At 42.8% G+C, this 144179-nt stretch overlaps 3 protein-coding genes across 3 annotated transcripts; 1 reads left to right on the top strand and 2 right to left on the bottom strand.

Moving 5' to 3' along the window:
• The first annotated feature begins 19256 nt into the window (after positions 1 to 19256).
• CPLX3 (complexin 3) lies at positions 19257 to 38581 on the top strand. Its single transcript, XM_060755535.2, has 3 exons — positions 19257 to 19865; positions 32684 to 32771; positions 37057 to 38581. Exons 1-3 carry the CDS (start codon positions 19702 to 19704, stop codon positions 37279 to 37281), a joined length of 477 nt encoding a protein of 158 aa, XP_060611518.1. The 5' UTR covers positions 19257 to 19701; the 3' UTR covers positions 37282 to 38581.
• Positions 38582 to 64175: 25594 nt separating this feature from the next.
• On the bottom strand, positions 64176 to 101017 carry ULK3 (unc-51 like kinase 3). The gene is made up of 16 exons (XM_060755536.2): positions 100782 to 101017; positions 97930 to 98070; positions 94276 to 94396; positions 89748 to 89852; positions 87842 to 87985; positions 85587 to 85669; positions 83289 to 83444; positions 83034 to 83139; positions 81657 to 81697; positions 78666 to 78768; positions 75828 to 75892; positions 75062 to 75140; positions 72377 to 72417; positions 72129 to 72176; positions 70547 to 70613; positions 64176 to 64424 (listed from the first exon to the last, which is right to left on the bottom strand). The coding sequence occupies exons 1-16, from the start codon at positions 100890 to 100892 to the stop codon at positions 64408 to 64410; spliced, it is 1428 nt and encodes a 475-aa protein (XP_060611519.2). The 5' UTR covers positions 100893 to 101017; the 3' UTR covers positions 64176 to 64407.
• A 7609-nt stretch (positions 101018 to 108626) lies between these two features.
• On the bottom strand, positions 108627 to 142912 carry SCAMP2 (secretory carrier membrane protein 2). Its single transcript, XM_060755541.2, has 9 exons — positions 142736 to 142912; positions 132225 to 132305; positions 128002 to 128091; positions 124804 to 124921; positions 121151 to 121279; positions 118552 to 118711; positions 115988 to 116089; positions 112284 to 112401; positions 108627 to 108991 (listed from the first exon to the last, which is right to left on the bottom strand). The coding sequence occupies exons 1-9, from the start codon at positions 142790 to 142792 to the stop codon at positions 108857 to 108859; spliced, it is 990 nt and encodes a 329-aa protein (XP_060611524.1). The 5' UTR covers positions 142793 to 142912; the 3' UTR covers positions 108627 to 108856.
• Between the last annotated feature and the right edge of the window lie 1267 nt (positions 142913 to 144179).

The following is a 144179-nucleotide window of genomic DNA, read 5'->3' as shown; positions in this document are numbered from 1 at the left end:
GCCATGACCCCTTAATACAGTTCCTCCTGTTGTGGTGACCCCCAGCCATTAAATTATTTTACTTGCTACTTCATCACTGTAATTTTGCTCCTGTTATGAATCGTTATGTCAATATCTGATATGCAGGATGTATTCTCACTCACTGAACCCAGTTTGGCACAAATACCCAATATGCCCAAATTTGAATACTGGTGGGGTTGGGATGGGAGGACTGATTTTGTCATTTGGGAGTTGTAGTTGGTGGGATTTATAGTTCATCTACATTCAAAGAGCATTCTGAATTCTACCAACGATGGAATTGGACCAAACTTGGCATGCAGACCTCCCATGACCAACAGAAAATACTGGAAGGGTTTGGTGGGCGTTGACCTTGAGTTTTGGAGTTGTAGTTCGCCTGCATACAGAGAGCACTGTGGACTCAAACAATGATGGATCTGGATCAAATTTGGCACAAATATTCAATATGCCAAGAAGAGAAAAGTAGGTATATAGTATATGTAATGGACTATCCACTTCTGTAGAACGTCTCTTAAAGATATTGAATTTGGTAACACTTCACTCAAGTATTACCATACCATTAATTCTCTATTCATTTTAAATAACAATATTGACAGAAAAGGAATTTGAAACACCAAAACACAGTTTTACTACACACTTGATTATTATAGACATCTGTGTATTCAGTTACAAATATTCAATATGCCCAAATGTGAACACTGGTGAAGTTCGGGGAAAATAGACCTTGACATGTGGGAAGTTGCTGGGATTTATAGTTCGCCTACAACCAAAGAGCATTCTGAAGCCCACCAACGACAGAATTAGGCCAAACGTCCCACACAGAACTCCCATGACCAACAAAAAAATACTGTCTTTGATGGTCTTTGGCAACCCCTCCGATACCCCCTCGCGACCCCTCCAGAGGTCCCGACCCCCAGGTTGAGAACCACTGTGCTATGGGATCTTGAGAGTTGTAGTTTGCACCTTTTGGCAGAGAAGGCTAAAGACCTTGAGAAACTACAACTCCCAGGACTCCAGGTGGTGTCAAACTGCAGTAATTCTGCAATGTAGAGGCACCCAAAGTCGTCCTGAGTCATTCACAAAACAATGTCTGCACTACTTTTCAGACCTTGACAGTCAGTGAGCATTCTTAAGCGTGTAATAAAAGGTTGTCCCCTGACATTAAGTCCAGTCATGTCTGACTCTAGGGTGTGGTGCTCATCTCCATTTCTAAGCCGAAGAGCCGGCGTTGTCCATAGACACCTCCAAGGTCATGTGGCCAGCATGACTGCACGGAGCGCCGTTACCTTCCCACCGGAGTGGTACCTATTGATCTACTCACATTTGCATGTTTTCGAACTGCTAATGTGGCAGAAGCTAGGGCTGACAGTGGAAGCTCACACCACTCCCCGGAATCGAACCTGCGACCTTTCGGTCAATAAGCTCAGCAGCTCAGCGCTTTAATCCACTGCACCACCGGGGGCTCCTTAAGCGTGTAATATGACCCTCATATCTGCAGGGGACACTTTGCTGAACATACAGCCATTGGATAATAGCAAATCCTTTTTGCCTTTTTGTATCAGAATGTATTTGGTTTGTGGTTCTCGCTAGTTCTTGGATGAAGGTTCACTCCAAATGCTTTGTTCATCTCGAGCTTTTCTGGGATTTTTGCTCAGATGCCTTAAATATCTATCTGCGGTGGGGAAGTAGAGTAGAAATGTCAGCGGTAAAAATAAACAAGGCATCAGATTGGCACAGGTGGCCGGGGCCAGGGAGAACGAAACTGAAAAAGACATGTTCGTAGCCATGAAAAGATTCCCCTCAATCTGGGTTAGATTTGGAAGAAACCAAAAGTTAAGACACCTTTGAGGTCATCCAAACCGACCCTTACTTAGGATGCATCTGCATTGTAGAAGTGTCAGGAAAGTGCATTTACACTGCAGAACGAATGCAGTTCAGTGCTACTGGAACAGCCAAGACTCTATGCTATAGTATCATAGGAGTTGTAGTCAGAGGCGGCCCTAGGTAATTTTCAACGGTAAGCAAACAGTATTTTGGCACCCACCCTTCCCCCCCCCCCCAAAAAAACCAATCATTGATATATATTTTCTGTTCGTCGTGGGAGTTTTGTGTGCCATATTTGGTTCAATTCCATCATTGGTGGAGTTCAGAATGCTCTTTGATTGTAGGTGAACTATACATCCCAGTAACTACAACTCACATATGTCAAGGTCTATTTTCCCCCAAGAGTGCCTCAAGAGTGCCCCTGGGCAAAATCAACTATACTGCAAATGCTTACTTTGCGTAATGGGTTGCCAAGGCTTCCCCCGGACTGCTAGGGCTGTTGTGAACCGAGGGGGCGCTCCTCAAGTGGCAGTCGAGGGGCATTTACAGAGGTGCCTCTGCGCCCCTGGCAAAAAAAGTGTACTGTGACCGCTTACTTTGCGTAATGGATGAGCCGCCCCTGGTTGTAGTTATAAAATTTGACAAGCTTTATGCAGTTTCAGGGGGTTGACCTGGCATGAGGTGAGTATCCAAGCTAGTGTGCTTGTGAAACTCTTATAAAGGATTGGTTTAACCCTTGATTTCCGAGTAAAACTGAGTAATCGTGTGATGAAAGGATGCCAGTCTAAAAAGTGTGTCCCCAACATGAAATGTTTGGAAAGTTCTGCTAGAAGGAGTTTCCTGTGAGTAAGAGAGTGTGGCTTGCCCAAGGTCACCCAATGGGTTTGCATGGCCAAGCGGAGACTCAGACCCAGGTCCCCAGAATCACTGCCCAACGTTCAAACAACGATGCCACCATGGTGGGTCTGTTTGTCTCTCCCTTCGGGAATTTAATGTGGATCCAAAATCGTCTTTGCTGCGTTTCCCACCCACTGGTTCTAGCCTGCCTTCTGGAGCAGCAAGGAACACATCTGTTGCCTCTCCTGTGTGACAGCCCTTCGGAGATTTAAAAACAGCTACCTTTTCTCCCCTTGGTTTTCTCTTGTCGCTACTTCAGGAAAAGGAACTGGCCAAGCCGCCTCGGAGCATTCCTCAACTAAGGAAACCCCACGAAACATATAAGGTTAAAGGCTAAAGGCATAAGGTTAAACTCAAACACATTGAGGGATGGAAAGGACGTTTGGAAATATTTGGGAAATGGGCCAAACCCCTGATGGACAAAGAAAAAGATCTGGATGCAGAAGGGAAACTATGTGTGCGCGAAATGCAGAAAACCAACAGTGATCTCATATATGTTTATGGAGAGCCTTTGTCAAATTGGAAGGGAGGGAGGGGGGGGAGGGAGGGAGGGAGAGAGAGAAGGAGAAGGTGATGGAGATGGAAAAAAAGAAGGAGGAAAAAGAAGGAGGAGGAGGAGGAGGAGGAGGAAGAGGAGGAAGAGGAGGAGACGGAGAAGGAGAAAGCGAAAGAGATGGAGAAGAGGAAGAAGGAGATAGAGAAAGAAAGAAAGAAAGAAAGAGGAGGAGAAGGAGAAGAAGATGGAGAAGGAGAAAGAGAAAGAGAAGGAAAAGGAGATGGAGGAGATGGAGAAAGAGGAGGAGGAGGAGGTGGGGGAGTAAGTGGAGGAGGTAGAGGAGGAGATGGAGAGAAGGTGGAGGAGGAAGTGGAGGTGGAGGTGGAGAAGGTGAAGGCGAAGAGGAAGGTGCAAGAGAAGGAGATGGGGAAGGAGATGGAGATGGAGAAAAAGGAGAAGTAGAAGGAGGAGAAGATGGAGCAGGAGAAGGAGAAAGAGGTGGAAAAGGAGATGAAGAAGGAGAAAGAGAAGGAAAAGGAGATGGAGATGGAGGAGAAGGAGATGGAGAAAGAGAAGGAGGAGGAGATGGAACAGAAGAAAGAGAAAGAGGTGGAGAAGAAGATGAAGAAGGAGAAAGAGAAGGAAAAGGAGATGGAGATGGAGGAGAAGGAGATGGAGAAAGAGAAGGAGGAGGAGATGGAACAGAAGAAAGAGAAAGAGGTGGAGAAGAAGATGAAGAAGGAGAAAGAGAAGGAAAAGGAGATGGAGATGGAGGAGAAGGAGATGGAGAAAGAGAAGGAGGAGGAGATGGAACAGAAGAAAGAGAAAGAGGTGGAGAAGAAGATGAAGAAGGAGAAAGAGAAGGAAAAGGAGATGGAGATGGAGGAGAAGGAGATGGAGAAAGAGAAGGAGGAGGAGGTGGGGGAGAAAGTGCAGGAGAAGGTAGAGGAGGAGGTGGAGGTGGAGATGAAGATGGAGAAGAAGAAGGAGAAGAGGAAGGTGCAGGAGAAGGAAATGGAGATGGTGATGGAGATGGAGATGAAAAAGAAGGAGGAGGAGGAGGAGGAGGAGGAGGAGGAGATAGAGAAGTAGGAAGAGGAGGAGAAAGAGAAGGAAAAAAGATGAAGAAGATGAAGGAGGAATAGGAGGAGAAGATGAAGAAGAGGGAAGAGGAAGGAAGAGAAGGAGAAGAAGGAGACAGATGTTGATTATGAAGTCAGAGGAGCTAGAGATTCCTAAAGAGAACATATTTCTCAAATCTAATCAAATCTGCAGAAAGTTAACTTGGAAATGTGGAGGAACCACTATAACTGGGTTTGGAACCTTTTTGCCATGCTTCTCCTCACTCTATCAGTGAGTTTCTTCCACACTACTGTGTGCACCTATGTTAGTTTGCCAAGTGTGCTTTACAACCACCATTACCTTCAAGGGGGAGAAAATATAAAGAATTAAAAATCCTTATCTGTTGTTTTTTCTTGCAAGGTTGCATCTGCAACAGATGCCTAGCAACCTTCATTTGTTCTAGTCTTCTTTTAATTGTCCCTCCTTTATCCTTCAGATGAAATTCTTTGTTTGTCTTTGGCATACCCTTCCCAGGACTGTAAAATGCCCAGTGACACACCTGAACTGGGTATTATATGTTGCCATTGATGGAGCACCCTTGCTATTTTAGGACGCTGTTTGCCACCTGATCCCATGGCTGGAATTCCACGTGTCCTTGTCTTATTTTGGATCGATCCTATGAAGAGCGGCTTCCCGAAGGATAGCTCTTGATTGCAGTTTGATTTCATCCTGACCTCACCTTGATCAAGGTGAGGCACGGTGCCCTCCTCCTCTTCCTGCCATCCTCCCTTTGCCCTGACAACAACCCTGAGAGATTTAAGGTGACGATGGGTGCCTCTACACTGAAGAATTAATGCAGTTTAGCATCACTTTAACTGCCGTGGCTCAATACTACGGAATGCTCCATGGCTCCCTGACCCCCTCAATATAGGGACTCATGTGTTCCCCCCCTTGAGATGGCCTCCTTTGCCCCACAGGGAAGGCTTGCCCTACTTTAAGGTGAAGGAAACGATAGTTTGTTGCTTTCGCTCGGCTTCCTTTCCGCAATCTGGCTCCCTAATTAATCGCGGCTGTTAATTAGGGCCAGTTAGGCTGAGATTGAGTCGGGAACCTTCTGTCACATCCCCGACGGCCGTGCTCTGGAGGGCCGACCCATGCTGCAACTCCCTCCGGGTTTGGGTGGTCCAATGGGTCCTCTCGGCTTCTTTGTAGGACGGTGAGGTTGAGCGAGAAGCCTATCTGGACGACCTCCTGTCAGTGGAAAAATCAGCAAATGCACTGGGGGGAATGCGGGAGTTTATGCATCTCCATGTTCATGCGCATGTGACTCCGCTGAGGGGTCGCTCCCAGCCAGAGGGTATGGCAGGAGCACATGTCTGCCCCATGTGCTTGTTTACATGCCTCCTCGATCCGCTTCGTATATGTGTCTGTCCATGCATGTTTGTGTCACTTTGGGTGCATGCTCTTCCCTCGCCTCCGCCTCCTCCTGGGCAAGGCTTGTGCATTATTCCCAAAACCGATGGCGCTGGATGTGTGTGGTTCGGCCGTGACTTCATTACTTGCCCGCTCCGAGGGTTGTATGTGCTTCCCTTTGACAGTCTGCCCAATGCACACCAACAGAGCCCTGGGGGCCTCATGCTCGGCGCATGGCAAGGCGGCAAAGGGAAATCAGTGTGCGGAGACCGCTGCTCTGTTTTGAACAGACCCATTTCTCCAGCAAAGACGGGTCGGAACATGGGGCACATCTACACTGACCATTTAATGCAGCTTCAAACCAGGATTGAAGAAAGGCATTTCACTATATAGATTGGAAATCCTGGAGCCAGTTAGAGGCCTGGATGGTGATGACACAAACTAGATAGCATTGATGCACATTAAGGACATTCTTTTGCACATTTCCCTGTTTTTGTTGTCCAGTCATCACAGTTTGAAATTAGCTCTGAACTGCATTACATGAGCAGTGTAGATAGGACCATGTTGAAGATCCAGATCTGCATGGATGAATTCAGTCCTCCACATTTGCTGGCATTTTAGCCAGAAGACTCCATCAAAACAAATAATGGAAAATAAAAATATTGTATTGTCGAAGGCTTTCATGGCCAGAATCGCTGGGTTGTTGTAGGTTTTTTTGGGCTATATGGCCATGTTCTAGAGGCATTCTCTCCTGACGTTTCGCCTGCATGTATGGCAAGCATCCTCAGGTTTTAAAATTTTAAAACATTGGGAGATTGGGCAATGAAAATTATTGGGGAGGGAGAGGAATTAATTGCACGAACCCTAAAATAAAGTGCTTCTGAGGTCATTTGTGAAAAGTTTGGTCAGGGAGTGTTTTACATTCAATCATTGAAGGCACATTGGAATAACCAGGTTTTCAGATTCCTCCTGAAGATTGCCAGTGTGGGGGCTTGCCTAATATCTCTGGGGAGTGAATTCCAGAGTCAGGGGGCCACTACAGAGAAGGCCCTCTCTTTCTCATCCCCACAAGTTGCACTTGCGATGTAGGTGGGAGCGAGAGAAGAGCCTCTCCAGAAGATCGAAGGGATTGTGTGGGTTCGTAGACGGAAATGCGGTTGCACAGGGAGGTGGGTCCCAAACAGTTCAGGGCTTTGTGGCACAAGTTCCAATGAATCCTCTGAGCAACGGTGTTGTGCCTCTGCTTGTAGTCTGCCTGCGTGATCTTCTTGCAGCAGCTGAGGATGTCATCTATTGTCTCATCTGCTTCCTTGCAGAGTCAACACTTGGGATCTGTTGTTGACTTTTCAATTCTGGATTGGATGGCCTTGGTTCGAATGGCTTGTTCTTGGGCTGCCAGAATCAGGCCCTCCTTTGTCTCCTTTTTCAGAGTTCCATTTGTGAGCCACAGCCATGTTTCTTCTGCTCTTGCGAAGAAAACAGATTGAATGTGTGGAACTCAGGAAAAGGAAGTCTTCCGGCTTTGTGTAATTGTGCGAGAAAGCAAAGTTTGCCGTGCAAAGTCCCACTTTGGGGGGCAAATCTTCCCTTTTGCAGCATTCACATGTTTCTGAAATCTCTCTGCTCCAAGGAGGCCTGTTTAAGGTGGGAAAAGAGGGCACGTCTCTCTCGGTTGCCCCATCCGTGGGGGGAGTTAAGCTCCTCTCCATCCCTGACATATTCTTCTGGAAGGATGACTCATCCTTAAGCTCCGGGCTTTAACCTGTAAGGGAAGAAATGGAAATTATGCTAATAGGTGGCCTGCCGACAGAAGCTCACTCCGAGCGTTCGTCTCATGGTTTTTGGACCATGTTAAGAGACAGGAAGGTGGCAAGGTGGGGGGTCCGAATGGAGAGTTCTTCCCACCGCAAAGTTCTCCTTCTGATCCTATCTCTTTCCTGGTTTTACAAGGTATTTCGCCTACTTTGCCCAAGAGAGCTGGGGCCTCGTCAAACTGCAACTCCCAGGATTCCAGAGGCGGTTAAAGTGGGGCCAAACGGCATTATTTCTATAGTGTAGATGAACCTTGTTTGGTTACTTTTCTCTGACAGCCCTCTCCAAATTGGTTTGTGTTGCTGAAAGAACCCCTAATTATAATTAACATGTTCTCTAACCACACACATGTCGAGATCAAAACAAAGAGGTTTCAAAGATACAGCCATTGGGTTGCTGTTTTTTGGACTGTATAGCCATGTTCCAGAAGCATTCTCTCCTGACATTTCACCCACATCTGCGGCAGGCATCCTCAGAGGTTGTGAGGTGTGTTGGAAACCAGGCAAGTGGGGTTTATATCTCTGTGGAATGATGTCTAGGGTGGGAGAAAGAACTCTTGTCTGTTGGAGGCAGGTGTGAATGTTACAGTTGGCCACCTTGATTAGCATTGAATGGCCTTGCAGCTTCAAAGCCTAGCTGGTTGCTGCATAGGGGAAATCCTTTCTTGGGAAGTGATTGCAGCAATCAGCCAGGCTTTGAAGCTGCAACCCAATAGCAATAGTTGATTATCATTGAATGGCCTTGCAGCTTCAAAGTCATTATCTGCATAGAGGTCTGTGGGAAATGAGGCAAGTGGACTGTATATATCCATGTGTGGAATGATGTCCAGGGTGGGAGAAAGAACTCTTGTATGCTGGAGGCAGGTGTTGCAATTAACCATCTTGATCATCACTGAATTGCCTTGCAGCTTCAAAGCCTGGCTGCTTCCTGCCCAGGGGAATCTTTTGTTGGGAGATGTTAGCTGGCTTTGACAACACATTGATACAGCCATTGTTTCAGTTGCGTTGGTCCCAGGCTTGATCTGGCTTCCAAATAGAGAGCGTTCAGAGGCAGGTGTGAATGTTGCAATTGGCCACCTTGATTAGCATTGAATGGCCTTTCAGCTTCAAAGCCTGGCTGCTTCCTGCCCAGGGGAATTCTTTGATGGGAGGTGTTAACTGGCCTTGACAAGACATTGATACAGCAATGGCTTCAGTTATATTGGTCCCAAGCTTAATGTCAGTCTGATTTCCAAAAGGAGGACATTTGTAATGAATCCCTTACCTTAGCTGAAGCCTAAGGAAGTGAGCCTGGCAAAGCCACAGCATCCATTTTAGAAAAGGGAGCCGGGTGGAAGCCATTTTAGTTAGGTTTTCCTATGAGGTGGTGTGTTCAAGTCTTAGAGGGAAAATAAGGAGGCTAGGATTGGCTAGAAAGATGGGAGCGGAGCCTAAGTGGTCTAGAGGGGGGAAAGTGTCCTCTTAAAACAAAGGCTTGAAGTCCCAGTTAGTCAATTGAGTTTGGAGTTGGAGTGGTTAGAGAGCAGTTGGAGAGTTGGTGTTAGTTCAGAGCAAGTTTGGGTTTAGAGAAGAAGATTGGGTTAGTCTTTTGTGAGGTATTCAGAGTAGCTATTAGGAGATAGCTAGAATACGGTCGTGGAGCAGGGCACAGTTAGTGGACTGTTCAATCCCTAGGGAAGTCTAGTTCAGGGTATTTTTGGCTAGATTCCTAAGAGGCAGTTTTGGGAGTTACTTTCAGAGATTAATTTCCTGAAGTAATTTTTCTGTGGTGGAACTTTGATGACTTTACCCTAACGCAACCACAAGCTTTTCATGCCAATATTTTCTGAAACCATTAAGCATTTGTACCTGAATTATTTCAAACTTGTTCAATAAACATGCTTGTTCTTTTATTAACTTATACCAGCCTCAGTGTGTGTACCTTTGTGGTCAAAGTATTTTCTGAAGTCAGCTTCACAGCAGCCACTAAGAGACTATAGTGACAGTGTGTGTTATAGAACAAACTCACAATATTACCTCAGCCTGACTAATACTGGAATGGTGGCAGCAGAATTCATTTGAAGAGGCATTTTAAGTCTCTCAGTTCTAATGTTTCCCAGTTCCTATCTTTTAAAATACTAAGTGTCTCTCCCTTTCTCTGCTCTAATCTTCCCTGATATTGGTATAATCAGTGGGATATATTTCATCAATTAAAATAAATATATAGCTGTTTCAACAGCCATACTCCCTCTTTCCTTTTGACGGCTTGATATTTTGGGTGAACACGCGTTCATACTTTAGGTGGTGCCTGTGCGTTACAGCATTCAACAATTGGAACAAGGTTCACCCCACACACACAGACACAAACCCCCATCTCTCAAAAGAGCCCCTGTTCCTGAAAGACAACATTCCTGGTGAAAAAGAACATGGTTTGCCTTCAAACCTTTCTCTCCGACGTTGGAGCCGTTTCCTGCAAAAATAGGTCAGTTTTCATTAATGACATGCAAATGGCACCTTTGGGAATACAGCCCTATTGTCTTGGCAGATGCCATTTTCAAGCAGAAATTCAATCTGATAGAATCGTAGCTCAAGGAAGAGGAATGGGAAGCCTGAGCAAAGTGGGGGACAGTGTGCTCCTCAGGCCCCACATGGCCCTATATAGTTCTCTGTGGCCCTCAATCCTCTAGATGTCTCTGACCAGTCTTTCTGCAGCTGAAAAGGGAGGAAAGAAGGGAAGGGAAGAAGAGAGGCTAGAGAGAGGAGAGTTGTATGTGCCACATGGGCATGCATTTCACGTTGAATTGTGCCTGGATGTCCCAACACACATTGTGCATGGAGAGCCTTTGAACAACTCAAACTTGTGCGCAAGCTACGACCATACCTCGTGAAGTCTGACTTGGCCAGGGTGGTCCACGCCTTGGTTACATCCAAACTGGACTATTGCAATGCTCTCTACATGGGGCTGCCCTTGAAGATGGCCCGGAAGTTTGAACTGGTACAGCGGGCGGCAGCCAGGCTCCTTACTGGAGCAAACTATAGGGAGCATGCAACACCCCTATTAAAACAGCTTCATTGACTGCCGATAAGTTGCTGAGCCAAATTCAAGGTGCAGGTCATGACCTATAAAGCCCTAAACGGTTCGGACCCCGTGAATCTCAGCGATCGCATCTTCTTCTATGGATCGGCACAAACTCTAAGACCTTCCGGGGAGGCCCTCCTCTCGGTCCCACCTCCGTCTCAAGCGCGGTTGGTGGGTACAAGAGAGAGGACCTTCTCGGTGGTGGCCCCCCACCTCTGGAACGTCCTTCCAAGGGAAATAAGACAGGCCCCATCCCTCACCCCCTTTTGTAAGAGCTTGAAGACCTGGTGGTTTCAACAAGCCTTTGAAAATGACCAGTTCTATCTCAGCCCCACACATTGTCGAATACGGCCTTATTCTTCCTACCAATTACCCAGATCATTTCCTCTAATCGGCCCCGGAATGAACAGCCACAGACCCGTTCCTCATATTATTGTTGCCTGCCATAGCATTGCATTTCATTCCTGGGCCACCTTGAATTTTTGGGCTTGTACAAATCTTGGCCTGGCCTTTTAAATGTTAAATTTGCCTTGAACAGGCAGGATTGCTTTTAGTATATGTATGTTATGGCGGCAATTTTTATGCATATTTTATTTTGTAAATCTTATGGTTATTTTGTTTTTACTTTGTATGTTCTGTGATTTTTACCTGGGAACCACTCTGCATCCCCTCGGGGAGATGGAGCGGTATATAAATAAAGTTTTAAAATTATTATTATTACATTTGAGAGTTCATTCTACGGCACATTTGGCCTTTTGGTTCAATTACCCAAAGGTAATTATGCACGATGGTTGCATAATATAATGGACTTCACTTGCAATCATGCTGCGTCCACTTCTGGACACCACAATTGAAGAAGGATGTGGGCAAAGCCGGAAGGTGTCCAGAGAAGGGCGATCAAAGGGATCAAAGGTCCAAAAGCCATGAATCCCTATGAGGAACAACTTAGGAAGTGGGTATGTTGAAGCTGGAGAAAAGAAGGTTGAAAGGGGTTGTGTGAACCATGTTTGAAGTCTGTGAAAGGGAAGATGGAGCAGAGTTGTTTCCTGCTGCTCCAGAGGTGATGATGATGATGATGATGATGATGATGATAAATAATGATGACGTGGAGCAATGGATTCAAACTGCAGGAAGAGATTCTGCCGAAACATTAGTAAGGAAGTAGAATATGGAGTGAGTTGGATTCCTTCTCTGCAGGTTTCTAAACAGAGGCTGGATGGGCATCTGTCAGGAGTGCTTTGATTGTGTCTTTCTGCCTGGCAGGATAGAGTTGGATTGGATGGCCTTTAGGGCTTCCTCCAACTCAATGATTCTACTACTCTTCTCTGAAGATTTTGAAGCAAAAGCTGAACGGCCATCTTTTGGGAGGATTTTGATGGTGTTCTCCTGCCTGGAAGATTGGGGTTGGATCAGATGGTCTTTTGGGCTTCTCCCGGCTTGATGATTCTACTACTCTTCTCTGAAGATTTTGAAGTAAAGCCTGAATGGCCATCTTTCGGGAGGGTTTTGATGGTGTTCTCCTGCCTGGAAGATTGGGGTTAGATTGGATGGCCTTTGGGGCTTCTCCCAACTCGATGGTTCTACTACTCTTCTCTGAAGATGTTGAAGCAAAGGCTGAATGGTCATCTTTCAAGAGGATTTTGATGGTGTTCTCCTGCCTGGAAGAATGGGTTTGGATTGGATGGCCTTGAGGGCTTCTCCCAATTCAATTATTTTACTACTCTTCTCTGAAGGTTTTGAAGTAAAGGCTGAACGGCCATCTGTCGGGAGGGTTTTGATGGTGTTCTCCTGCCTGGAAGATTGGGGTTGGATTGGATGGCCTTTAGGGCTTCTCCCGACTCAATGATTCTACTACTCTTCTCTGAAGGTTTAGAAGTAATGGCTGAATGGCCATCTGTCAGGGGTTTTTTGATGGTGTTCTCCTGCCTGGAAGATTGGGGTTGGATTGGATGGCCTTTGGGGCTTCTCCCAACTTGATGATTCTACTACTCTTCTCTGAAGATGTTGAAGCAAAGGCTGAATGGCCATCTTTCAAGAGGATTTTGATGTTCTCCTGCCTGGAAGAATGGGTTTGGATTGGATGGCCTTGAGGGCTTCTCTCAATTCAATTATTTTACTACTCTTCTCTGAAGGTTTTGAAGTAAAGGCTGAATGGCCATCTGTCAGGAGGGTTTTGATGGTGTTCTTCTGCCTGGAAGAATGGAGTTGGATTGGATGGCCTTGAGGGCTTCTCCCAACTTGATGATTCTACTACTCTTCTCTGAAGATTTTGAAGTAAAGGCTGAATGGCCATCTCTCGAGAGGGTTTTGATGCTGTTCTCCTGCCTGGCAGAAGGGGTTGGATTGGATATCCCTTGGGGGTTTCTCCCAATTCTGTGATTCTATGGGCGCATGATATCGCAGGGAGAATGTCGGATCTCATGTGTGCGAAAAGATGGAGGCTGATAACACCCACGCGCTGTCTTCTGTGTGATTAAATGCATGACATTGCTGAAGTTTCATCCCAGAGAACACATTCTCTGAGGAGCCCCTGATTCGAGCTGAAGCCTGCCCTGCCTCCGCTGGGGGAAGAAGATCTGCCTGTCTCCTTGAGACCCATCTCATCTTAAAGAGTCGTCTGGACTTTGCTTCATCTCCCCCTCCCCCCCCCCCCGACCTTCCTTGTAGATTTTGCTTCCTCCCAGAGACAAAAATAGCAAAAAGAGACTTGGGAGCCTTAGTTTGCATTGTGCCCATCACTTGCAATTTCCATCTGTGGACGCCTCTCGATGACTTTCCAGCGGAGGATCCAGAAATGAGCCAAAACAGCACCTCACTTGCCCAGGCAGCACTCATCCTTATGATGAAAGAGGGTCGCCTGATTGTTCCTCAAGTATGGGGTTTATAATTAAGCATTTTACAAATAACAACAATAACACTATGTAATAACATTTCGAAAAAATTTTGCTTCTAGATTGAAAGTGTCATTTCCTGTTTAATTGTGTGGCACTTACTTCAAAAGTTGTTGTTCTCTTCCAGAAACTTTGCTTTTGAGTCTGCCACAAACTAGGTTGAATTGGTTGTGACTCAATGAGATAGCCATTGAAAAACTAGAGCAAAATCTGCTGCAGAACGTCCCTTCCACAAAAACAAAGTTTTGGGAGTTTAATGAACTTTTCCATGTTTTTATGATTGAACCAATTAGAAAATAACATCTATAACCCCCCAAAAATTGTGTTGTATAGTGTAGAGTTCCGTGACACCTTTAAGATGGTATTTGTGAGTTATCATGGACTTTCTTAGAAAGCCCATAATTTTTCCTCCACTTCCTCCTCCTCCTCCTCCTCCATCTCCTTCTCCTGCATCTTTCTCTTCTCCTCCTCTTTCTCCACCTCCACCTACACCTCCTCCCCATCTCCTCCTCCTCTTCCTCCTCCTCTTCCTCTTCCTCCTCCTCCTCCACCACCACAACCACCTCCACCACCACTACGCACCTTCACCTCCACGCACCTCCACCTTCTCCATCTCCTTCTCTTGCACTTTTCTTTTCTCCATCTCCCCTCCCCATCTCCTCCTGCTCCTCCTTATCTATCTCCTCCTCCTCCTCCATCTCCACCTCCACCTCCTTCCTAACTCCTCCTGCTCCTCCTTATCTATCTCCATCTCCTCCTCCTCTTCCTCCTCCTCCTTCTCCATCTCCACCTCCACCTCCTCCCCATCTCCTCCTGCTCCTCCTTATCTATCTCCATCTCCTCCTCTTCCTCCTCCTTCTCCATCTCCACCTCCATCTCCTCCCCATCTCCTCCTCATCCTTATCTATCTCCATCTCCTCCTCCTCCTCCTCCTCCTCTTCCTCCTCCTCCTCCTCCTTCTCCATCTCCACCTCCATCTCCTCCCCATCTCCTCCTGCTCCTCCTTATCTATCTCCATCTCCTCCTTCTCCTCCTCCTCCTCCTCCTCCTCCTCCTCCTCCTCCTCCTCCTCCTCCTCCTCCTCCTCCTCCTTCTCCACCTCCACCTCCACCTCGTCCCCATCTCCTCCTGCTCCTCCTTATCTATCTCCATCTCCTCCTCCTCCTCCTCCTCTTCTTCCTCCTCCTCCTCCTCCTCCTCCATCTCCACCTCCACCTCCTCCCCATCTCCTCCTCTTCTTCCTCCTCCTCTTTCTCTTCCTTTATCAACATGGCTTTTCAATCCTTCTGAAACATTATCTCCTGACGGTTCACCCACATCTATGACAGGCATCCTCAGAGATTGTGAAGTTGCCTGCCATAGATGTAGGTGAAACATCAGGAGAGAATGCTTTTGGAACATGGCCATACAGCCCAGAAAACTCACAGCAACCCAATGTAATAATACACAATAACAATCCTAACCAGAGTTACTCCTCCTGTGAGATTTGGGGCACATCTTGAATGTATACAGTTTGATCTCATTTGAATTGGCTTGGCTCAATGCTATGGAACCATGGGAGTTGTAGTAGTTTAACAAGACCTTTAGCCTTCTCTGCCAAAGAATGCTGCCACGTGGATGAAATGCACACAGCAAGCTCACTGCAACACGAGTCACACTCTCTCAACCTCAGAGGAAGGTAATGGCAAAACAAATCTTTATATATATATATATATATATTATTAAGGATTTTTAATACAAAGATAAAATAAAAAGGAAAAGAAAAAGGGTGGAAGGTAAGATCCAGGACCATGGGAAGGGGTTTGGGGTGTAGGGACCAGATGGGTTTGAATAGGGAAAGTGGGCTTAGGCAAAGGGAGTGAGGTTCTGGCTTCCAATCGTCTTCACATCGACATCAAAAGTTTTCTGCGTCTTCTATTCATTGTTGGCTTTCTCTCTTACATTCTTAACCTTAAGAGCTTAAATTGATCATCCATTTCAAATTTTCTTGAGTGAAAAAGTTCTTTATTTATTTGTTTATTTATTTATGATATCTATATCCTGACCTTCTCACCCCGAAGGGGATTCAGAGTGGCTTGCTATATATATATATATATATATATATATATATATACACACACACACACACATACAATATATTTTATTATTAGCATAGTACAATATCAGTACTAAATGTTACTATATTGTAATATTAGTAACTAGCCATCCCCTGCCACTCGTTGCTGTGGTCCAGTCTGTGTGTATGTGTGTATGTGTGTGTATATATTTGTATATATGTGTATATATGTGGTTTTGCACATGCGTTGTAATGTATTTTTTTGGCTTTTTAAGTCTCTTCCACTGTGTTTTTCAGTGTTTTTATGAGTGATGGTCACTTGTTGGCCTGATACATGTATTGTGTCCAAATATGGTGTCAATTTGTCCAGAGGTTTTTGAGTTATGTTAATCCCACAAATGAACATTACATTTTTATTGATATAGATATTACATGTAATATAAATATATAATTATAATATCATATTATTGGTAGTATTATATTGCATTACATTATAATATTATAAATATTATATGTATATACAATATATTACATTACATTATTAGCATAGCACAGGAGACAAGGTGGAACTGTCCCCTGGCCTCCCCTCTCTTCACTCCGGCCCTTTACTAATGTCCAGTCTGTTTTTTGTGTCTTTGGTTTTGGATTCACCTTCATCAATTGTGTTAATCTGTCCATATTCATAATATCTAAAATCGTCATCAACCATTGTTCTTGGGTGGGGATCTCCTGCAATGCACTCTACATGGGGCTGCCTTTGAAGACAGTTCGGAAACTGTAGTTAGTCCAACAGGCGGCAGCTAGATTACTAACAGGAGTGAGATACAGGGAACATACCACCCCCTTGTTGTGTCAGCTCCACTGGCTGCCTGTCCATTTCCGAGCTCAATTCAAAGTGCTGGTTTTTACCTATAAAGCTCTATACAGTTGTGGCCCAGCTTACTTGTCCAAATGCATCTGCCTCTACATCCCACCTAATAACTCAAAATCATCCAGGGAGGCCCTGCTCTCGCTCCCACCAACATTGCAAATGCGGCTGGTGGGGATGAGAGACGGGACCTTCTCTGTGTTGGCCCCCCACCTGTGGAACATGCTTCCAAACGAGATACGATCTACCCCATCCCTCCTGGCTTTCAGGAAGAAAGTAAGATCGTGGCTGTGGGACCAGGCTTTCAGTCAGCAGACATAAATCAGCACTTTAGTGGAAATGGATTGGAAAGGTGAATTACATGAAGATACGATTCTATTTGGTAACAAATGTTTTTATATTGTTTAATTAATGGCTTTTGTATTTATGTATTTTAGTGTTTCCACGAGAAAACGTGGAGGCTGTGACAGACTTTGTATTTCTAGGTGCAAAGATTACGGCAGATGTAGACTGTGGCCAGGAAATCAGAAGACGCTTCCTTCTTGGGAGGAGAGCAATGTCCAGTCTCGATAAAATAGTAAAGAGTGGAGACATCAGACTGGCAACAAAGATCAATTGCCTAGTCAAAGCCATGGTATTCCCTGTAGTCACCTACGGGGACCTTGTGAGAGCTGGACCTTAGGGAAGGCTGAGAGCTGGACCTTAGAGAGCTGGACCTTAGGGAAGAGAGCTGGACCTTAGGGAAGGCTGAGCGAAGGAAGATCGATGCTTTTGAGCTGTGGTGTTGGAGGAAAGTTCTGAGAGTGCCTTGGACTGCGAGAAGATCCAACCAGTCCATCCTCCAGGAAATAAAGCCCGGCTGCTCATTGGAGGGAAAGATACTAGAGACAAAGTTGAAGTACTTTGGCCACATCATGAGGAGACAGCAAAGCCTAGAGAAGACAATGATGCTGGGGAAAGTGGAAGGCAAAAGGAAGAGGGGCCGACCAAGGGCAAGACGGATGGATGGATGGCATCCTTGAAGTGACTGGACTGACCTTGAAGGAGCTGGGGGTGGTGACGGCCGACAGGGAGCTCTGGCGTGGGCTGGTCCATGAGGTCACGAAGAGTCGGAGACGACTGAACGAATGAACAACAACAACATTTTAGTGTTTTAATGGTTTGTTTTAATGGTTATTTGTATGAATCGTAACGGCATCGAATGGCTGCCATTGTAAGCCGTCCAGAGTCCCCCTTCGGGGAGAGAGAAGAGATGGGATATAAATATACCAGAAATAAATAAATTTGCTCTCTGACATCTCGCATAATTTATTCTAGCCGCTGAAATTAAATAATGAAAGTGTTTGCCTTTATTTATTTCTTTTTTTTCTGTGTCTATTATTTCCTAATAGGAAGGATTCTGGTTTTAATTCCATTTTCAGTTCCAATATTTTCCTCTATTTTTTTTCCCCATGTATATATTTTCCAGTATGAATTGGCCACTTCACACCTCCACCACATATATGGCAAAACAAATCTTGCCAAGGAGAAAGTCAGCTTTAGAAGCCTGGAAAGGTTGGAAAGCAGCCGACAACTGTTGAATCATAGAATCATAGAATCAAAGAGTTGGAAGAGACCTCATGGGCCATCCAGTCCAACCCCCTGCCAAGAAGCAGGAATATTGCATTCAAATCACCCCTGACAGATGGCCATCCAGCCTCTGCTTAAAAGCTTCCAAAGAAGGAGCCTCCACCACACTCCGGGGCAGAGAGTTCCACTGCTGAACGGCTCTCACAGTCAGGAAGTTCTTCCTCATGTTCAGATGGAATCCCCTCTCTTGTAGTTTGAAGCCATTGTTCTGCGTCCTAGTCTCCAGGGAAGCAGAAAACAAGCTTGCTCCCTCCTCCCTGTGGCTTCCTCTCATATTTATACATAGCTCTTATCATATCTCCTCTCAGCCTTCTCTTCTTCAGGATAAACATGCCCAGCTCCCCAAGCCGCTCCTCATAGGGCTTGTTCTCCAGACCCGTGATCATTTTAGTCGCCCTCCTTTGGACACATTCCAGCTTGTCAATATCTCTCTTGAATTGTGGTACCCAGAATTGGACACAATATTCCAGGTGTGGTCTAACCAAAGCAGAATAGAGGGGTAGGTAGCATTACTTCCCTAGATCTAGAGACTATGCTCCTATTGATGCAGGCCCAGAAAACCTACAACAAGCCATAAATAAAGTTATTATTATTATTATTATTATTATTATTATTATTATTATTATTATTAAAGGTAAAGGTAGTCCCCTGACATTAAGTCCAGTCATGTCTGACTCTGGGGTGTGGTGCTCATCTCCATTTCTAAGCCGAAGAGCCAGCGTTGTCCATAGACACCTCCAAGGTCATGTGGCCGGCATGACTGCTTGGAGCGCCGTTACCTTCCCACCGGAGCGGTACCTATTGATCTACTCACATTTGCATGTTTTCGAACTGCTAGGTTGGCAGAAGCTAGGGCTGACAGCGGAAGCTCACGCCGCTCCCCGGAATCGAACCTGCGACCTTTCGATCAACAAGCTCAGCAGCTCAGTGCTTTAACCCACTGCGCCACCGGGGGCTCCCATTATTATTATTATTATTATTATTAATATTATTATTATTATTTTTAAGATAATGGCCAAACAAATCTTCCAAAGAGAAGCCAGCTTTAGAAGCCTGGAAAGGTTGGAAAGCAGCCGACAACTGTTGAGGAGGAATGCAAGGCAGCAAAGAGAGAGAGAGAGATGGAGGGAGGAGGCACCCAACAGGCAAAGAGACTGGGAAGGAAGAGAGAGAGATTGGCTTGTTGTCACACCAGTCAAGCCTTTCAAGGCAACGAGGAGGGTGGAGCCAGGGAGGCGGAGAGGTGGGCAGAGTGGCTCTTGTCACGCGTGTGGAGGCGAGGAGGTTGGCCATAGCTGGGCAGGGGGAGAGGGAAGTCTTCCTTTGGGTCGGCTGGCTGGCTGGCTGAGGGGCTCCTCATCCTCATCAGAGGCAGGCAGGCAGGCAGTCGCTCTCCGTGGTGCTGAAAGGAGACTCTCCAGGAGAAGGCGCAGGGAGGGAGCTGTCCAGGGCTCGCTGGTGCTGAAGGCGCGCAGGAGGCTCTCTCCTCCATCCTTCTCTCCATCCTTCTCTCCATCCTTCTCTCCATCCTTCTCCCTCCACAGCGCAACCGATGGGCAGCCAAGAGCCTCTCCAACAGGATGCCCATGGTGTGAACTGAGCTGCCCCCCAAGCCGGGCAAGTTTTGGGTCACCTTTCTCTGGGGACTCCTTCTGCATCTCCCCTTCTTCCCAGAGCCATGGCTTTCATGGTGAAATCGATGGTGGGCGGGCAGCTGAAGAACCTCACCGGAGGATTGGGCGGAGGAGAAGAGAAGGGAGAAGCCGAGAAGTCGCCGGCCGAAGCCCAAGGGATGACCAGGGAAGAGTATGAGGAGTACCAGAAGCAGCTGGTGGAGGAAAAGTAAGTCTCTCTTGAGTAACCTAGAAACAAATACTCTGAAACCTTAAGGGTCGGTGTCGTTTTCGGACACTTCGAGGCACGGACACTTTGTCTCAAAGTTGTGAGAACTATGGTGCCTGGAAATTACCTTTTGGGTTGTCGAAGGCTTTCATGGCTGGAATCACTAGGTTCTTGTAAGTTTTTTCGGGCTATAGGGCCATGTTCTAGAGGCATTTCTCCTGACGTTTCGCCTGCATCTATGGCAAGCATCCTCAGAGGTACCTTTTGGGTGTCGATCATAGAATCATAGAATCAAAGAGTTGGAAGAGACCTCATGGGCCATCCAGTCCAACCCCCTGCCAAGAAGCAGGAATATTGCATTCAAATCACCCCTGACAGATGGCCATCCAGCCTCTGTTTAAAAGCTTCCAAAGAAGGAGCCTCCACCACACTCCGGGGCAGAGAGTTCCACTGCCGAATGGCTCTCACAGTCAGGAAGTTCTTCCTCGTGTTCAGATGGAATCTCCTTTCTTGTAGTTTGAAGCCATTGTTCCGCGTCCTAGTCTCCAGGGAAGCAGAAAACAAGCTTGCTCCCTCCTCCCTGTGGCTTCCTCTCACATATTTATACATGGCTATCATATCCCCTCTCTGCCTTCTCTTCTACAGGCTAAACATGCCCAGCTCCTTAAGCCGCTCCTCATAGGGCTTGTTCTCCAGACCCTTCAATAGTAGACTCTTAGCTAATCAGGACTCTCAATCAATTGGAACAAATTGAAGAAATAATACCAGCTTCACAAAGTTGTTTTTATAATACTGTGTTACATTAAGTCTGATTATACTTAATAATTTTTTTTTTGGTCATGTCAGGAGTGACTGCAAATCGCTCCTGGTGTGAGAGAATTGGCCGTCTGCCCAGGGGACACCTGGATGATTTGATGTTTTTATCATCCTTGTGGGAGGCTTCTCTCATGTCCCCGCATGAGGAGCTGGAGCTGATAGAGGGAGCTCATCTGCCTCTCCACGGATTCGAACCTGCGACCTGTCGGTCTTCAGTCCTGCCGACACAGGGGTTTAACCCACTGCGCCACCGGGGCTCCAATAATAATAATAATAATAATAATAATAATAATATATGATAGGCATGTATAAATATGTGAGAGGAAGTCACAGGGAGGAGGGGGCAAGCTTGTTTTCTGCCGCCCTGGAGACTAGGACACGGAACAATGGATTCAAACTACAAGAAAGGAGATTCCATCTGAACATGAGGAAGAACTTCCTGACTGTGAGATCCGTTCAGCAGTGGAACTCTCTGCCCCGGAATGTGGTGGAGGCTCCTTCTTTGGAAGCTTTTAAGCAGAGGCTGGATGGCCATTTGTCAGGGGTGATTTGAATGCAATATTCCTGCTTCTTGGCAGAATGGGGTTGGACTGGATGGCCCATGAGGTCTTTTCCAACTCTTTGATTCTATGATATATACACACACACACAATAATTTAGTAAAATGGTGTTCCTTATACACAACACCAAATACAATATAATACAATATAATAATAATACAATATTATAATTATATATTTTATATTACATGTAATATTACTAATATAGTAATATATAATACTGATATTGTGCTATGCTAATAATATATTATATTGTATGTATGTGTATATATATGTGTGTGTGTGTGTGTGTGTGTATGTATGTGTGTGTGTGTGTGTGTGTGTGTATATATATATATCTTGTAAGTCACTCTGAGTCCCCTTTGGGGTGAGAAGGGCGGCATATAAATGTTGTAAATAAATTAATTAATAAATAAAACACACACACACACACACATATGTTATAATAATATATAATATATAACATATAATACATAATATTATAATAAATATTTATAATATAATATAATATAATATAATATAATAAATAATATTTATTTATCTTGTTGTGTATTAACAACAACCACAACTTTTTTTGTTACCCACCTTTCATCTTGGCTCATCTTGGCTCCAATATCCCTTATATCTTTAGTACCCTAGAAACAAATACTCTGAAATCCAAAGGGTCGGTGTCGCTTTCGGACATTTCGAGGCACGGTCAGTTTGTCTCAAATGGTGCATGGAAATTACCTTTTGGGTTTTGATCAATAGTAGACTCTTAGCTAATCGGGACTCTCAATCAACTGGCACAAATTGAAGAAATAATACCGGCTTCACAAAGTTGTTTTTATAATACTGTGTTACATTAAGTCATATTTAATTATATTTATATTTAATATATTTATATTTAATTACACACACACACACACACACAATAACTTAGTAAAATTGTGTTTCTTATACACAACACCAAATACAATATAATACAATATAATAATAATAATAATACAATATTATAATTATATATTTTATATTACATGTAATATTACTAATAATATTACAATATATTGGTATAGTACAATATAGTAGTATATAATACTGATATTGTGCTATGCTAATAATATATTATATTGTATGTATATGTAGTAAGCCACTCTGAGTCCCCTTTGGGGTGAGAAGGGCGGCATATAAATGTCGTAAATATATGTGTCTGTGTGTTATAATAATATATAATATATAACATATAATACATAATATTATAATAAATATTTATAGTATAATATAATATTAATATAATATAATATAATATAATAAGAAATAATATGTATTTATCTTGTTGTGTATCAACAACAACAACTTTTTTTGCTACCCACCTTTCATCTTGGCTCAAGGTAGGATCCAACATTCCTTATATCTTGAGTACCCTAGAAACAAATACTCCGAAATCCAAAGGGTCGATGTCGCTTTTGGACACTTCAAGGCACGGATGCTTTGTCTCAAATTTATGAGAATTATAATCCATGGAAATTACCTTTTGGGTATCGAGATACAGTAGACTCTTGGTTAACGAGAACTCTCAATCAACTGGCACAAATTGAAAAAATAATGCTGCCTTCACAAAGCTGTAATAATCATACTCTAACAACATTAACAACTTTATTTGTATTGTCAAAGGCTTACATGGCCGGAATTGCTGGGTTGCTGTGGGTTTTCTAGACAGTCTGGCCATGTTCGAGAAGCATTCTCTCCTGATATTTCGCCTGCATTCCCCCAGGCAGTAAGCAGCCAGACCTTGAAACCACAAGGACATTAAGTGCTAAAAATGCAGAACCATCTCAATTTAGATTTTTTTTCTTTTTGGTGCATGCTTGTGAACTCACTTGGCATGGTCTAATATTTTATGGACAATGTGTTGTCGAAGGCTTTCATAGCCGGAATCACTGGGTTTCTGTGAGTTTTCCAGGCTGTATGGCTATGTTCAAGAAGCATTCTCTCCTGACATTTTGCCCACGTCTATGGCAGGCGTTCTCTCCATAGAGCTTGTGAGGTCTGTTGAAAACTAGGCAAGTGAGGTTTATATATCTGTGGAGTGTCCAGGGTGGGTGGAGGCAGGTGTGACTGTTGTAAAAATAATGATGATGATGATGATGATGGTGATGATGATGATAAGGTAAAGGCTTCCCCTTGACATTAAATCTAGTCATGTCCAATTTTGGGGGTTGGTGCTCATTTCCATTTATAGGCCAAAGAGCTGGCATTATCCGTAGACTCCTCCAAAGTGATGTGTCCAGCATGACTGCCTGGAGTGCCGTTACCTTCCTGCCAGAGCAGTACCTGACAGATGGCAATGTTGTCAGCACCAATTTTTTTTAAGTGCAGGCCAAGGTCTTTAGGCACTGCACCCAGTGTGCTGATCAGCACTGGGACCACCTTAACTGGCTTGTGCCAAAGTCTTTGCAGTTCAATCTTGATCCAATACAACCAGCATAATGATCTTGTTTGCTGTGTATACTCATTTTGTTGTGTTTCAAATAATCATAATTGCCCCCTGTGGCACAATGGGTGCCGGCAGGACTGAAGACCAACAGGTCGGGGGTTTGAATCAAAGGAAAGTGAGGATGAGCTCCCTCAGTCGGCTCCAGCTTCCCATGCAAATGAGGCATGAGAGAAGCTTCCCACAAGCATGGTAAAACATCAAAAACATCTGGGCATCCTCGGGCAACATCCTTGCAGATGGCCAATTCTCTCACACCAGAAGCAACTTGCAGTTTCTCAAGTTGCTCCTAGGCACCCCCAGTGGTGCAATGGGTTGTGCCGGCAGGACTGAAGACCGACAGGTTGGAGGTTCAAATCTGAGGAGAGCGTGGATGAGCTCCCTCTGTCAGCTCCAGCTCCCCATGTGAGGGCATGAGAGAAGCCTCCCACAAAGATGGTAAAATATCAAAACATCTGGGTGTCCCCTGGGCAATGTCTTTGCAGACGGTCAGTTCTCTCACACCAGAAGTGACTTGCAGTTTTTCAAGTAGCTCATGATACAAAAACAAGTTACTCCTGACAGGAAAAAAAATTATTATATGGATCTATCTAGATATGTAGTTAAAGTGTGCCTTCATGTATGCACACAGACATAGGCCCCACGAAAACATCAAAACATCCAGACATCCCCTGAGTAACGTCCTTGCAGACGGCTATTTCCCTCACACCAGAAGTGACTAGCAGTTTTTCAAGTAGCTCGTGATACGAAAACAATAAGTCGCTCCTGATAGATTCATATAATATTTTTCAAAATATTATACAAAATAATATGAAATACGAAAAAAATAATAATATGGATCTATCTAGCTATCTAACTAACGTGTGCCATCATGTATGCACACAAACATAGGCCCCATGAAAACATGAAAACATCCGGTTGTCTCCTGAGTAACGTCCTTGCAGATGGCCAGTTCTCTCACACCAGAAGCGACTTGCAGTTTCTCAAATAGCTCATGATATGAAAACAACAAGTTGTTCCTGACACACATAAAAATATTATTATATGGATCTATCTAGCTATCTAGCTAGTGTGTGCCTTCATGTGTGCACACAGACATAGACCCCACGAAAACATCAAAACATCTGGGTGTCCCCTGGGCAATGACCTTGCAGATGGCCAGTTCTCTCACACCAGAAGTGACTTGGAGTTTTTCAAGTAGTTCGTGATACAAAAACAACGACAAGTCGCTCCTGACACACAAAAATATTATTATTATATGAATCTATCTAGCTATCTAGCTAGTGTGTGCCTTCATGTGTGCACACAGACATAGTCCCCACGAAATGGAAACCAGATCTTTGAGATTCTTTATTTGAAAGCAAGCGACAGGGAGACGCAGATCATCTTCGGGAAGAGAGGGAAAAGGAGGCTTTGCAACCTGCAGCTGGCGGATGGTTGGCAGCACGCTTCCTCACTCCACGCCCGCCATAAATGTAGGGCATTTTTGAAAGATAAATTAAAAATAGCTCTAAGCGGTATCTGTGCACAAATAAATCCCTCGCCCTAAGCAGTTTTTATGCAAAGTTCAGACCCAAATCCGGCCTTTTTAAAGACTGGGACCAGAAAAGAAAGAGAAGTCCAAAGGGAACCTGGGCTGGGGATTGCACCTTTGGCAAGACGATCTCCCCATTTAAAGGCAAGCTGGGCCCAACAGTCCCTGGGCCTTCTGCCTCCGAAGAAGCAGGCAAAGCGGGCCCAGGACTTTGCATGTGTCGCAGAAGGCGGGGAGTGCCCGTAATGCATTTTAATGAACCCCCTAATCTTTTAATCCGCTTTTGCCTTCAAGAGATGGGATTGTTTTCTCAGGAAAGACTTACCTCTCGATATAGATTTTTTTTCCCCCAGGAAATTTGGGGTTGTGTTTTCCATCCTTTCCGATTTTGAAAGCGGAGGCAGATCAGCAAGGGGACTAAAGACGACGTCAACACGATGCTTTCAAATGCAACAGTTCCCCATTGAAACTACTTTGAGTTGCGTCACTTCTGGATGGTTTCCTTCTGAGCTTTGAACTGGCCAAATGCATCTGGACATGTTTTGCAAAGTAATCTGTGTTTGAAAGACAACCAGGATGGAAAAGGTTCTGGTGGGATCTTTGAGTCTGGATGGTCAAAGGGATCTTGTGGCACAGTGGTTCTCAACCTGGGGGTCGCGACCACTGGGGAGGGTCGCGAGGGTGTTCCAGGGGGTCACCAAACGCCACCTGAAAACACATCTCTCTGATGGTCTTAGGAACCCCTTTGGCAGCAACTGCAACTCCCAGATGACAAAATCAGTCCTCCCCCTCAACCCCACCAGTTTTCAAATGTGGGCCTATCAAGTATTTGTGCCAAATTTGGTCCAGATCCATGGTTGTTTGGGCTCACAGTGCTCTCCGGAGGCAGGTGAACTACATCTCCCCTAAATCACAATCAATTCCTCCCAAAACCCTCCAGTATTTTCTGTTGGTTATGGAGGATCTGTGTGGGAGGTTTGGCCCAATTCTATCATTGATAGGGTTCAGAATGCTCTTCTAATTTATTTTATTTATTTATTTACTGTATTCGTATACCGCCTTTCTCAGCCTTTCGGCAACTCGAAGCAGTTTACAAGCAACAAGTAATATACATAATATCAAAATGCACATAAAAACATCTTTGATTGGAGGTGAACTATAAATCCCAGATACTGCAACTCCCAAATGCCAAGGTCTATTTTCCCCAAACTCCACCATTGTTCGCATCTGGACATATTGAGTATTCGTGCCAAGTTTGGTCCAGATCCATCATTGTTTGAATCCACAGTGTTCTCTAGATGTAGGTGAACTACAACTCCAAAACTCAAGGTCAATGCCCTCCAAACCCAGTATTTTCTGTAGGTCATGGGAGTTCTGCCTGCCAAGTTTGGGATGGTCTATTGCCTTCTCTGCCAAACAAACCTGGTTCCTCCACAAACTACACATCCCACGATTCAAGATGACCATGATTCGAGATGACCAAAGACCTTGTAAAACTACAACTCCCATTAGCATAGAGAAGGCATGGGCAAACTTTGGCCCTCTGGGTGTTTTGGACTTCTGCAGGAGTCTACCGTATACCATGCAGTTGTGGACAAGTCTACAGAGGGACCCCCAAACGCAGCCGCAGCGCCCAAACACGAATCAAGGAACATGAAAGGCACTGCAGACTACTTTAACCAGCGAAATCAGCCATAGCAGAGCACCTGATGAACCATCCTGGGCACAACCTATTATTTGAGAACACAGAAATGCTGGGCCGCTCTCACAACCACCGTGTCAGGCTTCACAGAGAAACCATTGAAATCCACAAGAAGCATGTGGACAATTTCAACAGAAAGGAGGAAACAATGAAAATGAACAAAATCTGGCTACCAGTATTAAAAAACTCTAAAATTACAACAGCAAACCAACAGAGAGGAAACGAACAGGGACATCTAATCACCTCTCAACAAAAGATTGCCCCAGGCCCTGCCCGGCCATCAAATGCTAATCAAGGTGGTCAGTTGAAACATTCACACTTAGCTCCAGCCAGGAGCAGCTCAACCCATTACGCAAAGTAAGCATTTGCAGTATAGTCGATTTTGCCCAGGGGCACTCTTGAGGCACTCTTGGGGGACAATAGATCTTGACATATGTGAGACTGGGATGTATAGTTCACCTACAGTCAAAGAGCATTCTGAACTCCACCAATGATGGAATTGAACCAAATATGGCACACAGAACTCCCATGATGAGCAGAAAATATATATCAGTGATTGGTTGGGGGGGGGGGGGCGCCAAAATACTGTTTGCTTAACGTTGAAAATTACCTAGGACCGCCTCTGGCTCCAGCAGACAAGAATTCTTTGTCCCACCCTTGTCATTATTCCACAGATATATAAACCAATTTTCCTAGTTCCAACAGACCTCACAACCTTTGAGGATGCTTGCCATAGATGCAGGCGAAACGTCAGGAGAGAATGCCTCTAGAAAACGGCCATATAGCCCGAAAAAAACCCACAACCCAGTGATTCTGGGCATGAAAGCCTTCGACAATACATTTAGCAAATCCTGATTTTCCTGACAAACCCAGTTATGCCTTTGAACTATGTTTTGAAAAGACGTTGATGCGCAGCTCCCTCTTCTCCTTCGAGGGGCATCCATGCACATCTCCAGCCGAACCACGATCCCATGCCTACGGATTTGTGCGTAAGCCGGGCTCCATTGAGCTGCTCAGCCCAGAGATGCTGGGGGGTTTGGGTCTATTCTTGGCTCGGTTTGAAAAGCCCAAATCGTACCAAAGACAGAATTGTATGTGTAGGAGTGCCAACGCTCCAGCGAAGTGCTAAAACATCTAAATCGGAACCCTCCTTTATTTTTATTTTGAAATACCATCTCAACCAGACCCCGACTAGGCACCATCTGGGCACAAATGAAGTATCGATGGACATCATTTCGGAGAGATTTAGCCATTTCCAAAAAGTGGTGTTTGTGGATTTCAGATCTTAAAGACTAATGTTATTATTACACCACATTGTTGTTGACGGATTGCATTTACAATGGTCAATAATGGCCTCCCTCACCATGAATGGGTTGGTCTCTGAATGCCACAGTCTTCTCCGGTGATTACTACACACCTTCATGTTTTGGAGGGATTTAGGTATATTTTTGCATGACTTCTTAATAAAGGAGATACCATGTGGATTGAGAATTTCCTAGATTTGAGCATAGCCCATTTGGGTGATAACATGTTCTTAAAATGGATTGTTGTGACTTTTCTGGGCTGTCTGGCCCTGTTCCCGAAGCATTCTCTCCTGATGTTTCGCCCACATCTATAGTAGGAATCCACAGAGATTGTGAGGCCTGTTGGAAACTAAGCAAGTGGGGTTTATATATCCATGGAATGGTCATATGACTGATCAAATAAATAAATATTATTATATCCGTGGAATGCCCAGGTTGGGAAAAAAGAATTCTTGTCTGGGTTTCGTGAGTTTTCTGGGCTGTATGGCCCTGTTTGGAGCCCCTGGTGGTGCCGTGGGTTAAAGTGCTGAGATGCTGAGCTTTTTGACTAAAAGGTCACAGGTTCAGATCTGGGAAGCGGCATGAGCTGCCGCTGTCAACCCCAGCTTCTGCCAACCTAGCAGTTCAAAAACATGCAAATGTGAGTAGATCAATAGGTACCACTCCAGCGGGAAAGTAACGGCGCTCTATGCAGTCATGCCGGCCACATGACCTTGGAGGTGTCTATGGACAATGCCGGCTCTTTGGCTTAGAAATGGAGATGAGCACCATACCCCAGAGTCAGGCACAACTGGATTTCATGTCAGGGGAAAACCTTTACCTTTACCTATGGCCTTGTTCCCGAAGCATTCTCTTCTGACATTTCACCCACATCTATGGCAGGCATCCTCAGAGGTTGTGAGGCATATTGGAAACTAAGCAAGGGATGTTTATATACCTGTGGAATAATGTGCAGGGTGGGAGAAAGAACTCTTGTCTGGGTTGCTTTGAGTTTTCCAGGCTATGTGGCCATGTTCCAGAAGCATTCTATCCTGACTTTTCACCCACATCTATGGCAGGCATCCACAGAGGTTGCAAGGTCTGTTGGAAACTAGGCAAGTGGAATGTCTAAGGTGGTGGGAGAAAGAACTCATGTCTGCTGGAGGCAAGTGAGAATGTTGCTATGGGCCACCTTGATTAGCATTAAATGGCCTTGCAGCTTCAAAGCCTGGCTGTGGAAGGTCCAAGGTGGGAGAAAGAACTCTTGCCTGTTGGAGGCAAGTGAGAATGTTCCCATGGGCCACCTTGATTAGCATTGAATGGCCTTGCAGCTTCAAAGGCTGGCTTCTTCCTGCCTGGGGGAATCCTTTATTGGGAGGTGTGACCTGGGCCTGATTATTTCCTGACTGGAATTCACCTGTTTTTTGACAACATTCACACCTGCCTCCAACAGACAAGAGTTCTTTCTCCCACCCTGGACATTATTCCACAGATATATGTATAAACTCCACTTGCCTAGTTTCCAATAAACCTCACAGCCTCTGAAGATGCCGGCCATAGATGTGGGTGAAACTTCAGGAAAGAATGCTTCTGCAACATGGCCTTACAGCCTGGAAAACTCACAGCAACCCAGACAAGAGTTCTTTCTCCCACCCTGGACTTTCCACAGATATATAAACCCAATTTCCTAGTTTCCAACAGACCTCACAACCTCTGAGGATGCTTGCCACAGATGCAGGTGAAATGTCAGGAGAGAATGCTTCTGGAACATGGTCACACAGCTCAGAAAAATCACAGCAACCCAGTGATTCCGGCCATGAAAGCCTTTGACAACTTATTATTATTATTATTATTATTATTATTTACCAAAATATAAAACAGTTATAGTAAGTCCTAGATATCCATAGGTTGCCTGTCCACGGATTCAGCAGTTGATGTGGCCCTCAATGACAATGAGTTTGATGCTCCTAGTCTAGATTATGGCATCATCGAGGGAAATGCAATGTCTGTCTTGGCTGTGGGATTGGAGACGTGAGGTCCATGGTGACGATCTGTGCTCTTCTCTTTTCCCAAGGTCCATTGTCGGTAAAATATCAGACGATGCCAAGTGAGTTCACAAGCATGCACCAAAACAAAAACAAAAACATTCAAAATTGAGATGGTTCTGCATCTTTTTACTATATTTGTATACTGCCCTTCTCGGCCCTTAGGCGAATTGGATTTAGTCCAGAGAATGAAAGATACTATCTTTATTTCCTTTGTCTTGACATATTCCAATCAACCCATCTTGGCTTTTGTTTTATCTGATTCTCCCTTTACCAGTCTGGATGAGAAGAAAGTCTGGGAGTTGTAGTTTTATAAGGATTTGGTGAGTATTTAGCAGAGAAGACTACGGGTGCCGTGACACCACTGCATTGAGGCAAGGCATTTAAAGTGGTTCCATGCTGTATTCATTCTACAGTGTCGATCAGGTGTGGGCAAACATGGGCCCTCTGGGTGTTTTGGACTCCAACTCCCACAAGTCCTAGGAGCCTCAGGCCCTTTTCTACCTCAATCACTTAAGCTTTGATACAATAGGGTGAGCATGCACAAATTTCGGCCTTCCAGGTGTTTTGGACTTTGTGGCTTTATGGTCCTTATTGTTTTCTTAAGAGTCAGATCAGGCAACACTGCATTATCGTGTGGATCTTGAGTCTTGTTCCATGTTCACGTCTATGTCAAAGATCTTTGAGAAAGTCTTGTACTCATGCTGTTTATAACAGGCCTGGGCAAATTTAGGCCCTCCCTCTGGGTGTTTTGGACTTCAACTCCCACCATTCCTAACAGCCTCAAGCCCTTTCCTTTCCCCCCTGTGTGTTTGTTTTGAAGGCGAGGCTAGGTACTTCAGCCAGCAGCAACTGTAATTGCTGAAGCTCATTCACCCTACTGTTGGCACTAGAACAGACTTGAGCAAACTTGGGCCCTCCCTCCAAGTTTTTTGGACTTCAACTCCCACAAGTCCTATGAGCCTCAGGCCCCTTAAGCTTTGATACTATAGGGTGGGCATGTGCAAACTTCGGCCTTTCAGGTGTTTTGAACTTGGTGGCCTTATGGTCATTATTGTTTTCTTAAGAGTCAGATCAGGCAACACTGTGTTATCGTGTGGATCTTGGGCAGGTTACAGTCCCTCAAACTGTTTTTTTTGGGGGGGGGGGGGCAGACTATAATTTGAAAATAACATGAATGAATTCCTATGCATGCTGCACATATCATTTGTAGTGCAAAAAACATTTTAAAACAATACAATAATTAAAATGAAGAACAATATTAACAAATATAAACGTATTAGTATTTCAATGGGAAGTGTGGACCTGCTTTTAGCTGATGAGACAGGATTGTTGTTGTTGTTGTTGTTGTGTGCTTTCAAGTCTTTTCAGACTTAGGTTGACCCTGAGCGAGGGCTGGGTAAATTACCTTGGAGGGCCGTATCTGGTCCCCAGGCCTTAGTTTGAAGACCCCTGATCTTGGGTCTTGTTCCATGTCCACATCTATGTCAAAGATCTTTGGGAAAGTCTTGTACTCATGCTGTTTATAACAAGCCTGACAAATTTGGGCCCTCTGGGTGTTTTGGACTTCAACTCCCACCATTCCTAACAGCCTCAAGCCCTTTCCTTTCCTCCCTGTGTGTTTGTTTTGAAGGTGAGGCTAGGCACTTCAGCCAGCAGCAACTGTTATTGCTGAAGCTCATTCACCCTACTGTTGGCACTAGAACAGACATGAGCAAACTTGGGCCCTCCCTCCAGGTGTTTTGGACTTCAACTCCCACCATTCCTAACAGCCTCAAGCCCTTTCCTTTCCCTCCTATGTGTTTGTTTTGAAGGCCAGGCTAGGTACTTCAGCCAACAGCAACTGTAATTGCTGAAGCTCATTCACCCTACTGTTGGCACCAGAACAGACATGAGCAAACTTGGGCCCTCCCTCCAGGTGTTTTGGACTCCAACTCCCACCATTCCTAACAGCCTCAGGCCCCTTCCTTTTCCCCCTCAGCCACTTAAGTCCAAAACACCCAGAGGGCCCAAGTTTGCCTACGCCTGGTGTAGATGCATACTTCATCCATAGATTTTCTACTGGTGAGTTAGCCTTTGAGGGCATCTACTATAGGATGGATGTTTTGGAGAGGCACTCTTGGGCAGAGAACTTTGCAAAACTACAACTCCTAGGATTCCATAGCATTGAGCCATGGTGGTTCAAACTGATATCAAACTGCATTTGTTCTACAGTGTAGATGCATCCTAAGCAAGGGTTAGTTTGGATGACCTCCAAGACATCCCTTAGTGTAGGTAGGTGCACTCTTGGAGAGGAGATGAATGACCTTTCCTTAGGAAATCTTGCTTTCTCCGACTCTGTTATTGACTCGAACCCTTGCAAAGGCCGCCTACTAAACACCACTTTCTCCTTGTGTCCTCTACAGAATGGAGCGGGACGCCCAGTTTGCCCAACGCAAGGCAGAGCGAGCGACCCTGCGGACCCATTTCCGAGACAAATACCGGTTGCCCAAGGTAGGCCCCATTGCTGCAAACTTGGTCCTAAGATGGCCAGGATCCAGTGGTATTTCCGTACGGATCTCTAGCCGTGAATCAGTACTACAACTGAGTAACAGCTCCCTACCGGTAAAAGATGGAGGAGGCAAGAATGCTGTTGGGTGCAGAGTGTGAGGAATGGCAATCCAGATGGCCACCCTGAGCCTATAAGTAGCCGCACAAAGAGGGAGCGGTGTTGATCAAGCGTCAGCAGCAACCCACGCTCGCAAATGGCTAATGCAAGCAGGCGGGGGCCTCCCCCCCCCCCCCCCCCGTTGCTATCCAAATGGGAATGATATCGCTCAATAAGGTCCAAGGTGGGAGTGGTTCAAGTGGCAGAATATCTGCTTGGCATCCAAAAAGTCACCGGTTTCGTCCTTAGCATTTGTATTTGGGGTGCAAATACATATAATAATAAGTAACACAGGCCAATGCACATTTTGGTGCCACAAACAATAGCCCTGTTGCCGGATATATTTGACCTGCTAATTCCAAAAATGGCAACAGTTTCTCCCCATCTGCTGTAGTTTTCAAAATATGGAACATATTAAACCATATTATACGGAACATATTATTTCCATCTGAACATTAGAAAGAACTTCCTGACTGTGAGAGCCGTTCAGCTGTGGAACTCTCTGCCCCAGAGTGTGGTGGAGGCTCCTTCTTTGGAAGCTTTTAAACAGAGGCTGGATGACCATCTGTTAGGGGTGCTTTGAAGGTGAATTTCCTGCTTCTTGGCAGAATGGGGTTGGATTGGATGGCCCACCAGGTCTCTTCCAACTCTAGGATTCTATATACCTGCTTAGCTTACCCATAGAAAATCAGAACCTTATCTAAGAAACTAGAACTGATGCAGTCTATCCAATGCAATGTTGTGAATCAGCAGCACAAATAATCCCAGGGATAAGATGGAAAACTAAGGCTTCAAGGAAAATGTTGTTTGTAGTTGTTGGAATGTTAACAACAACAACAACAACAACAACAACAAGAGCTGCTGCAGTCTATCCAGTGCAATGTTGTGAATCAGCAGCACAAATAATCCCAGGGACAGGACGAAAAACCAAGGCTTCAAGGAAAATGTTGTTTGTAGTTGTTGGACTGTGTAACAACAACAACAACAAGAAGAGCTGATGCAGACTATCCAATGCAATGTTGTGAATCAGCAGAACAAATAATCCCAGGGACAGGACGGAAAACCAAAGCTTCAAGGGAAATGTTGTTTGTAGTTGCTGAACTGTGTAACAACAACAACAACAAGAGTTGATGCAGTCTATCCAATGCAATGTTGTGAATCAGCAGAACAAATAATCCCAGGGATAAGATGGAAAACCAAGGCTTCAAGGGAAATGTTGTTTGTAGTTGTTGGACTGCGTAACAACAACAACAACAACAACAACAACAACAACAACAACAAGAGCTGATAATGTCTATCCAATGCAATTTTGTTAATCAGCAGCCCAAATAATCCCAGGGACAGGACGAAAAATCAAGGCTTCAAGGAAAATGTTGTTTGTAGTTGTTGAATTGTGTAACAACAACAACAACAACAACAACAAGAGCTGATGCAGACTATCCAATGCAATGTTTGCATGTTTTCGAACTGCTAGGTTGGCAGAAGCTGGGGCTAACAGTTGGGAGCTCACCAACTCTGGGACTGAGCCAAAGAGCCAGCATTGTCCGTAGACATCTCCAAGGTCACGTGGCCATGGGCATGACTGCATGGAGCACCCTTATCTATTAATCTACTCACATTTGCATGTTTTCAAACTGCTAGGTTGGCAGGAGCTGGGGCTAACAGTGGGAAGGTAACAGGCAGTCACACCGGCCCCATGACCTTGGAGGTGTCTATGGACAACGCCGACTCTTTGACTTAGAAATAGGGATGAGCACACACACACACACACCAGCGTCAGACATGACTTGATTGACTCTGAGGGGAAACCTTTACCTCTACCTACAGTGCTTTAAGACTAGTAGTTTAGCAATGTGGGCCAATTCCCTCCTGGATTTGGGGTTTCCAAAGATTTTAAGAACAGCAAGGGCTACAAAACGTCCCACAGGCAAGTCACAAGAAGTCTTATTTTTGTGTTGTCCTTTGAAAACATAACTTGCCCTCGAACTGGGAGGCCTGGGAGAGCACCGGAGGTCTCCATCTGTCAACAAACAGGGAAAGCAAACTCATCCGGCATCCTTGTTTCCCTCTCAAATTCGGTATTTCTCTCCCCATGTCATCATGATTTATTCACTGGAGTGACAAGGCAAGAGGGGCCAAAGTGACATCTTGAACCATTCCAATGAGTTGTAATGGCAAGTCCAAAAAATAAGAAAACTCAGAAAGGAGGAGAAGAAGCCCTCCAAGAAGAAGAAAGATACCAGAAATATTCATCTTCCGACCTGGAGGGTTTGGCCGTGCTGAAAAGCAGCTCAAGGGAAGGGGCAGATCCTTTGCAAAAAAACGACTTCCCAGATGGAGGAAAGGGTTCCTGGACTGATCATAGCAGTTCTTGCTCATTTTTGGGATCTTGCTGTTCTTATAATCTCTGGCAACATGTGAAACCCAACAAAATGCTCCGTTTTATTAGCATTGGGAGGATCAGGCATGAGCAAACTTCGGCCCTCCAGGTTACCTGTATTGGCTCCCAGTATTAAAAAAAAACTCTAGAGGAAACAATCAGGGACATCTAATCACCTCTCAACAAAAGATTGCCCCAGGCACTGCCAGGACATCCAATGCTAATCAAGGTGGTCAGTTGAAACATAAACACCTAGCTCCAGCAGACAAGAGTTCTTTGTCCCACCCTGGACATCATTCCACAGATATATAAACCCATTTTCCTAGTTCCAACAGACCTCACTACCTCTGAGGATGCTTGCCATAAATGCAGGAGAAACGTCAAGAGAAAATGCCTCTAGAACAGTGGTTCTCAACCTGGGGTCCCCAGATATTTTTGGCCTATAACTCCCAGAAATCCTAACAGCTGGTAAACTAGATGGGATTTCTGGGAGTTGTAGGCCAAAAACATCTGGGGACCCCAGGTTGAGAATCACTGCTAGAACATGGCCATACAGCCTGAAAAAACCTACAACAACCCAGTGATTCCGGCCATGAAAGCCTTCGACCATACATTGGCCCTCCAGGTGTTTTGGAGTTCAGCTCCCACAATTCCTAACAGCCTGGTGGTCTTAGGAACCCTTTGGGCAGAGAAGGCTGAAGAGCTCTCCGCCTGTCCTTCTCTTCCTTTTGGTGAACTACAACTCCCAGAATTCAAAAACAGCCCCCCCCAAACCTCCCCCCCCCCCCAAATATTCAATGTAGGCCATGTAGGTCATGTGCCAAATTTGGTGCAGTTTCATTGTGGCCTTGGTTCAGAATACACTTTGATTGTAGGTGAACTATAAATCCCAGCAATCACAACTCCCAAATGTCAAGGTCTATTTTCCCCAAACTCCGCCAGTGTTCACATTTGGGCATACTGAATATTTGTATCATGTCCGGTCCAGATTAATCATTGTTTGAGTCCACAGTACTCCCTGGAGGTAGGTGAACTACAACTCCAAAACTCAAGGTCAATGCCCACCACCCTTCCTCTATTCTCTGTTGATCATGGGAGTTGCCAAGTTTGGTTTAATTCCATTGTTGGTGGAGTTCAGAATGCTCTTTGATTGTTGGTTAATTATAAATGCCAGCAACTACAGTTCCCAAATGACAAAATCATAATTCCCAAATGACAAAATCAGTGTTCACATTTGAACATATTGGCTCTGGGAGTTCAATTCCATTGTTGGCGGAGTTCAGAATGCTCTTTGATTGTAGGTGAACTATAAATCCCAGCAACTGCAACTCCCAAATGACATAATCAACCCCCCCCCCCCCCACACACACACCCACACACACAATCCCACCAGTATTCAAATTTGAGCGTATCGGGGATTTGTGCCCAATTTAGTCCAGTGAATGGAAATACATCCTGCATATTGGATATTTACATTACGATTTATAACAGTAGCAAAATGACAGTTATGAAGTAGCAACAAAAATAATGTTATGGTTGGTTGGGGGTCAACACAACATATGGGGAACTGTATTAAGGGATCGCTGCATTAGGAAGGTGGAGAGACACTGGTTGAGGTGGATGTTGAGCAGCTTTAATATTGGAAACCCAGACTGCGTTCCACCACTTTGGATGTTTCCAGACTCCATTTGAGATTCTAATCCCTTTCTCTCCTTCTCTCCCTCCCCCCCAATTAACGCCGTTCCCTTTAGAACGAGACGGACGACAGCCAGATCCAGGTGGTGGGGGGCGACGTGGAGCTCCCCAAAGAGCTGGCCAAGATGATCGAGCAAGACAACGAGGAGGAGGAAGAAAAGGACTCTGTAATCGGGCAGCTGACCAACATCCAGAACCTGGACATAGATTCCCTGAAGGATAAGGCCCAGGCCACTCTGGATGACCTCAAGCAGTCTGCCGAGAAGTGCGCCGTCATGTGACCCCCTCAAAAGACCCCCCAACATTGTACCAAGTGGGAGTGAAGTAGAAAGATAACGGTCCGTCGGAGAGGAAGAACGGATGATAGGAAAGCGATCCAGCCAACTCCCATTGAGTGTTTTGTCCTTGAATGTCTGTGAGCTGGATATTTCCTTCCCTGTGAGGGTGCATCTGCACTGTAGATTTAATCCAGTTTGATACCACTTGGACTGCCATGGTTCATGAATCACAGCAGTTGTGGTTTGACAATGCCTTTGGACTTGTTAAGAATGCTGGTGCCTCCCCAAACTACAGCTCGCACTATTTCCTAGCGTGGAGCCATGGAAGTTCAAGTGGTATCAAACTGGGTTAAATCTACAGTGTGGACGCACCCAAAGCCACAGTTCTCTCCTTGTGACAGATGTCTTACTTGTCCCACATCCTTGTGTGGTGTGTGTTTCAATGGTCTCAGGTTAGGTCCCAAAGTTTTGTTGTCACATGATGGTGCATTTATGTCCACGTTTGGCCTCTGATGTGGCTGTCCCTTTCCGGGTTCTGTGCGTCCCCCTCTCAGTGGTCAAGGAAGAGAGCCATTCACTATTCCAAAACTATACATTGTATGGGATGTGTAGTTCAAAGAAGGGGGTCTCACTCCCTTTGCTGCCTTCCCCTCCCCATGGAGGTTTTTCTAATGGTTCGTTTTTGCCTTCGTTCCGATCCAAACAAAATTGGTTCTGAGCAAAAAAGTTTGGTCAAAGTTTTTAGTTTTGGTCCTGAAGGACTCAAAGGTCTCCTGATGTCTTCCAGATTCCATATATCAGAGAGGGGACATTTTTCCCTCTTGTAATCTCCCTGAAACTTACACTTAGCAATATGGAGACACCATGGCAATACTTTGCACTTCGAAAAACTAAACTAAAAATGGCACCTTAGAGGTTGACAAAGGAAAGTGTAGGCCCATTTGACCGGTGGGGAAACTGAGGCACAAAGGCAAGCCCAGCTCTTTGCCTCCAGACCAGGCGGCAGGACAGGAACGCAAGCCCAACCGGCCAAAGGCAGCGGATGCCCCGCAGGTAGGGTCCCGTCCCGATTCCAAATGGTGGGAGCTCTTGGAGTGTCCTTGCTTCCAATTATCAGGAGAGGGGAAGCCATGAAAAAGGTACATGGACCTGTGTGTGATGAATGTGGCCGTCAGTCTGTATGTCGTGCCGTGACTATGCAGTGTTCCCGTGCGAACCTCGACCTGCTATGACGACTCCTTCTCCCGTAATTTCCATGGTACTGTTCAAACTGGTGGAATAAAGATCAAGAATTCTCTATGCATTCCTTTGTCCTGGCGTTTTGTGTGGAAACAAGAGGGCAACAGGCTGGGACTCCATAATAGGTCAAGGTCAAGTCTAGTTGTGTCTGGGACTCTGGGGCTCATCTCCATTTCTAAGCCAAAGAGCCGGCGTTGTCTATAGACACCTCCAAAGTCATGCGGCCAGCATGACTGCATGCAGAGGCATTACTTTCCCGCAGAAGCAGTACCTATTGCTCTACTCACATTTGCATGTTTTCAAACTACTAGGTTGGCAGAAGCTGGGGCTAACAGCGGGAGCTCACCCTGCTCCCAAGGCGGTACCTATTGATCTACTCACATTTGCATGTTTTCAAACTGCTAGGTTGGCAGAAGCTGGGGCTAACAGCGGGAGCTCACCCCACTCCCAAGGCAGTACCTATTGATCTACTCACATTTGCATGCTTTCGAACTGCTAGGTTGGTAGAAACTGGGGCTAACAGCGGGAGTTCACCCCACTCCCAAGGCGGTACCTATTGATCTACTCACATTTTCATGTTTTCGAACTGCTAGGTTGGCAGAAGCTGGGCCTAACAGCAGGAGCTCACCCTGCTCCCCAGATTTGAACTGTCAAGCTTTTGGTCAGCAAGTCCAGCAGCTCAGCAGTTTAACTTGCTGTGTCACCAGGGGGGGCAGGACTCAAGCCCCAGCTTCTGCCAACCTAGCAGTTTGAAAACATGCAACACCCAAACCAAAACATTCAGTGACATTTATTTATACCCCGCCACCATCTCCCCAATGTGGACTCGGAGCGGCTTACATGGGGCCAAGGCCAGACAACAATTACATAAAATAAAACCAAAAATGCAAACAACAAACAACAACAACGTAATTACATAAAACATTTTTTTTGTCATATCAGGAGTGACTTGAGAAACTGCAAGTCGCTTCTGGTGTGAGAGAATTGGCTGCCTGCAAGGACGTTGCCCAGGGGACGCCTGGATGATTTTGATGTTTTTATCATCCTTGTGGGAGGCTTCTCTCATGTCCCCGCATGAGGAGCTGGAGCTGATAGAGGGAGCTCATCCGCCTCTCCCCGGATGCGAACCTGCAACCTGTCGGTCTTCCAAAAAAGGCACCCAAACCAAAACATTCAGTGATAATGACATGCATCCCAGTGAGACATGCATTCCAGTGGGAATGGAATGCATGTCATTATCACTGAATGTTTTGGTTTGGGTGCCTTTTTTGGCATATCTATTACGTTGTTTGTTATCACCCATTTACTACCCACTTTTACAAAGAAGACGAAATCCTGAAGAAGGGGAAGTCCCCCGAAACAAGGCAATCTCAACCCGGGGATCCTTGTCGCATTCTAATTTGGCTAATATTTTGAACTGGACAGCAAGCATTATAATTTGGATAATATTTTGAATTGGTTGACCCTGAGCGAGGGCCGGGTAAATGACCTTAGTTTGAGAACCCTTGGTTTCGATCCAGGGAAATCCTGCTCCCCATGCTCTATTCTGCCTTGGTCAGGCCACACCTGGAATCACACTGCGTCCAATTCCGGGCACCACAACTGAAGGGAGATGTTGACTCTAAGCTGGAATGTGTCCAGAGGAAGAGGGCAACTCAAAGGATCAAGGATCTGGAGAACAAGCCCTATGAGGAGTGGCTGAAAGAGCTGGGCATGTTTAGCCTGAAGAAGAGAAGGCTGAGAGGAGGCATGATAGCCATGGATAGCCATGTGAGAGGAAGTCCTTGTCAGGGTGAGACCCCTGGGGTCTTTGCACAGCGGACTTGAGGTTACCAGATCACACAGATGCAAATGATGACAAACTGCATTTTCCAGTTTCAAAATAACAAAGTCTTTACTGAGCACATCTCTATACATCTAAGCAGGCTACATCTTGAAGACAAAACTACAAAGCACAGAACACACAAACAGTTTCAATTTCATCTCCTTATCAGTCTTGGCTGAATCCTCCCTTTTCTTTCCCAAGCAAAGGAAAATGTCTTATCTAACTTTTGCCAAGGTCTTTACTCTCTCTGCCTCTAGTGATTACAATTCTAGCACACAGCTGAACATAACTGAACCCATTTTGAATACATATGAACACATATTGTTATACATATTGAAACACATTGAAAAACAAAACATACATACTTTCCATAATCCTGACAGTCCTAAGGAGAAGGGAGCAAGCTTCCTTTCTGCTTCCCTGGAGACTAGGACGCAGTGGAACAATGGCTTCACTCTGACCAAAAGGCCATGAGTTCGAAGCCAGCCTGGGTTGGAGTGGGTTTCCAACTAATTGTGTGTAGCCTGTTGTCGACCTTTGCAATCCGAAAGACAGTTGCATCTGTCAAGTAGGAAAATAAGGTACCACCTTAAAGTGTGGGGAGGCTAAATTAACTGATTTATGAGGCCATAAAGAAGACTCCAGCAAAGCATTCCAGCGAGGAAGCATGCGGGGAATGCGGAAGTGCTTCATCAGCGTCGCAGATGGATGATGAAAGCGACAGCTCCCCTGGCGGCCAGAAAAAGTTAAATAGCCTCTGTGTATGTCTGTATATGTTTGTATGTCAAAAATTGGCATTGAATGTTTGCCATATATGTGTACACTGTAATCCGCCCTGAGTCCCCTGCGGGGTGAGAAGGGCGGAATATAAAAGCTGTAAATAAATAAATAAATATTTATTTATTTACAATTTATTTACGACGTTTCTACCCCGCTCTTCTCAACCCCCGAGGGGGCACTCAGAGCTGCTAACACTGACAACAATTCGATGCCGCAATATCACAATAACAACAATATAAAATCATAAACAATAACATTAATTGTACAGTCATATATACTTTCATCCAAAGTCCATGGAAGTTTTATGCTTGATTTATTTGCTAAAAATGTAAAGGTAAAGGTAGTCCCCTGACATTAAGTCCAGTCATGTCTGATTCTGGGGTGTGGTGCTCATCTCCATTTCTAAGCCGAAGAGCCAGCGTTGTCCGTAGACACTTCCAAGGTCATGTGGCCGGCATGACTGCATGGAGCGCCGTTACCTTCCCGCTGAAGCAGTACCTATTGATCTACTCACATTTGCATGTTTTCGAACTGCTAGGTTGGCAGAAGCTAGGGCTGGCAGCGGAAGCTCACGCCGCTCCCCGGAATCGAACCTGCAACCTTTCGATCAACAAGCTCAGCAGCGCAGTGCTTTAACCCACTGCGCCACCGGGGGCTCCCCAGCTACTTATAACTATTTACAACTATTTACAATTTATTTGCTACTATAACTATTTACTAACTAGAAGAAAGGAGATTCCACTTGAACATTCGGAAGAACTTCTTGACTCTGAGAGCCGTTCAGCAGTGGAACTCTCTGCCCCTGAGTGTGGTGGAGGCTCCTTCTTTGGAAGCTTTGAAACAGAGGCTGGATGGTCATCTGTCAGGGGTGCTTTGAATGTGATTTTCCTGCTTCTTGGCAGAATGGGGTTGGACTGGATGGCAAACCAGGTCTCTTCCAACTCTAGGATTCTAGGATTGTATGAATTCCCGGAGCTTAGTGACATCTCATTCCTGGTTCAGAAGGTGATGCGCAAAGAGAGCTTTTGCTCGGCAGAGATCCTCTTTTCTGGTTTGGTGCAAACAGCGCAAAGTGGCCTTTGGGTAACTGGAGGATTGTCTGCTCTAAAAATAGCAGTGGCACTGCTTTTTCCAGATGTGAATCATTCCTCAAAACAAGCATCCGAGCAAAATCCATCCTTCTGAAGCCAACTAGAAGATATCCAAACGCGGGGCTTCTCTCAAAATTGTATTTCTAACATGGGAACACTTTTGGATGTCAATCTCATCCTGCCAGACATCCCAAAACACACACATATATAACTACAAAATGACCTGAATGTCACCCCTTTCTCATCGATCCTCGGTTTTACTCTTATTGGTTTGCTAACGACGGTGTTCCCAGGGCTACGGCAACAAAGGACACGACAACTTGGGAACACAATCTCTTTCCTTCTCGAGCAAAGGGGAGCAGACGGTTTCCAAACGAAATCACAGGATGCAAAATGTCTGGCATCCTGTGAGTGACACAAGGCAAGTGCAAACTTTGCTACGCTTCCTGGCTGCAAACCAACATCCGTTCGGCACGGAGTAAATCTCTGCGGCGACACCAGCGCTACACAACTCTATCACAGAATAGCAATGTTGTGTAACATGTCAGGAGTGCTGCTGGACAGCTAACAAAACAGATTTCAGCCAGGAGAAACAGCAGGCACCACAGTGAGTTGCTGAGTTTTCTTCAGATTGTATGGCCATGTTCCAACAGCATTCTCTCCTAACGTTTCGCCTGCATCTGTGGCTATGGGCATCTTCAGAGGTTCTGTTGGCAGTGAAGCAAGTGGAGCATATATAATACCTGTGGGATAATGTCCGGAGTGGGAGAAAGAACCCCTGTATGTTTAAAGCAAGTGTGAATGTTGCAATTAGTAAAGTCAACCAGTGAGGGTATTTGCATAGAGGTAGCCTGGCCTCTGTTGCCTGGAGGCATCCTCTGTTTGGGAGGTGTTAAGTTGATCGCTTGTTGTCTGGAGTTCTCTTGCTTCTGAGTGATGTTTGTTATTTACTGTCTTGATTCTGGTGTTTTGTTTTTAATTCTAGTAACCAGATTTTGTTTATTTTCATGGTTTCCAGTATTAAAAACATCACAACCAAGACAGTAAATAATGCACCATTCACACTTTCTTTAAACAGACAAGGGTTCTTTCTCCCACCCTGGACATTATCCCACAGGTATACATACACTCCACTTGCCTCATTGCCAACAGAACCTCTGAACATGCCAGCCACAGATGCAGGTGAAACATCAGGAGAGAATGCTACTGCAGCATGGCCATACAGCCTGAAAAACTCACAGCAACCCAATGATTCTGGTCACAAAAGCCTTTGACAACACATTAAGGCACTTGGCATTTAAAAAAACGAAATGAGTTTGGGAGTTGTAGTTCATCTACATCCAGGGAGCACTGTAGACTCAAACAATGATAGTTCTGGACCAAACTTGACACGAATACTCTAAATGGGGGGCAAAGCCTGGCTCAACAGCAGTACGTGGGGAAAGGATCTTGGGAGTCCTCATGGACAGCAACTTAAACATGAGCCAACAATGTGATGTGGCAGCAAAAAAGGCCAATGGGATTTTGGTCTGCATCAAGAGGAGCCTAGTGCCTAGATCCAAGGAAGTCCTGCTCCCCATGCTCTACTCTGCCTTGGTTAGACAACACTGGGAATATTGTGATCAATTCTGGGCACTACAATTCAAGAGAAATATTGACAAGCTGGAATGTGTCCAGAGGAGGGCAACTAAAATGATCAAGGGTCTGGAGGACAAGCCCTATAAAGAGAGGCTTAAGGAGCTGGGCATGTTGAGCCTGAAGAAGAGAAGTAGGTGAATGGATACATAAGTAGGTGGATGAATAGATAGATAGATAGATAGATAGATAGATAGATAGATAGATAGATAGATAGATATAATAAGAGGGTGGGTGAATGGATGGGTGGATGTGTAGGTAGGTGGATAAGATGGGAAGGTAGGTAGATCAGTAGATATGTTGAAGGGTAGATAGATAGATAGATAGATAGATAGATAGATAGATAGATAGATAGATAGATAGAGAATAAGTAGGTGGACAAATGGATGCATAGGTTGGTGGATAAGGTAGGTAGGTAGGTAGGTAGGTAGGTAGGTCGGTAGGTAGGTAGGTAGGTAGAAGGGTAGATAGATAGATAGATAGATAGATAGATAGATAGATAGATAGATAGATAGATAGATAGACAGATAGGTACATAAGTAGGTGAATGTATAGATCATTTCCTTTCTGCTACCCTGGAGACTAGGACATGGAACAATGGCTTCAAACTACAGGAAAGAAAGGAGATTCCACCTGAACATTAGGAAGAACTTCCTAACAGTGAGAGCTGTTCAGCAGTGGAACTCTCTGCCCCTTCAAACTGCAGGAATAAAAGGAGATTCCACCTGAACATGAGGAAGAACTTCTCCTAACAGTGAGAGCTGTTCAGCAGTGGAACTCTCTGCCCCTTCAAACTGCAGGAATAAAAGGAGATTCCACCTGAACATGAGGAAGAACTTCCTAACAGTGAAAGCTGTTCAGCAGTGGAACTTTCTGCCCCGGAGACTCCTTCTTTGGAGGCTTTTAAACAGAGACTGAATGGCCATCTGTCGGGTGTACTTTGAATGTGGTTTTCCTGCTTCTTGGCAGAATGGGGTTAGACTGGATGATGGCCCACCAGGTCTTCTCCGACTCTATATGATTCTATGAAGAGGAGTGTGCCTCTCTTCTCCTTTGTGCCCTCTTCTCAGAGCATTGGCGTGCAAGTCGAGAGAGCTGTTTGGACAGAGGAGGCAATGCTTTAACTGCAGCATACATAGGCTTGTAGTGTGAATGGCCATCCATATAGGTAGACCTTGGCCAATTTGCAGGAGGTTAGCAAAGCTGGCTTCCCTAAATAAAGCTCAACTTCATTTAAGATGCATTTACACTGCAGAATTGGTGCAGTTTGACAACAAGGGGAAACCGGTCCAGAGAAAGGGAGGAGAAAGGGTTGCCAGGCATGGCAGTTAGCCCTGGCTGGCACCCCTATGGCTGGCAACCCTTTCTCCTCCCTTGTTTCTCTTCCAGCCGCTCCTCTGGGTGCCAGGTGCCTGATTCACAAGGAAACAGTGGGGCTGATGGCTTGGACAGAGCTGCACCCTGGGCTCATTAGTGGCCATTCTTGGGCCCATAGTGGTGGTGGTGGGAAAGGTCCCATTTTGGCCACGGCAAGCAGGAAGAGCCCTTGACTGGGACTATTCAGGAGGCAGAGAAAGGCATCCTTTAAATAGACTCACAGCTCCCTCATGTCTGTCTGTCTGTCTTCTGTCTTTTGCTTTCCTCTCTCCATCATCAGTCATCTATCAATCATCGCTCTCTCTACTTCTCTCTCACTCTCTATAATTTATCTCCATGTATCTATCATCTCTCTCTCTTATCAATCTAATCTAATCTAATCTAATCTAATCTGTCTGTCTGTCCGTCTGTCTGTCTGTCCGTCCGTCCGTCCGTCCGTCCAGCCAGCCAGCCAGCCAGCCAGCCAGCCATCCATCCATCCATCCATCCATCCCTCTTTCTTTCTTTCTTTCTTTCTTTCTTTCTTTCTTTCTTTTCTCTTCCTCTATCTATCTATCTATCTATCTATCTATCTATCATCTTTCTCCTATCTTCTGTCTTTCACTATCATCGATCTATCATCATCTTCTGTCTTTCTTTATCATCTATCTTTGTTTATGTATCTATGTATCATCTCTCTCTCCGTCCTATCTCCTGGCTTTCACTATCATCTATCTCTGTCTGTGTATCACCTCTCTCTTCTATCTCTTCCTTCCTTCCTTCTCTCTTCCTCTATCTATCAATCATCTCTCTCCTATCTTCTATCTATCAATCATCTATCATCTATCTATCAATCATCTCTCTCCTATCTTCTGTCTTTCAGTGTCATCTATCATCTTTTCTTTCTTTCTATCATCATCCTCTTCTGTCTTTCTTTATCATCTATCTCTATATATCTATGTATCATCTCATCTCTCTCTCCATCCTGTCTTTCACTATCCTATCCTATCCTATCCTATCTATCTATCTATCTATCTATCTATCTATCTATCTATCTATCATCTTTCTCTTATCTTCTATCTTTCACTATCATCGATCTATCATCATCTTCTGTCTTTCTTTATCATCTATCTCTGTTTATGTATCTACATATCATCTCTCTCTCCGTCCTATCTCCTGGCTTTCACTATCATCTATCTCTGTGTATCAACTCTTCTATCTCTTCCTTCCTTCCTTCCTTCCTTCCTTCCTTCCTTCCTTCCTTCCTTCCTTCTCTCTTCCTCTATCTATCTATCTATCTATCTATCTATCTATCTATCTATCTGTCTATCATCTCTCTCCCATCTTCTGTCTTTCAGTGTCATCTATCAGCTCTTCTTTCTTTCTATCATCATCCTCTTCAGTCTTTCTTTATCATCTATCTCTATATATCTATGTATCATCTCATCTCTCTCTCCATCCTGTCTCTCCATCCTGTCTCTCCATCCTGTCTGTCTATCTATCTATCTATCTATCTATCTATCTATCTATCTCTATCTATCCATCCATCCATCCATCCATCCATCCATCCATCCATCCATCATCTCTCTCTTCTATCTATCATGTGCCTTTCTCTATCCTTCCATTCTATCCCATATGTCTTTTCTCTGTGTTGTATCACCTGTATGTCTCCGTCTCTGTGTGTGTGTCAATGCCCCCCCCCCCTCATCATCACTGCCTTATAATGCAGTTTGAAACTGCCCTATGTTTTGAGTGTAGAGACACCTCTCGCGCTGTGTGGAGGCGGCCGATCTGGATGGTGGTGGCCTTCCTGCCGGTCCCTTTTCCAGGTCCCCCATTCCTCTCCTTCTCCCCAGCCTTCCCTTCCATTCCCATGTTTGTCCCCCTTCCTTTTCCTCACCACGAGCTGTAACCTCATCTCTCCCGAGAGCATGTGATGTTCCCCGGGTTTATTTTAGGAGCTGAGATGACCTCCAGTCGTGAGAAAAGAGCGCAGCACATGTTATTCTGTCTGGAACTATAATGTGGCACACGCGGGCATGGAGAGATAATCGGGTATGAACGCTCCTGGACGGAGGGCCAGGGGACGATGCCGCCCGGGGCAGGAATGCCAGGACTCTTCTCGGCCCAGGATTTCGGCCTGTCCTCTGTTCCCCCTTTTCTTGCACATTCTGGATAGTGCTTTTAGTGCCAGGAGCTTTTGGAGGGAATACTTTCCCAATGCTAAGCCAAAGAAGCAACTGTTCTTTCCTTGAGGTGGGTTGGTTGTCCCCGGACAGTAAGTCCAACCGCGTCCGACTCTGGGACTCTGGTGCTTGTCTCCATTTCTAAACCAAAGAGCCAGCATTGTCCGTAGACACCTCCAAGGCCATGTGGCCAGCATGACTGCATGGAGCACCCTTACCTATTGATCTACTCACATTTGCATGTTTTCAAACTGCTAGGTTGGCAGGAGCTGGGGCTAACAGCAGGAGCTCACCAACTCTGGGACTCTGCTGCTCATCTCCATTTCTGAGCCAAAGAGACGGCGTTGTCCGTAGACCTCTCCAAGGTCATGTGGCCATGGGCATGACTGCATGGAGAACCCTTACCTATTGATCTACTCATATTTGCATGTTCTCAATCTGCTAGGTTGACAGGATATGGAGCTAACAGTGGGAGCTCACCAACTCTGGGACTGAGCCAAAGAGCCGGCGTTGTCCATAGACATCTCCAATGTCATGTGGCCATGGGCATGACTGCATGGAGCACCTTTACCTATTGATCTACTCACATTTGCATGTTTTCAAACTGCTAGGTTGGCAGGAGCTGGGGCTAACAGCGGGAGCTCACCGACTCTGGGACTGAGCCAAAGAGCCAGCGTTGTCCATAGACATCTTCAAGGTCACGTGGCCATGGGCATGACTGCATGGAGCACCCTTACCTATTGATCTACTCACATTTGCTTGTTTTCAAACTGCTAGTTTGCCAGGAGCTGGGGCTAACAGCAGGAGCTCACCGACTCTGGGACTCTGCTGCTTATCTGCAATTCTGAGCCAAAGAGCCGGCGTTGTCCGTAGACGTCTCTAAGGTCATGTGGCCATGGGCATGACGGCATGGAGCACCCTTACCTATTGATCTACCCACTTTTGCAGGTTTTCAATCTGCTAGGTTGGCAGGAGCTGGGGCTGACAGCAAAAGCTCACCGCTCTCCCCAGATTTGAATCTGCAGCAGCTCAGCGGTTTAACCCACCGTTCCCCCAAAGCCAACCTATCGATGGGTGTGCAATAATACCTTGCTCCTTTCCCTAAGGCCTTTGGAGTCACTTCATAACAAAGAGATCAGAAGGTGGAAATGTCCAGCTGGCGAAGGCACATTCAGACCGCTTGGGTACAATCCCATATTTCTTATTGTGAAGTAATAAAGGATGGAAAGCGGGGGGGAAACGCACACACACACACACACACACACAACACACACACAATAATGGGATTACGCTCCCAAAGCTGCCGAAGATGCCTCCGTCCTCACAATGCCTAATCCCTTGGGGTTATTTTTTGTTTTTCTTGTTACGTAACTCTTTCATCTAAAGGATAATAATACAGACGATCAGAGATTAAGTCTTTTGCAATTTCTGTTTGCGTTTCCTTTGAGTCGGTGAAGCAGATATTGTAGGGTCACTTCACCCCCGGTCTTGCAATGGGTTAAACCCTTGTTCCAGCAGGACCGAAGATCGATAGGTCGGAGATTCGAATCTGGGGGGAATGCGGATGAGCTCCCTCTGTCAGCTCCAGCTCCCCATGCAAAGGGGACATGAGAGAAGCTTTCTGTTTGTGTTTCCTTTGAGTCGGTGAAGCAGATATTGTAGGGTCACTTCACCCCCGGTCTTGCAATGGGTTAAACCCTTGTTCCAGCAGGACTGAAGACCAACAGGTCGGAGATTCGAATGAAAGGAGACTGTGGATGAGCTCCCTCTGTCAGCTCCAGCTCCCCATGCAAAGGGGACATGAGGGAAGCTTCCCACAAGGATGGTGAAACATCAAAACATCCGGGCAACGTCCCCTGGGCAACATCCTTGTACCTTTAATAACCTGTTGTTACTTTGCACTTGAGCTTGACTTCGTGGCATCTGTATCTTGACAGTTTGAGACCACTTCTAATTGCCATGGCTGAATGCTAGGGAATCTTGGGAGTTGTAGTTTCCCAAGATCTTTAGCTTTCTCAGCTAAATCTTGCTCGCGCCATACATCCATGCTCTGTTTCTCTGTGTGGCCCAGAATTCGAACGCATGGCCAATTTCCCTGTCAAAAGACCTGGTTTGTGATCAAGAGAGCAGTCGAGAGGGTATTTTTTAACTCAACGGAGTCAATGGCCGGATGCAAAAACTTCATCTGAATGGCTTTGTTCTGGAGGAGGAATGATCCAAGCGGCCTCGGTGTCTCGGGGGCATTTCGTCTCTCAAATTTAAAAGAATGCAAGCAGAATAATGGAAGAAGAGGAGCATAAATCCTCTGGTTGCTCAGGCCACGGTCTGGTTTAAATCCTTTTATTTATTGGGTTGTTGTAGGTTTTTTCGGGCTAGATGGCCATGTTCTAGAGGTATTCTCTCCTGACGTTTCGCCTGCATCTATGGCAAGCATCCTCAGGACATGTTCTAGAGGCATTCTCTCCTGACGTTTCGCCTGCATCTATGGCAAGCATCCTCAGGACATGTTCTAGAGGCGTTCTCTCCTGACGTTTCGCCTGCATCTATGGCAAGCATCCTCAGGATGCTTGCCATAGATGCAGGCGAAACGTCAGGAGAGAATGCCTCTAGAACATGGCCATCTAGCCCGAAAAAACCTACAACAACCCAGTGATCCCAGCCATGAAAGCCTTCGACAATACTTTTATTTATTTATCGTGTCAGAAGCGAATTGAGGGTAACGTAAGGTAAAAGTTGTCCTCTGACATGAAGTCCAGTCATGTCCGACTCTGGTGCTCATCTCCATTTCTATGCCCAAGAGCCGGCATTGTCCGCAGACACCTCCAAGGTCACGTGGCCATGGGCATGACTGCATGGAGTGCCCTTACCTATTGATCTACTCACATTTGCATGTTTTCGAATTGCTAGGTTGGCAGAAGCTGGGGCTAACAGCGGGAGCTCACCCCGCTCCCCGGATTTGAACCTGTGACCTTTCGGTCAACAAGCTCAGCAGCTCACTGGTTTAACCCGCTGCACCACTGTGGGCTCCAAGGTACCGTTATAATGTATTTAAAATCACACAAAAAGTTAAAAATTTGGCATGATGCTAAATGTCTTTTGACCAGAAGCTGGCCACTTGGAGTGCCTCTGGTGTTACTATAAGAAGGCCCTCCATGGTGCATGTGGCAGGGCTCAGGTTGCATTGCAGCAGGTGGTCAGTGGTTTGCTCTTCTCCACACGCGCATGTCGTGGATTCCACTTTGTAGCCCCATTTCTTAAGATTGGCTCTGCATCTTGTGGTGCCAGAGCGCAACCTGTTCAGCGCCTTCCAAGTTGCCCAGCCTTCTGTGTGCCCGGGAGGATTGAGGTTCCAGGTTTTAGCCTGCCACTTTTGGAGTCTTGTTTGCTGAGGTGTTCCCCAGCAAGTTGTACTGAGGTCATGCTACCCGTGCTCTATTCTGCCTTGATAAGACCACACCTGGAATCACACTGTGTCCAATTCTGGGCACCACAATTGAAGAAAGATATTGACAAACTGGAATGTATCCGGAGGAGGGCGACTAAAATGATCAAGGGTCTGGAGAACAAGCCCTATAAGGAGTGGCTTAAAGATCTGGGTATGTTTCGCCTGCGGAAGAGAAAGCTTATTTGTTTATTTGTTGTGTCAGAACAACCAGTCAAATTATATTACATTTCTAACAGAGCAAAGCAAACAAGCAGATTACAAAATTTGTGAGTATGAGAGTTGATTAAATGTCCTTTGACCAGTATCTGGCCACTTGGAGTGCCTCTGGTGTTGCTGCAAGAAGGTCCTCCCTTGTGCATGTGGCAGGGCTCAGGGTGCATTGCAGCAGGTGGTCAGTGGTTTGCTCCTCTCCACACTCACATGTCGAGGATTCCACTTTGTAGCCCCATTTCTGAAGGTTAGAAGAGAAAGCTGAGAGGAGACATGATGAGGACCTCACCCATATTGTGCTTCAGTCGTTATATTTATATTTTTAATGTACCAAACATGCCAAGTTTGTATGAAAATGTGACTATTTTCTGTGCTGGTCAATGACCGAAATAAATGATTTGATTTGACTTGATTTGAAGGCCATGTGTAAATATGTGAGAGGAAGTAACAGGGAGGAGGGAGCAAGCTTGCTTTGCCCTGGAAAGACTAGGACACAGTGGAGCCATGGCTCCAAACTACAGGAAAGGAGATTCCACCTGAACATGAGGAAGAACTTCCTGACTGTGAGAGCCGTTCAGCAGTGGAACTCTCTGCCTCAGAGTGTGGTGGAGGCTCCTCCTTTGTATCTATTTATTTATTTATTTATTTATTTATTTCGAGGTTTTATATACCGACCCTCTCACCTTCAAAGAGGGATTCGGACCGGTTCACAACATGTGTTAACATACAAAAAATATACAATAACAACACAATGCCACTTCATTACACGATTAAAATATCAGCACCATACACATTAAAATATTAACATCCTAGTTAAAAGAGCCAAATCGTCCAACACCATCACAATCCCATTCATCATCCTCCTTTCATGTGGGCAAAGAATTAAATCAGTTGTCAAATGCCGCGTTCCACAACCAGGTCTTTGTTAGTTTCCTGAACGTCATGAGGGAGAGGGCAGTTCTGATCTCTAATGGCAGGGAGTTCCAAAGTCGAGGGGCCACCATCGAGAAGGCCCTGTCCCTCGTCCCCACCAGCCGTGCTTGTGCAGGCGGAGGGACCGAGAGCAGGGCCCCTCCAGACGATCTTAGTGGTCTTGATGGTTCGTAGGGGAGAATACGTTCGGAGAGGTAAACAGGGCCGGAGTCGTTTAGGGCTTTATAGGTTAACACCAGCACTTTGAATTGTGCTCGGAAGCTAATCGGCAGCCAGTGGAGTTCGAGTAACAGCGGAGTGGTGTGCTCCCTGTATCCCGCACCCGTTAGTAATCTGGCTGCCGCGCGTTGTACTTGCTGCAGCTTCCGGGCAGTCTTCAGAGGCAACCCCACGTAGAGAGCGTTGCAGTAATCTAAGCGGGATGTAACCAAAGCGTGTACTACCGTGGCCAAGTCAGCCTTTCCAAGGTACGGACACAGCTGGCGCACAAGTTTTAATTGTGCGAATGCTCCCCTGACCACCGCTGAAACCTGGGGTTCCAGGCTCAGCGATGAATCCAGGAGAACTCCCAGACTGCGTACCTGTGCTTTTAGGGGGAGTGTGACCCCGTCCAACACAGGCTGTAACCCCGTACCCTGTTCGGTCTTACAACTGACCAGGAGTACCTCTGTCTTGTCTGGATTTAGTTTCAATCTGTTGTCCCTCATCCAGTCCGTGACAGCGGCCAAGCACCGGTTCATGACCTGAACAGCCTCCTTAGTGGCAGGTTGTAGGCTTTTAAACAGAGGCTGGATGACCATCTGTCGGGGGTGCTTTGAACGCGATTGTCCTGCTTCTTGGCAGAATGGGGTAGGACTGGATGATGGCCCACCAGGTCTCTTCCAACTCTAGGATTCTATGAATAATTTAATAGAAATTAATATAATACGGATACTGCCTGGTTGGGATTGTTGTTGTTGTTGTTGTTGTTGTTTCAACCCCTCCTGCCCCTTCTCCGGCCCTGGCAGCCCACTCTGCCCCATGCGTGCTTTGCTTCTGTCCAAGCGCATCCCAGTCAGTGTGCAACAGGGCCTGAAAATGTATATGTAATTTTTCAGAGGGGGGAGAGGAAGAGCCTGCAAAATGTCACTGCGCATCCTGAAGCTAATGATGTGTCGGCTGCGGCATTTTGTGTGCTCTGCCCGCATGGAGCCGGTCCAAGTGGCAGAGACCCAGGGCGCCCGGGCGTCAGAGGATGCCACTTGGGATCAGAAAGGGGGTTCGCTGAGCCGGAAGGGGCTTCCTATGGGGCAATAATAATAATAATAATAATAATAATAATAATAATAATAATAATAGGCTTTATTTGTATTCCTTCCTCTCCTAGGAGACACAGGGAAGGCTCAAAGAGGACAGAAAGGCCCATCCTTGGCACAGGTTTCCAAACTTTTCATGTTATTGCCATGCTTTTCAGACATGCATCATTTCACAACACGACAATTCAGCTTGACTAGCAAGGCAGAGGTTAAGCCAACCCCTTAGAAAAGTTTCATGCTATATATATATATATATATACACACACACACACACACACACACATATTATATAGAGAGAGGGAGGGAGAGAGGTAAGTGTGTGTGTGTGTAAAAATGCGCTGTGCATAATGAGTACCTTAAAAACAAAAGAACCAATGTATTGTCGAAGGCTTTCATGGCCGGAATCACTGGGTTGTTGTAGGTTTTTTCGGGCTAGATGGCCATGGTCTAGAGGCATTCTCTCCTGATGTTTCACCTGCATCTATGGCAAGCATCCTCAGAGGTAGTTACCTCACTACCTCTGAGGATGCTTGCCATAGATGCAGGCGAAACGTCAGGAGAGAATGCCTCTAGACCATGGCCATATAGCCTGAAAAAACCTACAACAACCCAAAAGAACCAATGAACGAAATCACACCAAATTTGGCAACAAAACGTCTCACAACACAAGGATGACCATCACTCAAAAATTATGATTTTGTCATTTGGGAGTTGTAGTTACTGGGATTTATAGTTCACCTACAATCAAAGAGCATTCTGAACACCAACAATGGGATTGAACCAAACTTGGTACACAGAACTCCCATAACCAACAGAAAACACTAGAAGGGTTTGATAGGCATTGATCTTGAGTTTTGGAGTTGTAGTTCACCGACATCCAGAGAGCACTGCACACTCAAACAATGATGGATCCAGACCAAACAGGGTAGGAATACTCCATATGCCCAAATGTAAACACAGATGGAGTTTGGGGAAAATAGACCTTGACATTTGGGAGTTGTAGTTACTGGGATTTATAGTTCACCTACAATCAAGGAGCATTCTGAACCCCACCAGCGACAGAATTGGGGCAAACTTCCCACACCCTCATGACGAACAGAACCCTCATGACCAAAAGAAATTCCTGCAACGCCTGGCAAGGGACCGCTTGTGTGTGTATGTATGTGTGTGTGTATATATATATAATCCATAGACATTTGGATGTTTCCTCTTTACACTTCTTATGCACTACAGTCGATTCTCATGTCGTTTCCTATAAAACCACTCCATGGGGTTCATCGCAAACACTATTGTCAACAGATTGTCTTTTCTTAATTAGGAAATGATCCATTTTAGTGGTAATTATTGCAATCACAGCAGCGTGTGCCAGTTCTACAGATTATAACAATATCTACACTTGAACAGCATCAACATCCCACTTCTGTAGGGATTAAACCACTTTGAAAGTTTTTAAACAGAGGCTGGATGGCCATCTGTCGGGAGGGCTTTCACTGTCTTTCTGTCTGGCCGAAGGGGGTTGGATGAGGTGCCCTCTGGGGGTCTCTTCCAGTGGAGTCTCCTTCCTTGGGTTTTTTAAACTGAGGCTGGATGACTGTCTGTTGGGAAGGCTTTGACTGTCTTCCTACCTGGCTGATGGGGGTTGGACTAGGTGCCCTTTGGGGTCCCCCTTTCCTCACTCTACTCTCTACTGCCTTTGTTTGTAGAGAGGGAAACATTTTCAGGTGGCACATTAATGTGTCACAACACAGTTTGGAAAGTTCTCCTCTATGGAGAGTTTGTGCAGCAATAGCAGCCATAGGTTTCCATTTTAGAGGCAGTGGTGTATCTGGTTTGCATTTTATTCCAGAGTTTAATGGAGCTGTCCAAGGTCCTAATAATAATAATAATAATAGTAGTAGTAGTAGTAGTAGTAGTAGTAGTAGTAGTAGTAGCAGCAGCAATATAACAACAATAATGGACTCCTAATAATAATAGTAATATAACAACAACAATAATGGACTCCTAATAATAATAGTAATATAACAACAACAATAATGGACTCCTAATAATAATAGTAATATAACAACAACAACAATAGACTCCTAATAATAATAGTAATATAACAACAACAATAATAATGAACTCCTAATAATAATGGTAATATAACAGCAACAATAATAGACTCCTAATAAGAATAGTAATATAACAACAACAATAATGGACTCCTAATAATAATGGTAATATAACAACAACAATAATGGACTCCTAACAATAATGGTAATATAACAACAACAATAATAATAGACTCCTAATAATAATAGTAATATAACAACAACAATAATAGACTCCTAATAATAATGGTAATATAACAACAACAATAATAATAGACTCCTAATAATAATAGTAATATAACAACAACAATAATAGACTCCTAATAATAATGGTAATATAACAACAACAATAATGAACTCCTAATAATAATGGTAATATAACAACAACAATAGACTCCTAATAAGAATAGTAATATAACAACAACAATAATGGACTCCTAATAAGAATAGTAATATAACAACAATAATAATAATGAACTCCTAATAATAATGGTAATATAACAACAACAATAATGGACTCCTAATAATAATAGTAATATAACAACAACAATACTAGACTCCTAATATTAATAATAATAATAATAATGTTCCCAAGTGTCAGGAAAATCCAACCAAAATTCCCCTTCTATCAATGTGTCTACCATGTAAAGTGAATGCAGTTTGACTCCACTTTTTATATGTTTCAATTATTGTTTCCATTATCATTTATCTTTCCATATCTTTCTCTTGAGGATATTTGCTTTAAGGAGTGTATGGATCTCTGGAGGGAAGGGTCTCTGTGGATTGATTCTTGGGAGGCTGTAAGTATTTGACTAAATAACAAATCGTAAGTCTTCTTGAGTCTCCAGGTTGCATCTGCACTGCATGTCGCTTCTGGTTGCTTCTGGAGCAAGAGAATCAGCCGTCTACAAAGACGTTGCCCAGGGGACGCCCAGATGTCTTGCAATCCTGCGAGGAGGCTCAAGCAGGGAGCTTTGAGATGGTTGAACAGAAGCTCTCCGAAGCTCTAGGTGCTCTTACTGCCTATTACAGGGAAAACCAGCTGATCCCTAATCCATCTAAAATGCAGACATGTGCTTTCCACCTTAAGAACAGACAAGCATCCCGAGCTCTGAGGATTATTACCTGGGAAGGAATCCCACTGGAGCATTGCAGCGCACCCAAATCCCTGGGAGTCACTCTGGACCGTGCTCTTACCTACAAGAAGCACTGCCTGAATATCCAGCAAAAAGTGGGCGCTAAAAATAATATCATACGAAAGCTGACTGGCACAACCTGGGGATCACAACCAGACACATTGAAAACACCTACCCTTGCGCTTTGCTACTCTGCTGCTGAGTATGCATGCCCAGTGTGGAACACATCTCACCACACTAAAACAGTAGATGTGGCTCTGAATGAGACATGCCACATTATCATGGGGTGCCTGTGCCCTACACCACTGGAGAAATTACACTGTTAAGCCGGTATTGCACCACCTGACATTCGCGGGGAGTAGCAGCCAATAGTGAAAGGACCAAGGCAGAGACATCTCCAGCTCATCCCTTGTTTGGATATCAGCCAATACGTCAACAACTTAAATCAAGAACTAATTTTCTAAGATTTACAGAGACACTCTCTGGAACACCCAAGCAAGCGAGAGTCCAAAAGTGGCAGGCTCAAACCCAGAACCTCAATCAATGGCTGATACCAAATGAGAGACTCCCCCCTGGGCACACAGACTTGGAAGGCGCTGAACAGACTGCGCTCTGGCACCACAAGATGCAGAGACAATCTTAGGAAATGGGGCCACAAAGTGGAATCCACGACATGCGAGTGTGGAGAAGAGCAAACCACAGACCACCTGCTGCAATGCAACCTGAGCCCTGCCACTTGCACAATGGAGGACCTTCTTGCGGCAACACCAGGGCACTCCAAGTGGCCAGATACTGGTCAAAGGACATTTAATCAACTACCAAGTTTGCAAACTTTGTGGGTTTTTTTAACCTGTTTGTTTGTTTTGTTCTATTAGAAATGTAATACAATGGTCTGGTTGCCCCTGACATGATAAATAAATATCTGCATTGCCAGTTTGGCACCCCTTTGGCTGCCATGGCTCAATGCTGTGGGGCCTCCCCAAACTATAACTCCCAGGACTCCATAGCAATCCAGTGGTGCTATATTGATGTGTCCGCAATGCCTCCCTTCTCTTTCCCTGTTTCAATGCCTTCCTTTCCGCTTTGTCTTTCTCTCATTTGGGCAGAAAGATCAGAAGCTAAATTTAGTGCAATACATTCCCTTTTGTGGAATGTATTGCCGGATGGGGTCAAGGAAGTGGCTTGCTCTGGCAGGCTTTAAAAGGCAGGACGGCTCTCTGGCCGGCTGTATTTCCAGAGTTTCCTCTCCAACATTGCTAATCCCAAATAATCCCACAGATTTTTTGCAGCTGCAGAGGGGGAGAGAGAGAACGAGAGAGAGAGAGACTATTCTGGGATCAAATCCAGCAAACCATATTTCTCTTTCTGAACAAAGCAATGGATGTTTGGCTCCTGATATTGGGAACAATATCTTCTTGGGCCTTTTTCTGACCCAAGAATCAATATCAATACACGTAATAATAATGATAAGAATACCATCAACAACAATAATATCAATAATAATAATAATAATAATAATAGTATTAATTTGCTTGGACTATCATTGTACAATATAAATACCATCAAAAGAAGATCAAAATAATAATAATAATAATAATAATAATAATAATATCAACAGCAATAGTATCAATAATACTAGTATTAATTTGCTTGGACCATCATTGTGCAATGTAAATACCATCAAAAGAAGATCAATATAATAATAATAATAATAATAATAATAATAATATCATTAACAGCAATAATGTCAATAATAATAGTATTAATTTGCTTGAACTGTGATTGTGTATAAAAATACCATCAAAAGGAGGTCAATATAATAATAATAATAATAATAATAATAATAATAATATCAACAGCAATAATATCAATAATAATAGTATTAATTTGCTTGGACTATCATTGTGCAATATAAATACCATCAAAAAATATCAATATAATAATAATAATAATAATAATAATAATAATATCAACAGCAATAGTATCAATAATACTAGTATTAATTTGCTTGGACCATCATTGTGCAATGTAAATACCATCAAAAGAAGGTCAATATAATAATAATAATATCAACAGCAATAATATGAATAATAATAGTATTAATTTGCTTGGACTATCATTGTGCAATAAAAATGCCATCAAAAGAAGATCAATATAATAATAGTAATAGTAATAATAATATCATCAATAATAATATCAATAATAACAATAGTTTTAATTTGCTTGGACTATCATTGTGCAATTAAAATACCATCAAAAGAAGATCAATATAATAATAATAATAATAATAATAATAATAATATCATTAACAGCAATAATGTCAATAATAATAGTATTAATTTGCTTGGACTGTGATTGTGTATAAAAATGCCATCAAAAGAAGATCAATATAATAATAGTAATAGTAATAATAATATCATCAACAATGATATCAATAATAACAATAGTTTTAATTTGCTTGGACTATCATTGTGCAATTAAAATACCATAATAAGTAAATAACAATAATTCTCCAACAATTTCTGACCCATATATGGTACGTTTCCCCCCTTGGAACTCTCAGGTCGCATCTACATAGTAGAGTTAGTGCAGTTTGATACCACTTTAATTCTGAAGACACAATACTTTGGAGTCATGGGAGCTGTAGTTTCTCAAAGTCTTTCGTCTTCTCTGCTGGTGCCTCACCAAAACTGCAAATCCCACGATCCCATACCATTGAGTAATGTCATTTCAAGTGGTATCAAGCTGCATTTATTGTACAGCGGAGATGAACCCAAAGGCTTGGGAGATTGGGAAGCGATAGCATTTATGATAGGATTCTGGGTGGGTGTCGCAGCCCAATCGACTGCACAGGGTTGTTGTGGAAGGAAACGAAGGAGAGGAGAGAAACGATGTGCGTTGCTCCGATACCCTTGAAGAAAAGTTGGAAGGAAAGATACAGAACCTTCCCTGGGGAAGAGGTTGTCCCAAGGGCCGGTCTAAAATAAGAGCGGGACATGTGGGACTCCAGCCGTGGGATTTGGGTGGCAAAGAACATGTAAAAATAGCCTCACGAAGATGAAAAAGACAGCAAAAATCTGTTTGTTCGTTTTGCAGACTGGCTCGAGAGCGTTTTGCAGGCTCAGGCCGCGTCTTCATCACAAATCATCATGTAAACATCTGATACGCAGGATGTATTTTCATTCACTGGACCAAATTTGATACAAGTACCCGATACGCCCAAATTTGAATGCTGGTGGTGTTTGGAGGGAGGTTGATTTTGTCATTTGGGAGTTGTAGTTGCTGGGATTTATAGTCCACCTACAATCAAAGAGCATTCTGAAAGCCATCAACGGTGGAATTGAACCAAACTGGGCACACAGAACTCCCATGACCAACAGAAAATACTGGAAGGGTTTGGTGGGCATTGGCATCGAGTTTTGGAGTTGTAGTTCACCTACATCCAGAGAGCAGTGTGCACTCGAACAATGATAGATCTGGACCAAACATAGCACAAATATGCAATATGCCCAGTTGTGGAGTTTGGGGAGAATAGACCTCGACATTTGGGAGTTGTAGTTGCTGGGATTTATAGTTCACCTACAATCAAAGAGCATTCTGAACTCCACCAAGGATGGAATTGAACCCAACTTGGCCCACAGAACTCCCATGACCAACAGAAAATACTGGAAGGGTTTGGTGGGCATTGGCATCGAGTTTTGGAGTTGTAGTTCACCTACATCCCGAGAGCACTGTGGACTCAAACAATGATAGATCTGGACCAAACATAGCACAAATATGCAATATGCCCAGTTGTGGAGTTTGGGGAGAATAGACCTCGACATTTGGGAGTTGTAGTTGCTGGGATTTATAGTTCACCTACAATCAAAGAGTATTCCGAACTCCACCAAGGATGGAATTGAACCCAAATTGGCACACAAAACTCCCATGACCAACAGAAAATACTGCACTTTGTTGTATTTATATATTATTGTACTTGCATATATGCTGTAAACTGACCTGAGTCCCTCGTTGTGGTGAGAAGGCCGGTATAGAAAACTTCTAAATAAATAATAAATAAATAAAATACTGGAAGGGTTTGGTGGGCATTGACCTTGAGTTTTGGAGTTGTAGTTCACCTACATCCCGAGAGCACTGTGGACTCAAACAATGATGGATCTGGACCAAGCTAGGCATGAATACTCAAGATGCCCAAATGTGAACACTGGTGGAGTTTGGGGGAAATAGACCTTGACATTTAGGAGTTGTTGCTGGGATTTATAGTTCACCTACAATCCAAGACCATTCTGAACTCCATCAACGATGGAATTGAACCAAACTTGGCATCCAGAATGCCCATGACCAACAGAAAATACTGGAAGGGTTTGGTGGGCATTGAGACCATGAGTTTTGGAGTTATAGTTCACCTACATCCAGAGAGCACTGTGGATTCAAACATTGATGGATCTGGACCAAACTTGGCATGAATACTCAATAGGCCCAAATGTGAACACTGGTGGAGTTTGTGGGAAATAGATCTTGACATTTGGGAGTTGTTGCTGGGATTTATAGTTCACCTACAATCAAAGAGCATTCTGAACCCCACCAATGAAAGAATTGGGCCAAACTTTCCACACAGGACCACCATGCCTTGAAGGGACTCGCTGGCACGAGCCTCCCTCCAGCCTTGCATGCTCTCCCTCGCCCGCACATGTGCACGCGTGCTCTCCCCTCCATGCTTGGAGTCTCAGAAAGAGCCCTCCCCTTGGCTGAGAGGCCGGCCAATCAGAGGGGACGAGGGCTTTTGGTGGGACGATTTGCTGTTTCCCAAAAGAGAAGGACAGGTGGAGAGATCTTCATCCTTCTCTGCCAAAGGGCTTCCCAAAACCATCAGAAATATGATCTTGGGAAGACCCCTCTGAAACCCACTCACGACTCTCAACCAGGGGTCCCGACCCCCAAGTTGAGAAATGCTGGACTAGGAGAAGGCACTGAAAAGATATTCAGACCCTTGTCCAGTGTATGGACTAAACAATGCCTTGTAAAGTTGTGGTGTCAATGCTCGATTGGTGGAATACATTGAGACAGAAAACCATGAGACTGGATTGAGGTTGCCATCCTTTTAATGAAGAGGCCAACCATCAACACTGTCTTTCGATTGCCTTCGTAGTAGTCAAGACGCACTCGCCAACCTATATTTGCATCTTTACAAACACAAAAATGAAGAGAACACTTTTTTTCCAGAGCTCATTCGGTTAGATGGAGTTGGCTCACAATTCCCATCAGCCTCTTCCAGCAAGGCCAATGGTCAGGAGTTATGGGGAGTGGCTAGAAGCAATTCCTCATTGTGTATCATTGTAAGGGTTTGTGGAGTATTGTGAGCTGTGAAACTGAAGATGTGACGTGGTAGAGTCACCAAAATAAGGAAAAGTATATACAAAAGCTTTAATTCCTGAGCCTAACCTTGTTATATGCATCCACTTGATGTCATTGGAGGGAAGACACCCAATGCCCTTCTCCATGAGTGCATCTATACTCGAGAATTAATCCAGTTTGATGCCACTTTAACTGCCGGGGCTCCCTATAATGGAATCTTGGGAGCTGTAGTTTGAGGAGACCATCAGCCTTCTCTCTCAAAGAGGGCTAGTTCCTCACCAAACTAAAATTCCCGTGATTTGATAGCACTGGGCCACGGTGGTTAAACTGGTATCAAAGTGCATTAATTCTACAGTGGGAATGCACCCCATGGGTCTCTCCCTGGCTTTTATAGCACCATCCCATGAAATATTGAGATTCTCTGCTAGAGAGCTCTAGTGTCGTGAACGACAAATCCCAGGATGTTGTCATCTGTGGCTACTGAAGTGATACGCAGCATGCGGGAAGTGAAAGAAGACCGACCATGCTTTTGTAAACAATGGGCTCCATCATGTCAGGAAAGACAGATTTTGTTTGAGGATGGGGAAAGGGAAGGATGGATGGATAAAAGGAAGGAAGGGGGAGGGGGAGGGGGAGGGGGAGGGGGAGGGGGAGGGGGAGGGGAAAGAAGGAGATAAAAAAAGGAAGGAAAGGGAAGGTAAAGGAAGGAAAGGAGGGAAGGGAATAAGAAAAGACGGAAGGATGGATGGATGGATGGAAGGAAGGAAGGAAGGGAAGAAAGAAAGAAAGAAAGAAAGAAATGAAAGAAGAAAAGGAAAGGAAAAGGAAAGAAGGATAGAAGGAAGGAAGAAAAGAAATGAAGGGAAGAAGAAAAGATAGACAGAAGGAAGGAAGGAAGGAAGGAAGGGAAGAAATGAAAGAAGGAAAGGAAAGGAAATGAAAGGAAAGGAAAGGAAAGGAAAGGAAAAAGGATGGGAGGGGGGAGGGAGGGGGGAGGGAAGGAAGGAAGGAAGGAAGGAAGGAAGGGAAGAAAGAAAGAAAGAAAGAAAGAAAGAAAGGGAAAGGAAAGGATAGAAGGAAGGAAGAAAAGAAATGAAGGAAGGGAAGAAGAAAAGATAGACAGAAGGAAGGAAGGAAGGAAGGAAGGAAGGAAGGAAGGAAGGAAGGAAGGGAAAAAGGAAGAAATGAAAGAAGGAAAGGAAAGGAAAGGAAAAAGGATGGGAGGGAGGGAGGGAGGGAGGGAAGGAAGGAAGGAAGGAAGGAGGGAAGAAAGGAAGGAAGGAAGGGAAGAAGGAAAGAAGGAAAGAAGGAAAAAAGGGAAGGGAAGGAAAGGAAAGAAGGAAGGGTGGATTGATGGAAGGGAGGGAGGGAGGAAAGAAGAAAAGAAAGAAGGAAGGAAGGACAGAAAGGGTAGAAGGAAAGGAAAGAAGGATGGATGGAAGGAAGTAAAGGGAGGGAGGGAGGAAGGAACGGAAGAAGAAAAGATGGAAGGAAGAAAGGAAGGAAGGGAGGAAGGAAAAGAAGGAAGAGGGAAAAGAAGGAAGGAAGGGGAAAAGGAAGGAATGGAAATAAGGATTCAACTTAAGTTTTTAAAGAGTGGGTGGCAAAGAAGGGGGCCCACATTGCAAAGAGCCGAGATCCCCAAAGGGGAGGGGTTCTGAGAGGCGGGGGTTTGGTAAGGATTAGGCCGTGATCTATTAATAACCGGCCTGCCGGGCCCTGGGGAGAAGCGCCGCGGCAGATGGCTCTGGCAGGGAACCCTCTGCGACGCCAAGCGGGCACAGCGCAATCCGCCTGCCGCTCCCCATTCATGCCAGAAATTAAACCCAATTAGTTGATGATGCCGCCGCAGCCGCTTCCGCCACCGCCTCCTCCTGTGCGGAGCATTAACCGCTTCCACCTCTCAAATGGAATCGCACATCATCTCAGGATCTTCTCCATCACCGGCATCAGTAGTGTGAGCAACATGTAGATCTTTATACATTGGATGACAAGTCCTATCCGCCTGCTAATTGGAGTTGATGGAAGATGTAGTCCAACACATTTGGAAGAAGACTTAGCATCAGAACCCAGACACTTACCCCATTTGGTTTAGTTCAAAGGATCCATTTGGGATTATTAAATGCTATGTCCCATTCTCAGTTTTATACTATGCATCCCTGGAGAGGGTTGCGACCCTACGGCCAATTCCTGGGCATCAGAAACTACAAATCCCAGCGTTCCAGGCCATGCATCTGCTGGGAGTTGTAGTCCAGCAAGGCCTAGGAAGCTATAGCACTCCCACTCCTGTTTGTATACTGAGTGCGTCTAATGTTATTCAGTGCGGCTGGACAATGTTTACTTTCCACAAGATGCTCTGCATATCAATAAATTAACGCTACACAAAGGGCGTCAGCTTAGCCATGAGCCTAATAGAGTCGCCCTGTGTTTCCACTTAGTGTCCAAATATAATTTGGTCCCAACAGACGTGAACAGTGTCCACGAAAGTGGCCCCTTCGCTGCTCCATTGACTTTGAGGTATTGAGTCCACGGGTCTTTGTCCAGAAGCCCAGGTTACTGTACGGTGCATGCTATAAGAGAAGGATAAAAAAGATGGGGCTTTTAGTTAGCATTCAAATACATTCACATTAATAATAATAATAATAATAATAATAATAATAATAATAATGTTTATTTATAACCCGCCACCATCTCCCCAAAGGGGACTCAGGGTGGCTAACATGAGGCCGAGCCCAAAATAATACAACATAATAAACACACAATAACAAAATACATCAGAACAAAATATGAAATAAGTTGCCATCATCATTGATTTTGCAAACCAGCATCCGTGTCTTTGTGGCGGAGGAGGAGGACTTTGTTAATCCAAGGGAAACCATGACATACATGTAGGAAACATATATCGCTGGCCTCCCGTGGCTGGTTACCTCGTTTGACTCTTTGGGGGCTCAAGAGCTTATCGCAGATGAAGGATTAAAATAATCATCGTCGGCATCGTCATCATCATCATAAAAAGGCCTCCGGAGAGACTCCCCCCCCCCCTTGAAAAATGTGAGGCTCCAAAATAAACCGTAATCGCTTCTCTTCTTCCTTTACTATATTGGCTCCTGGGGGACAATAATCTTCTTGGAAACGTGTAGATAACTAATTAGAAGGAACTAGCTCCTTGTAATTAACCAAGGCATAACCAACTGAGAGAAAATTAGAGAAAGGCACATAGAAGTGACGGTATGCGTGTCAGAGAGAGGGAATGAAAGAAGGAAAATAAAGAAAGTAGATCACATGGCAAAAGAAAGAAAGAAAGAGAAAGAAAGAAAGAAAGGAATATAGAAAAAGAAAGAAAAAGAAGGAAAGAGAGAGAGAGAGAGAGAGAGAGAGTAGGGGAGAGAAAGTGTATGTGAGAGATACAAAAAGAAAGAAAAAGAAAGAAATGAATGAATAAAGAAAAAGAAAGGAAGAGAAGGAAAGAGAGAGAGAGCAGGGGAGAGAAGGTGTATGTGAGAGATACAGAAAGAAAGAAAAAGAAAGAAAGGAATAAAGAAAAAGGAAGGAAGAGAAGGAAAGAGGGAGCGAGAATAGGGGAGAGAAAGTGTATGTGAGAGAAAAAGGAAGAAAGAAAGAAAGAAAGAAAGAAAGAAAGAAAGAAAGAAAAAGAAAGGAATAAAGAAAAAGAAAGAAAGAGTAGGAAAGAAAGAGAGAGTAGGGGAGAGAAAGTGTATGTGAGAGATACAGAAAGAAAGAAAGAAAGAAAGAAAGAAAGAAAGAGAAAGAAAGGAATAAAGAAAAAGAAAGAAAGAGTAGGAAAGAAAGAAAAAAAGAGAGAGAGTAGGGGAGAGAAAGTGTATGTGAGAGATACAGAAAGAAAGAAAGAAAGAAAGAAAGAAAGAAAGAAAGAGAAAGAAAGAGAAAGAAAGGAATAAAGAAAAAGAAAGAGAAGGAAGAAAAGAAAGAAAAAAGAGAGAAAGAGTAGGGGAGAGAAAGTGTATGTGAGATACAGAAATAAAGAGAAAGAAAGGAATAAAGAAAAAGAAAGAGAAGGAAAGGTAGAAAGAAAGAGAGAGAAGGAGAGTAGGGGGAGAAAGTGTATGTGAGAGATACAGACATACAGACAGAAAGAAAGAAAGAAAGAAAGAAAGAAAGAAAGGGAAAGAGAAAGAAATAGAAGAAAAGAAAGGTAGCGAGAGAAAAAGTAGGGGAGAGAAAGTGTATGTGAGAGATACAGAAAGAAAGAAAGAGAGAGAGAGAGAGAGAGAAGGAAGGAAGGAAGACAGAGAGACAGAGAGAAAGAAAGAGAAAGAAAGTGTATGTGAGTAAGAAAGAAAGAAGGAAGGAAGGAAGGAAAGAAAGAAAGAAAGAAAGAAAGAAAGAGAGAAAGAAAGAAGAGTATGTGAGAGATACAGAAAGAAAGAAAGAAAGAAAGAAAGAAAGAAAGAAAGAAAGAAAGAAAGAAAGAAAGAAAGAGAAAAAAAGAAAAAGAGAGTAGGGGAGAGAAAGAAAGAAAGAAAGAGAGAGAGAGAGAGAGAAAATGAAAGAAAGAAAAAGAAAGAGTAGGGGAAAGAAAGTGTATGTGAGAGATCCAGAAAAAAGAAAGAGTTAAAAAGAGAGAAAGCAAGAAAGAAAGAAAAAGAAAGAGATAAAAAGAGAGAAAGCAGGAAAGAAAAAAAAGAAAGAAAGAAAGAATAAGGGAGAGAAAGTGTATGTGCGAAAGAAAGAAAGAAAGAAAGAAAGAAAGGAATAAAGAAAAAGAAAGAAATAGAAAGAGGGAGAGAGAGTAGGGGAGGGAAAGTGTATGTGAGGGATACAGAATGAATGAATGAATTAATGAAAGAAAGAAAGAAAGAAAGAAAGGGAAAGAGAGAGAGAAGGAAGGAATAAAGAAAAAGAAAGAGCAGGGGAGAGAAAGTGTAAGTGATAGATACAGAAAGAAAGGAAGCAAGAAAGGAAGGAAGGAAGGAAAAAGAAAGGAATGTATTAGATGCATATAAGTTGTTTATGTGTTATGATAAAGAGTTTTGGATGGTGTGATTTTAATTGATGTTTTCATAGTAATTGTTTATTTGATATATGTGTGTATGGCATCAAATTGCTGCCTATTGTGAGGCCGCTTGGAGTCCCCTCCAGGGTGAGAAAGGCGTGAGATAGATAGAGAAAGAAGAAGGGTTGAAGGAGTGAAGGTGTTGTGTGCAAATGCCTCTGCGTGGCAGCACGGAGCAGTATATGTGCTGTATATAGAGGTGTGCAAGTGATGGAGGGCGGACACAGACCCACACCTCCTGAAGCGTGCCACGTCCCGGGTGCCCACTCAGGTCTGTTCTCCCCATCCTGCGGCCAGCGTGAAGCCAAGTCAGAGCCATTCACGTCTCGGCTGACGTTAAAGGGCCTTTGGGACCCCCGCCTGCCCAAAGACACCGCCCCCCTGTGATCCCTCAAGCGTGCAAGCACCGGGATGGATGGACACTCTCCCGCCTTGCCCAAGCCCCCCGCATTCTTTCATATCAATAGATCTTCTGCTCTAACGGTGATGTGTTTTGATGTCCAGCACCTAAAATATACCAAAACTCCCAGAGAAGCTTGGAACTAAATCATAGAATCATAGACTCATAGAGTTTGAAGAGACCTCATGGGCCATCCAGTCCAACCCCCTGCCAAGAAGCAGGAAAATTGCATTGAAAGCACCCCCGACAGATGGCCATCCAGCCTCTGTTTAAAAGCTTCCAAAGAAGGAGCCTCCACCACACTCCGGGGCAGAGAGTTCCACTGCTGAACGGCTCTCACAGTCAGGAAGTTCCTCCTTATGTTCAGATGGAATCTCCTTTCTTGTAGTTTGAAGCCATTGTTCCGCGTCCTAGTCTCCAAGGAAGCAGAAAACAAGCTTGCTCCCTCCTTTTTGTGGCTTCCTCTCACATATTTATACATGGCTATCATATCTCCTCTCAGCCTTCTCTTCTTCAGGCTAAACATGCCCAGCTCCTTAAGCCGCTCCTCATAGGGCTTGTTCTCCAGACCTTTGATCATTTTAGTCGTCCTCCTCTGGACACATTCCAGCTTGTCAATATCTCTCTTGAATTGTGGTGCCCAGAATTGGACACAATATTCCAGGTGTGGTCTAACCAAGGCAGAATAGAGCATGGGGAGCATGACTTCCCTAGATCTAGACACTAAGCTCCTATTGATGCAGGCCAGAATCCCATTGGCTTTTTTTGCCGCCACATCACATTGTTGGCTCATGTTTAACTTGTTGTCCACGAGGACTCCAAGATCTTTTTCACACGTACTGCTCTCGAGCCAGGCATTGTCCCCCTGGCTTAGAACTAAATCAAGTTCTTGTTATGCATGTATTTTGCACATCCAGAGCTCTCTGACTCTCGTTGAAAATGTGGCTGGACCAAACTTAGCACATAACGACCTACTTTAGGTATACGTTGGAACTGACCAAGGATGTTAGGAATTGTAGTTCACCCATACCCAAAGAGCACTATGAAGGCAACCAACAATGATTGGCATGCATACCCAACATGATTGGCTTTAAATACTGGAGAGGAAAATTGAGCCAGGATTATAGGAGTTGTAGTTCACATCACATCCAGAGAGTCGTGTGAACGTCACCAATGATAGATCTGGACCAAACTTGGCACACATACCCAACATGACCAACTATAAACATGGGTGGAGTTTGAGGGGAATTGAACTGGGATGATGGGAGTTGTAGTTCACATTGGACACGATAAATAAATAAATCCTCACCATCCTCCTCAAGTCACCCAACTAGTGGGCCTCCAAGTTGTGAACAACATAAAACTGTGCCATAATCACACCATTCAAAATCCATTCTTATCTTAATGGATTTTGTGATGAGAATGCAGCCACCAAAAGATGGATGAAACTGGAGGAAAATCTACATGAGAGTTGCAAATAAGAACAAAACAAAACAAAACAAAAGCAAAGATCCAAGAGTGATCCGAAATCTGCCTCGGAAGTCGTTGTGAAGGCTTCCTGAATGAGATGGGGGGACACTCAACGACAATGGCGCTCAGCCCGGATTAAGGCAAAATCAGGTATCATTTGCAGGCTCGCAGACACACTCACTTCGAGATGCAATTGACCTAATTCCCCTCCCACCGAAAACAGCCATATGGATGCAAAGGGGTCACCTCAGATGAACTACGGGGGAATGGGACGGAATTAAATGCAAAGTGGGGACGGAAGGGTCCATGCCAAGCTTGGAAATTGCAGCCATCCTTCCACATTGGTGGGATTTCATTATTCGTGGGTCTGATTATTCGCAGATTTGATTGTAAATGTTTCTCTGGGAATCTTTAGGTTTTCCAGTGTGGACTGTACAGTCAAATTATGGCAGATTATGGCTATGAAGTCACACCAGACATGATAGGGTTGTTGCTCCTTCCTTCCCTCTCTTTTTCCTATCTCTTTCTTTCTTTCTTTTCCTTCCTTCCTTCCTTCCATCCATCTTCCTTTCATCTTCCTTCCTTCCACCTTCCTTTCATCTTCCTTCCTTCCATCTTCCTTTTATTTTCCTTCCTTCCTTCCACCTTCCATCCTTCCACCTTCCATCCTTCCTTTCACCTTCCTTCCTTCCATCCATCCATCCATCTTCTATCACTCCTTTCATCTTCCTTCCTTTCATCTTCCTTCCTTCCATTTTCCATTCTTCCTTTCATCTTCCTTCCATCTTTCCTCCATCTTCCTTCTTTCCTTTCATCTTTCTTTCATCTATGTGCAATAGTCGTCCAATGTTTACATATGTTGTTTTAATGTTGTCATGTGCCTTCACGTCATTTTCCTCCTTTTTCCTACCACTTTCCTTCTTTCCTTCCTTCCTTCCTTAATTCCATCCATCCATCTTCCTTTCGACTTCTTTCCTGCCATCTTCCTTTAATCTTCCTTCCTTCCTTTAATCTTCCTTCCTTCCATCCATCTTTCTTTCATCTTCCTTCCTTCCTTCCTTCCTTCCTTCCTTCCTTCCTTCCTTTCATCTTTCTTTCATCTATGTGCAATAGTTGTCCAATGTTTACATGTTGTTTTAATGTTATTGTGTGCCTTCAGCTCATTTTCCTCCTTCCTTCCCTCTCTTTTTCCTACTTCCTTCCTTCCTTCCATCCATCCATCTTCCCTTCATCTTCCTTCCTTTCTTCCTTCCTTCTTCCTTTCATCCTTTCATCCATCCATCCATCTATCTATCTTCCTTTCGGTTTCTTTCCTTCCTTCTTCCTTTCTTCTTCCTTCCTTTCATGTATGGATCTATGTGCAAAAGTTGTCTAAAACAACACATGTTTTAAATTGTGGTTTAATTGCTTTTAATTGTTATTGTTGTTTGGGATGCATCTGCACTGTAGAATTAACACAGTTCCATTCCCCTTTGGCTGCCCTTGGCTCAACACTATGGGATCCTGGGAGTTGTAGCTTTGCAAGCCTTCTCTGCCAGATGCAGATTCCAGGATCCCCGAGCGTTGAGCCAGGGCAGTGAAAGTGGAATCGAACTGCATTAACTCTGCCGCGCAGATGCCTCCACGGAGGTTGCAAATCCCAACCATAAGAAATTGCCAGTATAGGGAAAGTTCCAAGTGCGAATGGAAGAGAGGCTGGAGGGCAGAGATAACCTTGCCATGGCCTTCCATGCTCAAGAGAGGAACTTTGGGCGAAAAAGCACCCGGAGAGACAAGATCAGACTCACAGCTCCGCACAGAATCCGACATCCCTTCCTTGCCGATGGTTTCTGCTTCCCATTGGGACTCCTTCATCTGTAAGAAGAAAAGGAGGAGAAGGTTCACGACACCAGATCTCTATGAGTAAGAACGCTCTGCCGGATCTGGAAAGCGAGATATTTCATCTTGTATTCTATTTATTTATTTATTATCTATTTATTTATAGCATTTTCTACCCCGCTCTTAGCAATTAATTAATCAAATGATCATAACAGTCATTAAAACAGTCATTAAAACAATACGCAGTCCACAAACCCACTGATAGAACAATAAAACCGTATCCTCATATATATTGTATTGCCAGTCTATTTCCAGTCAAAGTACTGCTTTATGTTTATTGTCCTAAAGCCTGGTCCCAAAACCAAGATTTTAATTTCTTCCTGAATGCCAGGAGGGATGGGGTCGATCGTATTTCATTTGGAAGTGAATTCCATAGGCGGGGGGCTACAGCCGAGAAGGCCCTGTCTCTCGTCCCCACCAATTGCGTTTGCGATGGTGGGAGCGAGAGCAGGGCCTCCCCGGATGATCTTAAGTTACGAGGTGGGACGTAGAGGCAGATGTGTTCGGACAAGTAAACTGGGCCAGAACCGTATAGAGCTTTATAGGTCAAAACCAGCACTTTGAATTGAGCTCGGAAGTGGAAGGCAGCCAGTGGAGCTGACACAACAAGGGGGTGGTATGTTCCCTGTATGTAGCTCCTGTTAGTAATCTGGCTGATGCCCAAACTGTCCGAACTGTCTTCAAAGGCAGCCCCACGTAGAATGCGTTGCAGTAATCTATTTGGGATGTGACCAGAGCGTGGACCACCGTGGCCAGATCAGACTTCCCAAGGTACGGGCACAGTCTTAAATGTGCAAAAGCTCCCCTGGCCACCACCGAAACCTGGGATTCCAGGCTCAGCGATAAGTCCAGGATCACTCCCAAGCGATGAGTCCAAAGATCACTCCCACTATCATCAAAGTGCAGGGCTTCAAGGTCAGGCAGAGGAGCCAGAAACTTCAACATTAGATAAGTTGCAGTTATTTAATTATTGTTTTATTTTTCATTATTTATTTATTTAATGTTGCAGGTATTTAATTACTAATAATTATTAGAAAACGAGATATTTCATCTTGTATTCTATCATCTATCCATAAGCACACTTACTGCAATCCCATACTAAAACCAATGGCTCCTCACAGGTAAACTGCCTCCGAAACTGGAGGTGTTGAAGATGGGTTCATGGATAGTTTAGAGGGGATTGTAGGATTTTCTGGGACATGAAATGATGAAGATTCAAGTCAGGGAACTGATGGTTCTCTCTGCGAGAAACCTGACTTGGAAAATGCAGGGCTTCAAGGTCAGGCAGAGGAGCCAGAAACTGCAACATTAGATAAGTTGCATTTATTTATTTATTTATTTATTTAATACTTTATTTTTTAATTATTTATTCATTTATTTATTTAATGTTGCAGTTATTTAATTACTAATAATTATTATATAATTAGATAATTCCTAAAATTTCCAAGCATGCTGTCACTTATCGTTTGTATATGTCGCGATCCACTGTACCTTTATCTGTTCTTTCAGGTATTCTGCTCGTCCCATCAGCGTCTGGATCTGCCAAAACAAAACCCCAAAGTGTCATCCATGCAAGATGTCATGCATGGATGATATTCCCTTGGAAAATAAGGATCTATGGAGACACAATGCCGCAAAACCTACCGTATGCTGGTGACCCACCCTGTACAACAGGACTCTGTTTTCTGAATTGCAACAGAAATAGGAATTATTGCTCCAGGGAAGGAGGAGACACTTACTTCAGCATGCAGCAACTCCCGCCGTCTCCCTGTTGGTTCAGCTGGAGATCGAGGAGAATAAAGGAAGTTAGAAAATGGATGCCATCTCTACGCAGATGATGCCCAACTCTACTACTCCTTTCCACCTAATTCAAAGGAAGCCCCTCAGGTGCTGGACGAGTGCCTGGCTGCTGTGGCTGTCTGGATGAGGAGGAATAAGCTGAGGATCAATCCCGACAAGACAGAGGTCCTCCTGGTCAATTGTAGGCCAGATCGGGGTATAGGGTGGCAACCTGTGCTGGATGGGGTTGCACTCCCCCTGAAGTCACAGGTCCACAGCCTGGGTGTCCTCCTGGACTCATCACTGACGCTTGAAGCTCAGGCGTCGGTGGTGGCCAGGAGGGCTTTCGCATAATTAAGACTAGTCCATACCTCATGAAGTCGGATCTGGCCAGGATGGTCTACACCTTAATCACCTCCAGATTGGATTACTTTAATTCACTCTACATGGGCTGCCCTTGAAAACGGCTCGAAAATTTCAATTAGTTCAATGGGTGGCAGCCTGGTTACTAACTGGAGCAACATACAGAGAGCGGTCAACTCTCCTGTTTAAGGAGCTCCATTGACTGCAGTTCACTTTCCGGTCCCAATTCAAGGTGCAGGTTCTTACCTACAAAGCCCTGAATGGTTTGGGACCCACCTACCTGCGTGACCGCATCTCTGTTTACAAACCCACTCGATCTCTTCGATCACCTGGAGAGGCCCTGCTCTTGCTCCTGCCCCTTTGCAGGCACAATTGGTGGGGACGAGGGAGAGAGCCTTCTCTGTGGTGGCCCCCTGACTCTGGAACTCACTCCCCAAGGATATCAGGCAAGCACCCACATTGGCAGTCTTTAGGAGGAGCCTGAAAACGTGGTTGTTCCAGTGTGCCTTCCCTGGATAAAGGAAACAATGCCCTGCAAAATGTCCTCAGAAGCAATTTATCTACCTGTTGGGTTGATCTCCCTACATTACCCTTTAAAACCCCCCCAGCTTAAATATACCCTACCTCTGTTCACGCCCAATATTTATTTTAAAATTTTAATCTATTACAGCCGGCCCGGTTTAAATTTTTGTGTGCTATTGTTTATATGTGAGTTATATTAATTGTACTGTTTTATTTGCTTGCCGTTTTGTTGTTTACTGATGTGTTGTTGGGCTTGGCCTCATGTAAGCCACCCTGAGTCCGATATAAATAAAGTTTATTATTATTATTATTATTATTATTATTATTATTAATGTTGTATATTTGGTTTATTGTAATTGTTGGGCTTGGCCTCATGTAAGCCGCCCCAAGTCCCCTTGGGGAGATGTTGGTGGGGTATGAATAAAGATTATATTATTATTATTATTATTATTATTATTATTATTATTATTATGCTTGGCCTCATGTAAGCCGCCCGAGTCCCCTTGGGGAGATGTTGGTGGGGCATGAATAAAGTTTATTATTATTATTATTATTATTAATGTTGTATATTTGGTTTATTGTAATTGTTGGGCTCGGCCTCATGTAAGCCACCCCGAGTCCCCTTGGGGAGATGGTGGTGGGGTATGAATAAAGATTATTATTATTATTATTATTATATATTGTATATTTGATTTATCGTAATTGTTGGGCTCGGCCTCATGTAAGCCACCCTGAGTCCCCTTGGGGAGATGTTGGTGGGGTATGAATAAAGATTATTATTATTATTATTATTATTATTATTATTTTTATATATTGTATATTTGATTTATCGTAATTGTTGGGCTCGGCCACATGTAAGCCACCCCGAGTCCCCTTGGGGAGATGTTGGTGGGGTATGAATAAAGATTATTATTATTATTATTATTATTATTATTATATATTGTATATTTGATTTATCGTAATTGTTGGGCTCGGCCTCATGTAAGCCACCCCGAGTCCCCTTGGGGAGATGGTGGCGGGGTATGAATAAAGATTATTATTATTATTATTATTATTATTATTATTATTATATATTGTATATTTGGTTTATTGTAATTGTTGGGCTTGGCCTCATGTAAGCCGCCCCGAGTCTCCTTGGGGAGATGGTGGTGGGGTATGAATAAAGATTATTATTATTATTATTATTATATATTGTATATTTGATTTATCGTAATTGTTGGGCTCGGCCTCATGTAAGCCACCCCGAGTCCCCTTGGGGAGATGTTGGTGGGGTATGAATAAAGATTATTATTATTATTATTATTATTATTATATATTGTATATTTGATTTATCGTAATTGTTGGGCTCGGCCTCATGTAAGCCACCCCGAGTCCCCTTGGGGAGATGGTGGCGGGGTATGAATAAAGATTATTATTATTATTATTATTATTATTATTATTATATATTGTATATTTGGTTTATTGTAATTGTTGGGCTTGGCCTCATGTAAGCCGCCCCGAGTCTCCTTGGGGAGATGGTGGCGGGGTATAATGTGTATTATTATTATTATTATTATTATTATTATTATTATTTATGTTGTATATTTGGTTTGCTGTAATTGTTGGGCTTGGCCTCATGTAAGCCGCCCCGAGTCCCCTTGGGGAGATGGTGGCGGGATATAAATAAATATTATTATTATTATTATTATTATTATTATTATTATTATGCACCCAAACATGAGAGTTAATACAAAGCCATGCCTCCAAAAAACCCCGCTTACCAGCCAACATGAGCAGCAGTTCACCTAGGCTTTGCTGATACAGATCAAGGGTTTCGCCATCATCCTTGCCTTCCTCCTCCTAGAACAAGAGACAACCGAGTTGCATCTGCACTGTAGAATTAATGCAGTTTGCTATCACTTTAACTGCCATGGCTCAAGGCAATGGGCGTTTGTGCTTTCGCAAGGTCTTTCGCCTTCTCTGCGAAAGAGTGCTAGTGCATTACCAAAGTGCAATCCCATGGAGTCATGGTGGTGAAAGTGGCGTGAAACTGCGTTAATTCTACAGTGTAGATGCATCCACCACAAAAAGATTTATTGTCAAGTGCAAAAACCAAGGCACGGAGAAATACCGTTCGCATTCGAGAGATGCCTGGAGAGAAAGTATGAATCCATTTTGCAATATACCGTACGTAACATTAAAACCCACAAATATGGAGAGTTGGTTACGATACAGTTTCTGAGTCCCATTCAAACATATATATTTGGTATTCATCAAATAAACAAGTAAACAAATTGCTAAAGCAAGGAATTTTGGAAGAAGAAAGTCTTTTTAAGACTGTGTTTGATGTAGTTTAATACATTTTACTGGTTTTAACTGTGTATTTAGTGCTTAGTTCTATTGCAATGTTTGTATGCTTTGGATTTTAATTTACATACTGTATTATTTAGAGTATTAACTGCTTTGAGTCTCCTTTGGGGTAGAAGTGCTACTAAATAATAATAATAGGGCTTGCAATTCAACTCTGTCCCCAACCTAAGGGCTGACCTTAGCGACAGCAGCAGATGCGACTTCCAGAGCGGCGTAAAGGCGCGGCTTGTCCTTGGACATTTCTGCAATAAGACGGAAAACACGCATGAAAATGGGCTCTGTCCTTCTTCATGTGCTCATCCAGACCATGGGAAGAATATGCCCTTATGTAGAATGAGCAATCCATAATATTCCGCACAAGCCACACTGTACATATTAATACAGTCGGACACTGCCTTAACCACCCTGGCTCCATGCTATGGGGATCCTGGGAGTTATAGTTTTACAAGGGCTTTCCCCTTCTCTGCCAAAGAATCCCATAATTCTGTTGCATTGAACCGGAGCTGTTAACTTGTTGTCCTCGTGGACAACAAGTTAAACATGAGCCAACAATGTGATGTGGCGGCAAAAAAAGCCAATGGGATTTTGGCCTGCATCAATAGGAGCATAGTGTCTAGATCTAGGGAAGTCATGCTACCCCTCTATTCTGCTTTGGTTAGACCACACCTGGAATATTGTGTCCAATTCTGGGCACCACAATTCAAGAGAGATATTGACAAGCTGGAATGTGTCCAGAGGAGGGCGACTAAAATGACCAAGGGTCTGGAGAACAAGCCCTACGAGGAGCGGCTTAGGGAACTGGGCATGTTTAGCCTGAAGAACAGAAGGCTGAGAGGAGATATGATAGCCATGTATAAATATGTGAGAGGAAGCCACAGGGAGGAGGGAGCAAGCTTGTTTTCTGCTTCCTTGGAGACTAGGACGCGGAACAATGGCTTCAAACTACAAGAGAGGAGATTCCATCTGAACATTAGGAAGAACTTCCTGACTGTGAGAGCCGTTCAGCAGTGGAACTCTCTGCCCCGGAGTGTGGTGGAGGCTCCTTCTTTGGAAGCTTTTAAGCAGAGGCTGGATGGCCATTTGTCAGGGGTGATTTGAATGCAATATTCCTGCTTCTTGGCAGGGGGTTGGACTGGATGGCCCATGAGGTCTCTTCCAACTCTTTGATTCTATGATTCTATGAATGTGGACTCAAACCACATTTATTCCACAGTGCAGATTCACCCTGAGTGAAATCTCTTGAAAGAGAATGCTTCCTATTTTCAGCTCAAGTTCATTGAAAATAAATAACAGTAATGAATTATTATTATTTGAAACACAACAAGATGAGTCCACAGCAGACCCTCTGCTGGGTGTTGTATTGGATCCCACATCGGACCCTTCCCAAGTGTCTATGACTATGTGATGTATTGGCAAATAATGTGTGCAGATCCCAGTATGGTGGCCTTTTGCAGCTGGAGATTTTGTCAGCACTGATTGTTTTTAAGTGCAGGCCAAGTTCTTTAGGCACTGCACCCAGTTTGCTCATCACCACTGGGAGCATTATTATTATTATTATTATTATTTTACTGAAACAAGAGCACAGTATGTCACAGCAAACGAGATCTATATGCTGGATTTCGTATTACAAAATCAAAGGTCGAACACTTCCCAAGAATGATGATGATAATAATAATAATAGAAACACAACAAGATGAGTCCACAGCAGACTCTCTGCTAGATGTTGTATTAGATCACACGTCGGACACTTCCCAAGTGTCTAGGACTGTGTGATGTATTATTATTATTATTATTATTATTATTATTATTATTATTTATTATTATCACAACAAAATGAGTCCACAGCAGACAGGATCACTCTGCTGGCTGTTTTATTGGATCACACGTCAGAAACTTCCCAAGTGTCTAGGACTGTGTGATGTATTATTTTTATTATTATTATTATTATTATTATTATTATTATTATCACAACAAAATGAGTCCACAGCAGACAGGATCACTCTGCTGGCTGTTGCATTGGATCACATGTCGGACCCTTCCCAAGAGTCTAGGATTGTGTGATATATCAGCAAATAATGCATGCAAATCCCAGTAAGGCGGCCTTCTGCAGCTGTCAGGTGGGGATTTTGTCATTGCGGCAACACCAGAGGCACTCCAAGGGGCCAGATACTGGTTAAAGGACATTTAATAGAATGCCAAGCTTGCAAACTTTGTGTTTTGTCTGTTTTTTTTGTTTTGTTGAAAATGCAATACAACTGTTTGGCTTGCTCCTGACACGATAAATAAATAAAATAAGTTTTCTTGTTTTCCTGTCCAGATCGTCCAGCTCTGCTTGTGTCCAGTTCACAATCCCAGCCGTGTCTCTAATGACGGGGATGGCCCAGGGGTTGAGAGCCTTGATCGTATTTCCGCCATTTAATTTGCTCTCCAAAACCTTTCTGACGCTTTCGACATATTCTTTGTTGACCACCTTTGCTTGATATTGTTCAGTTGTATTTATATATTTATTTATACCTCGCTTTATCTCCCCAAAGGGGACTCGACATTGGCTTTGATAAGAAAAGAAATGGGGTTTGGGGTGTTTATCACAGTCAAGAGGGTAAAGAAGACGAGGTTTTGGATCCATGTGAATGCCAAAGTTGTGGAAGAGTGCCCTCTGGCGGCCTATCAAGCCCTGCCATAGGTTTGGAAGTGTTATTCCTTCCCCACATATAGAGTTTCGACACTGAGCAAGGATAATGGGACTTGTAGTTCAATTTCTCACAACTACATTCCTGCAGAGGAATAAAATCCAGAATGGTACAAATACGCAAAGCCAAACGTGGGAAGTCTCTACCTCCCAGGCCAGCATGGATGATGGGAAGTGTAGTCCAAAATATAGAGTCCAACCTCCATGTCCTTGGGACTGGTATCCAGTTTCAGTGAAGTATATCCTCTAGGCATTTTCTAGGTCCTCCAGAGCCCCCCAAAAAATAACACTTCCAACTCGTGTCCCTTTTGTGCTGTGGACATTACCTTTCAAGACGTCTCTGGCCGGGCAGCCTTGCTGGAGGAGGGCTTTGTTGTTGGAGGCCACCAGGACCTTCAGTTGCTCCGCTCGCGAGATGTATTGACTCACCTAAGCAAGAAAACTGAGGCTGAAACTTATTTTGCAAATAATAAACACAATCAGTTTAGCCAGAGATGCAAATGGTTCCTGAATGCGCTTCCAACAATAGCAGACTCTAATCTTATATAAATAAAACTGTAATGTTAGTTCGTGCTACCATCAGAACTCAAAAACCACTGGAGAATTGACACCAAATTTGGACACAAGACACCTAACATTCCAATTTATGTCCTCCACTAAAAAAAATAATGATTTTGTCATTTGGGAATTGTCGTTGCTGGGATTTATAGTTTACCTACAATCAAAGAGCATTCTGAACTCCACCAATGATGGAATTGGGCCAAACTTAGCACACAGGGCTCCCATGACCAACAGAAAATACTGGGTTTGGTGGACATTGACCTTGAGTTTGGGAATTATAGTTCACCCACATCCAGAGAGCACTGTGGACTCAAACAATGATGGATCTGGACCAAACTTGGCACGAATATTCCATATGCCCAAATATGAACACAGATGGAGTTTAAGGGAAATAGACCTTGACATTTGGGAGTTGTAGTTGCTGGGATTTATAGTTCACCTACAATCAAAGAGCATTCTGAACTCCACCAATGATGGAATTCAACCAAACATGGCACACAGGACTTCCATGACCGACAGAACACACTGGAAGGGTTTGGTGGGCATTGACCTTGAGTTTGGGAGTTGTAGTTCACCTACATCCAGAGAGCACTGTGGACTCAAACAATGATGGATCTGGACCAAACGTGACACAAATATTCCATACGCCTAAATATGAACACAGATGGAGTTTGGAGGAAATAGACCTTGACATTTGGGATTTGTAGTTACTGGGGTTTATAGTTCACTACAATTAAAGAGCATTCTGAAACCCACAAACGACAGAAATGGGGCAAACTTCCCACACAGAACCTCCATGACCAACAGAAAATACTTAAGGTCATCCAGTCCAACTCTCTTCAACAGAGCAAGACAATGTAATCAGAGCCCTCCTGACAAAGAGCCATCCAGTCATAAATATAGATAGATAGATATGATTCTCTCTCACACACACAGATATAGTATCATAGATTTGAAAGAGACCCTTAAAGAAGGACTATGATATGTTGCATATTCCAGAGTAGGCAAACCAGACACTCTCCACATCAACACTGACAAAGAAACAACAAGAAATACTGTTTACTCACAAGCAGAAAGGAATTACATATATTAGAAACCAACACTTTCTCATTACTTTATTTTCCAGATCACCAGACTGGGCCACAGCAACGCCTGGCAAGGGACAGCTAATAATAATAATAATAATAATAATAATAATAATACTGTAATAATAATAATAATCTGGCCCCCTGGTGGCGCAGCGGCTTAAACTGCTGAGCTGCCGAACTTGCTGACCAAAAGTTTGGTGGTTCGAATCCGGGGAGTGGGGTGAGCTTCCGCTGTTAGCCCCAGCTTCTGCCAACCCAGCAGTTCGAAAACATGCAAATGTGAGTAGATCAATAGGTACTGCTCCAGCGGGAAGGTAATGCCACTCCATAATAATAATAATAATAATAATAATAACTTTATTTTTATACCCCGCCAACTATCTCCCCTAGGGGACTCGGGGCGGCTTACAAGGGACATACCAAAGATTACAATTAAAACACGCATGTAAAACACTTTAACCAATTAAAACATCAGATAAAGCAAATAACAACACAATTGAAAGCAATATAAAAACAATATGACTGAAAGAAACATAGCTGAGGTACAGATTCAATGAGTGCAATGCATTAACGCTGGCCACATGACCTTGGAGGTGTCTATGGACAATGCCGGCTCTTTGGCTTAGAAATGGAGATAAGCACCAGAGTCCCAGAGTCGGACATGACTAGACTTAATGTCAGGGGAAAACTTTTACCCTTACCTGCAAATAATCCTCGAATGAGCTTCTAATAATAGCTAATAATAATAATAATAATATATTATTATTATTATTATTATTATTATTATTATTATTATTATTACTAGCCATCCCCTGCCATGTGTTGCTGTGGCCCAGTCTGTGTATATGTGTTTTGTGTGTGTATATCTGTGTGTATATATTTGTGTATATGTATATATGTGTTTTTACATATATATATATATATATATATATATATATATGGTTTTGCACATACGTTGTAATGTATTTTTATTTTTTGGCTTTTTAAGTCCCTTCCACTGTGCCTTTCAGTGTTTTTATGAGTGATGGTTACTCATTGGCCTGACAGGTGTCTTGTGTCCAAATTTGGTGTCAATTCGCCCAGTGGTTTTTGAGTTATGTTCATCCCACAAACGAACATGACATTTTTATTTATATAGATTAATAATACAATATGATCCCATTTTATTAAGGTATTAAAGTATTATATTATTAATATAGCATTAAAGTATTATATGATAATATATTATGTATAATTAATTATTATTAGGTTATTATTATTAAGTTATTAAATCATAATAAGAATGCTTTTATGTTAATCTGCTTTGAGTTTCTGGGAGAGATAAAGCGGGGTATAAATAAATAAATAAAATATTATTATTATTATTATTATTATTATTATTATAGATTATCCTGGCTGATGGAATAATCCAATAATATAACTGCCATGGCTCCATGCTATGGAATCCTGGAAAGTCTAGTTTGACAAGGTCTTTAGCTTTTTCTGCCTCACCAAACTACAATTCCCAGGAAACCATAGCATTGAGCCATGGCAGTTAAAGTGGGGTCAAACTGTATTAATTCTATGGTGCAGATGCATTCTCGTGAATCTCGTTTATAAATGACATTTCAGACCAGTCCCAAAAATCGTACGACTCAACTTTTCTACTGAATGGAGAATCAAACTGACCTTGGATCGGATTGCTTCCTTCCTCCGAACGTCAGTTTCATCTGAGAAAAGAGAGAGAAAAAGACCGAGCAAGAGAAGCAAAATCAATGGGACTTATCAGAGAAAACATCAATATTTCAGAACCGGTGGACAGACATTTCAATAAAAATTATATGCAATAATAAGCCCCTGGTTGCACAATGGGTTAAACCCTTATGCTGGCAGGATTGCTGACTGACAGGTCAGCAGTTCAAATCCAGAGAGGATGGGTTGAGCTCCCTCTGTCAGCTCTAGCTCCCCATGCAGGGACATGAAAGAAGCCTCCCACAAGGATTGTAAAATATCAAAACATCCAGGCAACATCCCTTGAGCAACATCCTTGCAGACAGCCAATTCTCTCACACCAGAAGCGACTTGCACTTTCTCAAGTTCCTGACACAAAATAATAATAATAATAATAATAATAATAATAATAATCTTTATTTATATCCCGCCACCATCTCCCCGAGGGGGATTCAGGGCGGCTCACATGAGGCCAAGCCCAAAGATACAATACACCAAAATAAAATACAAAATGCAAACAACAAAAATTACAGCACAATAAAATACATACAGTAATAGCAGAATAGAGTAAACAAAGCAAAATAACATAATATAAAATCAAACACAATGGGCAGGCCACATGGACGAGGTAAAATGATAAAATCCTGGATGAGGTAGGAGTAGAAAAAGTGTAATTGAGAAGAGCCCAAAAGAACAGAGAAAAGTGCATAATAATAATAATAATAATAATAATAATAATAATAATAATATTTATCATGTCAGAAGCAAACCAAAACCATTGTATTGCATTAAAACAAACAAAACAAACCCACAAAACACACTCCAGAAGGGACCAGAAGCGACTTGCAGCATGCAACCAATAATAATAATAATAATAATAATAATAATAATAATAATAATTTTATTTATTTATCGTGTCAGGAGCAAACCAAAACAGTTGTATTGCATTAAAAACAAACAAACAAACAAACAAACAAAACACAAACCACAAAACACACTCCAGAAGCGACCAGAAGCGACTTGCGGCATGCAACCAATAAAACACACTCCAGAAGCGACTTGCAGCATGCAATCAATAATAATAATAATAATAATAATAATAATAATAATAATAATACTATTCCTAAATTGTGCATCCCTTATATTTTGCAGTTGATGGTCACTGGTTTTATTAGCATGCCAACCCATTTGGAAAACGGTGAACTCCACTTTCCTAGACTTGAACGAATCCCCACAGGCTATCTAACCCAACCCCATCATGCCATGCAGGAAAGCACAATCAAAGCACTCCTGACAGATGGTCACCCAGCCCTTGCTTCAAAGCTAGCCACTCACAATACAAGGCAGGGACAAAGTACTCCAGGGCCTTGGAGTAGAGAGAGAGGGCAGCAGCAGCATCTCCTGCTTGGTCCTTCTTCACAGCTTCTGTCACAAGAGAGGTCTTCAAAGGGAAGAGAAAGAAGAAGACGCTGAGAAGGACCGAGTCAACACCTGGAAGAACACACTCTGTCTTACGGGCACCCATGTTTTCACCATTGCAGGACCCACAATCCCCACCGGGTTCTCCCGGGTAGCGTTTCCTCCACTCACGGCTTTGCCCAAGCTCTCTCCACTGGGCATGTGCTCCATGTCAACGAAAGGGTGAGTGAAGAAGGCCTGGAAGGAGAGGCGCTGCTGGGGGTCCCTCTTCAGAAGCCACTGGAGGAGGTCTCGGCACTCGGGAGACAGCCGGGGTCGGCTGGGGACCTGGAGAACAACCTCATATCAGGGTGTGCCTACGCTGCGGTTTGACACCACTTTCAGTGCTATGGAATATGGAAGTTGTAGTTTGGGGAGGTGCCAGCACTCTAAGATTACATCTGAACATTAGGAAGAACTTCCTGAATGTGAGAGCCGTTCAGCAGTGGAACTCTCTGCCCTGGAGGGTAGTGGAGGCTCCTGGGGTTGGACTGGATGATGGCCCATCAGGTCTCTTCCGACTCTAGGATCCTATAATTATGAGGTAGGCAGGGCTTTTCGAACTGTGTGTTGGGAGGAAGAGACCCCCAAAGGGCATCTAGTCCACCCATCTGCAGCCATGCAGGAACTCACCATCAAAGCCTTCCTGACAGAAATCCCACCTGCTTAAAAACCTCCAGAGAGGACACAGAATCAGAATGTTCAAGCGTCGGCACTGTTATTTATTTATTTACGACATTTCTATGCCGCCCTTCTCACCCCGAAGGGGACTCAGAGTGGCTTACAAGATATATATACATACAATATATTATATTTTTAGCATAGTATTAAATATCAGTATTATATATTACTATATTATACCATATCATTGCATTGTAATATTATTAGTAATATTACATGCAATGTAAATATATAATTATAATATCACATTATTAGTATTAGTATTATATTGCATTATATTACAATATTATAAATTTAATATTATTTACGATATTTATTTATATGGCGCTCTTCTCACCCCGAAGGGGACTCAGAGTGGCTTACAAGATATATATACATACAATATATTATATTATTAGCATAGCACAATATATCAGTACTATATATTACTATATTGTACTATATACCATTATATTGTAATATTATTAGTAATATTACATGTAATATAAAATATATAATTATAATATCATATTATTAGAATTAGTATTATATTGCATTACATTACAATATTATAAATTTAATATTATTTACAATATTTATATGGTGTCCTTCTCACCCCAAAGGGGACTCAGAGCGCCTTACAAGATATATAAACATATAATATATTATTAGCATAGTACAATATCAGTATTAAATATTACTATATTGTACTATAATACCGTAATAATAATAATAATAATCATCATCATCATCATCATATTTATTTATACCCCACCACCATCTCCCCAAAAGGGACTCGGAGCGGCTTACAAGATATATATATATATATATATATACATACATACATACAATATATTATATTATTAGCATAGTACAATAGCAGTATTATATGTTTTTATATTGTGCTATACCATTATATTGTAATATTATTAGTAATATTGCATGTAATATAAAATATATAATTATAATATAATATTATTAGTAGTATTATATTGCATTACATTATAATATTATAAATATTATATGTATATAATTTTAACAAATTGCTAAATATTACTATATTGTACTGTACCATTATACAGGGTTAGTCAAAATGAATAGGCCATATATATATATGTATATATATATATATGGCCTATTCATTTTGACTAACCCTGTATTGTACCATTATTAGTAATATTACATGTAATATAAAATATATAATTATAATATAATATTAGTAGTAGCAGCATTATATGGCATTACATTATAATATTATAAATATTATATGTATATAATTTTAACAAATTGCTAAATATTACTATATTGTACTATACCATTATATTGTAATATTATTAGTAATATTACATGTAATATAAAATATATAATTATAATATCATATTATTATTAGTAGTATTATATTGCATTACATTATAATATTATAAATATACAATATATTACATTACATTATATTATTAGAATATTATTATTGTTATCTCTTTTACGACAGTTGATTTGGTTGCATTGAATCACAGCGGTTAACATGGTGTTGAACTGTGTTCATTCTACAGTGTAGACGCAAACTTAAACCGTCCATATGTTGGTGTGAACATATCCTTCACTAGTATTAGTGGAATCTTCTCGGGAGATCGGTTCCCATTCTGTCAAAGCTGCAATACAAAGCTCTGGATCTACTTTGGAGATAGGGCTCCTTGAAAGTTCGGACTAAAACCCAAAACGGATTCGCCCTTAAATCAAGACCCAGCAGCCACCGGCCGTTTGCAATCCCACCTCAATTGGCTGATTGCTTCGAATCTTCTCTTCCAGTTCAGCGAAAGACTTGGAGGCGAACGGTGGCCGTCCAAATAAGGCTTCTAAGGAAGACCAAACATATAAATTAGGGAAGTTTTCGAAATGGCCGAAATGGGACAAATTAAACTTTAGCTCTGCAACACACAAATACACAGATATAGATGTAATAATTATAAATATTACTAATAATATTACAATATAACTTCTTCCCCCTCAATCCTCTTTCTCAGCAATTTAGTAGGCATTTATATAGTCCTAATCTACTTAATCAGCGCTCCAGAATTCTTACCCCTTTTAGATCTTACTTTTTTTCTTTTTGGGAATTTTTTAAAATAAAAATTTATGGAAAAAAAACCCACATCAATGAAATCAAACTCCAAGACCTGGCAATGTGTTCAATGTGCTACAAAGAGGGATGTTACTATTACTACTACTACTACTACTACTACTACTACTAATAATAATAATATGATTATTATATATTTTCTACTACATGTAATATTACTAATAATATTACAATATAATGGTATAATACAATATAGTAATATATAATACTGATATTGTACTATGCTAATAATATAATATATTGTATGTATATATATATATATCTTGTAAGTCACTCTGAGTCCCCTTCGGGGTGAGAAGGGTGATATATATACTACTACTACTACTACTACTACTACTAATAATAATAATAATATGATAATTACATATTTTGTACTACTACTACTACTAATAATAATATGATAATTATATATTTTATACTACATGTAATATAACTAATAATATTACAATATAATGGTATAGTACAATATAATAACATATAATACTGACATTGTACTATGCTAATAATATAATATATTGTATGTGTGTGTATATGTATATGTGTGTATATATATATATCTTGTAAGCTGCTCTGAGTCCCCTTTGGGGTGAGAAGGGTGATATATATAATACTACTACTACTACTACTAATAATAATAATAATAATATGATAATTATCTATTTTATACTACTACTACTACTATTAATAATAATAATAATAATAATAATAATAATATGATAATTATATATTTTATACTACATTTATTTATTTATTTAGTTTACTTCTACCCCGCCCTTCTCACCCCGAAGGGTAATGTAATAGTAATGTAATATTACTAATATTACTAATAATATTACAATAGAATGGTATAATACAATATAGTAGTATATAATACTGATATTGTACTATGCTAATAATATAATATATTATATGTATATATATATATCTTGTAAGTCGCTCTGAGTCCCCTTCGAGGTGAGAAGGGCGATAAATATAATACTAATACTAATACTAATAATAATAAAATAATTATATATTTTATACTACTACTCCTACTACTAATAATATTATGATAATTATGTATATTTATATTACATGTAATAATATTACAATATAATGGTATAGTACAATATAATAACATATAATACTGACATTGTACTATGCTAATAATATCATATATTGTATGCGTGTGTGTATGTGTGTGTGTGTGTGTGTGTGTGTGTATATATATATATATATATATATATATATATATATCTTGTAAGCTGCTCTGAGTCCCCTTCGGGGTGAGAAGGGCAATATATATAATACTACTACTAATAATAATATGATAATTATATATTTTATACAACTACTACTACTACTAATAATAATAATAATAATAATATGATAATTATATATTTTATATTATATGTAATTTACTAATAATATTACAATAGAATGGTATAATACAATATAGTAGTATATAATACTGATATTGTACTATGCTAATAATATAATATATTGTATGTATATACATCTTGTAAGCTGCTCTGAGTCCCCTTTAGGGTGAGAAGGGCGATATATATAATACTACTACTAATAATAATAATTATAATTATAATATAATTATATATTTTATACTACTACTACTAATAGTAATAATAATATGATAATTATATATTTTATACTACATGTAATATTACTAATAATATTACAATAGAATGGTATAATACAATATAGCAGTATATAATACTGATATTGTACTATGCTAATAATATAATACATTGTTTGTATATATATCTTGTAAGCCGCTCTGAATCCCGTTTAGGGTGAGAAGGGTGGCATAGAAATGTTGTAAATAAATAAATAATAAATTCATTTAATCGTGCAGATGCAGCCACGTCCAGCTCGGAATGGGTGGCCTTACCGTAGAGGATGACTCCAACGGACCACAGGTCCACCCGGGCGTCATACTGCCGGCTGCAGACCATCTCCGGAGCCATATAAAGCGGAGACCCTCGCAGGACGTGCTTCTCATCCCTTGGCGACATGTGCTGAGCAAACCCAAAATCTGGAGGAAAATAAGAACCCATTTAAGCCTTGGAACTGAGTCCATAATTTGGCACCAAAGAGACTCTCTTAAGATGCAAAAAGGCAACACCAACAAATGGAAATGTGAGCGCAATCCTGGGAGTGATCCCAACGCAAGATGAAGATCTGCAGATGAACGGAGATGGACAACCTTAAGTAGAATCTTAGGACCTCATCACACTAGAGAATGAATCCACTTGAAATCCGGTTTCTGCCTCCTGCAGAATTCTGGGGTTTGTAATTTAGGAAAGAGACTTTAACAGCATCACTAAACTACAAACCCCAGAATTCTGTAGGAGGCAAAAACCGGATTTCAAGTGGATTCATTCTCTAGTGTGATGAAGTGCTTAGATAAACTTCAAGCAAGATTGAGATTTGTTTGTTAGCTTTTCATAACAATATCAGTTGCACTGCCGAAGGCTTTCATGACCAGAATCACTGGGTTGCTGTGAGTTTTCTGGGCTGCATGGCTATTTTCCAGAAGCATTCTCTCCTGACATTTTACCCACATCAAGAGAGCGAAAAGTCAGGAGAGAATGCTTCTGGAACATGACCCAACAGCCTGAAAAACTCACAGCAACCCAACATTAGGATTTGTGAATGAGAAGAGTGTTACCCAATGTAGAAGTGTATTTATATGATATCACTAGCTGTACCTGCCACACGTTGCTGTGGCCAACCTTCCCTCCCTCTTTCTCTCTTTCTTTCCCCCTTTCCTTCGCTCCCTCTTTCCTTCCTTCTCTTTTCGTCTTTCCTGATCTCCTTCCTTTTCTACCTCTTGCCTTACTCCCCTTTTCTTTTCCTTCCCTTTCTCTCCTTTCTTCCTTCTTTACCTCTTTCCCTCCCCTCTTTGCTCCTTCTTTCCTTCCTTTCCTTTTTTCTTTCCTTCTCTTCCCCCTTCCTTCTCTACCTCTTTCCTTCCCCCCTTTTTCTTTTCCTCTTTTTCTTTTCTTCTCTGCCTCTTTCCTTCCTTCCTTCCTTTGCTTTTTGCTTCCATCCTTCCTTCTGTCTTTCCTTCCCTCCCTCCCCCTTTCTCTTCTTCCTTTGCTCCCTCTTTCTTTCCTTTTTTCTTTCCTTCTCTCCCCCCTTCCTTCTCTACCTCTTTCCTTCCCCCCTTTTTCTTTTCCTCTTTTTCTTTTCTTCTCTGCCTCTTTCCTTCCTTCCTTTGCTTTTTGCTTCCATCCTTCCGTCTTTCCTTCCCTCCCCCCATTTCTCTCTTTCTCTCTTCTTCCTTCGCTCCCCCTTTCCTTCCTTTCCTTTTTTCTTTCCTCCTCTCCTTCCTTCTTTCTCTACCCCTTTCTTTCCATCCCTTCTCTTTTCCTCTTTCTTTCCTTTCTTCCTTATCTACCTCTTTCCTTCCTTCCTTTGCTTTTTGCTTCCATGCTTCCTTCTCCCTTTCTTTCTTTCTTTCTTTCTTTCTTTCTCCCCTTCCTTCCTGGACACTCGTTGGCCTGATTGAGGCGTGGTGTCTAAATTTCGTGTCATTTCGTCCAGTGGTTTTTAAGTTCTGTTAATCCCACAAACGAACATTACATTTTTATTTATATAGAAGATGTAAAAGGAGTAAATTGTTAAGGAATAAAAACTACGGAATAGTGAGTGAAAGGCTCATAGAATTCTATCTGTCGAAGTCAAAGAAGGGCTTATGAAATCAAGAAAGGGGAAATGGCCAAGTTTGTGGTCTCCAAAACTCTGAAAAGACCCCAGCGATCATTGCCTGGAATCCCTATCTTCAAACCCACCTGCCAGTTTGAGATGAGGTTTGTCCAAAGAGCTCAAGAGGATGTTCTGAGGCTTCAGGTCCAAGTGAGAGATGTTCTTGTCATGGAGGAACTTCAAGGCACACGCTGTTGGGACAGAAGGGCATTCAGGTCTCATTCCACGGCAACCATACACACAAAGCATGGGTGCATCTACAATGGAGAATTAATGCCGTTTGACGCCACTTGAACTGTCAGGGCTCAATGCTACGGAATTCTGGGAGTTGTAGTTTTGCAGGGTCTGTAGTCTTCTCTGCCAAAGATTGCAGGTCAAACAACAGTTCCAAGGAATCTATAGCATTGTGCAATGGCAGTTCAAGTGGTCCAAACTGCATTCATTCTACACCTAATAATAATAATAATAATAATAATAATAATAATAATAATAATCTTTATTTATACCCTGCTACCATCTCCCCAAGGGACTTGGTGCGGCTTACATGAGGCCAAGCCCACAGCACATCAATAAATAACAAATAATCAATACAAAACAGTTAAAATAAAACTCAAAAACAAAAATACACAATAAGCAAAAAACAATAATAATAACATACAGAATTTAAAAACCTAAGTCTGCATTATAAATCTGTTCTGTCAAGGCCTTTCATTAGCTACTTCCCTTCAGTTACACTATGTCATTTCCAACAACAACAACAACAACAACAACAAAACTGTATTTATACACCGAGGGGACTCAGAGGGGTTTCCAAGTAACATCATCAATACCTCCTGTGCCGTCACACCCAGACACTATAAAGTTAAAACTAAGATGTGCTTCTCTCTTTATCCGGATGAACTGCGAGTGCCTTACTTAGAAGCTTAGGATTCCCAGCCATTGAAGCGAGTCCAGATTTGAACATCAAACAGAATATTTATTTCTCAAAGTCCTTGGCAGACTTGGCACAGCTTGTTGAAGTTACAAATACAGTCAACTTGTGAAATCATGTAGATCAGCGGTTCTCAACCTGGGGGTCGCGACCCCCAGGGGGGTCATTGGACCATTTTGAGGGGTCGCCAACTGTTTTGGATGGCCCTGCCCCCTCAAAAATGGCTGCCGACCCCCTGTGCCAGCCAAAAAGCTAGCACTCCTGGTCAGCTCCTCTTGCTCTTCCCACAGGGTTGTGTGGTGCCAAGAGGAGGAGATTGCAGGAAAAGGCGCACACGGGAAGAAGGTTCACCTTGCCGTTAGAGCAGGGCGCGGGGGCCAGGCGAAGATCTGCCCTCACGCCCTGCCATTTGGGCAGCCTTTCTGCCCCCCCCCCCCACGCCTTTCCCAGATGGGAAGGGCATAGGGGGGAGACGGAGGGCTGCCCTCATGGCCCTGCCGTTTCCAGCAACTGCAACTCCCAAATGTCAAGATCTGTGTTCCCCAAACTCCACCAGTGTTCAAATTTGGGCATATTGAGTATTTGTGCCAAGTTTGGTCCAAATGCACAGTCTTTTGGGTTCACAGTGCTCTCTGTATGTAGATGAACTACATCTCTTATAAAACATAGTCAATTCTTCCCAGTCCCCTCCAGTATTTTCTGTTGGTCATTGGGGTACTGTGTGCCAAGTTTGTTCCAGGTCTATAATTTGTGGGGGTCTCAATTGTCTGTGGAAGTCAGAGCTGAATCGGTTGAAAGTACTGCAAATCCCATCATCCATTGTCCATACTCCCCTAGCATATTGTTTTTGTGATCTATCACTATGCTTTAATTGTGTTAAATTTGTAACAATGAAAATAATTCTGCTTATCAGATATTTCCATTATGCATCGTAAGCGTAGCAAAATTACCGTTATGAAGTAGCAACGAAAATATGGTTGGGGGTTACCAAAACATGAGGAACTTTATTTAGGGGTCATGGCATTAGAAAGGTTGAGAACCACTGATGTAGATGTTCTTTCCTTCCCTTTTCCTTCAGCTGCTGAGTTAACTTCCCCCAACGGTAGAAAAATCCTGGGATTCTTTAGCCCTGAGCTGCTATTATTAGAAAGAGCAGGTCTTTCCTTATCTAAGCTTCCTTATCTAGCTTGGGGATGAAGTAATGGAGCCTCTCCCAATGGCAGAGAAATCCTGGGATATTCTTTGCCCTAGTGCTGAGCTGCTATCTTTAGAAAGAGCAGGTCTTCCCCTATCTGAGCCCAGCACCAGTTTCAAAGGGAAGAGGGTAAGTACTGTCCGAGCTGCCTAGCTTGACCACCAGCACATCTGAGGCTTTTTCTATACTGAAGAAGGCAGGAGAGCGTCTCCAAAATGGAGATCTCATCCCCAGGGAAAAGGGCGGTCTCTGGACCAAAGAGATACTTTTTAAAGCCCGTACCTTGGGAAGCTGGATCTGGCCACAGTGGTCCACGCTCTTGTTACATCCCAAATAGATTACTGCAACGCACTCTACGTGGGGTTGCCCTTGAAGACTGTTCAGAAAATTCAATTGGTCCAGCGAGCGGCAGCCAGATTACTCACCGGAGCGTCATACAGGGAGCACACCACCCCACTGTTGTGTCAGCTCCACTGGTTGCCGGTTCAGTTCCGAGCACAATTCAAGGTGCTGGTTTTGACCTAAAAAACCCTATACGGTTCCGGTCCAGCGTATCTGTCCGAACGCATCTCCCTCTACGTCCCACCCCGGAGTTTGAGATCATCTGGGGAGGCCCTGCTCTCGACCCCACCGCTATCACAAGTGAGGTTGGTGGGGACGAGGAGCAGGGCCTTCTCAGTGGTGGCCCCTCATCTGTGGAACTCACTCCTGGGGGAAATTAGGTCATCAACATCCCTCCTCTCCTTCAGGAGGAAATTAAAAACGTGGTTGTGGGACCAGGCCTTCGGACAATCTGACAACTAGATAAGGACAATCAGACGACTAGGACTGACTAGACTGACAAAGTGGAATTGGAATTTGGACTATGAGATGGCGAAAGCTGAGCGTTAATTAGGTGAAATTGGTTTTATTGGTTTTATTGTTACAATGCAGAAACTGATTGTTAATTGTTTAATTGCTGCTATATTGTTTTTATTCTACTGTTATGTGGATGCCGGCATCGAATTGTGCCTTTGTAAGCCGCCCTGAGTCCCCTCCGGGGTGAGAAGGGCGGGGTAGAAGTAACCGAAATAAATAATAATAATAAATACCAGCAAAAGGCTTTGCAGGCTGGCTTTAAGCCCTTGTTAATGGTTAACTTTCAGGGTGCTGCTGAGACTGTAGCAACCCTGGGGAAAATGCAAAAGGATGCTATTTCATGCAACTAAGGGGCAATGCAAACCAAGCTCCGGGAAGACGGACCAGATACAAAGTCAACAACATAAACATAAAATTAACAAGACAATATCAGCCTAAAAAATATCTCAATAGCACATATATATTTAAAATAATCCTGCCTGTTCAAGACAATTTAAATTTCTAATTTCCTAATTGGTTCTATCATAAAAACATGGGAAAAGTTGATTAAATTACAAAAACTTTGTTTTTGTGGGACTTCTTGCAGCACACTTTGCAATAGTTTTTCAAGAAATACCTCATCGAGTCTCAACTGATTCAACATAATGTCTGGCAGCCACAAAAACATTTCTGGACTATAGCAACTACTTTCAAAATAAAGACCACACAATAAAACAGGAAATCACTTTCAAATCAGGAACAGAACATTTTTTCAATTTTTGTTACGTAGGTAAAGGTTTCCCCTGACATTAAGGTGGGTGCTCATCTCCATTTCTAAGCTGTAGAGTCGGCACTGTCCATAGACACCACCAAGGTCATGTGGCCAGCATGACTGAATGGAGTGCTGTTACCTTCCCGCCAGAGGGGTACCTATTGATCTACTCACATCTGCATGTTCTTGAACTGCTAGGTTGGCAGGAGCTGGGGCTAAAAGCAGGAGCTCACCCTGCTCCCTGGATTTGAACCGACAACCTTTCGGTCAGCAAGTTCAGCAGCTCAGCGGTTCAACCCGTTGCACCATGGGGTGGGGGTGAGTGGGGGTGTGTGTGTTATATATATATATATGGTAAATAAATAAATAAATAAATAATGTACTTTATAGAAATATATTTAAATATGTAATTTTTGGCACTTTTTAACATTGTCTAGTGTGGCTTGTTAGCTGCCTTGAGTCCCCATGGGGAGAAAGGTAAAGGTAAAGGTGCTCAACTCCATTTCTAAGCCAAGGAGCCGGCATTGTCCATAGACACCTCCAAGGACTGCATGGAGTGCAGTTACCTTCCTGCCGAAGTGATACCTATAGATCCACTCACATTTGCATGTTTTCAAACTGCTAGGTTGGCAGAAGCTGGGGCTGACAGCGGAAGCTCACCCTGCTCCCTGGATTTGAACCACCGACCATTCGGTCAGCAAGTTCAGCAGCTCAGCAGTTTAACCTGCTGAGCCACCAGGGGATCCTTGTTACGTTGCGTTATTGATGTCTCTCCCGTATCCACTTTCTCTCCTCCGTGTTCCTCAATTCCTGGGGCGCAACCCTTTTTTCTTTCTCTCCTCCTCCTCCTCCTCCTCCTCCTCCTCCCTCACTCCTCACCCAGCTGCTGCAGGAACAAGCGAGCCACTTTCTCCGGAAGGATCCGCCGCGAATGAATGAAGCGGGACAAGTCGCCTCCGGCACAAAACTCCATGATCAGGTAAATGTACTCCTTATCCCACTAAAAGGGAGGTGAAAACAAACAAACAAAGCATCAGCCTTGCCAAAAATATAACACGTCTATACTGCAGAATGAACACAGTTTGACCCCATTTAAACTGCCATGGCAGGTTTAAACTAAATCTGTACCTTTGCTTATGCTATCTATTTTCCAAATATTATTTATTTATTTACTATTTATTTACTATATTTATATTCCGCCCCTCTCAGCCCAAATATAGCAACATCCAAGGGTTTTATGAGTGGTGTCTCCTTCTCTGGAGGTTTTTAAACAGAGGCTGGATGTCTATCTGTCGGGAGGGCTTTGATTGTGCTTTTCATGCCTGGAAGGAAAGGGGTTGGACTGGATGGCCCTTAGGGTTTCTTTCGATTCTATGATATTCTACGATGTTTTTAACAGGAGACCCCCAATGTTCATATTTTAATTGATTTGTTATGGTTTTATTAATAATAATAATCTACATAAATAAAAATGTAATGTTCATTTGTGCCATTCACAGAACTCAGAAACCACTGGAGCAATTGACACCAAATTTGGACACTATGTCCCTAACAACCCAATGTATGTTCTCCACTCAAAAAAACAACGAAAACAAAAAGCAGAAAGGACTGCTAAACTGCATGTCCACAAAGGAGAAATTGCATGTCTACCTAGACCCATGGCCACGCCCCCTTCTCCTCGCGGGGAAACAGCCGCAGTTAAAGCCAGGCGCACGTGCATGGCCACACACACACACACACAAGCGAGTGGAGTGGAGGTGGAGGCTTGCCGCATGCAGCCCCTTCTCTTCCCCTCCTATGTCAGGAGAGCAGTCTCCTCCTCCTGTTGGAAAGTGCCAGCAGCAGCAAAGGCGTGCTCCACGCAAGGAAGAAAGGGAGGAGGAGGAGGGGGGAGGAGGAGGAGGGGGAGGAGGAGAGGGAGGCGAGGAAGATCCACGGTGCTTGAATGAAGGACCTTCCTTTGCTCCCTCCCTCCCTTTCCTTCTTTCTTCCCTTCCCTTTCTTTCCTTTTCTTCTTTCCTTCCCCTTCCTTTCCTTCTTTCCCTCCTTCCCTTCCTTCCTGTCCCTCCTTCCTTTTTCCTTTCCTTCTTTTCCTTCCTCCCTCCCTTTCCTCCTTCTTTCCCTTTCTTCATTTCCTTCCCCTTCGTTTCCTTCCCTCCCTCCTTTCTTCATCCCTTCCTTTCTTTCCCTCCTTCCTTCCTCCTTCCTTCTCCTTCCTCCTTCCCTTCCTTCCTGTCCCTCCTTCTTTCTTTTCCTTCCTTCCCTTCTTTCCCTCCCTCCCTTCCTTTTTCCTTCCTTCCTGCCCCTCCTTCCTTCCTTCTTCCTTTCCTTCTTTCTATGTAAGATATAAACACAATATTAAATGGAAGGGACAGTCAAGAAGTAACAAGAGAAGGAGGGAAAGAGGGAAGGAAGGAAGGCGAGAAGGAGGGAGGGAAAGAAGGAAAGAAAAAAAGAAAGAAAGAAAGAAAGATAGAGAAGCAAGGAAGGAGAGAAGGAAATAAAAAAGTGAAAGGAAAAAGAGAGGGAAGGAGAGAAGGAACGAAAGATAGGGAAGGAAGGAAGGATGTAACCAAAGAGCAAAGAAAGGGAGGAAAGAAACAGGTAGAAAGATGAGAGATAGGGAAAGAAAAAGAGGAAAGGAAGGAAAGAGGGAAGGGAGGAGAGAAAGAGGGAGAGAAGGTTGGCCACAGCAACGCGTGGCGGGTACAGCTAGTAGTAGTAGTAGTAGTAGTAGTAGTAATAATAATAATAATAATAATAATAAACATTTATTATGGTCAATGACCACTAATTATCCAATTGTTTTTATTGTATTGAAATTGCATTTTATGGTCTTGGCACCAATTGTAAATCTCCCCAAGTCGTCTGCGGGCTGAGAGGGACGGTATATAAATATAGTAAATCAATATTCTCCAGCCTATGGCACAGTATACATTTTAACAGAGCATTTGCAAAAAAGCAATCCTTTGTTTACAAACCAGAGCTCTGCAGCCTGGTTTTCCAAAGCAGATCCAAGCATATTACGTAGTTGTATTTCACTTAGATACATTTCCAATGGATCTATTGATCCTGGGGAAAAAATATTATTACTCTTCTCATTGATGATAAAAGGAAATACAGAGTTGCTTTCCCAATTGTTTTGAAGCAAGATAAGGAACAGTAATAGAAGAGAAACAGTAACACGAGACGCAGAAATTATCGTAGCCTCCTTGAAATGTAATTAAAGCTTAAGTGGCTGAATGGGAAAACAAAGGCGCTGTTCGGAATTGTGGGAGTTGGAGTCCAAAACACCCGGAGGGCCCACGTTTGCCCATGCCTGGGTTATACCCTTCCATTGCTACATTCCAATTATATGAGGGTTGAATGAAAAGTAATACCTCCACCTTCGTAACTCCTCAACAGATAGCAGTACTGGTATGCGGCAGGTACTGGCTTGTTCAGTAGTCTCTCCCCTACACTTCCATTTTGGCAGGAAGCCTTAGCATTGAACGGTTGTGTTGTTAAAGTGTGAAGTATGGAACCCTGTGCAGACGGTCGATCAATGCGACTTAAGCAACGTGCAGTCATTGAATTCTTGACCGCAGAAGGTGTCACCCCAAAGGAGATTCATCAGAGAATGCAAGCTGTTGATGGTGATTGTGTTGATGTGAGTACTGTGCGTCGTTGGGTGAGTAAGCTGAAAGATGTTGAGGTGGGAACATCTGACTTGCATGACAAACAAAGAGTTGGACGTCCTGTGACAGCAACCACCGAGTTTCACAAGCAAAACGTTGACAGATTGATTCAGGACAATTGCCGTCTCACTCAGAGAGAAATTTCAAGCATAGTCGGCATTTCACAAGAACACGTGGGTCACATTATTGCTTTGCTTGGCTATCGGAAGATCTGTGCACGATGGGTACCCAGGATGAGAAAACTGTGAGACGCCGGTTGCAGAAACAGAGTGTCGACTTCTTCTGTGACAGCTTCACAAAACCTGTTCATCGTTGGCAGAAATGTATCCAATTGTCTGGTGATTGTGTGGAAAAGTGGAAGTTAAAGAGCACATTCTAAAGGTTACTTCTGTGTTTGATTGATTAAATTATTGCTTTGCTTGGCTATCAGAAGATCTGTGCACGATGGGTACTCAGGATGAGAGAACTGTGAGATGCTGGTTGTGGAAACAGAATGTCAACTTCTTCTGTGACGGCTTCACAAAACCTGTTCATCGTTGGCAGAAATGTATCCAATTGTCTGGTGATTATGTGGAAAAGTGGAAGTTAAAGAGCACATTCTAAGGGTTATTTCTGCGTTTGATTTATTAAAATATTCCCATCCAAACCCAAGTAACGAAGGGGGAGGCATTACTTTTCATTCAACCCTCGCAGGACTCGTCCCACCAAGTTTCCCAAGACAGCAAATCCCAGGATTCCTTTAGCTCTCAGCCACAGCAGTTCAAGTGGTGTCAAACTGCATTAATCCTACAGTGTGGATGCATCTTGGTTGGCGCAGTCAAGGGTTCGAATCCAGGGATTCCCGCCCTCTTCCTACCTGGAAGTCCTTCAGTTCCACAATGTGAGGATGGCGGATCGTTTTGAGGATTTCGATCTCCGTCAAGAGGTTTTCCACGGACGCCTTGTTCAAGCTCTTTTTGTTCACGCACTTGATGGCCACCACCTCCCGGGCATTCCTCTGCAAAGAAGACCAAGAAGAAGAAGGAAACATAATGACACCAGGTATTGTATACACATATACTTACTTATTTACTTACTTACTTACTTAGGCAATCCCTCGTAGACCGAGGATAATGGCCCTCCAAGAGTAGTGTCTTGGCGGTGGGTCCGTAGGTGACCGTGGAGCCCTCTTCTTATTTATTTATTTATTTATTTATTTCGATCACTTCTTGACCTGCATTTTCTCCCGGTGAAAGGTTGTCTCGGTTGGGGTTGGCTTGACGCATCTTCTTCTTCTTGGCATGCTTCTCTCTTTCGCCCTCCATTCGAGCCTCTTCGAATTCTGCAGCACTGATGGTTACAGCTGACCTCCAACTGGAGCGTTCAAGTGCCTCCAACTGGAGCGTTCAAGTGCCAGGGCTTCAGAGTGTCTATGCCAGAGTTTTTGAGGTTGGCTTTGAACCCGTCTTTAAATCTCTTTTCCTGCCCACCAGTTGATGGCGGAGGACCATCGCTTCAATGCTGGTGGTCTTTGGTTCTTCTGCAGCACTGCTGGTCACAGCTGACCTCCAACTGGAGCGCTCAAGGGCCAGGGCTTCCCAGTTCTGTGTCTATGCTAGAGTTTTTGAGGTTGGATTTGAGCTCATCTTTAAATCTCTCTTCCTACCCACCAGTTGATGGCGGAGGACCATCGCTTCAATGTAGGTGGTCTTTGGTTCTTCTGCAGCACTGCTGGTCACGGCTGATCTCCAGTTGGAGCGGTCAAGGGCCAGGGCTTCCCAGTTCTCAGTGTCTATGCCAGAGTTGTTAAGGTTGGCTTTGAGCCCATCTTTAAATCTCTTTTCCTGTCCTCCAACATTCTGTTTTCCGTTCTTGAGTTCGGAGTAGAGCAACTGCTTTGGGAGATGGTGGTCGGGCATCCGGACAACGGACACATATAATATTGATAGTATATTTATTTATTTATTTATTTATTTATTTGCTGTATTTGTATACCGCCTTTCTCAGCCTGTCGGCGACTTATTATTATAGTATAATAACAATAGTATATTGTATACACATATAATATATGATAGAGCGGCATATCAATGTCGTAAATAAATAAATTTATGTGGTGACTAATGTTGTGCTAATAATATATTGTATACACACATAATATTGTGTTATGCTAATAATATATTGTATACATATATAATATATGATAGGGTGGCATATCAATGTCATAAATAATTAAATGTATGTGGCAACTAATATTGTGTTGTAATAATATATTGTATACACATATAATATTGATAGTATAATAAGAATATATTGTATACACATATAATATTGTGTTGTTGGTAATAATATATTGTATACACATATAATATTGATAGTATAATAAAAATATACACATATAATATTGATAGTATAATAACAATATACACATATAATATTGTGTTGTGATAATATATTGTATACACATTTAATATTGATAGTATAATAACAATAGACACATATAATATTGATAGTATAACAATAGACACATATAATATTGATAGTATAATAACAATATACACATATAATATTGAATAGTATAATAACAATAATATATTGTATACACATATAATATTGATAGTATAATAACAATAATATATTGTATACACATAATATTGATAGTATAATAGCAATATACACATATAATATTGTGTTGTGATAATAATATATTGTATACACATATAATATTGATAGTATAATAACAATAATATATTGTATACACAAATAATATTGATAGTATAATAACAATATACACATATAATATTGTGTTGTGATAATAATATATTGTATACACATATAATATTGATGGTATAATAACAATATACACATATAATATTGTGTTGCGATAATAATATATTGTATACACATATAATATTGATAGTATAATAACAATAGACACATATAATATTGTGTTGTGATAATAATATATTGTATACACATATAATATTGATAGTACAATAACAATATACACATATAATATTGTGTTGCGATAATAATATATTGTTTACACATATAATATTGATAGTACAATAACAATATACACATATAATATTGTGTTGTGATAATAATATATTGTATACACATATAATATTGATATTATAATAACAATAGACACATATAATATTGATAGTATAACAATATACACATATAATATTGATAGTATAATAACAATAGACACATATATTATGTTGTGATAATAATATATTGTATACACTCATAATATTGTGTTGTGCTAAAAATATATTGTATACACATATATGATAGGGCGGCATATCAGTGTCGTAAATAGATACATTTATTTATTGGTGTGAGCTTACGAAGAGTCGGAAGTGACTGAACGAGTAAACAACAACAACAAATAAATAAACAAACATATCAGGACCTGCTCTACAGCCTCTCTGCTTTGCAAAATGAAGGGTTGTTGGGAATTATGGGCTCTGAAGTCCCAAACACTTGGAGGTCCCAAAAGCCTGTTCCAGATGCAGCCTGGGATGCCATTGCAAGGGAGCCAGAGGCCCTCCCAGGTGGACTGCTCCTGACAGAGGAGGCTCTACTTTGTGATGCTCCTCACAGCAGATTCAGAGAGGGAGGAGCAGGGGGTGTGTGTGGGCCTGCCTGCCTGGCCCTGCAGACTGCAACTGAGCCCCCCCTGAGGCCAGAGGGGACTCCAACTCCCATCCTCCCCCATCCTACCTTCCTGTAGGCTTTGAAGACAGTGGCGTAGGTGCCACTGCCCAGCCGCTCGGTCAGGATGAAGTCTTCCAGCTGCGGGGGCGCCCAGGGAGAAGAGCCCGAGCCGGCCATGCCAACGGGATGCCCCCCATTCAACTGGGGGGAAGGAAGGGGGTTGCTTCCTGATCTGTGGCCCCTTTAAGGCAGGGAGGCAGGCCAGCACAGAAAGGGAAACCCGCTCTCGCGCGCCCCCAGGCGGCCGCCCCAAGGAACGAAGGAAGGAAGCGCCGCCTCGCCCGGGCTCACCCGCGTGACAGCCAGACAGTGGTGACGTCACCGCCCCAGCCATGGGCCAACCTGGTTGGAAAGCCCTCCAGGTCCAAGTTCCACCTTGTCTCCTCTGCTAGTCTACTAATATCATATAATGCAATACAATATATTGCATATACATATATTTATAATATTAAAATGTAATGCAATAGAATACTACTAATAATAAAACGGTTTGGGACCAGCCTACCTGCGTGACCGTATCGCTGTCTACGAACCCACACGCTCACTCCGGTCATCTGGAGAGGCCCTGCTCGTGATCCCGCCCGTGTCGCAAGCGCGCTTGGTGGGGACGTGAGACAGGGCCTTTTCTGTGGCGGCCCCCCGACTTTGGAACGCCCTCCCGAAAGATCTCAGACAAGCCCCCACATTGGCAGTCTTCAGAAAGAATTTGAAAACCTGGCTATTCCGATGTGCCTTTTCAGATTAGGAACCCCAGCACCAAATCCTAGAAGCACCTTAGTAGAACCAAGAGCACTGCACACTGCACACTGCACTTATAATCCTACATTCCTCCCGCCACATCAGCACTTTTAATCCTGTACCCCTACTCTGGCCGGCCCAGTTTTAATAGTGTCTTGTTGTATTGTTATTGTTTCCTGCTTAACTGTTTTTAATTTGCTTTAGGTATTGTATTGTTGTATTGTGGGCATGGAACATTACCTCTCTTTTATACTTCCACTTTATATTAGAAAATTTTTTACCCGGGCTAGATTTGAGCAGCTCGACATTAAGTCCAAGTTGGGACGACATCAGAATATTCCCTACACGAGGAGAACCTGTGGGTGTCGTGAGGTAGATGCAGAAGTGGAGGACTCAGAACATTTTTTCTTAAAATGTCCCTACTACAACAGGATCCGGTCTTACTACCTAGAGCCTCTGCTGGAGAATCATACTTATTCAGAGAATAAGGAGAAATTGCACATCCTCCTTCAGGGCTCAGATAAAAACTCTATTTTAAAATTGACCCTTTTTATCCAAAAAGCGCTGGCCATCCGTGAGAAGATGGAAGCAGAGAGAGGCGACCTTGCTGCCATCAACAAAACTCAAACTTAAAAACTTAATATGGACACGCCACTAGTTTTACCTACCCATGACCCCCACTCTAACCCTATTTTAAGGAATTAAACAATTTTAAGCTTTTAACCTTTTTATCTCGTAGTTGCTCAATTATTTAGGAGTGGGTTGACAGGCCAGTAGGCCATGATACCTCGTATTCATATATGGTTTTACTGTATGTGTATGTTTTGTATGTTTTGATATGGTCAAAATTGACTAATCAATAAAGAATTGTATTATTATTATTATTTTTTGTATTGTGTTTTGGGGCTTCGGTAGGCATGTAGCCGGGGGGGGGGGGGGGGCTTGAGGGGCTTCAGCCCCCCCCCCTGAAATTCTCATGGTGGTTCGCGAAAAGGCCTTACTGGTGCATTATTTAAACTGTTATGTTTATTTATATCAAGATCTGATCACCATACTCAATATATCCTATATGCATGGGGGTATTGGGGTAATGATACAAAAGGTTTGCTAGGCTAGACCCTCTTTCACTCAGACTCAGCCCCCCCCGAAACTCAGCCCCCCCCCCAAAAAAACCCCTGAAAAAAATTCAGCCCCCCCCCCCCCCCCGAAACAAAATCCTGGCTACGGGCCTGGGCTTCGGCCTGTGTAAGCCGCATCGAGTCCCTCGGGAGATGCTAGCGGGGTACAAATAAAGTTATAATAATAATAATAATAATAATAATTACATGTAATACTGCTATTATTGGTGCAAGGATTACAGCAGATGCAGACTGCAGCCAGGAAATCAGAAGATGCTTACTTCTTGGGAGGAGAGCAATGTCCAGTCTCAACAAAATAGTAAAGAGTAGAGACATCAGACTGGCAACAAAGATCTGCCTGGTCAAAGCCATGGTATTCCCTGTAGTCACCTACGGATGTGAGAGCTGGACCTTAGGGAAGGCTGAGCAAAGGAAGATCGATGCTTTTGAGCTGTGGTGTTGGAGGAAAGTGCTGAGAGTGCCTTGGACCGTGAGAAGATCCAACCAGTCCATCCTCCAGGAAATAAAGCCCGACTGCTCATTGGAGGGAAGGATACTAGAGACAAAGTTGAAGTACTTTGGCCACACAAAGCCTAGAGAAGACAATGATGCCGGGGAAAGTGGAAGGTAAAAGGAAGAGGGGCCGACCAAGGGCAAGATGGATGGATGGCATCCTTGAAGTGACTGGACTGACCTTGAAGGAGCTGGGGGTGGTGATGGCCGACAGGGAGCTCTGGCGTGGGCTGGTCCATGAGGTCACGAAGAGTCGGAGACGACTGAACGAATGAACAACAACTGCTATTATTATTATTATTATTATTATTATTATTATTATTAACTTTAGTTGTACCCTGCTAGCATCTCCCAAAGGACTCGATGCGGCTTACAAAGGCCAAGCCCTCAAAACACAACATAACAATATGTTCTGGAATGGGTGTTCCAGGGGCTCCAATTTTGTGTTTTGCACTGAGTGTTTGTTCATAGTCCTAAGTTGCAGGGACTTTGCAGATAGGTGGCTTCCTTTGGCTGCATTCATAGGGCAAGCCACCTGCCAATTATAGTTAGGATCCCTGGTCCCACCCCCTTTTTGCTTTTTTGGGGGAAGGGGCCATTTTTCAGTTAATCACAGCAAAGGGAAGCCAAGGCAGAGGATGCGTACAGACGTTCCTCCTGTGCAAAGGCTTCGTCTTTTAAGAGTTCCTGGGGAAGAACAGATTAAAGGCCTCTACGGATTCCCAAAGGGTTCCAGGGAACAGCTTTACAGCCCTGAGGACCTCCGGAGGGAATAACAGCTCTTCATCTTCAGCTAAGTGATTTCAAGCCTGATGGTACGTCTGTTCGGTTCTGAGATGTGGTTCAGCCAGTAGCAGACTCAAACCAGTCAGGTTTAAGTTCACAGCAGCCTGGGAGGAGCTTTAAAGGGGAATTTTTCTGTTAAACAAAGTTTTCTTGAAGATAGTGCCTGTTTCTTGTAAACAAGACTGCAAGACCCAATAGACTATTTAGAAATCTTACAATTCCTGCTTGTTCATTAATAAAGACTGTTGTATTTAAGTTCAAGTCTCCTAAAGCCTGCTTAGTAGGGAAAGTTCCTCCAAAGGCTCCTTCTTGGGCCCCCGGGCTTCCCGCTGGACGCAAGCCTTGCATCCTCTCTTAGAAGCATTTAATTTTAGCTCCAGCGGCGACAGAACACAATACAAAACCTAAAGCAAATTAAAAACAGAAGCAACCAGAAGTAATTTAAGATAAGACTGTCCAACTCTAATTAAACCATTATTCTAACCTTCTTCAATGTCAATGTGCTTACGTAGCCTTCCAATAATAGTAAAAAGAATAAAATAATAAACATAGTCCTAGACACTTGGGAAATATCCAACGTGTGATCCAATACAACAGCCAGCATCGTGATCTTGTTTGCTGTGTACTAATCTAGTTGTGCCTCAAATAATAATAGAATAAAATAATAAAGTAATAATAATAATAATAATAGAGTAAAATAATAAATGTAATAATAAGGCTGAGAAAGGCGGTATACAAGTATAGCAAATCAATCAATCAATAATCAATATAAATAAAATAAATTAATAATAATAAATAGAGTAAAATAATAAATGTAATAATAAGGCTGAGAAAGGCGGTGTATAAGTAGAGCAAATCAATCAATAAATAATAAATATAAATAAAATAATAGAGTAAAATAATAAATGTAATAAGGCTGAGAAAGGCGGTATACAAGTAGAGCAAATCAATATAAATAAATAATCAATATAAATCAAATAATAAAGTAATAATAATAGAGTAAAATAATAAATGTAATAAGGCTGAGAAAGGCAGTATACAAATATAGCAAATAAATAATAATAATAAATATAAATCAAATAATAAAGTAATAATAAGGCTGAGAAAGGCGGTATACAAGTATAGCAAATCAATAAACAAATAATAAATATAAATCAAATAATAAAGTAATAATAATAGAGTAAAATAATAAATGTAACAAAAAGGCTGAGAAAGGCAGTATAAAAGTATAGCAAATAAATAAATAAATATAAATAAAATAATGTAATAATAGAGTAAAATAATAAATGTAATAAGGCTGAGAAAGGCAGTATACAAGTATAGCAAATAATAAATATAAATAAAATTATAAAATAACAATATTAGAGTAAAATAATAAATGTAATAATAAGGCTGAGAAAGGCGGTATACAACTACAGCAAATCAACAAATAATAAATATAAATAAAATAATAAAGTAATAATAATAGAGTAAAATAAATGTAATAAGAAGGCTGAGAAAGGCAGTATACAAGTTTAGTAAATAAATAAATAATAATAGGAAGAAGAAGAGTAAAATAATAAATGTAACAACAACAGAGTAAAATAATAAATAACTCTGACTTGAGTATAAGCCAAATCTATCTAGAAGGTTCCGAAGCTGTCCGCTCAGGCGCAGAAACTACCATATGTGCGATTCACAGTTGACCACGACGGGGAAATATATGGTATCTTGCATGGTAAAAAGCAGATCCAGAGTCTACACCAAGAGTCTCGACATTTTTATTCTGAATTCAAGCACAAAAGTTTGACATATACATTTGTACAACAGGGGGGGGGGGGGAAGAGATCGGAGAGGTGGAAAAACACACCCAAGAAAGGAAGACATCTTTAAAAAATCTCATTTTCTGCCATCATTACAAATATTCCAAGAGAAAGGAGACAGAGGGCAAGAGAGACTTCTCTGGGACGTTCTGGGCTGAATCAAAGCTCTCAAGAAGAGCCTGGAAGCAAATCAAGGAAACTATTTTCAGGGAAGGAAAAGAGACAGATCAACCAAATCCGCAAGACTTCAAGTCTCTTATTCTTCTGAATATTCCCTTGTATCTCACAACCATAAAGAGCTGCACATTGAACAGAGCTCCATATACATTAGGCCTGGGCAATGCATGGTTCTAAATGGTGCTAAAGTACTTACAAAACTAAAGTTCCGGTGGTGAAAATTTCAGAACTCTAACAAAACTTTCAAAATTCCATCATTATTTCATTATTGGCGATTTTTATGACAGAATCAATTAGGAACTGCCATTTATAATGAAATTTTGAGAGTTTTGTTAGAGTTCTGAATTTTTCACCACCAGAACTTTAGTTTTGTAAGTACTTTAGAACCATTTAGAACCATGCATTGACCAGGCCTAATATACATATAGAACCAATGTCAAGGAAACAACAGAATGACAAGTTAATTAGTGTCTTGATCCGTCTTGATCAACTAGATCTCTCCCAAGTCTTGAGGACAATAGTCAAGCCAAGATTTCAGAAGTCGCCGTCTTCGGGGAGACGCTTCTACATTGATTTGTTCACAAAAAGCGGCACTCCCTGATAGGGTTGTTGTAGGTTTTTTGGGCTATATGGCCATGTCCTAAAGGCATTCTCTCCTGACGTTTCACCTGCATCTATGGCAAGCATCCGGAGATGCAGGCGAAACGTCAGGAGAGAATGCCTCTAGAACATGGCCATATAGCCCGAAAAAAACCTACAACAACCCAGTGATTCTGGCCATGAAAGCCTTCGACACTCCCTGATACTTAGGAAGCCTGCGTTCAAGCTCCCAAATTTTGACAAAATACATGTATTGAGACACACCTCCAACTGCTTCACTTCCCATCCCACCTAAGGTTAAATTATTGCCAAAGCTATATGTTCTCCCCAGACTTTGCATCCAGGATTATTGCTATGTTTACATTTCCTTATTTTCAAACTGACTTGGAAACAGGGGATGCTCTGCTATTCTTTCGCACTTATGTCTTTCTGGAGTACAAAGAGCTGAATGTTCTTTGTGTACTAATGGATGCAAATAAACACACTGTAGGGTTTCCTTGCTGGAGCAATTGAGGGAAAATATATATACAGTACCAGCATCTCAGAGTTTGTTGTTGTGATAGAGAAGCAGAGTAGCATCAGCTGTTTGTAGCATGAAGCGCTCCAGATAAGCTTCCATGTGGATTTGGAAAGTTTTGGAGACGTCCACCTGTTAGAAAATTGGTACTTTGGCTCCTACTACTATAAATTAATCCTTCTTCATTTCCCAAAGCCTTAGCTAAGTAAGCAAGCATGAAGCGCTTTAGATAAGCTTCCATGGAAAGCTTTGCAGACATCCACCTGTTAGAAAACTGGTGCTTCGGCTCCTACGACTGTCTCTATCCTAATCTATATTTCCCAAAGCCTTGGCTTTCCAGACTGCTAAGGACTGTAGTATGGCAGCATAAGGGGCAAAAGTCCTGAAGGTAAAAGGAAATGGGGCAACTGGAAGCTAAATCACAAAATCGTCCAAAGGTTGCTTGAAAACCATTCGCCCCTTTGTGCATTCAATCTAGATCCCAAATATTGGGTTCCAGAGTGCGTTACCCAATGCTGGCGAGTCCCTTAAAAGTGACAGAGCTGGTGAATAATATCTCCTATTTCTCATCAATATCAAACTTAAGGCTATTGTGAAGGATGCATAAATACAGATCTACCTGTATTTACAGGTTGCTTACCTGCAACCAAGTTTCTCCAAGTGGTCCCCTGTGAAATGCGTACTAGGCATGTGCAATCCATGGTTCTAAAGTACTTACAAAACTAAAGTTCTGGTTGTGAAAACTTGCTGGAAGGCGGGACCGCGGCCCAATCGAGAGAGACTTCGCGCAAGGAGAGCCCTTGAGGGCGGGGCCTAAGGAGGCGGCCTCATGACCCCTCCAAAATGGCCAAGCGACCCCCAGGTTGAGAACTGCTGTCCTAAATGGTTCTAAAGTACTTACAAAACTAAAGTTCTGGTTGTGAACACTAGGGGGCGCTGGTGCTTGGCTTCTACAGTGTTGCTAAAGTTCTGGTGGTGAAAATTTCAGAACTCTAACAAAACTTTCAAAATTTCATTATTGGTGATTTTTATGACAGAACCTATTAGGAACTGCCATTTATAATGACATTTTGAAAGTTGTGTTAGAGTTCTGAAAGTTTCACCACCAGAACTTTAGTTTTGCAAGTACTTTAGAACCATGGATTGCATTTATTTATTTATTTCATATATTTATATTCCACCTTTTTTCCCCCACAAGGAGGACTCAGCGTGACCAAATGTGACACACTTGCCAAATGCGTACATATGGTATTTTCTGAGCAGGAAATACCTTATGTGTGCATTTCACAGGGACCACGACGGAGAAATATTAAACCTCATATCAAAACTGAGTGCTGAAAATTAAGCCGCACGGCGAATGTCCCTCGTATGCTGGCAGTGAAAAATTAGCAAATGAGGAAAAGGATCTAATCACCAGCCCCCAGAAGAAGAAAAAATAACAAAGCACTGCTACAGAGAACTTCAGATATTTTTTTTTTAAAAAAAACATTCTTCATAGCAGCTCCAAGTGGAAGAAGAGTTCAAGAGTGCAACATCGGTTTCCCCAAATTGCAAGGTTAGACGGGAAAAATGGGGAGCTGAAAGAAATATTGTACACATCCAGGTTGAAAGGAAAATATATTTGATTTGTGGAAGTGTGGGAGGAAATGCCAAACACTGCCCCGGCCCACCAATGAGAAAACAGATACTGGCAAGATTCAAACTGGAGGGAAACCTCTCCTCGCAAGTATCGAGGTGTTGTGATCCACTGAAAAGATCAGCCTCAATCAAGATCAGGGAGGGATTAGAGCAAGTGAAAAAAAGAGACGAGATTCCCGGTGAAGGGACTCCTCAGTTTCCCCGGAAAGCGCTCTGCGCCGCTGTGGAGGCCGCGCTCTGGAAGTTCCTGTTGGTGAGGATGCCTTGGGAGAACTCCTCCTGGGCTCTCTGGAAGCTGGCTCCCGTCCGGCGGTACAAAGAGTGGACCTTGGGGAAAGAGGACAGCACAGACCATCATCGTGGACATCATGTCTCCAATCCCACAACCAAAACAGACACTGCATTTCCCTCAGTGATGCCATTTGCTAGACCAGGAGCGTCAAACCCATTGTCATTGAGGGCCACATCAACTTCAGAATTTGTGGATGAAGCATGACTGCACGGAGTGCCATTACTTTCCCTATTGATCTACTCACATTTGCATGTTGTGGTTGGCAGGAGTTGGGGCTAACAGCTGGAGCTCACCCCGCTCCCCGGATTTGAACCAGCAACCTTTCGGTCAGCAAGTTCAGCAGCTCAGCGGCTCAACCCGCTGCGCTACCAGGGGAGGGGGGCATTATAAATATGGGGGGGGAGGGGGCATTATAAATATGGTAAATAATAATGAATAAAAAATAATAATGTACTTTATAGAAATATATTTAAATATGTACATTTTTTGCACTTTTTAAAATTGTCTAGTGTGGCTTGTTAGCTGCCTTGAGTCTCCATGGGGAGAAAGGTAAAGGTAAAGGTTTCCCCTTGACATTAAGTCTAGTTGTGACCGACTCTGGGACTCTGATGCTCAACTCCATTTCTAAGCCGAAGAGCTGGCGTTGTCCGCAGACACCTCCAAGGTCATGTGGCTAGCATGACTGCATGGAGTGCTGTTACCTTCCCGTCGAAGTGATACCTATGGATCTACTCACATTTGCATGTTTTTGAACTGCTAGGTTGGCAGAAGCTGGGGCTAACAGCAGGACCTTGCCCCACTCCCCAGATTCAAACCACTGTCCTTTCGATCAGCAAGTTCAGCAGCTCAGCAGTTTAACCTGCTGCACCACCAGGGGCTCCAGGACCTACTATACTGTTTGATATTGTGGTTAGTAGGGTTATGCATTTTGGTTAAGCCGCAATCTCTTTTTGGTGTCCTGAATTTCAGCGCAGTCCTTGTTACGTTTTCGAGTGCTTTCGGAATTTGGCAGGGTGAGAATCTGTCTTCCCTTACAGCAATCGAAAGATTCATTTTTTATCTGGCCCACTGGCGAAAAAGGGGAATTTATGAGGCTCCCCTTTCCGTCGTTTTTATGGCAAGGGCTTACGAAACCCTGCTTGCTGTGATCTCTTTCTTTCTTTTATTTTCTTCCTTTCTCCCTTCCTTCCCTCCCTCCCTTCATTTCCTCCCTCCCTCCCTCCCTCCCTCCCTTCCTTCCTCCCTCCCTCCCTTTCCTTCCTTCCCTTTCTTTTCTTCCTTCCCCTTTTCCTTCCTTCCTTCCTTCCTTCCTTCCTTCCTTCCTTCCTTCCTTTCTTTCAAGGAGACCTGGGTTTAAGGCAAGGGTTCCTTCCTTCCTTCCTACCTTCCCTTCCCTTCCCTCCCTCCCTTTCTTTCCCTCCCTCCCTCCCTTCCTTTCTTTCCTTCCTTCCTTCCCTCCCTTCCCTTTCTTTTCTTCCTTCCCCTTTTCTTTCCTTTCTTTCTTTCTTTCTTTCTTTCTTTCTTTCTTTCTTTCTTTCTTTCTTTCAAGGAGACCTGGGTTTAAGGCAAGGGTTCAAGAAACCCCCCTTTTTGCGATCCTTTCCCTTCTGTCTTTAAAGGAGACTTTCAGGCCACAGGCTTAAGAAACCACTAGGCATGTGCAAAATCTCATTTTTGGATCACAAGCTTTGCTAAAGCTGTTTCTACTCGAGAGGAGACACAGCTCTCTCCCGGCAGGAGCCAGTTTTCCAAGGCATTTTAAGGGGGATCCACCTTTAAGCGAGCTTCCTTAAAAAAGCCCTCCCTTCTCTCTTGATTTGGAGGCATCATAGGGGACAACTGGCGCCTTGCTTAGATCGCCCGCCCCCCCTCGCACTTCGATTCTACCTCCAAATCCAGAGAGAAGGGAGGGCACAAGAAACCCTGCTTCCTGCAATTTGAAAGACACTGAATTTATTATTTACTAGCTGTCCCCTGCCACACGTTGCTGTGGTCCAATCTGTGTATGTGTATTTTGTGTATGTATATATATGTGTGCATGTTTGCGTGTATATATGTGGTTTTGCGCATGTGTTGTAATGTATTTTTATTTTGTGGCTTTTTAGTCCCTTCTGATGTGCTTTTCAGTGTTTTTATGAGTGATGGTCACTCCTTGGCCTGAGAAGTGTCTTGTGTCCAAATTTGGTGTCAATTCGTCCAGTGGTTTTTGAGTTATGTCAATCCCACAAACAAACATTACATTTTTATTTATATAGATTTATTTATTTACCATATTTATATAATGCCTCTCTCAGCCCGAAGGCGACTCGAGGCGGTTTCCAACCGGCAATCAATGCTACCAACAACATAAAATAGAATTTAAAACATTAACATATAATATAGACCATATAAAAGCAGTGCAAACAATAATAGCAGCCTGTTTTGGATAACTGCTGTTCTGTTGCAACTCGGGGGGGAGGGAAATGGTGGCGGAGCCCATGCCGTCACAGGCATCTGAACCAGCAGGAAACCGGTTTTGAAAATGGGTCTGTGCACAAGCCTAGTGGTCGATGCTCTGTAGATTTACCCAATTGCATCCTCAGATAATAACAATCTATATAAATAAAATGTAATGTTCATTTGTGGGATTAACAGAACTCAAAAACCACTGGATGAATTGACACCAAATTTGGACACAAGATACCTAACAACCCAATGTATGTCCTTCACTCCAAAAAAAATGATTTTGTCATCTGGGAGTTGTAGTTGCTGGGATTTATAGTTCACCTACAATCAAAGAGCATCCTGAACCCCACCAACGATGGAATTGAACCACAGTTCTCCCATGACCAACAGAAAATACTGGAAGGATTTGGTGAGCAGTGTCCTTTGGTTTTGGAGTTGTAGTTCACCTACATCCAGAGATCACTATGGACTCAAACAATGATGGATCTGGACCAAACTGTAGAGGAATACTCAATATGCCCAAATGTGAACACTGGAGGAGTTTGGGAACAATAGAATCTTGACATTTGGGAGTTGTAGTTGCTGGGATTTGTAGTTCACCTACAATCATAGAGCATTCCGAACCCCACCAATGATAGAATTGGGCCAAACCTCCCACACAGAACCCCCATGTGGGCCACAGGAATGCGTGGCAGGGGATGGCGAGTTAGTAATAATAATAATAATAAAAGCTGTCACTGCATGACAGACAACTCCCATCCCTTTAGATTATCTGGGGATGGTGGGGATTGCAATCTGATTGCACTTGTGGCTCTGAGGTTGGGGAAAGTTTAGAGGCATCCAAGGCTTGGGCTGGAGAAAACATTGGCCGCTGCCACTCACCTGCTTCAAAAGGATGAGAGCCAGAACGGCGCAGATTGTGAAGAAGGAGGCCACCACCATCATGATGATGGCCACGGGCAAGCTGTAGCCAATTTCAGAGAGAGCTGCAATCCAGCCGCTGGAATGGAAGGAGACACAAGAAACACGGCCGTGAGCAGAGAAAGGGCCAAGGAGGCCGGGGGCCAAGGACAGAGGCCGTCTCCATCGGAACGCAGATCCCAACAGTGACTGGGCTGCTGTGAGTTTTCCGGACTGTTTGGCCATGTTCCAGAAGCATTCTCTCCTGACGTTTTGCCCACATCTATGGCAGGCATCCTCAGAGGTTGTGAGGTCTATTGGAAACTAGGCAAGTGAGGTTTATATATCTGTGAAATAATGTCCAGGGTGGGAGAAAGAACTCTTGTTTGCTTGAGGCAAATGTGAATGGCCTTGCAGCTTCAAAGCCTGGCTGCTTCCAGCCTGGGGGAAGCCTAAGTTAAGATGGACTGGAAAGGAAAGGAGGAAAATTCAAGGGTGCAGAGAAGCCTGCCATAGATGTAGGTGAAACGTCAGGAGAGAAAGCTTCTGGAACATGGCCAAGCAACCCAGAAATCTTTTGGGTATCACCCCCCTCTCCTATTTATGAAGCAGGGATGGGAATCAATTCCCTCAAATGAACAGGGTTGCTGTGAGTTTTCCGCGATGTATGGCTGTGTTCCCGAAGCATTCTCTCATGACGTTTCGCCCGCATCTATGGCAGGCATCCTCAGAGGTTGGGAAGTCTGTTGGAAAGTAGGACAAGTGGTGTGTGTCTGGTTTATGCCTCACCCCCTATCAACCCCAGAGATCCCTCCGTTCTGAGGACCAAGATTTGTTGGAAATTCCCAGTGTCAAGACCTTGTGTCTAACAGCAACCATACGCAGAGCCTTTACAGCAGTGGCACCATCACTCTGGAATACTCTGCGACCTGAAGTCCGTGCCTTGCGGGACTTATCAGCTTTCCGCAGGGCATATAAGACATATCTGTTTCGACAGGCCTTTGATCTTTGATATTGCTGTTTTTAAATTGTTTTAAATTGTTTTTAAATTGTGTTAGATTTTAGCCTGTTCTTGTAAGCCGCTCCAAGCCCCAGGGGAGTGGCAGCATATAAGTTTGAATAATAAATAAATTTGTGTGTGTGTGTGTGTGTGTGTGTATAGATAGATAGATAGATAGATAGATAGATAGATAGAGATACCTGTGGAATAATGTCCAGGGTGGGAGAAAGAACTCTTATCTGTTTGAGGCAAGTGTGAATGCTGCAATTGATCACCTTCATTAGGATTGGATAGCCTTACAGCTTCAAGGCTTGAAATTGAAAAGCTAATCATTGCAGCCAATTGAAACATTCACAGGCAGGAAGCAACCAAGCATCGAAGCTGCACGGCTATTTAGTGCTACTCAAGGTGATGAATTGCAACATTCACACTTGCCTCCAACAGGCAAGAGTTCTTTCTCCCACTCTGGACTTCCCACAGATATACAAAACCCACTTCAATAGTTTCCAACAGACCTCACAACCTCTGAGGCTGCGTGCTATAGATGAAGGTGAAAACGTCATGAGAGAATGCTTCTGGAAGTTGGCCAGACAGTCTGGAAAACTCACAGCATGTGTATGTGTATGAATTCCCTCAAATGCAGAATGAACAGGGTTGCTGTGAGTTTTCCGAGCTATCTGGTCATGTTCCAGAAGCATTCTCTCCTGACATTTCGCCCACATCTATGGCAGGCACTCTCAGAGATTGTGAGGATGCCTGCCGTAGATGTGGGTGAAACATAAGGAGAAAATGTTTCTGAAACATGGCCAGACAGCCCCGAATTCTTTTGGGTATCACCTCCCTCTTCTATTTATGAGACAGGGATGGAAATCAGTTCCCTCAAATGCAGAATGAACAAGGTTGCTGTGGGTTTTCCGGGCTGTATGGCCGTGTTCTGGAAGCATTCTATCCTGACATTTCACCCACATCTATGGCAGGCATCCTCAGAGGTTGTGAGGATGCCTGCCATAGATGTGGGCAAAACCTCACAACATCTGAGGATGCCTGCAGTAGATGTGGGCAAAATGTCAGGAGAGAATGCTTCTGGAATATGGCCAGACAGCCCAGAAAACTCACAGCAACCCAGACAAGAGTCCTTTCTCTCACCCTGGACATCATTCCACAGATATATAATCCCCACTTTCCATGTTTCCAACAGACCTCACAACCTCTGAGGATGCCTGCCATAGATGTGGGCGAAACGTCAGGAGAAAATGCTTCCGGAAGTTGACCAGGCAGCCTGGAAAACTCACAGCAACCATGTGTATATTTATTCAGAAGCGAAACTGTTCAAGGAGTGCAAATCCAGGACCACAGCCCATGAAAGCCAAAGGCAGATGGCTAGGATCTATATATAAAGTCCATGATCTTGATTGTAGATGAAAGTGCAAAAAGAAGAAAAGGCTCAGCTGGCAGTGGACGCTTCTCCAATGTTCAGGATTGCAGACGGTGAAAAGCACAACCCTGAAGCCAAGCTAAAAAAAAAAGTGTACGTAAGCAGAAGAGATGCTCTGAGCACGACTCGATGTGACAGGCCAGAAAGTGGCACGGCCCAAGGGCTTTCTCTCCAGGTTATGTGCAAAAACAGACGCCAAACTCCACAGCTTTTCTCACCCAAAGGGTAAGAACTGCCACGTCCAATACTCAAGAGTCTTCACATCCACAGGAATGAAAGACGATGGATTATTTTGGGATCTTGTCGGTCTTCTGATCAAGGCTGAGACAGAAAAGGCCCAGACGTGTTGCGGACACAGCCTTTCGAAGCTGGATGGGTGCAAATTCTGGTCTGGCGTCTAGCACAGATCTCGGTGCCCCAACTTTTACAGCCTTGGATCTCACCTGAGCAGGGCCAGGGGAGGATTCAGACTGTCAACTTTAGATTGTTTAAACAAGGCATAGGCAAACTTGGGCCCTCTCTCCAGGTGTTTTGGACTTCAGCTCCCACAACTCCTAACAGCACCAGGCTCCTTCCTTTTCCCCCTCAGCCTGCTGTTAGCCCCAGCTTCTGCCAACCTAGCAGTTCAAAAATTTGCAAATGTGAGTAGATCAATAGCTGATCTATTAAGATGAGGGGGAAGGGGCCTGAGGCTGTTAGGAATGGTGGGAGTTGAAATCCAAAACACCTGGAAGGAGGGCCCAAGTTTGCTCATGTCTGTTCTAGTGTCAACATTAGGGTGAATGAGCTTCAGCAATTACAGTTGCTGCTGGCTGAAGTACCTAGCCTCGCCTTCAAAACAAACACACAGGGGAAAGGAAAGGGCTTGAGCCTGTTAGGAATGGTGGGCTCGTATTTGCCCATGCCTGTTATATACACACAATATGGCCGAAGAAGAAAATTCCCAGTAGAGTCAGAAAACAGGGAAGAAAAGAAGAACAGGAAAGCATGCAAAGGAAAGGCACAGCAAGGTAAGGAGGCGCGAGGAAAAGTTAGGAGGAGATACGTGCCTTTCAGGCGAAGGACTTAAGAGCAGGAGGTATGGAGTTAGAGGCGCGTCAGCTGGGATCTGAGGAAGCCGCAGATCAGGAGAGAAAAGAGAAAAGCTTTAGAGAAGAGAGAATGGCTGCCAAAGCCTCGGAGGCAAGTGCAACAAGCAGGCCTTGCTCTCCGGCGCTGCTTTGTGTCCTCAAAGGCCACCGTTGAGCTTACCTGTCCCCCCAGCCAGGGATGCCCACAGCTTGGATGATGTAGATGGCTATCTGGCAGAAGAACACAAAGAAGAAGACGAAGAAACTGAAGGAACTGTCGGATCTGCCAGGAGGAAGATGGAAAGTGTCGCATTAGATTTGGCTTAGAAGGAAACCACAAAAGTGTCAGAAATATTAAAAATTAAGTAGGTATTTTTAATTACAAAAATGTGAGTCAAGCACATTAAGGGATACAATCACTCAGCAAAAGCTGCACTTCTATATGAGCAGGTGTGTCGGTAGCTTAGTAACCCTCACTCTGTGAGAGACCTCAGTGTTAGTTCATTCTCGGTCTGTGAGAGCACTCTGTGGGAGAAAGGCCTCAGTGTGAGAAGCCCCAGGTTGAAGGCCATCATGTCTGAAGGCTGCTGTGTGTAAAAAGCTACTGTGTGAAGCTCCTCTGTACTTCTATATAAGCAGGCGTGCCTGTAGCTTAGTAGCCCTCAGTCTGTGAGAGGCCTTGGTGTGAGAAGGCCTCAGTGTTAGTTCGTTCTCAGTCTGTGAGAGGACACTGTGGGAGAAAGGCCTCAGTGTGAAAAGCTTCAGTGAGAGAAGTTCCAGGTTGAAGGCCATCATGTCTGAAGGCTGCTGTGTGTAAAAAGCTACTGTGTGAAGCTCCTCTGTACTTCTACATAAGCAGGCGTGCCTGTAGCTTAGTAGCCCTCAGTCTGTGAGAGGCCTTGGTGTGAGAAGGCCTCAGTGGGAGAAAGGCCTCAGAGTGAAAAGCTTCAGTGAGAGAAGTTCCAGGTTGAAGGCCATCATGTCTGAAGGCTGCTGTGTGTAAAAAGCTACTGTGTGAAGCTCCTCTGTACTTCTACATAAGCAGGCGTGCCTGTAGCTTAGTAGCCCTCAGTCTGTGAGAGGCCTTGGTGTGAGAAGGCCTCAATGTTAGTTCGTTCTCAGTCTGTGAGAGGACTCTGTGGGAAAAAGGCCTCAGTGTGGGGTAGGCCTCAGTGTGAGAAGCTTCAATGAGAGAAGCCCCAGGTTGAAGGCCATCGTGTGTGTGTGTGTGTAAAAAGCTACTGTGTGAAGCTCCTCTGTAAATTCAGTGTGAGAAAAGGCTCTGTGAGAGCGAAGCTGTTTTACATGCAGGAGAAAGAAGCCCAGCGTGGAAGCAAAGAAGCAAGTATAATTATTTCTGTTATGGAAACCTTGAATGTTGGCTTCTTTATTCTGGATTTTAACTCGACGTGTTTAATTGTTCAGAGTATTAAAATATGAAAGGCTGGTTATCTCTCTCTCTCTCTATATATATATATATATATGCTGCGTTTGCTTTTAGTGACATTATAACCCGTCACTTGTATCTATTGTTTCATGCCTGGAATTCCTCTGTTTTCTGAGGGCCACAGCAACACGTTGCAGGGGACAGCTAATTACCTTATAAAGCCCAATACGCTTCGGGTTCAACATATCTTCCGAGACCACATCTCCTTCTATGAAGCGGCACGGGCACTAAGATCTACCAGGGAGGCCCTCCTCTCAGTCCCACCTCCATCTCAAGTGTGGTTGGTAGAGATGAGAGAGAGGGTCTTCTCAGTACTGTCCCCCCTGACTTTGGAATTTCCTCCCAAGAGAGATTAGGCTACCCCACACTCTCCAAGTCTTTCGTACACAATTGAAAACATGACCATTTTGACAAGCCTTTGACCATGTTTCAAATCCCTTAATCAACATATTTGAGGACTTAAAGACAATTTCACCGTGCACTTTATGAGAGTGATATTGATTGCAGTTGTTTTATTCCTATTGTTGCATCTTACTTAATTTAACCTTGGGGGTGGGGGGAGTTGTGATGTTTATGTTGATTGTTATTGCTTTTGTATTATTTTTGAGGGTGTTTTGATTGCACTTTTCCTTCCTGGCAGAAGGGGATTGTGATGTTTATGTTGGCTGTTATTGCTTTTGTATTATTGTGTTTCCACTTTTTATATTTTGCGTGTTTGCACCTTTGTGAGGGCTTTGTGAGCCACCCCGAGTCTCTCTGGGAGATGGTGGCGGCGCATAAATAAATAAATAAATAAATAATTATTATGATCTGTCGAGGGTGCTCTGATTGCACTTTCCTTCCTTGCAGAAGGGGGTTGTGATGTTTATGTTGGCTGTTATTGCTTTTGTATTATTGTCTTTGCACTTTTTGTATTTTGCATGTTTGCACCTTTGTGAGGGCTTTGTGCGCCACCCCAAGTCCCTCTGGGAGACTGTGGCGGGGTATAAATAAATAAAAATAATTATTATTATCTGTCAAGGGTGCTTTGCATGTTTGCACCTTTTTGAGGGCTTTGTGAGCCGCCCCGAGACTCTCTGGGAGACAGTGGCGGAGTATAAATAAATTATTATTATTATTATTATTATTATTATTATTATTATTACCACCACCTGTCAAGGGTGCTTTGATTGCACTTTTCCTTCTTGCAGGTTGTGCTATAATAACAACACCTAAGTAAAAACTCTATGTCTGAGGAACAGGGGAACCCCTCCACTCCAAACCCCGTTTCCCTTTTCAACACGGGACGCGGTACTTGCCTGAACGCCTTGTAAATGGGCCGATACCAACAGAGGAAAGCACACGGGGTGAACAAGATGAACCACAGGATGGACAGGCCGAAGTCAACTCCTCTGTCCGTTTTAACCGTGAACCAGGCCAGGCAGGCAAGCAGGTTTAGGAGAAGGGTGATGGAGTGAACTGCCCAGGATTGGAAAACAACAACATTAATCAAGGAACAACCACAACAACAACAACTTCTCTGTAAAGCTCTGAATTGTCCATGAAACTATGTAAGTAGAGCATGGGGTGGCTTGGCCCCCCAAGTTCAATTATTTTCTCTAAAATAGTGGTTCTCAACTTGTGGGTCCCCAGGTGTTTTGGCCTACAACTCCCAGAAATCCCAACCAGTTTAGGATTTCCAGGAGTTGAAAGCCAAAACACCTGGGGGCCCACAGGTTGAGAACCACTGCTCTAAAACATTTCTCATGTCTGAAAAGGCTATCTAGGGACGCTGGGGGCCTTTCTGCCATGTCTTGGGGTGCATTAAAGGCTGAGGAAGCTCGTTAGAACAGAGGTAAAGCTTTTCATCTAGATGGTAGAAGAATCACCTCCACCAAACCTGTGTCACTGGGTCAATCAGCAGTATCTTTGTGTTGCATAAATTAGTATAAAACCGATAAAAATAGAAAGCACGCAGGTGGCTAAAAATCGTTTGACCAAAAACGGGCAACAGAAACGGCATTGTCTGTAGCCTCCAACAATTCTTCCTCTGTACGTGAGGCAGGGCATAGTGGACAAGCACACAGATGCGGCGTTGTCTGTTCTGCTCCACAGTCACACAAGGTGTGGGATTCTTTTAGGTATCCTTGTTAAGGGAGCATAGAGGAGGATCAAAGAGAGAGCAAAATTAAAATTGCCATAAATTGCCAAGAAGACTCGAAATGCTAATTTGATTACCCACTCAAAACAAATTGTAATTTTCTGTAATTGACAATGTTTTTATTATTCATATCAGCATGCTAATAACCTCGGTTTTGTGTCTTCTGTTCCTTGCTTTAAACATACTCAACTGTACTTTTAATCTCCCCCCCAAAAAATTACATGTAATTTCCTGTGATTGCAAATGTTTTTAATATTCGTATCAGCATGCTAATAACCTTGATTTTGTGTTTTTGCGTTAAACATACTCTTCTGTACTTTTAATTCCCCTCCAAAAAATTTTGCATATAATTTTCTGTAATTGACAATATTTTTATTATTATTTGTGTGACCATGATAATAACCTCAGTTTTGTGTTTTCTGTTCCTTGCTTTAAACGTAGTCTTTTGTACATTTTATGGCTGATTGTCATGGACTAGTACAATAAACATACTGATGAAAAGATACAACAGAGGTAAGCACAGGCCAAATTTTGTGGTTCCTTTCAAGATGGCAACAGGAGATGACTTAAAAGTTCTGAAATACAAGGAAAACACTGGGTTGTTGTAGGCTTTTTGGGCTGTATGGCCATGTTCTAGAGGCATTCTCTTCTGATGTTTCGCCTGCATCTATGGCAAGCATCCTTAGAGGTAGTGAGGTCTGTTGGAACTAGGAAAATGGGTTTATGTATCTGTGGAATAATGTCGAGTGGGTCAAAGGACTCTTGTCTGCTGGAGCTAGGTGGGAATGTTTCAACTGACCACCTCGATTAGCATTTGATGGCCTGGCAGTTGTTTGGTGTGGCTTGTTAGTGCCTGGGGCTATCTTTTGTTGAGAGGTGATTAGCTGTCCCTGCTTGTTTCCTCTCGGCTGTTTTGCTGTTGTAATTTTAGAGTTTTTTTAATACTGGCAGCCAGATTTTGTTCATTTTCATGGAAATTTCCTCCTTTCTGTTGAAATTGTCCACATGCTTCTTGTGGATTTCAATTGCTTTTCTGTGTAGCCTGACATGGTGGTTGTGACAGCGGTCCAGCATTTCTGTGTTCTCAAATAATAATCTGCTGTGTACAGGTTGGTTCATTGTGGCCTCTGCTATGGCTGACTTCTCTGGTTGAAGTAGTCTGCAGTGCCTTTCGTGTTCCTTGATTCGTGTTTGGGCAATGCTGCTGTGTTTGGTGGTTCCTATATAGAACATTCACATCTTGCTCCAACAGACAAGGGTTCTTTGTCCCACCCTGGTCGTTCCACAGATATATAAACCCAATTTTCCTAGTTTCAACAGACCTCACTACCTCTGAGGATGCTTGCCATAGATGCAGGAGAAACGTCAGGAGAGAATGCCTCTAGAACATGGCCATATAGCCCGAAAAAACTTACAACAACCCAGTGATTCCGGCCATGAAAGCCTTCGACAATACAAGGAAAACAAATAAAGAGAGGATATGGTCCCAGAAGGGGATGGAAAGGGAAACTGCTTTCCATTTCCCTCCAGAGGTGCTCACGGAGGCTGGATCTACACTGCCATACAATCCAGTTTCTGATTATAATCTGCTTTGCACTAGATTATATGAGTCCACACTGACATACAATCCAGTGCAAAGCAGATAATCTGGATTCAGAGACCAGAAGGAGTTCACAACACTGGAAGATGTTTCTAGCCTTGTCTAGTCCCTGAGGGAAGCAACGTGAAGCAAAGCCATGGCCTCTTCTTGTACTTACACATCCATAGGTAATACAGCATCTTGCACGTTCGCTGATAGTCAGCAGGGATGTCTGCAGCGAAGTCTTGATAGAAGCACGGCTTGATGGGAAACTGTTTTGGAAGCGGGGGCCAATTGTTCTGCCGCGCTGCAGAGAGAGAAGAACAAGCCCTTTCCCAGATCTGTTGCCCAACTGTTTCTTTGCACATGGAGTTGCATTGATGGAATTATGGGATAATAGAATTACAGAGCGCTCTAAGCCTCTTCTCAGAGAAGAGAAAAGCACAACACTGACAACACTGAACTATAATAGGTTTGGAAGAGACCACGTGGTCCATCCAGTCCAATCCCATTCTGCCAAGAAGCAGGAAAATTGCATTCAAAGCACCCCTGACAGATGGCCATCCAGCCCGTTTAAAAGCCTCCAAAGGAGGAGCCTCCCCCACACTTCCAGGGCAGAGAGTTCCAATGCTGAACGGCTCTCACAGTCAGGAAGTTCTTAAAATCATAGAATGATAGAGTTGAGAGAGACCTCATGGGCCATCCAGTCCAACCCCATTCTGCCAAGAAGCAGGAAAATTGCATTCAAAGCAACCCCGACAGATGGCCATCCAGCCTCTGTTTAAAAGCCTCAAAAGGAGGAGCCTCCCCCACACTCCAGGGCAAAGAGTTCCACTGCTGAACAGCTCTCCCAGTCAGGAAGTTCTTCCTCATGTTCAGATGGAATATCCTTTCTTGTAGTTTGAAGCCATTGTTCCATTGCGTCATAGTCTCCAGGGCAGAAGACAAGCTTGCTCCCTCCTCCCTGTGACTTCCCCTCAAATATTTATGCCTGGCCCACATCATATCTTCCCTCAGCCTTCTGTTCTGCAGGCTAAACATGCCCAGCTCTTTAAGCCACTCCTCATAGGGCTTGTTCTCCAGACCCTTGATCATTTTAGTCACCCTTCTCTGGACACCTTCTAGCTTGTCAACATTTCCCTTCAACTGCGGTGCCCAGAATTGGACACAGTATTCCAGGTGTGGTCTAACCAAAGCAGAATAGTAGCATGTCTTCCCTGGATCTAGATACTAGACTCCTCTTGATGCAGGCCAAAATCCCATGGGCTTTTTTAGCCGCTGAATGACATTGTTGGCTCATGTTTAACTTGTCTGGCCAGAGTGAAGACAGAGGGGAGCAGAAAACAGTTCCATCTTGTCTTTACTAATAATATAATATAATATATTTTATATATATATAATATTTATAATATTATAATGTAATAGAGTATAATACTAGTAATAGTAATGCAATATTATAATTATATATTTACATTACATGTAACATTACTAATAATATTACAATATAATGGTATAGTGCAATATAGTAATATACAATACTGATATTGTACTATGCCAATAATTTAATATATTGTATGAAAATATATCTTGTAAGCCGCGCTGAGTCCCCTTCGGGGTGAGAAGGGTGGCATAGAAATGTCGTAAATAAATAAATAAGGACTCCAAGATCTTTTTCAAACGTCCTGCTCTCGAGCCAGGCCTCATCGTCTCCCATTCTGTCTCTTTGCATTTCGTTTTTTCTGCCTAAGTGGAGTATCTTACATTTGTCCCTGTTGAACTTCATTGTGTTAGTTTTGGCCAATCATCTCTCTCATCTGTGAAGATCATTTTGAATTCTCCTCCTGTCCTTTGGAGTATTGGCTCTCCCTCCCATTTGGTGTTGTTTGCAACTTTGGTGATCCTGCCTTCTAACCCTTCATCTCAGTCATTAATAAAGATGTTGACCAAAACTTGGCCCAGGAGGGAAACCTGCGGATGGCACTTCACTCGTCACTTCTTTCCAGGATGAAGAGGAGGAAGCCTTGGGGAGAATCAACCTTTGGCTTTGTTTGCTTAACCAATTAATCCAAACATTCACTTAACCAACAATTACAACCTTCATGAATGAAGGCTGTGATTTTTAAGAAAAGGATTAGAAGATAAATATCAAGCAAGAGGTTATATAGAAAGGAAGTATAGCGTTTATACCATTCCAAAAAAGGGAATGACTTGTCAAACTTCCGTACAGTGGCCCTTATTTCTCATGCCCAGAAGGGAATGCTCAAGATCCTGCAAGGAAGACTCCACAAGACATGGAGAGAGAGTGGCCAGATGGACAAGCTGGGTTCAGAAAAGGCACAGGAACGAGAGACCCAATGGCCAATATCCAGATGCTGGAGAATGGAGGAAGGCAGGGAGTTTCAGAAAAACATCTATTTCTGTTTCATTGACTATTCCAAAGCCTTTGACTGTGTGGATCATCATAAACTGTGGCAAGTTCTTGGTGGGATGGGGATACTAAATCACAGTATCTCTCTCCTGAAGAATCTGTATCATGACCAAGTAGCAACAGTCAGAACTGACCATAGAACAACAGACTGGTTCAAGATTGGGAAAGGCGTACGGCAGGGTTGTATCTTCTCCCCCAACCTATTCAACTTGCATGCAGAACACATCATGCAACGTGCGGGGCTTGACGAATGCAAGGCTGGGGTGAAAATGGCTGGAAGGAACATTAACAACTTTAGATATGCAGAAGACACTGCTTTGATGGCCGAAAGCGAGGAGGAGCTGAGGTGCCTTCTCACCAAGATGAAAAAAAGAAAGCGCAAAAGCTGGGTTGCAGCTAAACATTAAAAAAATAAATAAACCAAGATTATGGCAACAAGAATGATTGACAACTGGGAAATAGAGGGAGAAAACATGGAGGCCGTGACAGACTTTGTATTTCTAGGTGCAAATATGAGTGCAGATGCAGACTGCAGCCAGGAAATCAGGAGACGCTTCCTTCTTGGGAGGAGAGCAAGGACCTATCTCGATAAGATAGTGAAGAGACATCACACTGGCAATGAAGATCCGCATAGTTAAAGCAATGGCATTCCCAGTAGACACCTACCTGGACCAGAAGGAAGGCTGAGTGAAGTTAGAGATATGCTTTTGAACTGTGTTGCTGGAGGAAAGTGCTGAGAGTGCATTGGACCACGAGAAGATCCAACCAATCCATACTTCAGGAAATAAAGCCCGACTGCTCATTGGAGGGAAGGAGATGAGAGGCCAAGATGAAATCCTTTGGCCACATCATAAGAAGAAAGGAAAGTTTGGAGAAGAGAATGATGCTGGGGAAAATGGAAGGAAAAAGGAAGAGGGGCCAACGAAAGGCAAGATGGATGGATTGACCTTGAAGGAGCTGGGAGTGGCCACGGCCGACAGGGAGCTCTGGCTTGGGCTGGTCCATGAGGTCAAAACAGACTCTAAAATAAGAGTCTGTTATTTTAGTAATTTCACTAGGGAGGAGTGGGTGGGTGTGGGTTGTGGGGGTGAGTTTAAGAAGGCCTTTTGTGTGTGTTTGATTTTTTTAAAAAAGGAAACGACTGAACGAATGAACAACAACAAAGCTTTTTCTTCACTGCCTAGAACAATTGGTTTGAAAATTCATAGCTACACAAGCTCCCTGTTTATTCCTTCATCTGATTTGTTATTGTTATGTGTATGTTTTGGTTTAACGGTTGCATCAGTTTAGTCTGGTTGTTTCAGTTGTTGCATAAAGTAGCTTTTTAAATCAAAATGCAAATAAATATATTTGAATACAATCCAATGGAGGACTCAATCAAGAGTGTCCTTGGTGCTACTCACGGTTGAAGCCAGCAGCGCTATTCTGCAACTCCCGTTCCTTTCTGTCCAATTCCGCTGCTTTTCTTTCCAGTTCCTCTTGCTGCTGAAGAAGCCCCGCTTGGGCGGCTGAGGCAACTGCCTGCATGCCAGTAAAAAACAACAACAAATATGAGCTCAAAAAGGGAAAATTGTGGTCTCTTTTAAGAAGGAGAACTAGCAGACCTATAGAAGGCAAGGTGTTGGTGCAGGGCCAGTCCCAGGGCTGTTTACCATTGGCTGGGCCAGCTACACATGCTGGGAATTGCATTAAACATCCAGAAGGCTATGGGATTTCCAATCCTGTTGTATTATTAAAGGGACAGGAGTGAAACGGGAGCATCTCTGAGCAAAGAGGTTTTACTTTTTTCTGTTAAAGGAAAATCCAGGGCTTCCCAATTGTCACATTTAAGTTTTTAAATCATTTTATGTACATGCAGCCCGCTCTTTGTCCTTATGTTTGGTTCTTATGTTTTATGTCTGTTGTTTATATGCTTTGATGTTTTATACTTTAATGTTATGCTGTTTATTTTATTGTAATTTTGTATTTTTTTGTATTGTAATCTGTTGTTTGGGCTTGGCCCCATGTAAGCCGCTCGGAGTCCCCATTGGGGGAGATGGTGGTGGGGTATAAATAAAGTTTATTTATTTATTTATTTATTTATTATTATTATTATTATTATTATTTATAGCAAGGGTCCTCAAACTAAGGCCCGAGGGCCGAATACAACCCTTCAAGGTTATTTACCTGGCCCTCGCTCAGGGTAAATCTGAGTCTGAAACTATTTGAAAGCACACAACAATAACAACAATCCTGTTGTGACTCAACTTGACTCTGAGTCTGAAGCTGAGCTGTTTAGGCCTTCTGAGCGTGATTTTGGGCCTTCTGAGCCTGATTTCCTGCACGATGACGAGGAAGCTGATGGTTTACAGATTCCTGTACATGTTTCAGATGGGGCTTATAGTGTGGTTGCTGAAGGAGAAACAACAAGTCAGTTCCTCGGCGAAAGGAATGTTCCTGCAGTTAGAGAGACTGATAGCGCGAGTGAAATCCCTCACAGCCAGGTGGAGGATCCGTCCCAGCTGGACCCAGATCGTTTGCAGTTAAGGCTTCGGAGAAGCACTCGCTTGGCCAGCAAGCGAGAAGCCAAAGGTGCCCAAGGTCAACGCAATGCTTTCATGTTCGCAAAGGGTATTTAGTCTTATAGGTGACAGGCAGTTGTTGTCAGTCCAACATTGCTCTTCCCATGTTAACTTCTGGAGATTTTCCTTGGCTTTTCGCAGCATGCTTCTGGTTTCCTGAGTCTAGGATTTGGGTCTTGTTTTCAACTGTTTACCATGGACTTTTGTTTGACCATTGCTAAGGGATTATGCTTCATGTTTTTGCCTTTGGATCTTGGGAACTTTGCCTTTACATTTAAGTCTCTGTTTTGCCTATGGAATTATTGCATTTCTATTTCTTTGTTTTGATTTTGCTTTTCTCAATGAACTACAAAAACCTACAGCCTTGGTGTGGTGGTGTTTGGAGCAAGGTGAAAAGTACCCTGAGTTGCAACAAATCCTATTTTATCAGCCAAAAGCAGGCCCACACTTCCCATTGAAATACGCATTGCGATGACCCTTGGCCGACTTGATTTCAAAGAGTATTTAGCCTTCTGGCTGACAAACAGGAGTTGTCAGTTCAATGTGGCTCTTTCCATGCAAACTTCTATGGATTAACCTTGGCTTTAAGCAGCTCGCTTTTGGCTTCCTGAATCTGGGATTTTGAGTCTTGTGTTTCACTGTTTTACCATGGACTCTTGTTGGATCATTGCCTAAAGGATTATGCTTCATGTTTTTGCCTTTGGATCTTGGGAAATGTGTTTTGCATTTAAGCCTTTGTCCTGCTTATGGAACATTTGCATTTCTTATTCTATGTTTGACTTTGCTTTTTTCTCAATAAACTATATAATCTACAGCTCTGGTGTGGTGTTTTGGGAGCAAGGTGAAACTACCCTGAGTTGCAACATAACCTTGGCCTGGCAAAGGCCTTGCTGTACATTGAAACCTTGTTTTCCTACCCTCCCTTTTTTTACCTGGTGGCTACTCTGAAAGTTGCTGTCTTCTCCAAGTAACCTCTGCCTCTCTGAACCTTCCGAATGTGCCGAGATGAATTTAGGCGTCAGGTACTTGCTGGCCTGTCTAAGCAGCAGCTGCAACACACAACTAAGCTCCGTCTAAGCTCACAGCATGGGGTCCACTTACTCGACACAACTAAACCTACATTACCAATACTCTTTAATGGGTTAAGGAAAGTGATACAACCCATAGGAATGGGGCGGAAGGAAGAGAAGAGACATACATGGCCAAACCAAGGCTATGCCTCATGTGTGTCTCATGCCTTCACGGGTCTTTTGAGATTTGATTCACCTCCAGTTTTATCTCAGCAGAAAGACAGGGAACAATACTGGCATCCCTTGATTTTCAATGACCTGCTCTTTGGACTTCATTACACTGGAGTATGCAAAGTGTATGTTTCCCACTTGAAATCCACTGGCTGTCTCCTGCAAACCCTTCCTGGGGTTTGTAGTTTAGGGAGCGGCCTTTAAAATGCACCCACAAACCCCAGAATTTCGAAGGAGGCAGCAACAGAAGGTAACATAATACTAACTGGGACTGTGGTGCAACTGGCTGGGTGTCAGCTGCATTAAAATCACTTCTGACCGAAAGGTCGAGTTCGAAGCCAGCCTGGGTCAGAGTGAGCTTCCAACCAATTGTGTAGCTTGTTGTCGACCTTTGAACCCCAAAGACAGTTGCATCTGTCAAGTAGGAAAATTAGGTACCACCTATGTGTGGGGAGGTTAATTTAACTAATTTACGAGACCATAAAAAAGACTCCAGCAAAGCATGCGGGGAATGCGGAAGTTCTTCATCAGCCTCGCAGATGGACGATGAAAGTGACGGCTCCCCTGGCGGCCAGAAAACGTTAAATAGCCTCTGACTGTCTGTCAATATCTGTTGTGTGTCTTTGGCATTGAATGTTTGCCATATATGTGTACATTGTAATCTGCCCTGAGTCCCCTGTGGGGTAAGAAGGGTGGAATATAAATACTGTTAATAAATAAATAAACAAACAAAAACAACACTGTCCTGCTTCTTCAAATCCCTGTGGGATACAATCCAGTATTAAGAGGAGAGCTCTACCTGGGGAGTGGGTTCCACAGACGGCTGCAACACGGCGGGCTGCGAAGCCCCACTGGGCTGCGTTGCTGGAATCGTCTGAGTGGCATTTGTCTGGAGGAGAAAAGCATTAGAAAACGTGAACAGAGTTGTCAAAATAGCTTCCGTCCCACTGCCATGAAAATCTAGCACCAAATCCAAGACCTATGGCACATAGAAGTTACCACATATACTCGCGTATAAGCTGAGTTTTTTCAGCCCCTTTTTTAGGATGAATAAGCCCCCCATAGCTTATACTTGAGCCAAAGTTATTTATTATTTTACTCTGTTATTATGATTATGATTATTAGATTTACATTATTTTACTCTATTATTTTATTACATTTATTATTTTACTCTAGTATTATTATTACATTTATTAGGTTGGTAAAGGTAAAGGTTTTCCCCTGACATTAAGTCTAATCGTGTCCAACTCTGGGGTATGGTGCTCATCTCAATTTCTAAGCCGAAGAGCCGGTGTTGTCCGTATACACCTCCAAGGTCATGTGGCCACTGGCATGACTGTATGGAGCGCCATTATCTTCCCGCCGGAGCATTACCTATTGATCTACTAGCTGGGACTGACAGCGGAAGCTCACGCCACTCCCCGGATTCGAACCTGTTGTTGATGTGTTTTGAAATCGTGTCATGTAGTTTTCAAAGTGAGTGTTTGTGTGTTTAGAATGTAATGCAATGAAATGCAATGTGCCAAGTATAATTCCTGTGTCGAAAGGGTTAACTGGATCATGAAGAGATCGGCATTCCTAGAGAGTCATAAATTTTAGTGCGGAGAGCGTATTGCATAGTATGTCATACCTCACTGTGGAATATAAGGAGGTGTGGACTAATTGCTGATAACAACGTGTTCTACTGAACATGTGACTGCCGATTGAGATGAAAGCAAGTTTTATGTTCTGCTTAGCTTCTAGTGTAAATAATGTATAATAAATTAACTGTTAGACTACGGAGATGTGTTGCCTTGCCTTGCTGTGCTGAGATATACTCTATCACCTGTAACCTTTCGGTTCACAAGCTCAGCAGCTCAGCGCTTTAACCCACTGCGCCACCGGAGGCTCCAATTACAATTACATTTATTATTTTGCTCTATTTATTATTATCACATTTATTATTTTACTCTATTTATTATTATTATTATTATTATTATTATTATTATTATTACATCTATGATTGTAATAATTGAGCAAAATAATGTAAATGTATTAATAACAATAATAAATTGTTATTAATACATTTACATTATTTTGCTCAATTATTTTATTACATTTATTATTTTACTCTATTATTATTGGAAGGATATATAAGCACATTTACATTGAAGAAGTTTAGAATAATAGCTTAATCAGAGTTGGACAGTCTTACCTTAAATTACTGTTTTATGTAAATATTCAAAAGCATTTAATCTACTGATGTCTCAATTAATGTCATTTTATTGGTATCTATTTTTATTCTGAAATTTACTAGTAGCTGCTGCATTTTCTACCCTTACACTCAAGCCAATACGTTTTCCCAGTTTTTTGTGTTAAAATTAGGTGTCTCGGCTTATATTCGGGTTGGCTTATACGGTAACAACTGTAAGTAAGTAAACTTTATTATGGTTGATGACCAGATCATAACAGGGGGACCCAGTCCTGTACATCTGTATCAAACCCAAGGGGTTACATACTTATGCGGCAACAACGGTTATATGCCCCCTCCTCTCCAATGGTTCAGGATGTCAACCACAGCTCTTCTCCTGGCTTTATCCTCACAACAATCCTTTCGTGTTGTGCCATTTGAGATTGTAAGCCTGTCTAGTCCTGGCTGTATGTAAGCTGTTCTGGCAAGCTCTTGGATTGAGGAGCATGGCAGAAAAAATAACAACTACTTGTAAATAGGCACGCCATTGCATAACTGGCCTTTGCACCGTCAACATAAACTCAACATCCAGCTTCTAGCAAAGAGGGGGGCTTTTCTTCAGACACGAGAAGGTCAGAAACCTTGAAGGTTAACTAATAATCTGCTCACCCAACACAAAACCCTCTGCAACCCAATGGCCTTGTTTTCATGCCCAACCGGCAAACATTACACAATGTCTTCCAGAAGAGAGATGGAGCTGCTGAAGTAAACTATCTGTGCTAACGATTATGCATCTGCAATGAGTAAGAACGGTAAAGACAGACAACTAGGTTTGCCTGCTCTTGCATATAGATTGGGGAAAGAGAATACTCTAAATAGTATCTGTTACTTACCGTATATACTCGAGTATAAGCCGACTCAAATATAAGCCAAGGCACCTAATTATACCACAAAAAACTGGGGAAATGTATTGACTCGAATATAAAAAATGAACACGTGATCTAATGGAGGGGAGACCAACCTCTGCCCGGACCAAGGCTGCTGGGGTACCCGGTGGGAGTCTCAGTAGTTTCTTAAGAAATGTGTTCTGGACAGCAGCACCATACAAAATCTGGGCTATAACTTTACTCTGAAATATTTTAAGGGCTGGGACAACTAGATGACCCCCTGCAGTGTTGTAGAATCTGAGTATTGCTCCAACAGATTTCAAAGCTACTGCTTTAGTGTGTTCTACATGGGGTTTCCAGGATAGTCTTTCCGTAAAATGGATTCCAAGGTACTTAAATATAAGCCGAAGGTGGGAAATATAGCAGCGAATTGTAAATTTCAAAATAGATACCAATAACATTACAGTAATTGAAGCATCAATGAGACGGAACGAAAGAGAGAAAGAGGGAGGGAAAGAAGGAAGGGATGAGACAAGGAAGGCTGGAACCAAAGAGCAAAGGAAGCGAGAAAAGAAACAGGTAGTGAAGGAAGAAAGAAGAAGGGAAAGAAAAAGAGGGAAGGAAAGAAAGAGGGAGGGAAGGAAGGAAAGAAAGAAAGGAGAGAAAGAGGGAGTGAAGGCTGGCCACAGCAACGCGTGGCAGGTACAGCTAGTCCATATAAATAAAAATGTAATGTTCGTTTGTGGGATTAACATAACTCAAAAACCACTGGATGAATTGACACCAAATTTGGACACAAGACACCTCTCAACAAGTGACCATCACTCATAAAAACACTGAAAAACACAGCGGAAGAGACTTAAGCCAAAAAACAAAAATTACATTACAACGCATGCGCAAACTCATATACGCTCAACCACACAAATACACAAATATATACACACACTTATACACACAATACACAGACTGGGCCACAGCAACACATGGCAGGGGATGGCTAGTGTAAAAAACAACTGTCCAACTCTGATTCAATCATCATTCTGACCTTCTTCCATGTAAACGTGCTTACGTATCCTTCCAATAATAATAGAGTAAAATATTAAATGTACTACTATTAATATTAAAAATAATAAATGTAATAAAACAATAGTGTAAAATAACATAAAGGTAATAATAATATAGAAAAATAATCTATATAAATAAAAATGTAATGTTTGTTTGTGGGATTAACATAACTCAAAAACCACTGGACGAATTGACACCAAATTTGGACACAAGACACCTAACAACTCAATGTATGTCCTTCATTTAAAAAATTGATTTTGTCATTTGGGAGTTTTAGTTGCTGGGATTTATAGTTCACCTACAATCAAAGAGCATTCTGAACCCCACCAACAATGGAATTGAACCAAACTTGGCACACAGAACTCCCATGACCAACAGAAAATACTGGAAGGGTTTGGTGGGCAGTGTCCTTTGGTTTTGGAGTTGTATTTCACCTACATCCAGAGATCACAGTGGACTCAAACAACAATGGATCTGGACCAAACTCTACAAGAATACTCAATATGCCCAAATGTGAACACTGGTGGAGTTTGGGGAAAATAGAATCTTGACATTTGGGAGTTGTAGTTCACGGGATTTGTAGTTCACATACAATCACAGAGCATTCCGGACCCCACCAACGATAGAATTGGGCCAAAACTCCCACACAGAACAGCCATGTGGGCCAAAGCAATGCGTGGCAGGGGACGGCTAGTGAATGTAATAAAAATGAAATAGAGAAAAATAATAAACAACCTTGACTTGAGTATAAGCCGAGGCGAGCTTTTTCAGCCTAAAAAAGGTGCTGAAAAACTAGGCATATACTCACGTATGTACAGCATTTCAAATGCCATTCTTCCAGTACACCTGGAAGGTGAAACATGCTAATGATCACAAAACTGATGCTGGCATTGCACTTACCAGCCGGGAACTCTCCGTAAAAGGATTGAATTCATCCAAGCCACCCTGCGTAGCATTTGTCAGCTGTGTGACTGCTGGATCCTAAAGAAAGGGAAAGAAGAGAATATTTAAACCTAAATCAACTTTCGAGAATGCACCAAAACCTGGGTATGCGCTCCACGTAGTTCAGACCTGCATAGCTGCTTCCTTATTTCTTAAGGCTGGATTTCCTCCTTAAGGAGATCAAAGCTCAGGGCCATCCCAGAAACACGAGGATGATCCTCCAAATCTTCACACAGCTTCTTAATGTGGAAGCAAAGCACCAAAGACACATGGCCCATCAGCCAGACTTCACTATTCTTTACAGAGAAGGCCTTATTTTATAGGTGTTACAATAGACACAACAAAATAAGCCATGGTCCTTGTGCTGTCACGCGCTGGGTCTGTGAAAGAGTCTGTAGACAGGACGTGTTTTCTGAGTGGCCAACGGGATGCTGGGGTGCCTTGGCTGAGAGGCCTTTTGGATTTCCCCACACAAAGTTCTTTTAAAGACTTAGAAAGTTCAACAAAGTTTTTATTGTTGCTTAAATCTTCAATAACTCAAACAAATACTTCAAGGCTTTGGATCAACTGGTGGCTTGCTTAAATCTTGTCCACATGGGACAGGCAACTTTCTTCATAAACTGTTTCTTCCTCCTACAAGGGAAATCCTTGACCCCTCCCTGGGCAATCTGACTTAAGCTCTGTTGGCGTGGGGCCCCTACACCTGGTCCAAATTGCGTTATGGCTGCTGTGAGTGGTCCTTACTAAACAGAGTCCTTTAGTAGATTTCCAAGAGGAAAGAAGGCTTTCAATTCCCAGCGAAGGCTGGCTGTAAAACCGTGGAGCTGTATTTCTCCAGCAAAGAACTGGCTGTAGAGCTGTGGGACTGGATCCCGCCAGCAAAGCTATAAAAGATGAAGCTTTCTACAGGTGGAACTGATTCACGTCCTGTAGGAAAGGCTTCTCTGTGTGAACTGAACTAGAGGTCCCCCTCTTCCCTCCTTAACCCAGAAAAAGGAGCGGAACTAAAGGACATAATCATAATTGATGGGTCATTGGCCCTATTATTGCAAACCAAGGGAAGCCACTTTATTGCAAAATGCATGGAACTTTGGAATACATGCAAACACTCAATAGAAAGGAAAAGAAGTGGGAGCTCCTGGTACAGCCGTACCAGCACAGTCCTAGAAGTAATAAAAAACTCTGCATGCTGAAATGGACAGAAAATTTTAAAAGACCGATTCCGCTGGCAGATTGAGAAATAATGTGGAACAAAAAGTTAAATTACACATATGCAACTGATCGTAAAGAAAACTGGTTAAAGATGTTCCATCGGTGATATATTACACTGAAAAAATTAAATCAAATGTACAAAAATACTTCCAAATACTGATGGAAATGTAACGAACAGGTAGGGAGCTTCTACCATCTTTGGTGGACTTGTAGGGAAGCCCAGAAATATTGGAAATAGATTCATGAAGAATGCCAAAATTTTAAAATAAAATTCCCCCAAAAACCTGAATATTACTTATTAGGAATTACTGATGGAGATATAAAACTGGACTTAAATGAAAACATTCTGTTCATATATCTGACGACAGCCGCTAGAATAATCTATGCGAAACTGTGGAAACAGAAGGAAATACCGGAAAGGGACCAATGGATAAAAAAAATAAGCAAAATTAAAGACTCGGACAAATTAACTTTTTTAATAAAGAGGAACACGGGAAATCCGATAAAACAAACAAATCCGATAAAACAAACAGCTACAGGTGGAGAAACATATAGAAAAGAGAAATAAAGAAACCCAACCGTGAACAATATAACAAGGATGGTCAAACCCCCGGTTAAGGGGTTTTTCCTTCCCCCCCCCCCCATCTTTTTGAAATTTAAAATAAAATCTGGAAGGTCACATAGATAACAAAGCTGAACTTGCAAAGGATTAGAAGGAAGTCACAAGACTCTATTTTTATTTTTATCTTACTCTTATTCTCTTGTTTTCCTACTTTTCTTTAAAATGATATGTTCTCCAACTTTACTTGGTAACTATATACCGTATATACTCGAGTATAAGCCGACCCGAATATAAGCCAAGGCACCTAATTTTACAAGAAACTTGGAAAATGTATTGACTCGAGTATAAGCCGAGGGTGAAAAATGCAGCTGCTACTGAAAATCATCAGTAGGTTAAATGTTTTTGTGTATTTACAAAAAAAACCTGTAATTTAAGATATGTCTTCACTGTGTCTGGTTGTGACCCCCAGGTTGTGCCAGTCAGAAGGAACCAGAAGTAATTTAAGGTAAGACTGTCCAACTCTGATGAAACCATTATTCTAACCTTTACTGTCAATGTGCTTACGTATCCTTCCAATAATAATAAAGAGAGTAAAATAATAAATGTAATAATAATAAAAATAGAGTAAATAATGGAAATTTAATAACAGTAATAGAGTAAAATAATAAATGTAATAATAATACATAGAGTAAAATAATAAACGTAATAAAATAATAGTACAGTAAAAAGAATATAAAGGTAATAATAATAGTAATAATAATAATAGAGTAAAATAATAAATGTAATAAAAATAATACTAATAAGAGAGTAAAATAATAAAAAACCTTGACTCGAGTATAAGCCTAGGAGAACCTTTTCAGCCTAAAAAAGGGGCTGAAAAACTAGGCTTATACTTGAATATATACAGTATTTTTCTTTATACTAAATAAAAATGTATTTTAAAAAAAGCCATGGTCCACAACACATAAGATAGGGAAAGATTCCCAACTACACCAGTAACACGAGGTTTCCTTTTATGTAGGGTTATGATTTTGGCATGCAAGCAAACACCATTAACACCACCACACTGTAAAGCTAGACAAGCAAGAAATGGACAGTAAAGTTCACACTGTACTGTAAGTCTGGGTCACAATCCTGCCTATCTTTGCTTTCACCTGTACAGCGCAAGCTCCTGCTTAATGAATAACCTTTGAGATACAGCTTGGGCTCTGACACTCCCAACCTAAGCATGCAAGTTGCACAACCCATGTGAATCACTCCAGGAAGGAGAGGGGAAAGAGGCAGGAGATGCAGTCTGAAGTCCAGCTCACACTTCGAAGGGAGTAGTGTGCCTTGCTGGCACAAGCAACTCACTTCCCAGTAAACATGCATGCTTCATATGATCTTCTGTCTTGCAGAACCAGAGGTGCAGCCACAAGATAGTATGTTGGGCAGTTAGGAGGGATGAGAGCGGCAGTCCAATAGCCTCTAGAAAGACAGGAAGCCCACCCCTGTTCTAGGTGAAAGCATGCTGGACTAATGTGAGGGCACTGCAGGAGGCAGAGAGAAGTTTCCTCTACAGTTCCAAAAAGCTGAAGCTCAGTTCCTTGCTGCAAAATGAATCACTTGGTTTCCTGTTGCAAAAGCCGAAGCCAGTTGCAGGGTCAATGGTGTCACATACACCTGAGCTCTGCCTATGTTGTATCAATCACATGATAGTGGATTCAGTCAATCTGTACCACCATCTAATGCAGTGGTTCTTAGCGTGTGGGCCGTGGACCGCCAGTGGGCCGCGATGACTAAAATGGTCTGCAAGCCTCCTCCCTCTTTATTTATTTGTTTGTTTTAAACAAAGGTTGGATGGCCATCTTTCGGGGGTGCTTTGAACGCTTCTTAGAGAGGTTGCATTGGATGGCCCATGAGGTCTCTTCCAACTCTACGATTCTATTTATTTTATTTTATTCCTGCTCCCTTCACGCCTGTGTGAAGCTCCTGTGTAAGTTTAGTGCAGTGTTTCTCAATCTGGGAGTCAGGGCCCCTGGGTGGTTCGCGAGGGGGTCTCAGAGGGTTCGCCAAAGACCACCAGAAAACACAGTATTTTCTATTGGTCATGGGGATTCTGTGTGGGAAGTTTGGCCCAATTCTATCGTTGGTGGGGTTCAGAATCCTCTTTGATTGTAGGTGAACTATAAATCCCAACAACGACAACTCCCAAATGTCAAGGTCTATTTTCCCCCAAACTCCACCAGGGTTCACATTTGAGCATATTGAATATTCATGCCAAGTTTGGTCCAGATCCATCATTGTTTGAATCCACAGTGCTCTCTGGAGGTAGGTAAACTACAACTCCAAAACTCAAGGCGAATGCCCACCAAACCCTCCAGTATTTTCTGTTGATCATGGGAGTTCTGTGTGCCAAGTTTGGGGCACCACAACATGAGGAACTGTATTAAGGGGTCGTGGCATTAGGAAGGTCGAGAAACACTGGTTTAGTGGGAGAAGAGCCTCTGTAAGAGCGAAGCTGTTTATCTGCATGAGAAAGAAGCCCAGCGTGGAAGCAAAGAAGGAAGTATAAATAAACCTTGTTTTTGTAAATAGTACAACCACATTATTTTGCAATAAAGAAAAGCCAAAGGAAGAGATAACATTGGTCTGTGTGTTTTTGTTCCTTTGGCTACTGGTGCTGGGTCACACTGCCGCTAATGAATTACTGTGCTGTGTGTTTATGGGGAGGGGTCTTTTATTAATAAGCCCACTTGCCTAACACATCTTTGGGCAAGTAGTATAACTAGAAATATCTCTGCATTATTCTCAACGTCCAGTAAAAGTCTGTGGATCCTTATGCATTTCACAATTAAATCTGTTGTTGGTGACAAATAAAGTTTGCTAAAAAAATCTTGTGATTTTCTGAACAGCTTGTGTTGTGAGACACAAACTTAATATGGAAAATTATACTCCAAAGGCATATTTATCAGAAGGTCTTTGGAACAATTTATGTATTATTTATTTACGACATTTATATACCGCCCTTCTCACCCCGAAGGGAACTCAGAGCGGCTTACAAGATATATACACAAACAATACATTATATTATTAGCATAGTACAATATTAGTATTATATATTACTATATTATACTATACAATTATAACCTTTATAACAAACTGTTATGGACTGCAAAGTACAGACACCAAGGTAAAATGCCACTGGACCCATCTGCCTGAAAAAGTTACTTTTTTGGATCCATAACTCTTATAATTGACAGGAGGCACCTGTGATCTCTGCAACTTTTCTAAGCTTGGCCCTTTGCCCTGATACGCAAGTCACCAAGACGGAAAAGCTGGTTTGGGAGTGAACTGACAACTCCTTTATTAAACAAAGATGCATTTTAAAGAGATATCCTACCAGTACAGTTTTGTTAAAATCCAAATGGCACAGCAGGAATGAACATATTCCCACATGCTTAGTCCTGGTCAAGTGACGAAAAAAAGGCAACTGCCCAATACATTCATCAATTTAATTCCGAATCCAAAGTCATCACAGGGAAAAGGAAATGCTCTACAACTCTGGGACGTGGCGTGCCATTGAGTCAACACACTCTGCAAAGTGTCATTTCACACCAACTACACCATTGCCTGACACAATTGCAGCAAACGTTTCTTCCTGGGGCTTGAGACTTGAGTTTCAACAGCTTCCTCTACATGCCAACGGATTATCATTGCCAAGAAAGGAGGAGCCAGCAGAATTATTTTCAGAGAAGCGCCTGACTGCCATAAAGCTGGGAGTAAAGTGATGTAGGGCAGGCAGTGTGATATCTCAGGAAAATCTGAACCAATCAGCAATATTTACATGATGAGGTACCAATAAAAAATGGTACTGCAGAAATTATATTAGTGTCTCTCAAAGTGGATTACAACTTCTCAGAATAACCAAACTGGTAGAATTTCTTATATAATAGGGCAGAAAAATATTTATTATGTGTAATGGTACCTAAAGAAACACTATAAAAAAGGTCAAGGTTCCCCTTGACATTAAGTCTAATCGTGTCCGGCTCTGGGGGGTAGTGCTCATCTCCACTTCTAAGCCAAAGAGCCGGCATTGTACGTAGACACCTCCAAAGTCATGTGGCTGGCATGACTGAATAGAGCGCTGTTACCTTCCTGCCGGAGCGGGATCTGTTCATCTACTCAAATTTGCATGTTTTTGAACTGTTAGGTCAGCAGAAGCTGGTGCTAACAGCAGGAGCTCATCCCACTCTCCAGATTTGAATTACCGACCTTTCAGTCAGCAAGTTCAGCAGCTCAGTGGTTTAACCACTGTGCCACCGGAGGCTCAGATATCCATACACACACACACACACACACACACACACACACTGTATATATCTCAGACGTAAACCTTTGGCAATTTATGTAATTTTGGGCAATTTATCTATCTGTATCTCATCGCAGATTAGAATCTTTATTTATTTACAACATTTATATCCTGCCCATTTCAGCCTGAAGGCGACTCAGGGTGGCGTATAGATCAGCAACAATTAGATGCCAAATAAAAATACATATATCAATTAAAAAACAATTAAAACACATCATAAATACATATAACATCCATAAAAACTATAAAACTATAAAAAAACAATACAAAACCAATATCTATCAATCCAAATTCCTCGTCCGTTTACAAAGTCTTAGCCGTTCCATGTTCGTATTATGATTTTGTGTTAACTAGTCACGCTGCAGCTCCAAACGCTTGCTCAAAGGAGCCAAGTTTTCACTCGTTTTCTAAAGGTCAGTAGGGAGGGGGCCGATCTAATATCCCTGGGAAGGGATTCCACAGCCGAGGGGCCACCACTGAGAAGGCCCTGTCTCTCGTCCTCGCCAAGCGTGCTTGTGAGGCAGGTGGGATCGAGAGCAAGGGCTCCACAGAATCTATAATAATAATAATAATAATAATAATAATAATGGGGGGGGGGGGCTCAGGGCAGCTTACATGAAGCCAAGCCCAACTATTACAACAATGCAAATAAACAGCAATAAAATACCGCCCTGAGTCGCCTTCTGGCTGATATGGGCGGGATAGAAATAATGTAAATAAATACATAAAATATAATGAAAATAATATAAAAAACAATACAAAGTAAACACACAGTGCAATATAAAATCACAATAACTGAACACAACGGACAGGACCAGTTGCAAAGATTAAAAAGTTTAAAAACACTGGGTGAGATGAGCAATGTAGTGTATCTGAAAGGAACCTTTGGCAATTTTGGGATATATCACACACACACACTAATATGCAGGCCTGGGCAAATTTGGGCCCTCCTTCCAGGTGTTCTGGACTCCAACTACCACAATTCCCAACAGCCTACAGGAGTTGGATCCCTTCAATCTTTTGGGGAGGCCCTCCTTTCGCCCCTTCCTCTATCACAGGCACGAGTTGTGGGAACGAGGGAGAGAGCCTTCTCAGCAGTGGTCCTCTGGCTTTGGAACTCACTACCTGGTGAGCTTAGGCAAGCCCCCACCCTAGCAGCCTTTAAGAAAGATCTGAAAACTTGGCTCTTCTGATGTGCCTTTGGAGAGTGACCATACATCTTATTTCTGTTGTTCCACCCACAGTGTTGTCCTCATGATGCACTTTCCCCCCGTCCTTAATGAAGGGCCGATCTCAACCCTTTCTTGGCTCTTCTCTCACAAATACACTTTTTACTCCTTTCTCATCCAGGGTTTTAATTTTAATTAACTACATTTATATACCGACTTTCTCAGCCCGAGGGCAATTCAGGGCGATTTACAAAAGGCATAATTTGATGCCTACAATAACATAAAAACAATTAAAACATTTGGCATAAGTAACATTAGATAAAATACAATAAAACTGACAAAAAGTATAAATCTTCAGCGTCTCTTTACTAAAATCGTAATTTTAGTAATTATCATTTTGTCTTGTGCATTTGACCCATATTATCTATTATGATTTTGTCTTGTGCATTTGGCCCGCTCATTGTGTTTGACTTGTCATTATGTTGTATTGCACTGTTTATTTTATCTTGTTTACTTATTTCATCGTGTTGTAATTTTTTGTAGTTTTGTATTTTATTTTGCTGTATTGCATCTTTGGGTTTGGCCTCATGCTAGCCGCCCCGAGTCCCCTCTGGGGAGATGGAAGCGGGGCATAAATAAAGTTTATTATTATTAATAATAATAATTTTGGGAGATTTATCTATCTGTATCTCATCACAGATTAGAACCTTTGGCTATTTTGGGATATATACCATTTACTTTTATGAGCCTACATGATCTCTTCGATCTTCCAGAGAGGCCATTCTCGCGCACCTGCCTCCTTCGCAAGTGTGACTTGTGGGAACGAGGGAGGGGGCCTTCTTTGTAGTGGCCACTCGACTCTGGAATTCGCTCCCCAGAGAAATTAGGCAAGCCCTCACCCTGGCAGTCTTTAGGAAGATCTTGACAACTTGGCTGTTCCAGTGTGCCTTCCAGGAATGATTAATTGAACTATAACCTCTGTCCTGACCAAACCCCGCAAAATAATTGTCCTCAGAAGCACTTCATTTTCTACCTACTAGTGCAATTAAACCCTACTTTCGTCCCTCTGATCCCGTCCAGATACAATACATAGCCTTCTCATCCAGTGTTTTAAACTTTTGATCCTTGCTATTGGCCCTGCCCACTGTGATTTATTTTCTTGTGTTTAAATTACTGTGATTTTATATTGTTGATGTTTATTTATATTGTTTCTTGTATTTTATTTTCATATTTTACTGTCATTGTATGCTGTTTATTTGCATTGTTTTATTGTTGGGCTAGGTCTCTTGTAAGCCGCCCCGAGTCCCATTGGGGAGATGGTGGCGGGGTATAAAGTTTATTATTATTATTATTATTTACACACACACATACTAATATGCAGGCTTGGACCAACTTGGGCCCTCACTCTCTCCAGGTGTTCTGGACTCCAACTCCCACAATTCCTAACAGCCTACTGGCTGTCCAAAACACCTGGAGGGAGGGATGTGCCAAGTTGGCCCAGGCCTGATTTAAGGCTTAGGAGTAAACGACCCCTCATTTCTGGGCCTATTATTATTATTATTACTACTACTACTACTATTGATTTTGGGAGATTTATCTATCTGTATCTCATCACAGATTAGGGTGTGATATGTGGCAATTTTGGGATATATACACACACGTTAATATGCAGACATGGGCAAACTTTGGCCCTCCAGGTGTTTTGGACTTCAACTCCCACAATTCCTAACTGAATTGTGAGAGTTGGAGTCCAAAACACTTGAAAGGCCCAAGTTGGCCTAGGCCTGATTTAAGGCTTAGGAGTAAACACCCTTTTCAGGGCCTATTTTTATTATTAGTAGTAGTAATTTTGGGAGGTTATCTATCTGTATCTCATCACAGATTAGAACCTTTGGCAATTTTGGGATACACACACACACATATATGCAGGCATGGGCAAACTTTGGCCCTCCAGGTGTTTTGGACTTCAACTCCCGAATTGTGGGAGTTGGAGTCCAAAACACCTGGAGAGAGGGATGTGCCAAGTTGGCCCAGGCCTGATTTAAGGCTTAGGAGTAAACACCCCCTCATTTCAGGGCCTATTTTTATTATTATTACTAGCCATTCCCTGCCACGTGTTGCTGTATATATGTATTTTGTGTGTGTATATGTATATATTTGTGTATATGCGTGGTTGAGTGCATATATAAAAACAATGCACGCACGCACGCACGCACGCACACACACACACACACACACACACATATATATATATGGGTTTGCGCATGCGTTGTAATGTAATTTTTGTTTTTTGGCTTTTTTTGTCCCCTCCGCTGTTTTTCAGTCTCTTCTGCTGTGTTTTTCAACTTTTTATGAGTGATGGTCACTCCTTGGCCCGAGAGATGTCTTGTGTCCAAATTTGGTGTCAATTTGTTCAGTGGTTTTTGAGTTACGTTAATCCCACAAACGAGCATTACATTTTTATGTATATAGACTAGCCGTCCCCTGCCATGCGTTGCTGTAGCCCAGTCTGTGTATATGTGTTTTGTGTGTGTATATATATGTGTTGTGTATATATTTATGATTAGGGATATATATGTGGTTTTGTGCATGCATTGCAGTGCAATTTTTGGCTTTTCAAGTCTCTTCTGCTGTGCTTTTCAGTGATTTGATGAGTGATGGTCACTCGTTGGCCTGAGAGGTGTCTTGTGTCCAAAACTGGTGTCCATTCATCCAGTGGTTTTTGAGTTATGTTAATCCCACAAACAAACATTACCTTTTTCTTTATATAATTATGATGATGATGATTATTACTATTTTTGGGAGATTTACATATCTGTAGCTCATCATAGATTAGAACCTTTGGCAATTTTGGGATATATACACACACACTAATATGCAGGCAAGGGCAAATTTGGGCCCTCCCTCCAGGTGTTTTGGACTCCAACTCCCACAATTCCTAACAGCCGGCTGTTAGGAATTGTGGGAGTTGGAGTCCAAAACACCTGGAGGGCCCAAATTTGCCCTTGCCTGCATATTAGTGTGTGTGTATATATCCCAAAATTGCCCAAGTTGGCCTAGGCCTCATTTGAGGGCCTAGTGAAAGACAGTCCCCTCAATTTATGGCCTGGGGAAATAACCCCCTCATTTGAGGCCTAGCGAGAAAGGTCTCCCTCTGAAGCCTAGCCTTGCCTACCTGGAAGGGGTTCACTTCCACCGGGTCCGCGAAGGGGTTCGTGTCGAAGGCCGCCATGGCCGCCTTTCCTCGGAGACCGAGGTCCGCCCGCACTCAGCCCGCTTCCTGCTTCCCTGGAGACGGCAGAAACCCTTCTACGCAACCACTTCCGGGAGGACGGCCTTGCCACCGCCGCTGCGCCTGCGCAAGAAGTAGACTCGCGGTCATGTGCCCCTCATTATGACCTCATCATCGGCTGGGGAGGGAGGAGGGCGAAGCCAAGCAGAGGGTAAGCAATACGCATGCGCGAAAGAAGACTATGGCGCCCTGTTGGAGGAAATAGCGAGTGACGGCTCAAGGGAGGGAGACGAGTGAGCATGCGCAGTGAGCAGACCTCCGCCTTCTTCCTACCGTAATGTAGCGTTCTAGAGCGCAGCACTGTTTTGGTGCTTGGAACTATTACAATAATACGGTACTAGTAAACTTTTTTTCTAAAATACTCTTATGTTTCTGAAAAGAGCATCCAAAAAAAAAAAAAAAGAGAAAAGAAATGTTATTATTATCTCTAATAGTTATTTTAAATAATGGACAGTTATCTAAATATATATTATATATTTTTATTTATTTATTTATATAACATAATATATATTTAATATATATATAATTTAATATATATATTTATTATTTATTTAATATATATATTTATTTAATTATTTTATTTATTTATATAACATCATGATAGTAATTATATTTCTATTCCTTGTGCATTGTTTTTGTAAAGCTACTTGCTTTGCCATGGATTTCGAACCATGGCAGTTAGAGCGGTATCAAACTGCGTTGATTCTGTAGTGCAGATGCATCCACCATATATATATGTGTGTGTGTGTTTATGTATATGGTGGATGGCAGTTAAAGTGGTATCAAAGTGCTTTAATTCTAAGGTGTAGATGCATCCACTATACACACACACACACATATATGTATGTATATTTACATATATTCATGTGTGTGTGTGTGTGGTGGATGAATCTACACTGTAGAATTAACGCAGTTTAATACCGCTTTAACTACAATCCACCATAGACACACACACATATAATATATACATATATATATATGATCGATGAATCTAGACTGCAGACTTAATGCAGTTTCACACCTCTCTAACTGCCATCCACCATAAACACACACGTATACACACACACATATATGGTGAATGCTCTATACTGTAGAATTAACACAGTTTGATACCGCTCTAACTGCCATCTACCATGAACACACACATATGCACACACTTATAATACACACACACACACATATATATATGTTGGATGCATCTACATTGTAGACTTAACACAGTTTCATATCGCTCTAATTGCCATCCACCATATATATATATATATACACACACACACACATATAATATACACACACACATATATGGTGGATGCATCTACACTGTAGA

Source organism: Anolis sagrei, chromosome 9, assembly GCF_037176765.1.
Source record: "Anolis sagrei isolate rAnoSag1 chromosome 9, rAnoSag1.mat, whole genome shotgun sequence".
In the NCBI taxonomy this organism is placed as follows: Eukaryota; Metazoa; Chordata; class Lepidosauria; order Squamata; family Dactyloidae; genus Anolis; species Anolis sagrei.
Note: the sequence above shows the minus strand (reverse complement) of the source record. Positions and strands in the feature narration are given on the sequence as shown.

What these genes read in the sequence shown, in the direction of transcription:
- CPLX3 (XM_060755535.2), top strand. Translation starts at nt 19,702, where the DNA reads ATGGCTTTCATGGTGAAATCGATGGTGGGCGGGCAGCTGAAGAACCTC. An exon ending in AAGCAGCTGGTGGAGGAAAA is followed by an intron (nt 19,866 to 32,683) that starts GTAAGTCTCTCT and finishes TGTCCTCTACAG; the next exon opens with AATGGAGCGGGACGCCCAGT. An exon ending in ACAAATACCGGTTGCCCAAG is followed by an intron (nt 32,772 to 37,056) that starts GTAGGCCCCATT and finishes CGTTCCCTTTAG; the next exon opens with AACGAGACGGACGACAGCCA.
- ULK3 (XM_060755536.2), bottom strand. Translation starts at nt 100,892, where the DNA reads ATGGCCGGCTCGGGCTCTTCTCCCTGGGCGCCCCCGCAGCTGGAAGAC. An exon ending in AGGAAGCAATCCGATCCAAG is followed by an intron (nt 78,769 to 81,656) that starts GTCAGTTTGATT and finishes TTTCTTGCTTAG; the next exon opens with GTGAGTCAATACATCTCGCG. An exon ending in CATCTGCTGCTGTCGCTAAG is followed by an intron (nt 75,141 to 75,827) that starts GTCAGCCCTTAG and finishes CTCTTGTTCTAG; the next exon opens with GAGGAGGAAGGCAAGGATGA.
- SCAMP2 (XM_060755541.2), bottom strand. Translation starts at nt 142,792, where the DNA reads ATGGCGGCCTTCGACACGAACCCCTTCGCGGACCCGGTGGAAGTGAAC. An exon ending in TAGCGCTGCTGGCTTCAACC is followed by an intron (nt 121,280 to 124,803) that starts GTGAGTAGCACC and finishes CTCTCTCTGCAG; the next exon opens with CGCGGCAGAACAATTGGCCC. An exon ending in GCTGTATTACCTATGGATGT is followed by an intron (nt 118,712 to 121,150) that starts GTAAGTACAAGA and finishes AATCCTGGGCAG; the next exon opens with TTCACTCCATCACCCTTCTC.